The following is a 117,919-nucleotide window of genomic DNA, read 5'->3' as shown; positions in this document are numbered from 1 at the left end:
GTAAAAACATACATTTTCTACAAAAAAATGTAACATGTGGCAGGCATTTGGGCTCTTAAGTGAAATGTAGTGCAACTAATTAGATTTACAAATCACCTAATTAGTAAAGAGAGCCCACCAGTGTGCAATTCATTCTCAGTATAAATTCAGCCTTCCTGCAAAGGCCTCGGAGGTTTTTGTTAGGGTACATTAGGGAACAAACAGCATCATGAGGACCGAGGAACAGTGCAAACAGGCCGGGGACAACGTTGTGGAGAGGTTTAAAGTTTAGGTTATAAATTATCATTCCGAGCTTTGAACATATCACAGAGCAATGTCCAATCCGTCAACTGCTAATGGAAAGCGTCCTGCCCAACTACAAACTTACCAAGACATTACTGTCCTCTTAAACTAACAGGCCTTACTGGCTGCGCAAGTAGAGCATTAATGAGAACGGAAGTCAAAAGCTTGTGAGAGGCTGCAAGACCTCAGACTGGGTAGGTTTACTTTCCACAAGGACAATGATCCTTAACCCACAACCAGAGCTAAAATGTAATTGTTTAGACCTAAGGCCAATTGAGAATTTAAAGCAGAACTTGAAAATTACTGTAAACTGCTGGTCTCTAATCAATCTGACTGATCTTGAGCTGTTTTACAAAAAACAAAAGAAATAGCCAAGAACGTCAATCACAAGATGAACAAAGGTGATCGTGATTTCAGATCCTATAAGACTTGCAGATGTAACTATAGCCAAAGTATTTTCTCTGGTGTACTGAATGAAAAAAGCATGGCACATCTTTTAAGATTTTTATTAGCAATAAAAAAAACTTTCAATCCACATTTATGCACTACTTTTCGTGCTCCTTCATAAACATTCCCCTTAAGATACATTGAAGGTTGTCATTGTAGTCTGGCAATATGTGACAAAGTTTAAAGAACTTTACATACCGCTCTGGCCTCTATGCACACACAGGCTGCTTCGGTCTTACAGACAAGCACTGTCAGGCAATTTTTAGCTCAGCTGAACAGCAGTTTTATTCAGAGGTGTGCGGTTTACACAGAAGCCTTTGGGGGGCGATAATGTGCTGGTCTATGCAGTGTCAACTCAGAGGAAAAGATGAAGAAAAGACAAAAACACGAAGGCAAAGAATGAGGTTATTTCTTACCAGACTATCATTTTTGTATCCTTGTTCATATACAAATTAGCCACAACGAGGAGATAAAAGATCTCTCCCTATGTCGTTGTAACAGCAGACAGACAACCTGGACACAAAAATCTGGGCTGCTTGCGGACGTCCACAGAGACCCCTAACTTTTTTTGTGAATTTCGTAGTACATTAATGTTAATATCACAGATACGGGGAAATAAAGTATAATGCCAGGGGATTAAGTAGCAGATACAAATAAAACAGACATCTCTAACGAGCCCTAGTGGATGGGTACAGATAATAAACATTACAAAGGCTGTTTGGCTGAGTTGACCTCAGAGCAGATTACAAGGTGTGAATTAGGCCAAATTCATGGCTTGAGCTTTGACGATTGCAACACAGAACGCTTGTTGGTCTTTTGATTTGATTGACGTGTATTTTTAAATCTGCTCTGAAAACCCATCTTCGTTCCATTGGCTTTTGACCCAGCATGAGAGATCCTGTTTTATTTGTTCGAGTTACTTTATAACTTTATGTGTCTTCTTGTATTTGTGTTTTTAATGCTTGCACTTTGGTCCATTAGGCTGCTTTTTAAAGTGCATATAAGTAAAGTTGGCTTGGTTTGGTTGGCTGGCAAAGAGAGAGGCGATTACAGTAGGGTAGTCTTACCCTAGCATGGGAGAGGATTTGTCATAAAAGATCACTGGGGAAGTGGTCCGCAGAAAGTGTTTGCAAAAGGGCAAGTACTTTAAATGATTGGATGAACCATCTGCCTTGCTCCATCTGTAACTAGCCAACTTCAGCCAATCGGGCCAATGAACAAGAACGAATGAATTAGTGGAGCCGGCTGAAAATAAAAAAAATCCCTGCTGAGTCATGGCAAAAGAATAACATACAGTAAAGGATTTTCCAACCACTGCCTTTGCCACACAAATATGGACTTGAAGCGCGGCAAAATGGAGTATGCTGTTGTAAAGATCTCACAATGCTAATGAAAATCCATCTCTCTCTCTAGAAAATTATAACTCGGTCATAAATATACACTGATTGTGAAGTCTTTTTTTTTTTTTTTTAAGTTACTGTCTGAACTTCTTGGTGTCAAAGAAGCGGTGATGAATGTTAGTAAAGCACCAAAACCAAAGACTTTCTAATCAGATCCCTAAAAGAAAATGTCAGACCCCCATATCTATATCAAAATAACGACATAGGGTTTACATAACATACCTGGAAGTTTACCATTTCCATATCGCACTAACAAGTGCCCACTGCCACATAATTTTAGGCACTCGGGGCACTGGAGGACTGACGGCTCGCTCGAGAAAGAACTGCACTGCTTAATATGGAATCAGCGGAGTTTGTGTTGGTTACCTACGTAGTTCGAAATGCCAAAGAATTAACCTTTAAGCATTACTTTTGCCAGATTTTGCTTGGTCCCAAGTTTTGTTCTTCCATTTGGTATAATCAACATATCCTTAATTACATATTTAGCAAAATATCCCCAGTGTTTCTTGTCCCATTTAAGACAAACCGATCCACATCGAATCACACTTAGTTCACCCTGGAATCAGTGAATCACATTGTATTGTGATACAGGGGTGAGTCTTATTGTGTCATTTTGTTTTTTTCCTTCTATGCATCAAAAATGACTGATAGTTTGCAATGAATTGAGATATGAATCATGTGAGCCTCGGACCAGAGAGCCACTGCCCTATTAAATTACAGCTATTTTTTTCAGGTACAAAGGTTAAAAACTAACCTTATGTTACACCATTTGTGTGAAATTAACATTAACTCCATTACACAAATATAAAAATCCGCATAGTTAGTTTTGAATATGAACTATCTGTACTCAAAGTGGCCATGATTCTCTGATTCTTCAGTATAGCTGGAAAAGTTAAGCTTAAAGTTGTGGAGATTCTGAAAAGAAGAAGCCATTGATAAAAAGTAGAAGGGAGGCGAGTTAGCAGACAAGTGTTTACTTGGGTGGATCATTTGACTGGATGTCAGGTCAAGTGTTTATTTCACTGCATAATCTGTTGGGAAAGTACAACATAACGGGGCCACAGATAAGCACTCTATGTGAATGTGAGTGTAGAAAGTAGAAGTTTGCTCTATATTGCCTGCAAACACAAACTACGCAGCTTAAATACTTTTACAGAAATTACATTTGAATTAATGTGAATGTCCTTTTAAAGACGAGACCAGAGTGTGATACATGTGAGGAAAAACAAAGGTACCAAATCGCAAACATTGTGGACATTTGGTTTCCTCGTGTGTTCAAGCTATGAGCTTTTTTTTTTAGTATCTACAGTGAGTATGTTAGAAAATGCATCATACATATCGTTTCTGTTAGTTTGTAGGTCAAGCAGCTTAATCATGCACGATAAATTTACATCTATGTCCACAGTGGCATCAACAAGATTTTAAAAATCCAGATTCATCCCTGAGATGAAATAATGCATTCAATTTCAAGATCAGTGTAAAATCTGTTAAAACAAATAATGGATCTATAGAGTTTTTAGCATTATTTTCCGGATATACTGCTTGTTTTGTACCTTCTTAACTACATTAGACAAAGCCGATCCTTCGGCTGACTAATATTTTGTCCAAATGTATCTCCACAGAGATTAAAAATATGAATCCGGTGTCATTTCCTGATTTCTGTAGATATCTCATGTGCATCATAAGCCGAACGGTTGAATATTGTACCAGTTGTTCAATCATTGTATAAAGTCATGGTATGGGACGTTGTATGTGGAGTTGTCCTGAAATGAACAGAGAGGATGTAGCTGAAGGGATGAGAATCATCAGAGAATAATCTACATGTCTGCCTTGAACCCTGCTTCTGATTTAAATACATTAATTGGAGAGGATAAATTAGGGGGGCTTAGATTAACATAGCACACTGCCATATTCCCATCAGCACACTGCCGCCATGCCACTCTGACAGCTGAATGAAACTCTGGAGATGACCCATGTAGACTTGAGGTCTCAGAAATCCCAATGCGAGCATCGATTCTGTAGCTGTCTTTCTAGTGTTACTCTAATGTATCCTCACAAGGCCTGGATGCAGCCTCCTTCACACAAGTCTTTATTTTCTCAGAGCAAGCTCAGACCAATTTTCCTTTAGTTGGATGACTGAACTTCTTTCCTCCATGAGCCTTACATCCCTTATGATTGGTAGTTATAAGACCCAGATGGGTTCTCAAAAAAAGACTGATTTCGGATGGCCATATGACGTAATGTTGTTCTCCAGACACAACCACAGCTTTATTGGACCGGTCTTTATCAACAAGTTACAGCTGTCTCACAGGTCAGTCTCTCTGTCAATTATTGACTTATCAGGCTATGATATAATTAGCTCTGGGTGATTACACCCAATTTGTTTACCTCATGGCATTTTTTCTCTGCACTCCACACTTCTCTTGCTGAAGTCTGTTATTATATATTAAATGTGCTACCTACTCCATCCAAGAAGGAAACCAAGACATCCATTTTTGCAGAAACATACTCCAGCTTTTTCTGGGGGTCCTAAGGTGTTCCCAATGTCAGATGGGGATGTCTATTCTTATGTGGAGGAGCAGAGGCACCACTTTGACCTTATCCCCATGGCTCAATCCAAGAAAAGGTTAAAATCAAAACACCTGGACTTCCATTCTGAAGCTCAAGATTTTTCGCTTCCCATCCAGGAAGCTTTCTCAATTCAAAATGTCTGGAGTAGTGTGGAGTTCCAAGCTTTATAGACCTGCTGGCGAGGCCTTAGAACGTGTAGATTAACCAGGAACTGATCGCCCCTCACAATGGAGAGTCGTTGGGTTTAAAATGTCCTGGGATCTTGTGTTCAGAAAAGATCCTCCTGAGTTTTTCAGAGACTCCAGCAACATATGGGATGACAATGTTTCTGCGCCTGTGTTTCTCCCCGCATAGCCTCCGATTCCAGAGGGGGAAAAAAACGACACAAGGAAACACTTTAGTATCAGGTTTTCACTTACTCTTTGAAACAAACTAACTTCTCTTCAGCGGTTCCAATTTACTGCACTTTGTTGCAAATTCTGGGTTCACTTCTACAGAAGCCCTATTAATTTCCGTTTATTCAACAAAGTCATTTGTTTCATTTTCCCGCTGCTTCTTGTCAGAGACGCCCAGCCAGACAGTCTGGAGAAATGTATGAGCCCCTTGAGATATATAACGAAACCTGATTATTAAACTTACAATAAAAGTAAAATAAAACAATCTCTTTTTACATTTATGAACTAGTAATTGCAATGTCCTTAATGGTTTTATTCTTAATTTTATATATGTTCAGGATGCCTTTCGGTGTCTGTTTTAAACAGATAGCCACAGATCTGGAGTCTCTCAGATTTCATTGCTATAGATCTGTGTGGTGAAGGCCCAAGGCGATTTAAAAATCCTCTCACCTTGTCAACGTCAGTCATCCAAACGATAACGTCTGGCTCGCAATGATTTCCTGTAAAGCTGTCAAATCTTCATGTGTGAGAGGAGAAACCCCCCTGGACAGACAGGGTTGCAGTGTTAGCACTTAAAATCCTAATTATGATAAATTCATGAGGCAGACGTAATGTGATATGTTTTATAATAAGCTCCGGGGTTTAGCGTGACACATGTATGTATTCGTATTGAGAGTTTAATTTATATTTGGATGGTTGAGTACTGATGCTAAACGTATGCCAGCAGGTTGTGAGAGCCGTATGTCATCTCGTCTCCGTCAAGTCATCCGCAAGGCCGGATAAAAGCGCAGAAAAAAGAAAAGAAAGAAAATGGTGTCTAAGTTGAGCTGACTGATGACGACGGAGTGCCTGCTCCTGGTTCAGTGGTAATAGCGTGTTATCTGTCAGACACAGTATTAACTCAACTGAGTTGATGGCGACTTGAGGGGGGAAAAAGTGATGGATGTGCTTCACAGGCCAGAACTCCATTAATTATGGCGTAACTGAAACCATTTCTTTGTTTAACACATCTTTTAATAATCTAAGTAATTAGGGTAAAAGCTAACTTGTATGAATTTAGAAAATCACACAAATATTTTGAGATCCTCTCAACATATCATGGAAAAAACATTTTCGAAAATACCATCGTATTTATGGAAGCAGTTTAGATAACGATAACACAAAAATTGCTGACAAAGTTTATTTTACATGTATGTAATGTGAGGGGTGCCGAAGCTCTTAGGGAAAATTAGCCACTTGTTTCTGTTTTTCCCTTTTTCCCTGTTGGTTACTGCGCATGCCTTTTGTCATTTTAATACAGAAACATCATCTAAGCTTTGGGCAGTGGGTTACTAAATTATTACATCTGTTTTGCTCCACTTCCTACCTTCCTCTGTGATTTTTCCAGTCCTGCATTTGGGTCAATTTCAAGTATTACATCTGGACTGTTTTCACACTTAAGTTTATACCAATCTGAACAAGCCAATAATGCAGTTAAAAACGTTAAGGTTAACCTGCTGTTTACATCCATGTCCTTGCTAGTTATGAATTTTAAAGGTAAACTATATTTGTCTGGATGTTGGGAACCATCACTCTTCTTCCGAGAAAAAAAGAAACATGAAACAAAGAAGCCTCCTGGAAAACTTTCAAATGCTGTGGTCAGAACTTGGATGTTTAAAAGGAAACTCAAATTTTGTAAAAAATTAAATAAAAAATAAATAAATAAATAAAATACATAATTGAATTAATAGAAGTATCTAAAAATAAAATTACATTCAGACCAAACCAAATACGATAAATTTGGCTTCAATGAGTTCAGATGATTTTAGGATTGGCCAGAGGTCAAATGCATGACCAAAACAAAAGTAGTCAAGTTGAAACTGCGTGTGCACTATTGCAAAGGCCATTGAAACTTATCAAATCCATTACATACTTTGTAAAAAAGTGTAAAAATGTCAAATAGATATGCTCATCATTTATCCATTATCTCTAACCCTATAATCCTTGTGTTTTTTTTAATTCTGGGCTTCTTTGTGTTTCTGTTTCATCATTTCCTTGTTTTTCATGTTCTCAAAGGTGTTTCCATTCTAGTTAGTTACTTTTCATGCTTATTCAAGGGCTCTTTGTTCATTTAGAGATATTTCTGACAGATTTTCCAAAGAGGTCCTTTTATCACTGTTCAGCTTTTTTCTGGTTAATTAGTCTCCCTCCCTCAGCTCTCTTCTTTGACTTTTCCTCAGCTGTTCCTAATTATCACCTGATTATCTCGCCTGCAGCCTATTGTCATTCTCTAACACTGGCAGATTTCTCCTACTGAACTTGTGGCATTATTAAAGTATTCTTTCACTAGTCCATATCTGTACTTGGGGCCTCTTCTAAGGACTGTGATTTTTTTTTTTTTTTTGATGATTTTGTTTTAATTCTGCTACTATGTATAAAATCCTTCCATTGAAATGCCGGAGAAAGTGCCAAAGGAACCAGAGCTTTCTCAAACTCAGTGGACCTCATTCATGTGCTGTGTGGAATGGTCCAAGTTGATTCACGGTACAAACCTGATCTACTGACATTTTTTTGCAGGTAAGAATGAACATGCACTTTTGATTGTATTTATTCATTATGATGTCATTATAACATGGTATATATGTCTATGTGCTCCATTGCCTGTCTTGATTTTATTCATTGCGCACATGCACAATATCGTACTTCCAGTTACATGGTCTTGTGGGAAGAAAAAAAAACACAGTACAGAGCCTGCCCTTGTAAAGGTGTTCAATGACATCCATATAAATGCAGACTGTGGAAAAATGACTGTGCTGGTACTATTGGACTTGAGTGCAACATTGTTGATCACTCCATTCTATTAAAGTGCCTGGAAAATTGGGTCAGCCTTTCTGCTACTGAACTTGACTGGTTTAAATCTTACTTAAAGGACAGAGATATTTTGTGTCAACAGGTCACTTTACATCAGAGACCACAAAAATCACATGCTGGGTTCCCCAAGGGTCCATGTTGGACCTCCGCTCCTACTCTATATCGGCATGCTCCCTCTTGCTCAGGTCATAAAAAAACAACATGAGCTACCATAACTATGCAAACGACACACTGCTCTACATCACCATGTCACCAGGTGACTATGGAGTTCAAGCACTGAGTAAATGCCTAGAAGAAATCAATGCATGGATGTGCCAAAATTTTCTTCAGTTGAATAAAAACAAAACTGAAGTAATAACATTTGAACCAATAGAGGAGAGATCAAAAGTTAGCACACAGCTTCAGTTGCTTCAGCTAGGAACCACTGATCAGGCCCAAACCCTGGGTGTAGTGCTGGACTCAGACCTGAACCTTCAAAACCATCTAAAGACAATTACAAGGTTGGCTTTCTATCACCTGAGAGCATTTCCAGGATTAAAGGACTAATTTCTAAGCAGGATCTCGAAAAAATGAATCCATGCATTTATCTTTAGTCAAATCGATTAATACAACGGTGTTTTCACAGGTCTTTGACTAAAAAGTGGATCAGACAGCTGCAGCTGATCCAGAACGCTGCTGCCCACGTCCTTACTAAGACTAAGAAAGTAGAGCACATCACCCCAGTTCTAAAGTCCTTACAATGGCTCCCTGCGTCTCAGAGAATAGACTTTAAAATACTTCTGTTAGTCTATAAATCCCTGAATGGCTTAGCACCTAAATACATCACAGACTTGTTATCAATGTATCAACCCTCCAGACCACTCAGGTCATCTGGCTTCAGCCTGCTCTGCATACCTAGAACCAGAAACAAACATGGAGAAGCAGCATTTACTTCCTATGTTCCACTTATCTAGAACAAACTCCCAGAAGACTGTAAAACTACTGAAAGCCTGGGTTTCTTTAAATCACGGCTAAAAACCTATTTGTTTAGAGTTGCCTTTAAATAATGTGAACTGTTGTAGTTAACTGAAACTTGATAGGATTACGTTTGTAGTCCAACTTATCTTGACCTACTTCTGCTATTCCACTGCAATGTCCTCTGTATGTTCTATTTTTTTATGTTCTGTTCATGTACAGCACTTTGAATTGTCTTGTTTCTGAAATGTGCTATACAAACAAACTTGCTAGCAAATTAAGCAAAAACAAAGTGTTAAACAAAGAAATAAAATATGATACGCTGACATGGTGCTGTAATGTAATCAGAAAACCTTTTGCAACCAGATACAGCTACTGGCGTAGAAATTTGTAAAGTCATAGGACGTGACTAGGCCCCTTTAAATCTATAAACAGCGTATCTGTTAAGCAGCTGACTGCAGGCTAGCTACCCGAGCAGACAAATGAACCAGCTAAACTTGTGATACCTGTGTTATAATATAACATTCTGTGTAATAAGCTTGTTTACATGAAAACTGCTGCTTAAATAAATAGGTGTTTGTTTACAATTTTTTTCTTGTCTATGTATAAAAATCCAAAGGAAAAATAAGTTACCTAGCCAATACCAATAGTTTGACCCAAGCCTTGTTGTGCTCCATTATTATATGTATGGGTGTCATATAAACATATTTTAAGGATTATTATTAGGTGCTCATGTGAAATTATTATCATATTTATGCTCATGGAAGGGTACAGAGATAAAAAAATCAATTAACAAACACAAAATCTAAATTAAAATGGAAATGACTCCTTATACCATTATAAATATTGTGTGACTGCCTTTCTGAGCCTTAATGAAGGGGCCCGAGACCTCCTGTCCAGGACCCACAGGTCCGTGTAGCTCAGTATTCTGTAGTAAAACTGGAGCAGATAGCTGCTGATCATTATAGGCAAATCAACAGCACAACTGAAAGCAGCTAAACTCAAACACATAGTAGAAATTAAACCACTGAGAGAAAAGATGCAAACAGCTCCGCTCACACACAGTACCTGGCGCTCCAAACCGTCTCCTGTTACTGCTGTCTCTCTCTCTCTCTCTCTCTCTCTCTCTCTCTCTCTCTCTCTCTCTCTCTCTCTCTCTCTCTCTCTCTCTCTCTCTCTCTCTCTCTCTCTCTCTCTCTCTCTCTCTCTCTCTCTCTCTCTCTCTCTCTCTCTCTCTCTCTCTCGAGGAAACCCATCACTTATGAAAACTGAAGGTGTGACTACTCACGAGATACTCTCAGCATCTTCCTGAGGCTCTCATTCTGCCCCTATCTACTGACTCACATCCATTCACGGTCATTATATTTAAAGTATGGCTCTCTGACAGTGACGTTTGACAGACTTACCTGTGTTTTCTGCTCTCATCCAACTTAAACTCCAACCGCTCCATCATTCTCGTCTCCTTTTCTTTCCTCAAAGCGTCTCTTTTCTCCTTCACCTGCTCCTCACCTGCCTCTCTCTGCCCTCTCAGCACCTGTAGGAGTCCACATTTAGACCACGTCTCTGAGCGAGAGCGGGAGAGTGGGAGTTCATCAGCGCGTCCGCGCACGCGTGTGTGTGCGTGTGTGTGTCTGCCAAGCAGCCTTTGATATCCACACACTCTCCTGGAGGACTTCACAACGTGATGGCAAGTGTGTGCGCCTCTCTCCTTCCCCAAAAAAACCCTTTCTGTCTGGCTGCTCCGCTCCCCGTCTGGTTTCCTGCGTGCATCACATTCACAAGTGGTCGTGGAGGTGAAGACAGGGCATCAAAACGGGACAGGAGAGGAAAGTGACGGAGGGTGAAAGAAGGAAAAGGGAGGTGTGGGAGCCCTGGCACAGCAGCCTGTGTGCGTGTGTGCGTCTGTCTGTGGGTCTATGTGTGTGAAACAGCTGTGTTTGGTCCTCCGTCTGTATCCGTCAGGCGCCCCGCTGCTCGGATGAGAGGAGGAGTGAAAGAGTCAGGGAGGGAGGGAGAATGATAAAATCTTTCCTCGGTGACAGGAGCACAAACCTCTGTAACACTTCAGCACTGCTGACGGCGGTGCCTCCTCCTCTCACTTTCTCCCTCTCCGTCCTCAGAGAGAACAGATCCATGGAAAGTTAGGAAATCTCCCAGAGACGCGGGCAAAGGTCCTGCGCACACCTCAGCATGTTTAAAGAAACTTTTCCGCCTCGCTTGGTCCAATTATCGGGTTCCCGGTCGCTGACGCTCCTCTTCAGGTCCTGCTTTATCAAGGAGAAAAGAAAAGCATCAAAATTTAGGTTTGTTCCTCCCCCACTACGGCCCTCCTTCCCATATGGATGTGAGGTGATCCAGATGTTAGAGGATGCTGGGAGCGTCAGGAACAGAGAGGAAAAAAAGCAGGACAGATGGTAGGTCTGTGGGGTCGGCCAGGCTGTGCACTAGCAGGTCCTCATCCTGTTGCACTGATTTATTAATTTTTTTTTTCCTCCAGCAGAGTTTCTCCCTCTCCGCCGCACCGACTCTCATCTGCCTGCTCTGTCACACCAGTAATCCTGCTTTCCGTTCCCTCCGCAACTCCATCTTTTCTCTGCATCTCTCTCCATCCCCTCTCACTCCATCACAGGAGGGGCTGCATGTGCGCCTTGGTAATGATGGTGCGAGGATTTAAGCCCCCCTCTCTCCTCCCTCTCCTTCACTTCAGATCAACTCCTCCTCCTCCTCCTCCTCTCCCAGCCACTTTTGCTCCAGTTTTCCCTGTGTTACTCACCTTCATCTTGTCAATCTCTGTTTCCATTTTTTTCCCCCTCCTCAAATCGCCTCAGTGGGCTGTTTTCGACAGATTTGTTTTCTTTCTTTATCATTTTTCAGTATCAACAGGTTAAAAACAAATACAGCGAAGAGTTTTGTTCATGCAACGACGGCCCCAGATGCTCCGTTTACTGTGTATATTAGCGCATATGCAGTTTAACAAAGTCAATAAGCTATCAGCTCCGCACACAGGCCAGGAGCTTTTGGACAAACTGACAAATAAATAAAGCTATGTAGAGCTGGAACAGGTCTTTTAAAGGAGTAACACACCATTTCTATGCATAAAGCTTAATTGTCTCGTGGCCCAGCTGTCAGCACTTCAGAACAGTTTTATAAGGTTTCCGAAGAAGGGATTTTAAAGCGTCTGAGAAAATTTAGGCTTACTCGGGCTTTGCATTGCAGATTTCTTTTTTTTTCTTTTTTTTTTACCAAAACTGACAGGATGTTAAAGGTGTGCATTTATTTGTCAAGCAGGGACCGTTTTCAGATAAAAACCTGAGAATGTTTATACTGTAACTTGTTTTTGGTAAAAAAAAAAAAGATTTTTAGTCTGCTCTTCATCCCACGCCATGAATCTCCCTCCCTTTTATCATGCTTTACTTCAGCAGCCAAAGGGAAGTTGGTCAGAGGGCATGAGAAGATGGATGGAGCCCTGGAAGAAAACCTGTTGGAGTTTCCAAAAGACTCAATGCTGCACTGCAAAAACGGATCAACAATAAGTAAAATGTTCTTAAAATTAGTGTATTTATCCTTGATTTGAGCAGGTAAATAATATTATCTGCCAATGGAATGAGTATTTCGACCCCTAAAATGAGATATTTAGACATCCTGCACTTGAAATAGGATGACGAAGATGAATTGTTCCTATTTTAAGTGCAAAAATCTTATTCTATTGGCAAATCATCTTATTTACCTGCTCAAATCATGGACAAATACAATCATTTTAAAGAATATTTTACTTATTTCTATTTCCGTTTTTGCAGTGTGAGGCTTAGGTTCACCTTCCAACGACCCTAAATGCACAACCAAAGCTATGGTGAAATGGCTTAGATCAAGAGATGCCTATGTGCTAGAAGGGCCTAGTCAAAGTCAAAGTCCAAACTTAAATTCATTTAAAAATCTTTAAAACTGATGATCACTGACTCTTTCCCTCTAACCCGAGTAGAACCCGAGCTACTTAACAAAGAAGGATGTGCAAAATGTTAGTCTATAGGTTTTTGTTTGCTTGTTTCTTAACAAAAAGGAGGTTCTGCAAAGTATGGCGGCGTGACGTCAGCAGCAGCAGCAGCTCCACCCCTTGGACTCCCTCTGGTTGCCACACTGCTGTACTGAAGCTGAGTTTGAAGCGTAGAAAAATCCGAAATGTTGAAATGCTGAGATGTCGACATACAAATGACCCCCCCCCCCCCCACACACACACACACACGAAAAAAAAAAGACAGATTAACAACAAGGCTTGCATAGAGTCATTCAGCACAGAGACGGCTGTGATTAGTGGGACCATTCAGATGTCGACCGCATGTGCCATCAACAGTTTTTTTGCTCCGCTCCGATTCTTGCACTTCTTTGTTTTCACAATCCTGTTTAACTTTACTGTTAAAAAGCTTAAGGGTAAGCTCCACACAAATATCAGTAGTGTGCGTTTATGTAACACCCTCAAGAACCAATCTGGAGCTTGCATCTGCCTCCTGTCCACCCACTTGGTCCGCACACAGTGCAGCTGCCTCCTGATCGGAGCTTGCGGAGTTATTTGGGGGCATTAAATGTGTGTTATTAACTGGTTAAAAAAGATTAACATGCTCCCTCGGCGAACCTTTAAATTCGCCAGTTTCAAAGGTTTTCTGGTATGCCGCGCAGGTAGATATCGCTACCGATAGCTTACAGAGGTTTAGCTACATGACACAAAGCTGTAAAGATTACTGGGTGGCGACAATCATCAAAGTCCTTTTTTTCATGCATAAACACAGACTACAAAAGTAAACAGACTACAATCTAGATAAGTCTGTTTTACAGCTGCAACAAGCTCCGAATGACAGATCCACCGCTGCTAGCACGCAGTTCGTGGGGATTATTAGTCATCGTTTTCACAAATAAGTGATTTGCATTTATTTTTTTCAATAAAATATGTTTTATAGTTCGAGGTTGTAATGTTAGAAAAGGTGAACAGGTTTGAGGGTTAGGAACGCTTTGCAAGACATGGTGATTCTGTTCTGGGTACATCCGAGTTAATCAGAGAGTCTGCGACCGTGCTGCAGGTCAGAGGTCACGTGTTCTCCTCCGACTGGTTCACACGCCGTCCGGCCGCCGACACGCAGAAAGAGACCACCCGTCAAAACATCTGGCGTTACTTTGCGTTCATCAGCGGGAGCGCTCAATCTTCCTTCCTTCTCATTACTCATACAGGAACACCTCTGTCACACATCTCACATCCGAAACGCTATTTTAACACTTCTCTGTATTTATAGAGCCGTGTTAAAAAAGGCTCGTCTTCTGGAAAACCAACTTTTATTAGAACCGATGGCAACACGCAAAAGACACCGCTATTTAAAACAGCCGTCTGACGATGTGAGCGAAAGAAGGGAGAGAAGCAAAAGGCACGGCCAAAATCAGGGTGAGCGGTAAGCCATACAGAGAGCGTGCCCAGACATGCCCGGCTGCGCCTCAAGATATTCTCAGTTTAAAAATAAAAAAAAAAACTGAAAAGATATTTGTTTGTGGTCTGCACCGTAAAACATCTGGAAGAATGCTTGAAGGAATTGATGTTTCTTTATGATTTCACCTGTTTTTTTTTTTTGTTTTTTTTTAATACTTGGAGACGGATGATCACCTTCTAACTGAGACTCAGTGACACAAAGAAAGCTTTGTCTGGGCGGCGCACTTCAAGATACGCTGTCATGTTTGTTCTGCCTCTTTAAACAGATCGATCAGTTAATAATAATACATAAATATAGTTTTTAGAGGATTTGACTTTACAGCTGAAGAGAATGAGCCTCGCAATCAATAAAAGTGTCAATATTTTTTGCGAGGATAAGAAATTTTTGAAAAAATGTGTCTTCTGAAAAGTTGCTTCTGATGAGTAACTTTTAACCATTCTTTCTTCACGTGCTTAACGTTTTTTTTATTATTATGATTATTTATGGTTGTTTTAATGTTTTTGAGTAGACATCTATTTGTATCCTTAGATGATTTCTATTTTGTTTGTAAAAATACAGTTTTTCTTTCTTTTTTTGAAGAATACCATGTTGACTATCGAAAAAGCATAAAAACATGCTTTCTGTTTATACTTTCTGAAGCGTGCGCAGTAAAATTTACTCAAATTGAAGAAAATTTACTCAGAGACAGATAATATCTGGTCCCTCTAAAAATAATTCTTCACTTTCAGTAAATTTTACTGAGACAAGCTTATTTTTGTGCCATTCCCTTGCAGAACAGCTCTAGCTCAGTCAGACCAGATGGAGGACATCCATGAACAGCAAATTTCAAGTACTGATACTTAGATATTTAGATCTAGGCCATTCAAACACATGAACATGCTTTCATCTAAACCATCTCACTGTTGCTCTGGAAGCTGGTTTTCGAGTCTTTGTTCTGTTGGGACGGGCAAAGAAAGACGGATCCTGCTGAAGAAAAGCAGGATCCGTCCGCAGCATGATGCTGCCACCACCATGTTTTACTTTGGCTATGGTGTGTTCAGGGTGACTTGTTCTTCTTTTGTTTTCTACACGGCTTGTGGTAGACTGCAAATGGGACTTCTTAAAGATTTTGCTCAACAATGGCTTTCTTCTTGCAGCCGTTTCTGGGAGGTCAGATTTGTTGGGTGTGCAGAGGTGGGTAGTAACTAATTACAGTTAATCAGCTACATTTACTTTTTAAACAAAATTTACTTTTAGGAGTAGTTTACTGTACCATACTAGTTATTTTTACTTGAGTCACATTATTACTCAAGTATCACTACCCTTACTTGAGTAACATTTCTGGCTACTCTACCTACTGCGAGTAACTTCATGAATAAAGAATGTACTTGTTTTAAGCAAAAATGAACCAGTGAGACAAAACCTAGAGTTTATGTTAAATCGCAATAACGCACAGTAAACAGTAGATATTATTGGAGGTACTTTGCACTGTTCTAACATACTGTAAATGTATTGCTTTGAGTATGACTTTCAAGTTTAATGTTTCAAAATTATTTAGAAAAGTGTTTCTTCTGCCTGAATTAATTTTGCAATTATGCTATTCTTTGTATATGTTTTTCATTTTTGTCTTTAAAATACCAGAATCTGCATAGGACCTTGTATTTTTTTCAGTCCGATTACATAATTTTTACATCATCAGCTGTTGTGATTAGTGTGCTGAACACTCAGTACTTGAGTAGCTATCTTACTGAATACTTTTTTTACTCTTACTTGAGTAATTTCTTGGTCGACTACTTTTTACTTTTGCTTGAGCAAAGTGCTACTCTTACATGAGTTCAATTTTTGGCTACTCTACCCACCTCTGGGTGGGTACAGAAACTGTGACTAAATGTTATCCTATTGAGAAATTCTTCCATCTGAGCAGTGGATTTCCGCAGCTCCTCCCAAGTTACTGGTGGCCACTACTTTTCTAATTAATGCTGTCAGTTTAGTTGGACGGCCATGTATGCATAGGTTGTCCCCCACTCTTTCCATTTTCCAGATATTTATAACCCAACCCTGCTTAAACTTGACCTGCTGTGTTTCATTGTCTTCAAAATGCTGTTAGTTCAGAAATGTTCTCAAACAAACCTCTGAGGCCTTTGCAAAACAGTTGGATAAATAGTGAGATTAAAGCAGAACCGTGTAAGTTTTGACCCAAGTATTAGCTTAATTTGAGATACATTGAATGATTTTTTTTTTTCAGATCAATTTGCAGCACTTGGCGCGTATTAATGCACCGTGTGGGCTACCCTTCTCAAAACTCATCTATGCAACTTAAGAGAGAGTCGGATTCGTCGCTGAATGGGTCACGTGATCTAGAGCTAAACTAAACCTGGAAAATACAGGTCAGACGCCCCTAGTCACTAAAAGTCACACTGTGATGAACTCTATTAACTAACGAGGTAACTTCTGATGGTTGAACTGTATTTTATTCAAGGGCATCAGGGCAATCAATGAATTGGTAATAAAAACTTGTATCATGCAATGTATGCAAATAAACACTACCCTCTGATCACCTTGCACATAAATCATCAGGAAAAATTGCAGCTTGTTCTAATACAAGATACAACACAAGATATGGAAAAGTTCAATGAGTGTGAGTACTGTAGGTTTACATGGAAAATCTTGCTTTACCATCATCCTCCTACCCAATCATTTCCTACTTATTATGGTGAGCTGTGGAGCTTCTTTCTGAGTGGTCAAGTGTTGGATGATGAATGTTTAGCTTCTAGAATAAGGCTTGTGACTCAAGCTTTTGACCTGGTCATTTGTTCAGATCTGATGGCTTTGGAAAAAGCATGATTTCAGTCCAAATTGGTTTGTCATTTATTTATGTAATTCCTTTAGGTACAGAATCTGGCAAAAAAATATTGTTAGGAGGAGCATCGTCAGAGGAGGACAAAGTGAAGAAGGTACCACAACTGGAAAAAAAAATGTTTTTATTGATTTTCTTTTAAAAGCTGTAAAAGCTAGCAATAGCGCCTTAGCACAACCATCTTGTACAGGAAGTTAGAAAAGTTGCAAGTGTGTAAGGATATTACTCTTTTTTGTTCTTTCTGATGCATTTTATCTTTTGTGGGAGACAGATTTAAGGGAATTAAACGCTTACTCTTTCAGGTCATTCGTTTAATTTGTGTGTTATCAGACAACAAAAGTATCAAAGAGTAAAACGAAAGCATCAGTTTCTTTAAGGTCAAAATAAATATGTGATGGAAGTGATGTTAGCCACGGGGTCTTTTTGATGTGAATGGGATTGGTTGTCCTTTTAGCCATTTGAACAAATGACTGATGCGATCCAATACGTCCTGTTTTCATTTGGCTCTGGCTTCTCTGCTCATTTATCTCATCTGTATGCGTTGCATTTAATCAGCCCCATCTCACCAACCACCTGTATGCTGCAGCGTTACTCTCTATTCACTTGGGAAGATGTCTGGCATCATCTTTCCACCAATCTCCCCCCGTCTGCAAAACATGTCATCAATATGACAGACAGAAACATTAGCTTTCCTGAATTGCCGTATTTTGATTCTTTTTTTTTTTTCCTCTTTTTCTGGATGAGTTCTGTCAAGAAGGCAGAGAAAGGCTCCGGAATACAGAATCCGTAGAAAACAATACAATGGGTTGCAAAATTATTCATGCCTTTTTGAAATTAAAATGTATTCACATTACAACCACAGATCTTGATGCAAGTGATTGAAATTGTATGTCATAAACTGAGGGGATATTATATGGTTTGGAAAATGTTTTGTAAACCAAAATGGAAAAAATTATGGAGTCCAATTGTGTTCTTCACACTGATATCCCTAAATAACATCAAGTGCAACTAAATTCCTTGAGAAGTTACAACACGCAGCTCTGGAGCGGCAAACCCTCTGAACCAGCGCTTAATACTTTGGCCATTAATAATAATCAAAATAATAAATAGCTGAACATTGTGTTAAAGGAACAATAAGTAAGAATGACACCTAGTGGTTGAAGTCGGAACAACACATGCATAATGTCTTTCACGGACTCCCCTCATTTAGTCAACGGTTAGTCTTTGCAGTGCATTTTTATTTCCACATGATCGGTCCATGCTGCTGTGTTGTATTCTATTCTTGTTCCGCTTCACTTACTGGCTTTCATGGTGACACGCTGTTGCTCTTTTGCCAGGATAAAATACCAAATGCAGCGCTGGTTTTTGGGAACTCTGGGAACCCTCATATGATTGGCTCAGGAACCAAGAAGTCAACATGGGCTACACTCTGAACCGAAGCAATATCACACCGTACCTTTAGGGCTCAATCCGAATACCCTTAATAATAGTTTCCAGTTCCTGCTCCTAGCTCCTGTTCCTTGAACTTTCACAGGGTCAGCAGTATCGTGGTAAATCTATTGTGGGGAGGAAAGGAACTTCGGATTGCGTTGAATTTAACTCCGTCGTTACGCAAAGGAAACGCACATGGAAGGTGCAAGTCAAATCCAGGCCTACAACCTTCCGAAAATGAACTACAAAGTGCGCGTTCTCTTCTCTTCAGTCATTGTCGTTGATTTCCGTGAGGGGGGTTGTGCTTGTACATCATGTCACGCAAAGGATTGTAGGATACCTTGAACATTCAGTAGCATACCTGCTACTTTTCCAACCTCCTTCCTTACTGACTGCACTATTCGGACATCACTTATCATGGCGACTGCCACCGCACTTCTGCTTTGGCTAAAGAGTCCTTGCTCTATAAAGGTATTCGGCTTGAGCCTCAGGTTTGAAGGGAGAAAACTTGACTAAGACATCGTTGATGGAGAGGGAATGTTACTTCCATCGCACATGACAAATGAGAATGAATTAGGTTTGATTTTATTGTAAATATCTTACTTATAGCTCATTTAAATGTAAGATATACACTAATGCTAGTTTTAGCAGTTTGTGTTTCTGTGTAATATTTGCAAGCATTTTTTATTATATTGGGTTTTTTGAAGTGTTTCTGACAGTAAGCTGACAGGAAATGGGGTTGAGTAAGAGGGGGAAGACAAGCAGCTAAAGTCCATCGGCCGGGGAATCTTGGATGGAGGTGGGCGAACATGGTTTAAGTGCCACAACCATGCCCGTTTGCACGATGGCACTAAAGTGACAAGAACATCTTTTTTGTTGCTTTTAAATGTAATTTTTCACTAAAATAGGACTTTTCATTAATGCATTGTTTGTTTCCTTTGTTTTTACTTTATACTGGATTATGGTTCTCAAACCTAATTTCCATTTGTAGTCCCAGACAAACAGGTACATTACTTGATAAAAGTATTTTCAGTTATTCATTCTCTTTTTTATGTATTTCTTTTCATTTGCAAACCTAAAAGATAGAAACAAAACAGTGTGTCTTGAAACTAAAAATAAAAACAAATTTTCTAAAGTAGAAATTTATTCATTTCAAATATTTTTGTTTTTTTCCCAGAATGTCGAGTGGCTTACTGTATGTTATCCTCTGTAAAATTACTTAGCTGAGGCAAGGGTCAAAATGGGTCTTTGTTTTGTTTTTTTTTAAGGTTTAGGATCCATGGTGCAGAAAGTGATAAGATACACCAATACAACTTGGGTCAACATCTTGCACACTATAAAAAGGGGCTTTATTGTAATCAGACAGTGTAGTTAAAATATTTAGAATGTTTTTTATTTGTAAGGCAAAAAGTGGTCTGAATCTTTTTTTTTTTTTTCTTTTAAAGGAGCACAGCTATGAGACATCCAACTGTTAATATCCCGGTCACAGAATCACTGAAGTTAGCAGCATCATTGTGCTGCGTTGAGTCTCGCGACGGCATCTGCATAAAAATTAGATTCAATTTCATGCCTACAAATAAGCGAGCTCATAAATGGTGTTTCCTAAAGCAAGAGTGCAAATTCAATACAATATGACCAAATAAACTGAGCCACTGGGAACAGAGCAGAGTGAAAAGAGTCAGACACATGGCAGCACTGCCAACATTTTCATTTTCGATTAACTTTCACTGAAAAGTAAAGTCTATGCTGCCAAGTCATGTGTCGAGACAGTTGATAGTAAGGTCTGCTGTGTGAAAAATTTGAGCTAGTGAAGGAAAAACAAGCAGATCTGCTATTTAATAGGAATGTGAGGGTGTGTGTAAACTGTTTTATTTTAGACTTTCGACTCCTAGTATTAAAATGAATAAACAATATGAATAAACAATTTTTGAGCTAAACAGATATAGCAATATATGCTCTCATTACATTTGACTCATAGAGGTTTTTTATGCTTTGAGTCGGGGTCTTTTTTGGTCAGCCGGCGCTCAAGAATAACATTTGGGTCTAATACAGACGCAAGGCTTTTTTTATTACTGGTCTGGCCCTGCTGATTCACAAACCTATCCTCCCTTCACTGCCTCCCTGTAAAGTCTTAAATTGACTCCAAGAAACTGCTCACCATTCTCAGAGAAGACTGCAGGATTGAAATCAGTGTAGCATGTTTTACTGAGAGTCTGAGCCTTAAAAAGAATAAATAGAATAGCAAAGGTGGAGCAAAAAAAAAAGCAAAAAAAATGTAGAGAAGATTATTTTTGTTATTGGGATTTTTTTTTAGGAATCTCTGACATCAGAGCAATGCATGCTCTGGATTTTAAACCAGTTGTAATTGTGTATCGTTGTTCTAAATTGGATGAGAAATTTTCATCAACACAGTGGCCGCTTACTTTCGAATGCTCTAGGCACCTTTTTGTGGCCCATGACTTTACTCTTTATATTGAGAAAGCACTTAATGGCCAGGTTAATATCAAATGGCCAGAATTTGCTTATGTTTCTTTTTATTTGCCAGTAAAAGAAAATTATCTGTTGTTGTAAATGTGACAAAAATGGTTCGAAAAACGATGCTGGACTTTATTTTTGAGTAAAATGCGCACCGACAGCCAGCAAATGTCTTTCAAGTTTTTTCTTTATCTTGGTAATTGATTTTTGGTTAAGAAAAGACTGGAATTTTGTTATGCCTTGCATTGTAAATTGCTTCTAGCGTTCCAGGGTTGAGGGAGAACATTAAATATAATAAACTGTGGCGTCTCTGCATTTGAAGCCAGTGGGGCCAGGCCCCACCAGACGTCGCTGTGGAGCTCTGTGCTCGCAATAATCAGTGTGACAGGATCGTTCTTTATAGAGTAATGTTGTAAAATAAAATTATGTTAGAAAGATTTGTGTCTATATATCTAAGTCTGCCTATATCATCCGTTATATATCTAAATAACGGATGTCTGGAAATCGCAGTGTCCCCAACATGCTCTCAGTAGACAGCCGTGTGGCATAAATCATGTGGCCCCAAGCTTGGATCGTCCAATTAAAATACTTAAATTGCTCACGGTACGTTTATGTTCTGCCATTCTGTGCGACCATCTAGGCAAGGCAAATTTATTTGTAAAGCACATTTAATTACAAGGACAATGCAAAGTCCTTAAATTATTAAAACATTGGAAAATGAAAACAGAATAAAACTAAGTAAAAAAAAAAAACAGAATAAAATGTGGGAAAATTTAAACAATACAGGAAAATTGAAACTAAAAGCAAATGTTAATCTAATGTTGGTTGTCCTTGCTAGCTCATTGAAGGATTGATGTAAATCTTTTTTGCTCAATAAATGAACAATATAAGTGAGTGTTTATTTAAAATTGTATGTATTTAAATTATATAAAATTTATTTTATAGTATGTTGGTTTATGCTAATCTATGCTTATCTGTTTAATTTAAAATTGATCAAAGTAAGGTTGTATGCATCACAGAAAAATTGGTGCTGCTAATAGGTGTTGAAATTTTGTGCCCCACTTAACTTATCATGCCAGAGACGCCACTGATAATAAACCATGTAAACCAAGCGTTCTCTTTAAGAAGGATGCTTCACAATATGAAAAAACCTTACAGGGCAACCCTGAGCATTCTCTTCATCAGACCGTGGGGAAGTAAGTCTTATATTTGCATACCTGAAGGGTCTATGTATCTACATATATATATATATATATATATATATATATATATATATATATATATATATATATATATATATATATATATATATATATATATATATATATATATATATATATATATATATATATATATATATTTATATATTTGTTTGTGACAATGTGGCTGTTAACCTGACCTGCTGACTAATGTATAAAGAGGAAGCACAGTTGTGTCTCTGCATTACTTGAGTTCTGCTAAGTGCAAGTAGGCTTCTGTACAAGAATAAGGAGCCTCTTGACCTTGGGGGTATCAAATTATGACATATGTCTCTAACCACACCCTTGTTCTGTTTTAGACAACTGTGGTATGTTTTTGTAAGATTTTAAATGCAGATTTAATTTACTGGCTATTAGGATTGCCTTCATTAAAAGGATTTTTCCTGAGTGTCTTTAATTAGAGGCACCTTCAGATCTGCTGACAGACCTCTATAAAAGTTCCTTTCTGACCACAGCCATCATCATTTCCTACAACTCCTTCAAGAAACCTGTAAAATATGAGTTACAGCCATATTTAATTTCCTTTTAGGATCAATCGGTTATTTTTGTATTTACTTGATTTGAATATAAATCTGTTTTTTTTCTGTCTCAGTTTCCTCAGTACACAATCAAGACACTACTATATAACACAATGCAAATCTCTTTTATTTCCACCATAAACACTTTTTTTTATTTAAAAAAAAGGAAAAATACATGTAAAAACACTTGCACTTTAGATATCTTTTATTCATGAATCTCATCAACTGATGTGTTGAGTGGGTACCTATTTCTAGCAAGTGCTGTGGGGTTTGAGCGTTAAACAATCAGTTTTGTCACATCATTATCAATATATTTGCTGAACTGAGCAGCCCTCCATTGCACTCTACAACCTGCAAAACATAACTTATTGTAAAATAAGTAATAAATAATCCTGTCACTTTCCCAGCTTGTTGTACAAAAACTAAAAGTGCGTCACATGGTTAGCAGAATCCACTACCAACCATCTGCTTTTAAAGCTAATCTGTGATATTTTAACAGTAATATTTTGAGAGGATAATAGACCAGGGGCCCCAAGATTGTGGAAGACGCTGCTTCCATCTTTGCGCTGTGTTGACTCTGTTGTCTCTTTTAAAAAGCAGCTGAAACCTTATTTAGACTGGCTTTTAACTAGTGTTATGCTCTATGATCTTTCATGTATTCTGTTTTTATCAATTTTATGTGTTGTTTTATTGTGAGGCATGTTGTAGTTGGTTTCCTGTTAAAGGTGATTTTTAAATAAAGCTACATTGTAGTCGGAACCTGTGACTTTCCAGGCTCCATGATTAAATTAGTGAGCACGAAAAAACGCTGCTCTTAAGCTAACATTAACCATACATCAGTTCATTTGCTAGCTTTGAGTCATTATTCTTTGGTTATATGTGTAAAGTTTATATATCTAAAGAAAGTTAGATGCGGTTTCCTCTCAGCTTTAGTTTTCTGCCCACATGTTTTCCCTAACTCTAATTTATTCATTTTTGATCAAGTATTTTTTTGGCATACAGCAGCCTATCATTAAAACGAACGATAACACGGAAGTATTGCACACATTGCATTGGCGACATATGGATTAACCCTAAATGATAAAAAAAAAAAAAAACCATTTTTTGGTTGTCCCACCTGCTCCTTGGTGGAAAGCGTGGAAATCTAGACTTTTTTTTGCTTTGTTGTGTTTTGTTTTATTTTATTTACTTATTCATTTTTAAGAAACAAAACTTGCGTTGGGATTTTAGGGAAGACGTTACGGGGTGTGCTCTGTCTTTTTGCGCTGACTCCATCACCCAACACAATGCCCAACACATTTATGGCAGCTCGGGCATTCTTCGCATAATGTCGATACAGAAGCTGACATCCCTCACTTCACGGTCTCCAGGCTTGCAATTAGGAATCGGACCGAGACCCCTGCTTCTCTCTGGTTTCAAAGTCTTACGGAAAGTGCCTGAGCATTATGGCACAGAGTTACGCCGCATGTAAGCCTAGCATGGTTCTTTAGATGATGCCGCATGCTGCCTTTTTTTTTTTTATTATTATTATTTGCTCACACCTCCTTGATGGTGCCTATCTACCCCCATCGGAGTTTTTGCTCCTAACTTGTTCAAGATACTTTAGATAACCTCAGTGATTTTCACCTTAACAGTGCTTGGATAATCTCATATTTCCACCAAAATTGTTTTATGATACAAATATTAGTTAAGAATTTCAACAACAGAAAAATAATGATAAAAGAAAGTTTGCTGTTTGTTTGTGTATTGTCAATGGGCCCTAAATATTTTCTTTATTTTACCACAGATAAGAAAATGTATTTGTCCTCTCTGTGTAAATGTTTTTCTTCCTTTGTTCTAAAACCCAAAAGCAAAAATAGAATTGTAGTCCATTTACAATTGAATAAAAGCAATTTTCATACAGTGGGTTTTATTACAATTTATTAAACTCTGTCACATAGGTTTTGCAGCACTGACATTAACATTTTTGTATAAAAGAGAGCAAAAATGGCTCTTTGGATAGTAAAGGCTACTGACTGCTGTTTCAGGTGGATGATCATGTTTTGGTAGGTTTTTCATTTGGGCCATACTGCTTCCATTTTCCTGATTTTTAGCGCCCTGCAAAGCCTGACATTGTTTTAATGATCTAACTTCGCTTTAAACATCTCCACAACTTTATCCTGACCTGCTCTACTTTGTGACGGCCTATCGCATTAGCTGCTAATGAAACACGTTTAATTGTGGGGTGGCAGTAAGACATTATGTGGAAAAGTTCAACAGGTATGCGTGCTCTCAGAAGGTACTGTATGCGTGCAGTCCACATAACGTCTGATTTAAACAACAAGCGCACTGCGCTGGTGTTAATTGTTTTGAAGAGTTATGTAAATTACTTAACGAGCAAACCCTTCTGGTTTATTTAGACTACAGATTGAGACTGATGCTTTCTGGAAAGCGGTCGCATGCGCGGAAGTATGTGTGTGTGTGTGAGTGTGTTCCCGTACACTGCCGAGGACAGATGTTTGAACAGGCAATCATCGCTCAATGAGTAAACAGCTCTAGAGATTGGACTAACATTTGCATGACAGGAGGCGAATACCAAAAGAGGAGGACGGAGGGCTAGAGAGAGACTCTGAAAATACAAAGGAAGTCAACACGAGGAGGAGGAGGAGGAGGAGGAGCAAATAAAGCCCACAAGCTCATATTAGAAAGCAGCCATCAGGGCTGAATGCAGATTTGTGATTAGCCCACATTTGGAGTATTTTTATCACTCAACGTGAGTCTTTGATCGCACCCCATGTGTCAGAGTGGAAGAATCGTCTTAAAGGATTTTTTTTTTTATCCCCCCCCCCTAAAGTGTTGATTGAAATACCAACTTCTCTCGGGCTTTTCTGGCTGACCTCTTTAGCCACTGGCCCCCACACACCTTTCCCTGCGTTTGACCTGCCTGTCAGTCTTCATCTCCCTCTCCTTCTGAAAAGAAGCTCTTTGAAAAACAAAAATAACTCAAGAGCCGAAGAGACATAAGAGCTGTCAGGTCTATTAATAAACGGGCTCTTTGTGCACCTTGTTTGAGTTTGGCTGACATTTTAAAGCCTTTCAGGTATTAATATCATTCCTCGACAGACAAAGATTGCGTTCATAGGCTTGCATGAGTTTATGCGTGTATGTTTGCGTTTCAGCTTCATGTGAGACTAAATGTTATTTACGAGGGAGCTGAGGCAGATTTCTAAGGGTTGAGGACCAGGATTACATTCTTTAGATGGTAAAAAAAACAGAGAGACAACTGGAGATTCATGGCAGTAATAACTGCAAATGATGCATAAATACAGAATAGCAGAGGAAAACAGAGTGAGCAAATGTTTTAGTAAGATATCTAGCAGCCCAAGCCTGTAGCAGCATAACTACTAAGAAAGCTCAGGATAACCCCCAATAACTTAAGTGCCTTTTAAAGTATTCATACCTCTTGTTTTTTTATCACTGCATTTTATTGTATTTTATTGGAACCTTATGTTATAGACCAAGACAAAGAAGAAAATAATCAATGTTTCAGTATTTATCACAGTTAAATATTCAAAAAGGTATGGCAAGGATTTATATTTAGTCCCCCTGAAATTATATTTTGTAGAACCAACACCTGCTACAAATATGACTGCTGCTCTTTTGAGTTAAGTCTATCAATTTAGCACATCTAATGACAAAATTTTCTGCCCATTTTGTTTCTATAATAGCTCTAGCTCAGTTAGATTGGATGCAGAGGTCCGTGATCATTCATTTTTAAATCTTGCCACCGATTCTAAATTGGATTTAGGGCTGGACTTTGGACCATGCTATCACCTGAATAATGCTTTGATAGGAGGCACTCCATTATGCCTCTGGCTGTATGCTTAGTGTTGTCCTGCTGGATGAAAACCTGCTTAAGTCTGAAGTCTTTTGCAATAATGTTTTTGTTTTTGTTGTTGTTTTTTTACTTTTACTGACTTTTTTACAACTAATGCTGTACTTGAGACTACCTAACGAGACCGAGTCGACATAAAATCAAGTTCAAGGCCAAAGCTAAACCCATATATTACCATTTTCATTGCAATAACAATGTGGATGCTGTAGTAACTTTTTCAAGGCTCTGCCTGTAGCAGCTCGTTAGCATGCGTTCCTATAACGGCACTCCACACAAACTGTTGCACCTGTGCACCTAACTTGTCCAATTAAGTGCATCGCAAGAGCATTTAGGTGACCCCAAAAATCATAAGCAAGCAGATCCTCGACTACATGCCACTTGTGAAACTCACAGATTGGTAACAAGTTAAGAACGCCTACATCTATTTAAACGTGAATTTGTATTGTCTGCATGCAGAATGAGTTATGTTGTACAGAAAAAAAGACATTTTTTTGACCTGGAAACTTTTTACCCCTCGTGTTTTCTCATCCCTTTTATCTGCTCATCCTTGTCATTCAGGAGCACGACAGAGTAGCATTAACATTTTCTAAAGTAAAGACTTTTTTGGTGGTATTTGAGTCTGCAAAGTTGAACTAAAACAAAAGGGCTTTGCAGCTATAGTCTTGACAGGTGTAGTGAAAGAAATCCTGAGTCTGAGAACTGAGACTTTTATAAATGCAATCACGATACCAGTCTTAATACCAACACACTAACCACAGCCTGAGCCTTTTACTACCATGTTGATGGTGTGTTTTCTGCTTGAAGCAAAGAGCTAAATTTCTGTCACACACGGCATGTTACATGCAGGCCAAAAGGTTTCATTTTTCTCTTATCTGAACAGCGCACCCTCTACCACATGTTTGTTGTGCCCCCTACTGAGCACGGCTTGTGGCAAACGGCAGACTTCTCATAGTTTTAGTTCAGCTGACTCTAATCTTCCTCGGAGATTCCCCCAGTTGTCAAACCTTGGGGTTAGATGAAGATTACTGCTGTATGAAAGGTGGCATAAATCACACCTATGCTTTAAAATAAGTGGCGCGAAGCCTCCACTTCCACAAAGGCCTGATGTGATTAGCGCGTGACTGATAACAGACAGATCTTTCTACCTGAGCTGTGGACGTCTGCAGCTCTTTACATGTTCTTGATCTCCCATACTGAGATTAAATTACACACAGGTGGGCATTGTTTACTATTTAGGTGGCTTCTGAAGGCAACTGCTCTGCATTTTATTACCGGTTATCAAAAGTAAAAGGGGCTGAGTGCACATGCCTGCCACACGGTGAAGATTTTAATATGTAGTAAAAAAAAAGAAAGGACTACCATGAATGATTTTTCTTCTCCTTTACAGTTATGCACGCTATCAAACAATCCTATCGAACTGTTTTGAAGTTTGCGGTTAGGAAAAGTTCAAGGAGTATAGATAATTTTTGCACGGCACTGCTTGCTGACAGGTTTACAGCGGAATTGCATCAGCTTTTTTCCACATAACGATTTAAGTCCTCGGAGATATAGAGGAAGAATTAAAGGGGGTCAAGAATAAGTTGGCTTGGGGGAAGGAATCTAAGATGAAAAAAAAAGAGTAAGGGGCAATTAAGATAAAGTTAAAGGTTTAGGGTTGTTTCTCGCTCATCCTTCTCGCTCACTTTCTCACTCTGTTAAATTTTACAAGGCAGGAGGTCACTGATAATTACCTGCTCTCATCAAACACAGGAGGCTCAGTGAGAAACATTAGGTCACCTGTGAGTCTGATGGAAGTTTTGGCCACACACACACACACACACACACTCTATAGATGAGAAACACGGAGAAGCAGCAGGAAAACGTGTGCCGTTTCATTACACTTCTGATTTGGTCATTCATCATGTCACGGCAAGGTCACCACCAAGCAGCCATCACACGTCTGTGTCGGCAGAGCTGAGAAGTGTCAGGGAAATGTTCGCTTGTGTCGCACCGATTGTTCTAAATCTTATATAAGTATTAGACCCAGGGAGGTTTTCAACTACCTAAATATCGTCAGCCGACTACGGTACTGTCACACAGAGACCAGAAAGTCAGAAAACAAAATGACAAAATCAAACTCAAGATCCTACAGTTTCCCGACATTTACTGAGTGCATCTACTGTACAGCAGGTATAACTCTGGGCTTGTATAGAGTCAGTCTGTAAAATTTTACATTTTTCTTATTGCTTTCTTCCTGTTAGGTTGGGTCCTAAGACATAAAACATGCAGGCATGTAAAGGCAATAAAATGTAGCTTCAGGCATTTTACCTCATGATAGGGAAGAACTGGAGCTAAACGATGAAGGTACATCGGGCAGTAGTGCTGTTAGTCTTCTCAAATAACCTTATTGAATATTGTTCACTGCAAAAAGGGAACTAAAAGTAGGTGAAATTATCTTAAAATTAGTGTATTTTCCCTTGATTTGAGAAGCTAAATAAGACTATTTGCCAGTCGAATGAGTGTTTTTACCCCTAAAATAAGATAATTTGATGAATTGTTCTTATTTTAATTGCAAAACTCTTATTCCAATGGCAAATAGTCTTATTTAGCTGCTTAAATCAAGGAAAAATGCACTAATTTCAAGAAAATTTTACTTACTGTTAGTTTCCTTTTTGCAGTGTTTCCATGAATCCAAAATGATTGTTGCAATATAATTTGTGGTAGAGGTATTTTCTCTACACGTAGGCTTCTTTTCTCTCCTTCTACATACTCCCAAATAAAATTAGAGATTAAAAACAAGTATTCATCACTTACTCTTAAGCGTGTGCTTCTCTTTTTTTAACAGCTACTTCAAATGCAAAATTTGAATGCATCCTCAAAATGCATCTTAATACTTGACCACCTGGGCATTTTTTTTTTTTTTTTTTGTCTTTTTGCTGGACTAATGCATCAGTGGACTTTGCGTGAATGTCCCACCGTGAGTGTTGAAAAGAAGCAATCACATTGTTCAGCTCAGAGACGCCATAAAAACAGAGGCAGATCAAAGCTTTGCCCCAGTCTTTGTTCAGTCACCTCAGTGATGCCGTGTTTCTTTCTGCACATCACTCAGTGACATCTGAAACAGCAGAAGTAATATGATTTATAAAAAAAAAATAAATAAAAAAAAATAAAAAAAAACCGTGTTCAAAGTCTGCAAGTATATAGGTGAAGGGGATATTTTCCAAAAAAGTAAAAAGTAAAGAATGAAGATGTTTAAACCATTTGAAAGCAGTTTATCTGTATAATAAAGCAATTGGACTGGTATAGGTCTTTGTAATTCACCTAATGTAAATAAAAAGGGGAAAATGTCCAACGACTTTACTATTTGTAAAATATTTCCATTTCATTGAATAAACTGAACTGTCCTGGTTTCTACCTGCACGCGTTTCATTTTCATTTCCATGTTTCCACCTAGTGGTGAAAAATAATCATTACAACTGACTGACGTCAGTTAAGAGAGACGTAAATGAACCCAATTCCCATGTGAACTTGTTGAAAAGACACTTTATTTTATTGAGGCACTTGACACTAGCCATGGAATGTACTTATCAAATACAACACATTCAAGGTACTTTTCACATTCTTGCATTTGTAAACATGGTAAAGATAATACATTCTGTTAGTTAGTTAGAGACCATGAACGACTCGCTCCGTTTGGTGTTGGGTACACAACAGCTACACAGAGGGTACAAAACAGCAGTGGACCCAAACACAAAACTGCAACCCTGCATCCTTTATGAGCAAACGAAAGAGCACCTTCTTTTACAGCTATGGTTCTAAAAACGGCAGATTCCACATTGTCATTTATGAAACAATTTACATCCAACTAAGAAAAGCTGTTTTTGAAAAACTAATTACATCTTTGCAGCTTCCATGGGGGTTAAGAGGGAAAGGATCAGCAAGGTGCGGCTAATTAAGCGTACTGGTCACCGTCAGGGTGACAATTGCTACAAAAGCAGGAGCTTTGGCAATACAGATGTATGTGTGTGTATGTTAACACAATCCCAAGAGGGTAAGAAAATCCGCAATGATTTTTAGGAAGCAATAGTCTTCAGTCTTGGATGGGTCATAAGGCCTTTTCCAAACACTTGGAAGTCCATCCTTCTACAGAGAGATCGTTTATTCACACGTAGAGAATAGGTTTAAGCCAGCTGCCGCTCTTTCCAACGTCACCTAAAGATCAAACCCACAGGACCCCGAACCCCCGAGAGCTCCATCTCACACTCTACAAGTCTTAGTGAGAATCCTAAATGTCAAAGTTCATGACGGCACTGTGAGAAAAAGAGGGAACAACTGTAGCTTGTTTGAAAGCGCTGAAGAAGAAAAAAAAATTAATACAGCAGCATGACTTACAGTAGGGGAGCCCGTGTCCAGTCCTCCAGAGCTACTATCCTGCTACTTTTAGACGCATCTACATTGAAGAATGGATGCATCTAACAGATCCAGGATACTAGCTCTTAACGACTGGACTCAGACACCCTCGACTTACAGTTTAGCCCGAAATCGTTCATACTCCTGGCAGATTTAAGTGGGTGAAGGCATGTCTTTGGAGTCTTGAAGACTTGGAGCTAATCACTGAAGATAAATTGTCAAAAACACCAGTGGAAACACGCAAACATGCTTGTCAGCATTTAGAGGAAGGGTTTAATAGCTGCAATGCCAACAAAGATTTTTCTTTAAAACGTAAAAGGTTCTAAATAATTCTAACTTTAAAGCAAAATATAAGAGAAAACATATTTTGGATGCAGAGGGGGCGTAGGGGCATAAAAACATAAAGAGGCTTTAGTCCGTGGCGAGGTTATCACAGGTTTGAGTCCCTTATTCGCATGTCATTCCTCCCCTCTCTCCTAGCAGCTGTCAAATAAAGGCCATAAGAGCCACAAAATGTACAAAAAACATATATTTTCACAATTTAAACTACTTTTACATTTATTTATTTTCTAACAAACTATTGTTTTTATTTTCCTGTTGATTCCACATGGTGGAGGAGCGACGTTTCAGACTCGTTTAGCGCTTACATGACCCAGGCACCTGAATGAGGGATTGCTGCAAAGCCAGCGACACATTGCAAGCGAATGTCCCCTGTCACTATGCGCTCTTTCAGGAGTAAATGGTGCAAGTCAATGACTTGATGCGATCAGCTGGGTTTCCTTAGACAGAATAACCAATTTATCTCTATGATTTGACTGATTTGACTTTGTAAAGTGCCTTGAGATGACATACGCTGTGAATTGCCGCAATATAAGTGAAACTGAGCTGCGTTGAGTTGCTGTCCATAATGTCTGTGTTGCAACCACAGTCCCTATCCACCTTAAAGCCACGGAGTCAGACACAAACTCCTCTGTGAAGAACATAATTCAAACATGTCAAACGTGAAACCTTCTGTCTGAAGTTCTGGCAAAAAGGGTCAACGAAAGCACAAAGGGATCCCGAGACTTGCAGGTAATTTACAACGGAACCGCTGATGAGAAGCAAGGTGAAACAATGCGGTGAAAGCTGGGCAGAAACAAATAAAACCTCAAACAATTAAATCAGTGCTGCAAAGAGGAATGGGCCAAAAATTCCTCCACAGCCAAATTAGAAAGTGACTCCTAAAGGTTATTGATACCATGTTTAGTTTTTCACACACAGCTTATCCATAGTTGGCTTTATCTTTGTTTATTAAATAATGACAGTGTGGAATCTCTCTTAGCTTTTATACGCTTGAGGTTCAATTTGTCGTTTTAAAACCCGATGAAGACCAGATCACTTTTATCATGTCTTGATAACGACAACGGTAGAATTAAGAGGCTGTACCGTTTTTTTATTTTTCACTGTGACTGTTTCTAGATCTGCTGTTCATGCTCCCATTTTAGCCCAAACTGGACTGGCTCAGTTTTTTTTGTTTTCTTCCAAAAGAGGTAATTTATTATACAAAGAGGCTTCTAAGTCTATTTTGTAGTACAATAAAACTTCTCTACTTCAATAAGTATATAGAAACATCTAAGCAAGCATGTGAAAGCAGAGTCGACGGGTCTCTGCTTCGTCCACTCACTGCTGAGGATTTCAGACTTAATTGGCTGTTTAATTGATGTTCCTTTACATCCTCAACAATATAACTGAATGTATGCTTTTTTTCTTCTCTTTCCTTGGCATTCTGAAAATAACACTGTGGACATCTTACTTTATTGACTTTATTAGTTTCGAGACCAAACTAGGTATGGTTTAAGGCTTCCAGCTGTGAAAGCACTTGAACTTTTGGAAACTCTGTCGTGCCCGCGTGGAGTGGCTCCTGTTCAAGCCGGGCTCAGCTGGGGCCCACATCAGTCTGGGTTGGCACGGCTGTAGTTAAAGGAACACTTTAAGACAAACCTTCTATGTCTTGTGGACCTAAACGATGTGAGCAGCCATGCTCTCTGTGTTGAAAGATGAAATGCATCCATTCATTCATTGTCTTCTGATTATCTAAGAGGAGGTCGTGGAGGTAACAGGCCCAGGAGGAAAATCCTCACATCCCTCTCCCCAGCTACACTCTGGAGCTGATTTGGGAGAGTCGCAAAGATTGTGCCATGGTTGGGAGGGAAACCCATCAGGTTCTGAGACTTTCCTGGGGGTCTCCACCTGGTGCACAGGTGTCAAACTCAAGGCCCGCGGGCCAAATCCGGCCCGTCAAGGTAAGTTATCCGGCCCTCAAGAGCCAAAAAAAAAAAGCATATCATGTCATAAAGTAGAGGCATATATCCTTTTAAAGTGTATAAAGTGGCTAAAACTGTGCCTCCTGTAAGTGTAACTAACCACAATATCAACTTTTTTTGCAGATAAACTGTATAAACTGGGCCTAAGGGTGCTACTTTTATGTTACTGTGCATTTTTTATACTTCTATCTGAACTGGAATGAAATTATGAAATGAAAAGTATCGTCTATACACGTGCAACCGGCCCTTTTCACGACTTCATGACGCCAAAGTGGCCCCATATAGAAAAGAGTTTGACACCTCTGACCTAGTGGGACAGTCCTATGATCCAGATCACATGACTGCAGACGGGACCATCAGACCAGAGGGCAGCCAAGGAGCAGCCCTGACAGGGTCTGGGAGAACTGGTTCAACTTTGGGCTCAAACTGTGAACACAGCTCTCGTTTTGGGGTCTACAGGGACTTTTAAAAGCATCTCGACCACCCGCCTTTCCTGCAGCATCCCTAGAAGACGCATTGGACCCTCGTCCAGATCCACAAAACACATGAGCACCGCCAAGGAACCCCTTGTTTTGAAAAAGAAAGATTTTTTTCATTCTGAAATTTCTAGCAAATACTTTTTCATGGCGTTTGAGAGGAAACAGAGCAAGCAAGAGATCACCTCTGCAACAACATTGTTTTAAACCAGCTGGCAGCCAGATGCTTTCCCGTCATTTGGCGTCCTGACTGAGTGATTCATGCAGGTCTTGATGTTGTTTGGTATTTCTGTTACATTAACCACCCCTCAGCGTCCCGCGGCGTTACACCTGTGTTAAATCCGGCCAATTAGCCTGTCCCATTATGTCGCGTGAGGCTCTCCCAGGGGCAGATGATCTCCTCCGTTCCCAGTCTGTCCCGAGAGGCAGGCCTGTTCTCCTCCTCCTCATCCTCAGACTCGATGGGGTAGATCCGGCACTTCGGGGGGAATGTCTACTTTGATCTGAAAGAAGCTAAAAGATATTGCACAAAGCATTTTGTGTCTCTTTTCAGTTTTGAAATCCATCCATACTATTTTTTTTTTCCTTTTCAGAAAAAGGACAACTATGCAGAGGTGTCAAGTAACGAAGTACAAATACTTCGTTACTGTACTTAAGTACACTTTTTAGGCATCTATACTTTACTCCATTACTTATTTTTCTTCCTACTTCTGACTTCTACTCATTACATTTTCACACAATGTACTTTCTATTCCTTACATTTTTAAAACAAACGTTACTCGTTACTCTTGGCTTCAGTTTAATATTTATAAATATTTATTTCACGTAATTTGCGCAATCCAATGCAGATCATTGGCGCCATCCGCACCTAGTGAGAACTAGTGTAATTGGATGAGTCATATAATGCAAACACTCATTGGTTAGCTATTCTAGAGGTATTCTCTTTTTATCTCTCTCTTTTTCTCTCTCTCTTTCTTTCTCTCTTTCTCTTTCTTTCTTTTCTCTCTCTCTCTCTCTCTCTCTCTCTCCCTCCCTCCACACACAAACTACATAGAATGTTTTTGCACCAAAGGGTATAGTTTATCTTTGGTATTTGATGGAACTCACACATTTATGTTCTGGCACTTCTGCAGGCTCCTCTGTTTTGAATTGAATTCCAATAAAGTTTGAGAGAGAACATGCTCCTTGAGTGACTTTGTCTTTGACTAATGGGTTAATGATTATGTTGTGTCTTGGGCCACATGTAGAAATAATCAGTGTTTAAATTAAGCTTTCAATTCATATAGTGGCATTTTTTTAAAGGTTACTTTATACTATTATACTTTAAGTAGTTTTTGGAGCACATACTTTTTTCAATTTTACTTGAGTAAAGAGGTCAAGTTGATACTTCAACTTTTACCAGAGTGTTTTTAAACTGCAGTATCTATACTTCTACTTAAGTAACAAATGTGTGTACTTTTGACACCACTGCAACTATGTCATCAAAAGTGCAGCGAAGGCAGCCATAAAACCAAAAAGTAAGAATAATAAGTTTATTTTATGCTTCCTTGTATTCAACCTGGCCAGCCGGGTTGGTATAGTGGAGCACTCTTTGTTCTGCGCATTATCTCGTGTTTGTGAACGCACAAATACCACCAGAACTCATCTTGCAGGCAAGGTTACCATCTACAAAGCCTGGGCATAAAAAAAAAACTAAAAAATGTTGCCAGCTGGTTTTAACTAAGCAAATGGGTATTCGCCTCCCATTGGCTAATTACTGCATGGGCGATTATGTTTCAGCTGGCAACAAGTTATTTAACCCCTACTAGTGCAATGAGTTGCTTCTCATTTCTTAAACAACCATGTCAAACGACACATCCCGTGGTTGTGGAAAAGACGGCAGTCTGTTTCAGAAGGGTCAAGTCATTGGCAGATTGCAGAAACCACCAAAATCGGTTAAGAACTGTCCAACGCAATATTACCTCAAAGACCAATCATCTTTGAATAAAAAATGTGGCCGGAAAAAAAATCCTGAATGATCGTGATCAGCGATCGCCTAAACGTTTGGTCAAATCAAATCAATGAAAAACAACAGTAGAGCTCTGGGCTATGTTTAAAAGTGAGTATTTCCACATGCACAATGTGAAGGAAACTCAGGGGACTGGGCCTGAACAGCTGTGTAGCCTTAACCATTAATCAGTGAGGCTGACCAGAAAAAAACAAAAACGTTTGCACCATTTTCACCTCATCTGTGGCTGGACTGAGGCGCCTTCTTCATGTACCAATACCATTTGCACTGCACCTTATTATTAAAGTAATGAGGGGGACAAAAAGCATCACATCAGAGTAAAGATTTTAGACTGAGGGCCGTATTTGCAGGTGCGACTTACTTGCCGATTCTTCTGGGCGGGGCGTGGCTGGGCTCCTCTGGTGTGATCGGCTGAATGCGACTGCTGGTCGTGGCTGCTGTGTGACATTTAGGCGACAGGCTGGCGAACATGGCGGAGGGGCTGCAGCCTCTCTTCAGCAGTCGCCGCAGCGACAGGGCCATTCGAGACCTGGACAAGGTTCCTCCGTCAGGGGGCCGGGACTCGGCGTTGCTCTCACCCTCGCTGGCCTCCAGGCGCCGCTCAGAGGCCGAGGTGCTGTCTAAGGCCACGCTGATGGGGGACGGACACGCCGGGGTGTGAGCGAGGAAAGGGAGGGAGGGTGAAGCGGTGACAGAGGGCGGGTCAGGGATTCCGGAGTAGACGGCGAGGTGAGGGACGGGAGTGGTAAATCGGCAGAGCTGTGGGATCAAATGGCAAGAGACAATAGTCAGAGGGCAAAGCCAGTGTGTGGGATCTGGAAAATTTGGAGTCCTCTTCTACATAATCATGTTTCAACCAATCAACTAAGAGATAACTAAGCGATATCTGATATTGGCTATAGTATAAAAGTAGCTTTACACCTCATTGCAGGTGAATATTTCATAAGACAGCCAAATAACGGTCACTGTTTCATTTTCTGTAAAAGCCTTTTTTTGGAAGGAAGGAAGGAAGGAAGGAAGGAAGGAAGAAAGGAACTCCAAGATGTGAATAGTGTGCATCGTGACTGACGGACTTCATGGAAACACACAGTAAACAACACAAACAAATAAAAATGAGGTGATTTTCATTTATTAACGTATGACTGATGACAAAGAAAAACAGAGACAGCACTGCAGAACAATAACAGAAAAAGATGGACACCATAGAACAGGGGGTCCCAAAGTTTTCAGCCTGCGACCCACAAAATAATAATGCCAGAAACTGGTGACCCCCATTTAGTGGGTGGGATTTTCATAGTTTTATTTCTTTAATATTTTTTCTTTTGGGTGGGGAGGGGGGAGGGGGGTATGAGAACAAAGTCATTATATGTTGAGAATAAAGTGTAAATTTACGAGAATAAAGTAGTATTTTTATAGAAACTTACAAAAGATACAAAAGAGTGCAGCTTTCCTCCTGCTTCACAACGTGGAATGTTAAGCATCTTTTAAAGTTATACTTTGGTATCAGTCTCACAAATAAAGAAATACAAAACCTTTTTAGGACATCAGTAGCAAATCATCTCGCGACCCCCGAGAGATGTTTCGTGTCCCCCCCCCCCCCACACCCCAGGGGGGTCCTGACCTCCACTTTGGGAACCCCCGACATAGAACACACAATGTGAGAAACAATGGCAGCTTCCACTGATAAGACATCAGACTTTGGTCCTCTGCCTGTAATTACTCATCATAATTCAACTGTAATTTAGCAAGTGTTATCTTTTTTTTCTGAAGGGCCTCATGTCAGACATTCATGGTGCACCGCTATTGACCAAACACCACACACAAAAAAGTGCTATCCTTACTTCTCAGTTTTGTGAAAACAGGTTTGCTCAACAGAAAACATTTTCAGTGTTCCTAAGTTAAATATGCCTGACTGATAAAGAGGCTTAACAAAAACAAAATATATAACTATTTCTATTTTATTCAAGTTTTTGTCTAATTTAATATTTCATATTTTGAAGATATTTCACATGAAATCTAGTCTCCAAAAGTTAAAGCTTCACTATCACACATTTCCATTTCTAAATGAGTATTTTACGCAGCAATGTGAGACCAAAATGAATATTATTAAAGTAAAAACAGCTTTTAATCTAAAACTAATCCTCTGTGAAAGTAAAAAAAAAAAAAAAAAAAACATGAATAATTCAAATGCTAATCCTGTTTGTCGCCGAACTGGGAGGTGTTTTCACTTGGAATGGCGTGGACCCATCTCCTTGCCCTGCTTGCTGAGTTTGCTCATGACCTGTGTAATGTCAACGGGGGCACTGGCGGCCATCTTGGCCCTTTGCTCCTGCTCCTGCTGTCGGATGATGATGGGACTGAGACTGGGCCGTCTGTTCCTGGCGTTCTGCTCCAACTGGACTTCACTGAGGGAAATATAAAGGGAGACATAAAGGGTGAGTGATGGAGGTGGTCGCTTTCGCCTGGCGGGTGACAATGTTTGGCCTTTAGTTAAATTTCTGATGGGGGAATGGGGGGGAATGATTTGTTAATCAAGTAAATTGCATTTCTTTAAGATTTTATAGAAAGAAAATCAGAATAGAAGTTCAACATTCTTTAAATATTGGACGGTAAATGTAACAATATCTTATAGCTCTCTCTCTTTTTCTCACTTGAATTTGTGCTCTTCAGGATTGACGGCTTTCTTTAAGGTTTCCTTAAAAACTGGAGATTTTAGGTACCGCCCATATGAGTCCTGCAGGGAAGGAAGGAACAGAAGGACGTAGGAGGGAAGGAAGGAAGAATGATGACAAGGTTTGACCAAAATAACTTACTTTTATCCTCAAATCCTTCATAGATTCTGTTTATTTTAACTACTTTTACATTATGAGCACATTTAGCATCAACTCTAATTACAGCTTCGTTAACACACACTCCTATTTCCGGCTACCTATTTATAGCAATTATATAGTCATATTTCTGTAAATAATATTACTATATCACTGTTAAACAGACATTTAACAGTGCCACTCCTGCGGCCCGGCTGCTGATGTGTTCACTGACCTTCTTCATTAGCATGTATATGTGAGTTTGGGCTGCATCCAAAACGTATCTGTGTGGGTGCTTCAGCCCCTTCACTGTGATTTCCATTGTTTTTCCGTCGATGTTGATCCAACGCGGGGCGCCGCGTGCCAGAAATGTCCTGGAAAAAAAAGACGGGGGAAGTGAGGACGACAGGCTTTCAAACCAGATTGATTAGGAACTATTTTTCAAACGTTTGGATTCATTTTCTAAACCAGTAGCTGCTCAGAAACTGAAAATTATAAGAAATAAGCTTAAAATCTTAAGAAATTCTGGCAGCAGGTAAACTAAAGTCAGAGAACACCCATTTCCGGAAATCGACTCCAATCAATGGCTTGCCCAAAAAAAAAAAAAAGAAGAAGATATGGAATCATTACTTGTAGATCTGCTCTGCTTTCTCTTTCATCGCCACAGCAGTGCCCCACTTCAGATCTTCACAGCCTTCCCAGAACGCCAAGTTCTCTCCTAAAAACGTCCATAAAGAAGAGCAGACAAGCAATCAAGCCCGCACTCCCTATGTTTTTTTCTTGCTTATTTCCCTTGAATATGTAACCTGGCCTTAGCCAGATGTATTTCGCTCCGCCTAACTCCACTCACATCCATCTGGGACAGATCCATAGGAATGGCGTTTCAGAAGGCTGGGCCTTATCAAAAATCCTTGCATATGATTGGATAAGCCACTTGTCTGTCATCTTTATCGACGTGCTATTTCAACCACTCACACCGAAGCCAACCCGTGACGCTGATGAGAGCGACGCAGGAAAAAACAAAACTTTTTTTTTTTTATGTGTTTGTGGCTCTAGTGGCACGCGTTTTATTGACAGTGAGCTGACAGGAAGAGGGGGGAAGACAGGCGGCAAAGTGCCGCGGGTCGGAGTCGATCCCGGGCCGACAGTGTCGAGGACTAAATGACTCCTAATATGGTTCACGTTAACCGCTCCGCCGTGGATGCGGCCCGGAAAACAAAACTTGCCAAATCCGGTCGGGAGAAGGGCGAAAACATGGTTTCCACCAACAAAAGCCTTCAGAGCCGTTCTCTGATGTTCTTTTAATGAAACAATATTAGGTAGATTGGACAACATGGAAGAAATGGCAGCATCAATCTTAACGCTTGCTTCCTCTATGAGAGCTGCCATTGTTGTCTGAATCAGTCTCACGGTCGCTTCTCCACTACGTCACATCTATGAAACTCCAGCCCTGCGTCCTGATTGGCTGGACAATAAAATTGGTTGAAGAAATCACTCTCTATGGGAGAGGTCCCAGATGGATGTGAGTGAAGCTAAGCGGAACGAAATTCATCTGGCTCGTCAGGTTATTGAATATGACCCGCACCGCTGAATTCTTTCTTCAGGAAGAGTCGGAAATCGTCTCGTCCTCGAGGGTCCGAGAGCAGCTCTTTAAAGCTGAACGTCCACCGCTCCACACGCATCTTGGTGGGTACTTCCACGCTGTGTCACAAAGAAATAACCGCAGATGAGGGAAATGAGACGGTTCAACTGAGCCCAGCTTTCAGGGAACATGCGCGATTGGTTGGCCGGCTCACTTGGGCATGTTCAGGGTCCAGAACGTGGTGTCGTCAGTGAGCCAGGGGTTGCTGGGGAGGCACTTGGAGAGAAACGGGTCGTGACCACTGTAGGTGGCGCAGTACTTCACCAGTCTGCAACACGGGAAATAAGACTCAGTGTGTGATGCAGACTTGTGGGCAAAAATGATGTTTTCTACTAGGGCTGAACAATTTTGGAAGAATAATCTAATTGCGATTTTTTTTCTTAATATTGCGATTTAATGTGATTTTTTTTTCCAGTTTAATTTATCATGCGTTTTAAAATATATACAAACAACAAATCAATTTGTTTCCTCGCCATGTGGATTAGTTGCTAAAAGACCCACAGCATCTAAACTCAGAAATGATTGCGTTCTGCCTACAATATATTTCAACCAAAATTGCAATTTTGCCTTTTCTCCGCATTAACCACGAGCAACAAAAATGGCCTCTAAATAAAGATGTTTGTAAACAAGGACTATTTTAAACATGAACTTTTAATGTTTCTATTGATCAGAATATTATTTAAGGGAACAGCTTTTAATTTAATTGGACATCAATCATTGTTGAACATAAAGTCCAACCAACAAGCAAGTCTATGTATTAAACTGATTGACCAGAACTTAATGCTTTGTATGATTATACAAACTCTAAAACAAGTAATAAAATTAGATTATCTCACTGCTGCAACTGTCTTCCCTTCCATGTGGAGGCAAACCCACTTTAAACATTTTACTGACACGTGTCTAATTCCCTAATTGTTACATAGCCAAAAATTGCAGACCTCTGCGATTTGGAAACAGTGTTTTTTTAAATCACGATTATATTGAAAATGTGATTAATTGTTCAGCCCTACTTTCTACACATACAGAGACTTTTACGTTCAGGTGAGTCTGGTTTGAGCTAATGCTGTGTTTATGATCATTACGCCTTCGATGATCTTGTTTGGGCAAAGCTTCAGCTGACCGAATAATCCTTTATTACATAAAGGAGTTCATTGTCAACTCAATGCCTGCAAGGTACCCAGATCCTGTGGCAACAAAACAACCCCAGGCCCAAATCCGAGAGGGTGCTCCAAGTTACGGCCAAACATCTCTGCTTTGGTTACCTTTAAGAGGTAATTTGCTTCATTCAGATCGAACATTGCAAGCCTAAGTTGGACCATTATTCTTCTTAGGCATAAGAGGTTTTCTCTTTAAACCCGTACAAACAATTCATATTTATTCAGCTTCTGCCTGGTTGTACTGTCAGCTAATAATTTGCTTGGTTGGCCACAGAAAGCTCTGCAGCCGTGCAAATAAGAAATATCTACCCCGAAGCACGGAAAAACCTGAATAAATAAATCTCAAGGGAGAAAAAGAGTGCTGATTTTTAGACCCAAGGGTTAAAAAGTGAAGCATTTTTCACAAGACAAATATCTTGTTAAAAGAATGATGAAAATAAGAAAAATATGTTTTTCTCAGCTTCCACAAGAAGACGTGGGTCTAACACCATTTTTGTAAGATTATGGTTTTAAAGCCACTATAACTGTGTGTCAGGCAGCTCTTGAATTTCAGAAGAAACAGAGCAGAGATGTATTCTGAAAAAAGACACCCCCTTCCCCACCTGTTGCTGTGGACAGTCGTTCAGCTGGGAAGTAAAGCCGAACGTGGGGAAGAAGAAAATGTTTTTTTGTTCCAAGGTTACCACGCTGTCATTGTCTCATACCGATGATGTTTTTAAGATGCACACTTGGTGATCAGAGTTAACTAAAAAAGGGACTTCGCTGTTCCAGAAATCAGAGGGCAGGGGACATAAATCTGAAGCTGTCTTACGCGCCGATGGACACAGATGACTTCACTCTGGGTCTCATGATGGACTGCTGGGTGAAGATCATCTGCAGCAGGTGACACGAGGCAGAACAAAGCACCGACTTTAGCTGAACAATAAAGAAAGAGGCCGAAAGTAGAACACAAGCGTGAACATTCCCACTTACAATTCTCTCGTAGTCGTCGGGCGTTTGGGTCTGAGGACAAAAATATATGAAAGACGTTTGAGTTTATTTCTTAAGCACTGAAGGTGGTTTTCCTTCTCGTCAAATGACAGTTTTTTGAAGTCAAGGAAACTGATTTTAGAGTATAGAGCGGTGGTGCGCGTCATTGTACGCAAGCGGTGGGTTGGAAAAAAATAAATAAATAAATAGAGCCGTGGGAAAAGGCCTGCAGAGGAGAAAAGAACAAAAGCGGAGACAAGTTAGAAAGGAATCAATGTTTGAGGCAGACAACGTAGGCTTGAAATAGAAAGCAAGTATCAGTCCCTGCAGCAGCATTCATGCATTAAAGCCTCTTAGTAATTATAAGCTGATTGAGAAGAATTATGATGGTGCAGGTCATGCAGAGACTCACCTGTTACCTCGTGTGCATTAGGATCTGTCCTTCGAGCCAGCCCGTAGTCCATGGCGCTCACCGTCCCCGGCTGAACACACATTATAAAAGGGCAATTAAACACTGTGGGCTTAGCAAAGGGCCAGTTAATTAGAGCAGGTGGCTTTTTTCTGATGCTAATAAACAGTTGATTCTGTATACTAATACTGTTTCTAACCATTAGAGACACCAAGAGGCTCATTACAAGTGTGAAGTGACTCCGCACGTACTTACAGTTGCGTCTCACGTTTTTCAGCCACAACACCACATATGGCATATTGGGAAATGTGCAAAGTAAAATCTGTTTGCAATTAATGGATCAAAACAGAATAAGAAAAATAGTTCAACAGAACTAATATTAAGTAAACCCCCCTCCCCCAAAAAAAATATTTAGTAAAACATGCCTTGATGACTAAACTTACTCAAGCCCTTTATAACAAGCGTCTTTGGTTCGTAACAGAGAACCCATCTGCAGGTATGACCTGCTGCAAATGTGATTCATTGTATGGGAAAGAAAATAAATATTATTTAACTTCAAAACTTGCACTATGCACCTTTAACTATTAAAACCGCTCTTGGGTAACTTGTTGGCCCTGAAAAGCTTTAGGTGCGGCTGTAAAATAATTTCCATCACAGGTTTTAGGACAAACTGAATTTATATTACACTTCTGCATGTTTCAACTTCTATAGGAACACCATATATTTTCTTCTACGCTATAAGACGCCAGGGTAACCTTTAACTTATTGCACAAACAGCGATGAGTAATTACATTTGGGAGTGGAAGCAGTGGCGAGTAACAAATTACAATAAAACGCAAGGAGAAATAAATCAAATAACATCTCAGATCTTCATAATGCAGCCATTAGTGAACATGGGGGCACAGGAAATGCCTGGTTATACAAATAGGCCTTTAAAAGGGATGTAAACAATGAAAATGAGTTTGTGAATCTGATCGCCTCCTATTATTCCAGAGCATCAGTGTTAAAAAAGTGGATATTGTGACGTATATTGTATGTTTAGTTTAATCCCCTCTTTAAAAAAAAAGAGAGTAAGTCCCCCCACCCCCCACTGACTTTTATAGATGACATTGACATATAAAGCCAATTCACATTGTGCTGCGAACCTGGACAGAGAAACAACTATATACATGGCAAAACAATTATACTGTGATTAACATGTAATAAATATATTTTTTTATTTTTTAAATGAATTAATTGTATTAATAGAGGCATCACAATTGGTTGCTTCGCTCTTCTTCTTGCTCAGGTTGAGAAATTCCCGTTCAAGCGCAACATGAAGGAACCGAGGGATTTTTACACCAAATCCAACTTAAAGAAGATGCTGTCTGCTTCAATGGCAGAAATTTGGTGCCATAAACTGACTAACGTTGGGCAGTCGACCCACAACACTCACTCGGTAACTGCGTCTTGTGTTTAGCGGTCAAAAGCTTGTAACAAATTTGTGTCTACGGTTGTAACTCCTTCATAGCGGTGTTTATCTAGCTCTTACACCATGTTAATGTTTAATGCACTCACCTGTAAATGCTCCCTACAGTAGTGATTTTTATACACTCAGCAGGCTCACTTTACCAGTTTCAGTACGTAGAGCGACTTACAAACGTAGTGCCCTTGAATGTTGTCACATTTTGCCACATTATAGTCACCAACTTTAATGTGTTTTGTTGTTTTTTTATGTGATAGAGGAAAACAAAACAGCACATACTTGCGAAGATGGAAGGAATTGATACACGGTAAAAATCTAAATTTCATGTGCATTTATTGCATTCAGCCCCCCTGAGTTAATTCTTTTTAGTACTACATTTTGCTGCATTTACAGCTAAGTCTTTTGGAATACGTCTGTGCCAGCTTTACACATCTAGAGACTGAAAATATCGGCCCATTATACTTTCACCAAATAGAAAGTAAGGCATCTGTGAACATCCGTTTTCAAGTTATGCAACGGGCCCTTTATTGGATCCAGGTCTGGACTTTGACTGGGCCATTCTAAAACAATAATACGCTTTGATCTAAACCATGCTATTGAATACTGTTAAAGTACGTTGACCTTTGCAGTCTCTAACAGTCTTGTTTTCCAATTTTGCCTCCATCTATCCCCTTCACCGTCCTGGCTAAAGAAAAATCACCCCACAGCATGATCCTGCCACCATCAGGTTTTAACACGGGGACAGTGTGTTCAGAGTCATGCTGAATTAAGTTTTATCTAGAGACATGGTGTTCTACTTCAATTTTAGTCATGTGTGACCAGAGCACATTTTTCATGCATGAGCTGTAAACCACAAGCCTCTGAGGCATTCACAGAACAGTTGTATTTATACTGAAATTAAAGTACACACAGGCTTCTGAAAGCCACAGACCGAACTGGATTTTATTTCGGGGTATAAAAGTAACCCAGGTTGATTTCAAATATAAGCCAATTATCACGTTAAATTATTATTTTATTTTTTTGGAGGTTTTTACAGCACTAGTGGCTCATTATTCGCATAGTGGGCTGACAGGAAGGGGGTACGAGAGAGGGGGAGAGACATGAGAGACGAAGTTGTGCGCGCTAACCACTGGGCCACCGAAGCACGCCCACATTAAAAAGTTTTTAATAAACTGTGCATGCTTTCCTTACACTGTACAGTTCTCCTGTTATTGACATTCTTCTATCACATAAAACACAGATAAAACATTTGTGGCGGTGCAAGTAAGCTGTTATTTAAAGCAGAATCTGTCCTTTGATATAACTGACTGACATGCCCCACTCGGTCGCTCTATACACCAGAGTCACGACATCGAGACTCCCCGTGTCCACCGGACGCAACACACTGCAACACATTCTCCAGCGCAGAAATGAAATATTAATCAGTCGTGCCCTTTTCTGCTGCCTGGACATGCCACGATAACGAGGAGTCATGGGTCGAGATAACGAGATGCCCTGGGAAGGATGGAAGTGGCACGCAATTTATTTTGTGCTGGTATTGAACTTCCAGCATATATGTATGAACCTGCACCCTGTTTCTGACTGTTATCAGTGTTTTTACAGGTTTTAGCCCCTCACAGATTTCTCCTGTTTTTTTTTTTTGCTTTTTGTCCCCCTTACACGTTTCAAACTAAATGTATTTAATTATCAGACAAAGTCAACCTAGACATGCAGCGTCAGCTCCGAATGTTGCTTTATAATTGATGGATGAATTCTTCCCTCTACCAGAAAATCTTGAAGGAGAAAGTCCCGCCATATTTTCTTCACCTTTGGCTCAAGCGTTTTTTTGGTTACGCAGAAGCAGGAAAATCATCCTAAAACACAACCAACGATTTCGCTTCTGAACGTGAACGGCTCAGATAAAAATGAAGCCCAAACAAAATTAGACTTTTTGGAGTTGTCTAATTAAAATTTGGACTTAAATCCGATAAAGATGCTGTGCCACGGCCACGGCAGATCGTGCTCAAAAACCCTTCAGTATGACTGAACTGAAGAAGAGGCAAAACCAGTTATTAGATTTCATTCGTAGACGAAATCCTCACTGAAAGCCTGCATTTTAATCAGGTTACATTTGTCTGATAATAAGATGTATTTGTTGCTTTGATCTTAAACTTGTGTCATTAAAAAAAAAAAAGCAAAAGCAAAAGAAATCTGTCAGATGCAACTACTTATTAACAGTGCACATGTTGTGGGAACGGTAATCTCATTATGGACCCTGACGTTTACTCAACATACAAAAAAGAAACAAAAAAAAAAAACAGCTCCTAGTGAGGATGAAATGTGTCATGTTCATTTTGGCTCAACGAAATTGTTATTGTGGAAGCTTGTGTGAGTGTTTTCTAACCGGAGGTCTGTGAACCACCCAGTAGGCTCTCTCCTGGCAGTCAAACACCACACGGTCCGGCTTCTTCCTCTCTTTTGCAGCTCTTTTAGAAAATAAAAAAATAAATACAGAACCACACACAAAGCAATGTGAGCGTAACACTTTCTTCACAACAAAACCTGAGATGTCGGCAATTTCTCTTGCCCGCCTACCTGTACTGTTCTTTAGCTTGCATGACGATGAAATCCCACTTGTGGTTCATCCACTTGTGAAGATGGTTGTATTGCTCCTGAGGGTAACAAACAGCAAGAAAACACATTCGAATAAAAGGAGCTCATCTGGCATCACTCTGCGTAGAGTATTAGGGCCACTCGGAGAACGGAAATGAGGAGGAGGTGTGTGGTTATGTTGGCCTGTTTTAAGATTAAAGATGAAATGGTGAGAGAAAAAAAGGCAACGGGATGAGGAAGAAGTGGGAAAAGTATCAGCAATAGAGTTGAAATGACCTGCAACCATACGGGATATACTGTATCTCATGTTAATTAGCAAGTAACTTTTATACATTAGAAAAAGATTTAGTAGCAAACACATTTTCCCTTTTAGCAAATAAACATCTACTGCTCAGGAAGAACACACTGCAAAAAGGGAACTAAAAGTAAGTCATATTTTCTTGAAATTAATGTATTTATCCTTGATTTAAGCAGGTAAATAAGACTATTTGCCAATGGAATAAGATTTCTGCACTTAAAATAGGAACATTTCATCTCTATCATCTAATTGTCTTATTTTAGGGGTAAAAATACTCACTCCATTGGCAAATAGTCTTATTTACCTTCCTTAAATCAAGGATAAATACATTAATTTCAAGAAAATTTGACTTACTTTTAGTTCCCTTTTTGCAGTGCACAACAGTTTCAGCCGTATGTCTTTTATTAAAGATATTATTTCCACTTTGTTCTCAATATTTCTAAAATTAATCATGGAAGAGATTTGACTTTTTTTTTCAACATTTCAACTTTTTTCCCAATATTTTGACTTTATTCCAAATATTTTTAACTTCATTATGTAATGAAAAAAAAAAAAAAAAAACGTTGATAGATTTTTTTTCCCTCTCCAAGTGACCCTAATAATCCTTTGAAGGTATCGTCACCTGCTCGTGAAGCTCCAGGATTCCTTTCTTACGGATGTTTCTCTTTGCTAAGTAGATTGCTTCAGGAATGGAACAGACGTCGGAATCAGAGGACGTTTGGTGACAGAACATGGGATGAACTGTGAATAGCAACTTTGCGACATAGCTCACCATAATCTGTATCTTCAACGGGCCACTGCTGAGTGGGCCAGAAATATGGCGTCTGAAACAACAGAGAAGACATGTTCAGATTAATTCAGATTCAAGACGAATGAAAACTAAATCTATGTTAGAGCATAATCTGCTAGCTGACTGGTAGAGTCCAGGCAGATTTTTATTTTAAATTCAAAACAGGTCCAGGCTGCGTCAAACAGGTGGGTCTGCAGCGAGGATCGTTGCGTCCGAGCTTTTCTACATCCAGGACTTGTGCTGGTCTAGGGTCAGGAAAAGGACGGCTAACATCTCTACAGACCACACACATCCTGGACACAAGCAGTTTAGATTTTCACCTTAATGTTTGCAGTACAGAGATCGTCTCTTTTGATGAAAACAGCCTGAGTAGTAAACTTTCTTTGGTCCCCATCTTTTCCTTTTTTTTCTTTTCTTTATATGAAAAACAGCTTCACATACACATACATACTTTTCCTTTTACCCTTATTTTATTTCTGCCAAAGTTGACATATTTATACTGAATACTGTACACTGTCGACACTTGGAACCAAAGCTAAATTCCAAGTTTGGGGTGTTTTATCTACACTTACATTTAAATTTATCCTAAATTTGAGTAAATAGGGTAACTTCTGAAGGTAGCTGGTTGACCAAATGGTACTGCATCACTTAAGAGTTGTTCTCTCAATAACTGTACGTCTGTGGCTTAATAGGTTGAGTAGTCGTCTGGCAATCGGAAGGTTGTGGATTCAATTCCAGCTTCCCCTTGCCACATGTTGATGTGCCCCTGGGCAAGGCACTTAACCCCAAGTTGCCTACCAAGCTCCGTCTTAAGCCGGGCGTACACTGTACGAGTTTTTCAGTGGTGGTACTTATATACATCTCAAACTGTGCGACGGAACCACGGGGTTTAAAAAGATCACGATCTGTGCGGCGCGACGCTCGGACGAGACCGGACTGCTCACACTGTACGTCGTGTCCCCTCTGGGACCGCTCGCTGTGGTGGCAGAGGCAGGCGAGCGACGGTAGGTGACAGGGACCCAGAGCAGGGGTTCGAGCCCAGCTCTGGCGAGGCCCGCAGGAGGCACCGGGCGTCAGGGGAACGGAGGGGAGAGAGGAGGGGAGAGACGCACCGGCGGCCACGCGGCACGGCAGGTCGCCTGCCCCCCCCCCCCCAGCAAGCGGAGGAGTGCAGAAACAGGCGGCCAGCGCGTTGCGCGGACCGGACGGCTCGCCCTCCCCAACACCGGCCGGAGGTTGCTTCAGGGACGCCCGCTCCCCTCCCTCCGCTGGCGGGGACGGAGAGGAGGGGAGGGCGCCCCCTCGTAGCTCTGCTTGAACAGCAGGATGCGCTCACGAAAACCTCACGACAGCCGACTGAATTTCAAACATGTTTGATTTTCACGATCGTCCGATTCCTGAGCGGGAGGTAGTCGTGAGAAGCCAGTCCCCCCTCCTCCCCCCCTCTACAATCAAGCTGAAATTCGGCCCGATTCAAAAAATGCTCGCACGACTGAAGAATCGGCCCGAAAAGGGGAAAAACTCGTACAGTGTACGCCCGGCTTTAGTGAGAGTGTTAGTGAGAGTGATTGGGTGAATGTGGCTATAGTGTACAGCGCTTTGGGTGGTCAGCATGACTGGAAAAGCGCTATATAAGTTCAGATCATTTACCATTTGTACAAAGTGTGTCCTTTTGGTAAATTGGAATGACCATAATTTAAGAATGTTACTAGTTTGGACACCTGCACAGGCAGTTGAGTCACACAGACACTTTCATATGGGGAAATATTCACAGATGTGTTGCCTTTCACAAAAATATGAAGAAAAGATAGCCTTGAGATGGGAAATTTTTTAAACAACAGAAAGTATTTATCTGTTATTGACCAGTTTTTTTCTTTATTTTTAATGCCATAGTATACAGCAGCGCAAACATCCACTAACTTTTATCCAGCCAGTAAAACTGGCCAAATATTGCAAGCATTTTAGCCATATCCCAATGTTGCTGCTGAGAAAAGGCAAATTACAATCTCTATTGACCAGAAAACAAAAAAACAATCAACGCCCCCAAAAAAATGGAAATCCTATGCCTTTCTATAAAAAATGGAAACCGGTGAGACCCTTTATATGTTTCAGATCTAAAGTGATTTACAGATGCACTTCCTACAAATATTACTATTTTGTTTGTTTTATAAGAAGGTCCTGGGTTCACAGCCCAGCCTGGGGTCTTTCTGCATGTAGTTTGCTTGTTCTCCCTGTGCATGGGTGGGTTCTCTCTGGGTACTCCGGCTTCCTCCAGCCATCCAAAAACATGACTGTTGGGTTAACTGGTCTAATTAATCGACTTCAGCTGGTTCTAAATATTGCTGAACGTCTTTTAACGGACACAAAGAAATGAGAACATATCACTGCGGTTTTGGCATCTCTATGTTGGCTTCCAGTTCGTTTCCGAATTGATTTTTAAAATGCATGCTCCCTCACGCTCACTCAGGTCAGCTGATCAATTACCGAGGGTTGTCCCGAAGCCGGAAGCTGAGAGGTGAGCGAGCATTTTCACTCGCTGTCCTCAAACTGTGAAATAACGCTGCCATTGCCAATCAGACTTACTCACTTGCTGGTTTTAAATCTTCTCTTAAAGACATTATTTCTCCTTGGCTTTTAAGTCAGTTTGAGAAGTTTGTTTGTATTTTTTTATTATTATTATTTTATCTATTTTTTAGGTTTTTTATTAATTTTATCGTTTTGATGTTTTATTAATTAGTCATAGTTTTGTTATATTTTTCCTTGGTAAGCTGACAAGAGTATTTCTTCACTTTATTCGTCTTTATCAGTGTACAGCACCTTGGTCATCGGTGTTGTTTTTAAACCGCTTTATAAATAAAGTTGTATTGCACTGTATTTACCTGGAAGCGATACAGGGAGGTGTCTGGTTTGATCACTAATCGCTTGTGGTCTTGCAAAGGGTAGATGTATCCCAGGGCCACCAGCATGGAGCCAAAGCTGCTGGCCTCTGGAAACAGCAGGTGAAGAGGTTATGAACATTGGGAGCTGCTTGGGCAATTCTAAAGATTTACAATAACAAATTACAACCCTTTGGAGGGCATTGAAAGACTGATGTCATACCTTGAGGATCTATTTGAAATCTGTCAGCCAACCATGCAATTATATCTTCACCTGAAGAGGAAGACAAAAAGTAAGAAGTTACAACAGTAGAAGATTGAATATGAAATTGTGGTGGAACAACGGTCGCAGAAAACAAAAGAAGGGCAAAGAGAAAAGTAAGGAAAAACAAAAGAAGAGGAATTTCCTCATTTTTTGATCATTCTGCTGCTGGAGCTGGAGGCTTGTAAATAATGCAGGAATCAAGGTGGGAATCTTTGCTTTAGTCTCCTTCTTCCCCGTTTCCTTCTTGCCTGCTCAATCATCTTTCTTCACCTCCTACTTTTTCCCCTCCGCCTGAGTCGGAGACAGCCGTGGTTGTCATGGAAATGAAATCCGTGGCTCTCGAGTTTGAGCCCATACATAGCTCCAGTATCCCTCAGAGACGCTACGCAGCCACAATCAGAGAGCCAGCTGCTGAATGACTACATCCAGTCTGCATTTCTGTGCATGTGCATTGATTGGTTTTTGTGATTATGTGGGAGGGTTCAGTTTTTTTTTTTTTTTTTTTTATTATCATTTTTACCAGTGATAGCATGGGGTATGATGGTGATAACGAGTCTCTGAGGCTGCGACTTCACCCCTGTGCAGGGGTCCTGCATCTCCAGCAGCACCTTCTCTGCCTGTGAAAGAACACAGTAATGGTGAGAAGAGAGAAAACAGGAGGAAAATGTTGTACCTGAGTAGAAATCCACAGCCCTTTTTGATTTAAATGCACTTCAGATTTCTCCATATTTTGTCATCAGAGCATGTCATTGGGATTTTAGCGCACAGATCAACACAAGGCGTATAACTGGGAAGTGGAAGGAATACTTTACGTGGCTATGGTCTTTAAACTCATGGAAATCTGAGTAGCGTGGATTGCACATGTGTATCCGGGTCCAAGCGGTTGCATTCACAAAGAACCTTTATCGGTTCATAGAATCACATACCCACAGCTGTTCATTGCACAGATCAGGGGTAAAGATGTGGACATGTTTAAAGCAGGCTTAGGTTAGAAAAACAGTTTCCAACGTTGGAACATCTCACAAAGCGGCGTACTATCCATCATCTCAAAATGGAAGAAGGGTGGCACAAATGGTCAAATGAAGCCACAACTGAAGCAAGCATGATCCTGAACACAGCATCTCTACGCTAGAACAAGGTGGCGACAGCATCATGCTGTGGGGGTCTTTTTTTTTAGCAGGGGCCAGGAGCCGATAGGAGCTGATGAAAGACAGATGGAGCTGAATACGGGGCAATCCTGGAAGAAAACCTTAAAGAGGCTGAGAGACGGAACATACCGAGCTGCGATGCAATGCTTTAGATCAAAGCCCGTTCCTAAATCTAACAGGGAATATTAGGCGAAGACTTGAGAATTGCTGCGCGCACACATCCCCATTAAATCCGAACGAGCTTGAGCTATTTTGTAAAGCAGAATAAGTGAAAAGAAAAGGGCTCTGGGTGTGAAAAGCTGCTCGAGACATATCAAAAAAAAAGTGTCAATTAATACAAAAAGGCCTGCCTTTTTTTTTTTTTTTTAAAGGTATCCATTTCCTTCCACTTCACAATTCAGCACTACTTTATGTTGGCCTGTCACATAAAATCCGACTGAAGTACACTAAAGAAAAAAAATCAACAGGTCCTTGAGGCTGCTGATTATTGTTGTTCTCATTTTAACCACTCACAGTGCTACTGTATACCTCATTTATGTTTATGAAAGACTTAATCCCCCCACAGCGTCATCCACAAACAGCAGTTTCAATTTATGAAATATTCCCAGACAACTGCTCTGTGTTTTGCAACAAAAAAAAAAAAAAAAAAAAAAAAACGTGGAGGCTTCATTAGAAAGTGCTAAGGGGTGACACACCGTGCCTAGATCTCATGGCTTTACTTTGGCTTGTGTGTGGGCGCCTTCGTATGACTCATCCTCTTCCCAAACAGCATTTCCGTTATCAATACGGATCCCTTGGCTCCCATACGTCCAACGGTCTCGGTCGTGCGTACAGGAAAACATGAAATCCGGCACAGGGCCCATTCAGTTTGTGTAAAAACGTGTGTGTGTCTGTGTGTGTGTGTGGGAAGGATGGCGAGGGAGCGAGCCATTCAGCTGACTCTCAGGTCTGTTTGAAGTGGCTCTGTGCTTTGAAGTCATCCTGGAGAGGCTGTAAGCCCCGAAGCTGGGCCGGACCAAAGTTGGCTTTCATGGACTCGAACTCAAAGCTATTTTGTGCGCGTTCCCCAGAGGAGAGAGGGGTGTCGCGAGTGTTGAATCGGCAATCCACCGAGACGAATCACCTGTAATTTCCTGCTTTTCATTATCCTCCACATTTTGTTGCCTCACGCTAAACACATACTTTAGAATATATAGATCTATTTTTTAAAATATGACGGACCAGGCTTTTTTTTTTATGGGAGGGATCGTGTGCAATAGACCAACATAAAGTAGTGCAAAAACGAAAAGGATGGTGCGCATTTGTATTCAGGCACTCTGAGTCAATGCATTGTATAGCGTTCCTTACAAGTGCCTTTATAAAGACTGATTTTTTTTTTTTTTTTACTTATTCTCTTTTTTTTTCCACATAATTAGCTAAAGCTCAGTCCAACTGAATAAAGGATATCTGTGAATATCAGTTGGGTTTTTTTTTTGCCACAGATCTAAATCTGAATTTAGGTCTGAACTTTGACCAGCTTCCCCATCCACATGTTTGGCAGCACGGATGGTGAGTTCAGGGTGCCGGGCAGAGGTAGTTTTTAACAATTACTTTCTTCATGTCACCCCTTCATGGAGGAGACCCGACTTCTTCAGTCCACTGTGAAAAGTTTTTCCTTTCTACAGATTCCACCACCTGAGCTGTGGAGCTATGCAGCTTCTCCAGAGCAACCACGGGTCATCTTGACTAAACTTAATATTTGGTTTACTGAACTTGTTTTTTTTATTATTATTATTATTTAGAGGTATTGCAGTAAGCGGGCGTGCCACACTTTTCAGACGTTTCTTTTAAAAACTTATTTTGCCTACCACTTCACAATTTGCTGCTACATTTGGACTGCAGGCTCCGGCGCTCGGCCCTGATGCCGACTGGCAGTGGGACAAGTTGGTCAGAGGATTTTGTGACAGTTTCTTGGTATTGAATGTCATAAAGACGACGGAGTTGTGCTGGAGGGGCCAGAAATAAAGATGCCAGGTCAGCTCTCTTTCAGCCACTCAGCATCCAGAGCCAGCAGGTGGAGCAGGTGGGGTCCTTCAGATACCTTGGGACAAAAAAATGACATCCAGCTGTCTTTTAAAGTGCACACAGAGTCCATTTTATTAAGAAAAAAGGAGCAACAACATCTCCACCTGCTGAGAAAATCGGGAACTTTTCATTTCAAGTTGGACATTTGAACACTGGTTTGGAAATCGCTCATTGGATCCATCATCACTTTCAACATTTTATCCTGGTACAACTTTCTCACAATGAAAACGCAAAGTCAAATCGACCTGGACCGCAAACCGGGCCAGCAAGACAATCAGTTCACCTCGTACCTCCTTTTCCGGACCACTCAAAACGCCGAGTGATCAGGAAGGCCCACCCTGATCATAGATGATCCTTCCCATCCCCTCCATCTCTCATTACAGCTGCTCCCGTCAGCAGGGGAATTTAAAACCCCTCTGGCCCAGAAAGCTGCACTACCACTCGAAAGTTTGGACTCATCTTTGTCAGTCAATGGCCTTTACTTATTTTTATGGCTTTCTACATTGCAGATACATAGTGAGGACAATGAAACTATGACTCGTAGGTACATAGAATTATGTATAAACCAACAAAATTGTGAAATAATTCAAAACATCTTGCACATTTTAGCTTTTTTTTTTTTTTTTTTTTTTTTTTTTTTTTTTTTAAATAGCTCTCCTTTGTTTTGATTACTGCTCCGGTCAGTCTTGGCATTTTCCCGATAAGCTTCGTGAGGTTAGTCCCCGGAAATGTTTTTCTGACTTGAAGGAGTTCCCAGAGGTAGTTAATAAAAACAAAGACAAACCACTGAATGAGAAAGCGAGTCCAAACTTTTGACTGGTTGATTTCGTTTGTCATATCCTCCCTGAGCACTTTGAAATAGGAAGTGTATTTTTACACACTTCTAAGAGTTGTTGTTAACAGTCATGTGCTTATTGCAGACGTTTTGACGTCTTTATTGCATTTTAGGTGCAGGAATACTGTTGTTGGAGACCTGTCATAGAAACATTTCTGTCCCCATCTGGGACGGACTGTAACGTTTTGTTTTTTTCTATTTTATCACACAAAGTCCCAATAACATACTTAGAAACGTGTTGTTTTAACAATATAAGAGTGAATACTGTTCTAATGACGTATTCAGGCCAGAAGACCAGGCTGTTGCTTACAAGTACGCAGCTGCTGGATTAACTTCTTTCCAGTGGCTCTTCAGCGTACCAGTGAGGACTAATACTGATCCATACTTAATGCTCATTATACTGAATGACCTTATCACCGGGAAAAGGTTAAAACAAGAAAGAAAACGATAATTATGGATGACACCCCCAATGGTGTTTATAATAAACATTTTGACCTGGTGTCTATTGTTACATGTATTTCTCAGTGTCTACTTCTTTTAAAATGACATTTTAATTAATCCAACTAACTGAACTGTGATATGAATTCCGAATTAGACGTGTCGTGTGATACAATTTTTATTTCTAGTGTTTTTAATTGTTATATTTTGGCTTTCTAAGGATTCAGTAACCCACATGTCAACTTGCTTTGCCTCAGTTTGAACACGAGGCAGGGTTATCCTCTTTTAATTGATGTAAAAAACAAATCAACACATGGATGTATGAGGTTATAGGTGGCCATCAGAGTCCGGTCATTAGAAACATTGGTTATTTATTACGGAGAATCTGCAGGTGCGCTTTCACCGCCCCGGGTAGAGCTGGCATTTTCATCATGTCCAATAAAAAAGGGAAAAACATACCTTTCTGAGACAAGCCATCCGCGGTCGGTACCTCTGTCCATAATCCCGGAGAGCGTTTTTAATTGTCATCTCTGCGGTGGTTTTCACTCACAAGCGCTCCTGTGTGTGTGATGCTGTTGTTACCAGCGAGCTCCGTGCCGTGTGAGCGCAATCGATATAATCGATGCTGGTGTTGCGTTCAAATGCCTCACCGTAGATCTTGTATGAATAGAAACAGTGAATGTCTAGCAAGCGCAGTCTTTGTTGGTCCAAAACAATCTTATGAAGTTTTACATATGAAGGAAATCAGAGCTGCATATGCACATAATGAAGGATTATATATATATATATATATATATATATATATATATATATATATATATATATATATATATATATATATATATATATATATATATGCAATTTCCAAACTTCCTATACTTTGACTCCTTAAACTCAAATTTCCCAGAAAAGAAACTAAAAATGAAACAGCAGGGTCTACTTTGGGTTTTTCCTCTTGTCTTGCTGACTTTTTTTTTTTTTTTTAGAGGCGAGTGGTTGGACCCAGCTTTGAATTGGTTGCCTTGTAGAAACGATCCGCTTGTACTTCTGCCATTGACGAAAAATAGTTATTATTACCATTGTTGTTGGTATTAATTGTTGGTTGTTGGTATTTAAAATTAAAACATCTTCCGAACCTCATATCATGGGGGTGACTTTTGTTTAATTTAACCCAAGCTACTTTAAGGACTATATATCAACTGTAAATAAAAAAAAGGCATCAAGTAATCAAATATGTATGTAAACATTCAATAATACCAATAATCATCATCATCATAATACAAAGGGTTTGGGTGCGGCTTGATAGCAACAAGAGGTAAAAATATATTTGTAGGATTACTATAGAACTACTTTAGTCACGTTTGTCTAATAATAAGAAACAGAAGAGCGTGGTGCTGCTAAGGTCTCACGTTATAATAGTCCTCATGGTCACAGGCTTGTCTTAAAGTATTTCAAACACAACTGCTTTGCACAGCTTTTGCATGTTTAGATAATACTGCTATTATAAATCTGTCAACGATCTGCACTTGCACTAACTTACACGAACGTTAATGTGGTCTACTCGTGAATATAGTGCAAGCGCACAGAAATCCTACTGTACTTGAACGCATCGGATGTAGAAGGAAAAATGATTCAACCAATCAGAACCCTGCATTCTCTTACACGGAAACCATAAAACGCAATTTCTAGCATAATCCAGCAGAGGGTGCTATTGTATCGTTTGAAAACTTGGTTATATTGACAGTTTACTGGTTATTTTGTGCCTTTTATTGTTTCTAATGTGTTTCTGTACGCATTATAAATATAAGATAAGAGCATCCGTTGTTTTAAATGTACGGCGGCGTTTTTGCTGACGCTGAAACGGAGCGCGCTCTCGGATTGCTGGGCAGGAGCGGTTACTTCCTGAGTTTAGGGAAGGGGCTTGGTCCTGTGCCCGCGCCTCGCGAGAACGCGCATCAAATTAGCATCGATGAAGTTAGTGCGAACATGGCGGATTTCCTGCCGTCCAGGTCCGTGTTAAAAGTTTGTCTACCAGCCTGCTTTCTTAACAGCAGCGAGGCGGAACAGAACCGAAAGTCCAAGGAGATCGACAGATGTCTGTCCCGGGAGAAAACGTACGTGAAGCGGCTGGTGAAGATCCTGCTGCTGGGCGCTGGCGAGAGCGGCAAGTCGACTTTCCTCAAACAAATGCGGATCATCCACGGCCAGGACTTCGACCAGCGAGCTCGAGAGGACTTCAGAGGGACGATCTATAGCAACGTTTTCAAAGGTAACCCGGCTTCGGGTTTTGTTTTTTGTTTTTTTGGCTTTTGCGACGTTTAGCTTCGCGAGGGAGGAAACGAGGCGCCTCGACATGGGGGACAGAAAAGCCCCGAAAGGCGTTAGAGAAGCGGACGGGAAAGTTTCCACATCTGCCGAGCGGCGCTGGGGCTGCTGAGAGGACGCACATAAACAGCCCACATCTGCTGTCGGCACACCCAGTGAGCCGGGTTCCTGCTCAGCCGAGCCTTTTTTTTCTAACTCTGCGCTACGACACGTGAAGTTTTAATGTCCGATTTGACGCGGCTGGCACCGAGTTGGTGGCAGGTTCAAACGGCCTCGGCCACGTTTTTTTTTTTTTTTTTTTTTGTCTTGTTGCTCAATGGAGGACAGATAACCCACCAGTGCACTAATCTGTAAGGTGTTCCTGTTTGTGTCCACACCCCAAATAACACTACCTAACCATAACTAATTAGTTACATAAATAAATAGTCCCGTTAATGTTTCACTTGAGCTTCTATTTGTTTAAGAATGTATCATATAACCTAATATCATTTCCTCTATGGTTTCTATCACATTTAAATCTGTTTTTTTTTTTCATGCTTTCCATTTGGCAATTGTTAGTCATATTATGAGAACGTGTTTACAAGGCGATGTGGTAGTTTAGAGCTTTTTTTTTTATCATTATTCTAAAAATGTATCCATCAGGATAACACTGATAGGTTCATCTTTAGTGGAAATCGGCTGATATTTTTTGCCACGTAAATATTTCTATTCATATTTTTACCTTAAACTATCAATTTTAATGTTACTTTATAAATCAAGGTTTAAAAGAGATGCATCGATTGCTCCAAACTGTCATGTATCTGGTCATGAAGAGTGGATGTGAGCGTGATGATTAACTGTAAAGTTTTTCCACAGGTTAATATTATAATAATAATTTACTACTCCAAAAACTATAAAGCACAAAATATTTAAATATAGTGACATATAAACCTGTGTTATAGTCCATAAGAAAACTGGGAACGATTCGGACATTGAACACAAAAATTGGTATCGGTCAGGTGAACTTTGATCGCTTCGTCTCTGGTAGAAGAGAATGGTTCTTTGTATACAAACAAAACAAAAACAACAATAATTAGCTAATTATGTATTTAGGACCTAAAAAAAAATAACTTATTTATGTATATTATTTTGTGTTGGTTACATGCATGTTTAAAATGTGATGTTTACATTTTTCAGTCTTATTAATTCAACAACCCAAGTATAAAGTAATAAAAACACTTTTTAAAACTGCAAATGTCTTTGTAGAAGCAGACGTCTACACCATGAACTTGTTATAGTTTAATTCCATGTTATTCAGAAGAACAAATCGGCTCGAGATGCACCAATCAATTGGCAAGAGATTGGAACCGGGCTGTTTACGCCTGTTCAACTTGGATCTATGGATTGGTCGGTTAAAATACAGTATGGGGGGAAAAAATGAAAAAATGCATTTTGACTACCCAAGTCCAGTCCTGCAGAGCTGCTACCCTGCAACTTTTAGAGCATCCCATCTCCATCATGACCTGCTGAGGAGTTCATGTTCAGCCAATTGATTCAGGTCTGAAAAGGGATGCAACACGGAGGTATGAAATGGAGAAGGGGTGAATTAACCCAGAGTAGGAGTTAACTAGGTAAGCACTTTTACTCACATGGAAGTTTAGCCTTTACACGTCTCGCCCACCCCCACTCGAACGATTAGAAATGATCTCACTCACCGTTTGGTTTAATGGTGTATTATGGGCTTTTTAGCTTGGTCCAATCCCAAATGGGACCAATTTGGCTGGTATGAATTGAAAAGCTATTATCAAACCAAAATGATCCTAAATGGCCTCTGCTGGTAAATGAGTATCTGGGTCCTAGAACAACATTTCCTGCCAAAAGACTATAAACAGAGTAGAAACTTGCTTTAACTTAATGGTTCAAACCGTTTATAACAACTTTTGCCATAGCAAATACAAAGTGCTCCTTAGGCCATGTGTTTTGATGTAAAAAATAAATAAATAAAACTATCACTTGCCCATCATTATTGGCTGACACATAAAAGAAAGTAATAGTAATTTTTATTTTATTTTTTTACTTTTTAAGTCAGTTAAGTTGAAAAAGATTAACGGACAGATCCCTAAAAGTCGAATTTCCCAGGGGGCAAATTGGACGATTCTGACTAGCCCCAACTTCAACATCCAATATGTCCGCCTTTGCATTGAAAAGCTATTGGTAGCCGTAGTAGAAACGTTTAATTAGTGACCTTGGACAAATGGTTTCTCATTAAATCTTTCAATGCACATGGTTCTAGACAACCTACACAGAAACTTCGACCAAACATTCACTGTATGGGATGTTTAAAGTGATGTAATGATGCGCCTTATAATTTGGTTTTCAGGTTGTGGGAACCGGATGAGAACAGGCTCCAGCACCACCTCTGGTTAACCACTGTAACTGCATGCCAATTGACAAATTAGGCTGCTTTTTAAGGCAGAAATGAACCTGATGTAAAAGAGTAGGCCTGCCCCCAGACAGATATTTTGGGGGGGGGCAAGAGACACTGAGGGCCAAGTGTGGGGATGAGCGGAGGGGGTTAAGTGGGGACAAGACTGTCTTAACTTGCTCTTCCGCTCCTCAGGGAGATTGAGTGAAAAATCCACTACTCTCATTTCTTTCTACTGGGTCCTTCCTCTTCTTCCCATAAACATGAACGCAGATTGCTTCTTGCGACTCTCAGCCGTGTTCAAAGTATACGGTGAGAGTAGTGGCGCTACAATGAACGGCTAACCGCTAAGCTAACCGTATACATAAACACCAGAAGTGCACATGCGCAGCCAGTAAACGGAAACTAACAGGGAACGTACGCGCAGACTGGCGTTACGTGAGCGTGTCAGAATGATTGGCATGTGGGAGTTTTTACAGGCCTGCAGCTCCCACAGAGATTGATTTATTTCTTTTTTTCCAAATATAGGACGGTTTTCCACAGTATATAAGAAGGTGTTTCTGAACAGGATTAGCAACTATAGCTTTAAGTAGACATGTACCAAGCTGTGTTGTTTGTAGACAACAGGAAAAATCGACTGCGGTAGCCGCCCTCCAACCCAAAGAGGTCAGCGCTGAGAAGGGTTTTGGCTAAATATTGCAGAATTAAACAAGTTTACTGAAAAAAATTTAAAAATTTGCTTAGTTTTAGTTTTCTTGAAAGGATCCCCATTAGCTACAGCTATGCTGCAGCTATTCTTCCTGGGGTCCTGAAAAAATATATACATTAAAAGCAAATCAAAGAATACAACAAATAATTGAAAGAAAAAGAAAATACACAAACACATATACAAATACATATACAACATATACACATATTAACGTATATATGTACCCTCATGCGTGCATGAAATATGACAAACACATTCTACCCTTACACTTGTAAACATACCTACACATATACATACATATACGCACACATATATGAATAAATATAAACAGTCAGTTATATTATTTTGATAAAAACTGTTTTACATATAACTTAAATTTATTGACATTATTAGCAAGCAGGATATGTTTTGGCAGATTGTTCCATTCTTTCCTGCCTCTAAACACAACAGTATTTTTTATGGCATTTGTTCTTACTATGGGTAAAGTGAAATTACCTTTAGTTGCATGTCTAGTACTGTACTGGTGATTTTCTACACTGAAAGAAAGGTGCTTGAACAAAACTGAAGAAAATTTAGAATTAGAAATATTTCTTATGAAAATTAACAATGAATACAACAATCTATCTTTGAACAACAACCAATTAAGATCTTTGTGCATTAATATTATATTTCTCCTGTAGCTGCACCTGAGTGCTACACAAGTAACACTAAGATAGCAGGCTTATGGTCCAATTTATACAGTTTATATGCAAAAAAAAAAAGTGGATTTGGGGTTTAGTTACTCTAAACCTGAGAGAGGAACAGAGTAAAGTTGGGTTCAATGCTCCAACTTGAGAACTAAATTCGTACTGGGATTGCTCCTCTGAGAAACCTCTGATGAAGCAAAGAACAATCGTCCTTTAGGCCGCCTGTGCCTTCGGGCTCCATATCGCAATTGGTTAGATTCATCATGCAAATAATTGGTACTAACATTTCTTCTGAATACCACTAAAGACAGCCCAGGTACCCCACATTACGAGAACCATGGCTTCAAACCATCGGTTGCCCGAGGACCGCGAAACCTCAACATCCCAAAGTGCTGAAGTATGAAACAAAGAAGCGGCCATTTAGAGATATCTAGAGACGCATCAGTTAGTCAGCCTGAGATTTGAAGCCAGATCTGAAGAGCAAATCTCAGCGTCTATCTCAATGCTTGTTTTTTTTTAGTTTCTTTTGATGCATGAATGGGGAGAATCTTGTAATTTCCTCATTCTCTAGTGGATTCAAAGCTACCACCTCTACCCGAGGAACCTGCAGCACATCTTTAGTGTGTCACATTTGTCAGAATAAAGAATCCGAATCATTCAAACAAACACTCAGCAGGTCAGAGCTAAAAGAAAACCAGATATTTGAATCAGCCAGAAAAAGCCGGGCTAAACTAGACTGTGTTCAACTAGCTCCTGCTTCTACATCAGCAACTGGCAGCTTATACAGCAATATTTAATTATTGATCATCTGATAACAGATAATACATTTGCCAGAAGAATAAATTGTGTACTTATGTCTACTTTGATATTTTTGGACACTTTTCCGTCTGTAATCTTTTACTAAGAACCTTTTACAATCGTCCATCCAAGATCGGGTTGCAGCGGTAACGGGTCCAGCAGGGAAACCCCAGAGATCCCTCTCCCCAGCAACACTCTGCAGCTCCTGGAGGGATAGGAAGTCCTTCCAGGGTGTCCTGCTAGCGGGTCATTCCTGGAAAACCCTTAAAGGGGGGGGCGGGGGGCCTAGGGGCCACCCTGATCTGACGCCCTAAAAGCTAAATAAAAAGCAGCTTTGTAATCAAAGAATACAAAGGATTAGTCTAGAGATGCACCAATCTGGCCAATACCAATTTCTCACTTTCATTTTGACCAATTTTTTTGTTTTGTTTTGGGGGGGGGTTCCCGCAAGTACTGCAACACATGAGAGTTGTGCAAAAGAGACAAGAATCGCAAATATTCCCATTTAAGTGGACGTCCCTGAAAAGAGCGCGTGCAAATCCCTGCTGGTGGTAGACGTGCTCACTGAGGCGTTGATGCTGACTAGGGCTGGGCGATATGGATTAAAAAAATAAATCTCCGATTTTATCATACCAAATCCGATTAATCGATTTTTTTTTTCCCTCCTTTTTGTTTCATTAAAAAGAAATTAAAAGAAATTCTTTTAAAACCTTGCTTTTTATGTTAAGTATTTCGTCAGGGAGTTGACCTGAATTCAAAGTGCAACTAAAAACAAGCTGTGAAACATGCATGTAAAACAAGATGGCAGCCGTGCCATTATAAACAATGAAAATATAACAAAACATTTGCTGCTAGTGGTATTACACATTGAGCTAAGAACAGGCTTCACTGCACTTTTGAACTTCAAACTAAGTTAAAAAAAAAAGTAAATAAGTAAACGAAGTACCTCGTATTATGGTAAAAAAAAAGTTTCCACTTAACAATATTTTTGACAATAATTTTGCCTAAACATATATTCAGCATCACATGCTGTTCTCATCATGGAAACCCAATGAGTGTATTGGCAAAATAAAATCCAGATTTTCCAAAAATGAAATCATAAAGAATTGTAAATTCGAATTAATCGATTAAATCGATTTATCGCCCAGCCCTAATGCTAACTCTCAAGCCCCCTTTCTTATCAGCCTACTTTGTTAAAATGAGCCACTAGTGCTACAAAACCCCCTAGAAAAACAACATAATAAAAGAAAAAAATTCAGTATTTAACCCGCCGCTCACCCGATGACGTCAATAAAGGGGCAATTGGTCGATATCCGTCCCACTGATTCGGGGTTTCCCCCCCAGAAAATGGGGTAATCCTGGTGGTGTGCGTCAAGCTAACAGCAGCTAGCGTTAGCTTATGTTGGCTTAAGCCGGAGGTTTTCTGCCAGACGGGAACTTTACTGACCGTTTTAATGTCGCTCTCAAACATCGAGGCATTTTAAAATAAACAAACGGCGCTTAGCCTGGAGGGGGGGAGAGTGGGGGGGGGATTGAATGAAGATTGGCCATCTGCCAGGCTTATGATAGGGCGGGGGAAGACCTGTGATTGGTGCGAGTCTAGTTTAGTGCAGGCAGAACGCGTGCTGTAAAATGCGCTTGTATCTCCAGCACACACATTCATACCTAAAGGAGTGTGTTTGACTGCGAGAGGAATCCAGAGTACCCAGAAAGAACCCACACATGCACAGGGAGAACTTTCTAACGTCACGCAGAAAGACCCTAGGTTGGGATTTGAACCCCCGGACCTCTTTGGTGAAAGGCAGCAGTGCTGCAGTTGTGGCAATACGGGCCTAAACGAATACGTTGTGAACTTTCATAATCCTAATAATAAGAATGATGGCATTAGTGGTAATAATTAGTAGTAATGGTAAATGGAGTAAAAAAAAACATTCTGCTGCGGGCGCGTTTTGGCCACGCCCCCCTCTGATCCTGACATCCCCTCTGCAGGTATCCGCGTGCTGGTGGACGCCCGGGAGAAGCTGCACATCGAGTGGGGCGACCCCATGAACCAGAAGCACGGCGAAAGTGTGATGGCCTTCGACACGCGGGCCAAGATGGCGAACGGGCAGCTGGAGCAGAGCGTGTTCCTGCAGTACAAGGTCGCCATCGACGCCCTGTGGGCCGACTCGGGCATCCAGCAGGCCTACGACCGGCGCAGGGAGTTTCAGCTGGTAGGTTGGACGCGACTGGGCGGGAGATAACGATTTTTTTTCTTTCTCTTCTTTTCTCTCTTGTTCCGACGGCTCGCGCTGATAACAGCCGTTCCGAGCACAGTTCTCTATCTGCCGATCTAAGAGCAGCTTTCAGGTGGCTGAGTCGGACTCGGCGTTTAGAAAATAGCAGCGAAAAGAGAAAGCGAAACTGATTTTTTTTTTTCTTCTTTTTAATTCATCCTTCTTTTCTTGCCTCCCTGCATCTCGAAGCTCAGTTTCTGTGTATCCTGCCTTCTGCTAAGCGGTCAGACATGTGATATAGTCAGCTTCCTGTTTACACCTCTCCCTGCTCCTTATATCTCAAGCACATTTTCAAACTGTGACGTTTCCCACAGAGCGGCAGCTGTGGTCGAGGCCCCGCTCACGCGCCTCCCCTCCCTTTTGCCAGCGGGACCTTCCGCTTCTTTTTCATGTGGCGGGACTTTTACAATCTGCCGTAGTTCTAATAATCACTTTTTAGACCCCTTTTTTTTGTGTGTGATTTCATGAGATATCATGTGACCCCCCACACACACACACACACACACACTGACGACAGAGCGAGAGGCGCACTTCTCCAAGTCGCTTTCAGTAAAGAGCCAAAAGTTGAGCGTTGCACAAGTCCGGGCTGTTCTCAGTGGGATTTAGTTCTGCAGGGAATTGTTTTTTTGTTTTTTGTGTGTGTGTGTGTGTGTGTGTGTGTGTGTGTGTGTGTGTGCTTTTTCTTCTTCTCTCCTGCAGGCAAGAGGGGGGGGGGAATAAGTGTTGATCAGAGCAGGAATGTTGATCTGCTCTGCAGTTTTAAACAGCTTTATCCTCACCAACAGAGGCCCAGACTCTCCTACTCAGCATTATTTACACACAAACACTAAAGAGTGTCACACGCCTCACGTAACATAAGCGGCAAGGACACACCTGCACATTCGGCACACGTGTTCGGGGCTTAACGCTCTTTGTTTCAGCTCATTAGGACAAAATGAGCGAAAAGTTTTTTAGACTTCAATGTTTTTTTATAACAAGAGCTGACGTTCTTACATTTGACAAAGACTACAACCAACTTCCCAAAATTCTACTATATATATATATATATATATATATATATATATATATCTATATATATATCTATCTATATATATATCTATATATCCTATTTTGCTTCTAAAACATTCAATCTTTATCACAAATGTGCAAAAACCATATTTCTGAAATAAAAAGGAGGCAAAGTTAGCAAAGACGCGTGGAAAACCTAATCTTTTCCTGCGTCCGTAGGATTTAAAAGGGAAAGCAGTCGCCAGGTGCTGCTGCTTAAAGCGCTTAACTAATCGTCATCAATGTGACCACCTATATGTATCTAAGCAGACGTTTTAAGGCATTCTGCGGTCTGGGGAGGAGACACGACGACGCCAAACACCGGCCATCATCTCTGAGAAGCAGGTTTGCTGGCCTTCAGTGTCGGGTCGCTAAAAAGCTCATTTTTAAGCTGTTCGAAGTCTGTTTTTCTACCAAGAGAAGGATTATTATTCACAAGTGGAAACCTAAGGTGGCTGCTAATCTAGCCAGGGGTTGGACATTGCCAGCAGAACGCTTGGAGAAATCCAGGAGCCTCATCTCCTTGGTTAGCAAGCAGGTGGGGCTTGTTCAGAGGGGCTACAGGAAGACGCGTAAAACCCCGTGTTGTTTTCTAAGAAGAAATTGGGTTTGAAAAGGTTGCACCAGAATTTGCAAGACCACCTCTGGACAGATGAGACAGAAGTAGAGAGGGTTGAACACCTTGTTTAGAGGAAAAACGACTCGGAGCATTTTAGCACCACCTCTTACACCAAGTCTCAAGCATGGTGGTGGAAGAGCGATGGTTTGGGCTTGTTTTGCACGTACAGGATCCAGACACCTTATGGTTATTAACTTCGCCTTTTAAAAAAAAAAAAGCAAGATTCTAGAGTCGAATTGAAGCGCGTCTGTGCAATCATCGAAGCTCAGGCGCCCAACAAGGAATCCCCAAGAACAGCAACAAATCTAGAACTGAAAAAAAATATACACGCGCTGCAGTTTTCTACACTTAACGTTACAGTTAAACAGATTTACGAATCCTTTAAACACCAGATCATGTTTATGTCCTAGTAGCTAAAACTCGAAGGCAAATAAGGTGTACTTTCTTTTCACCATGCTCGCAAGACTTAACATGTCTCTAAGCAGGACACAACGCAGTGAAACAAGGGCAAACCATTCCCAAAATGTAGCCGATAACTCCATGGATATCGGGCATATGTGAGTGAGCAGGGGATGGATGATGATGATATGGAGGCTAAGCAGGCCCCGGCAACCCTTCAGTTTATAAAAAGGCGGATTTAGACCACATTTAGTCGCTCAGTTTTATTGACTTATTTTTGTTTTTCCCCCTACACTGCAAAATCGGATCTAAAAATAAGTAAAATGTTCTTAAAGTTAGTGTATTTATCCTTGATTTGAGCAGGTAAATAAGATTATCTGCCACTTGAATGAGCATTTTGACCCCTAAAATAAGAATTGGATATACAGCACATCAAATAAGACGATGGAGATGAATTTTTTTCCTGTTTTAAGTGCAAAAATCTTATTCCATTGGCAGATAATCTTATTTACCTGCGGAAATCAAGGACATATACACTCATTTTAAGAACATTTGACTTATTTCTAGTCCTTTTTTTGCAGTGTACAACACACTGGAGGTTAGCATTGAACCTGATTGGTCGAAATTCCCCTCTGAGATTTTGAGAACAGCGAAGAATGCCTCATTAGGTTTACTGTAGTATTTTAAATTCCACATATTAACGCCCTGTCTAATAAAGGTGTGGCTCCTGGGATAAACTTTCAGTCTCAAGTCAAAATAGGTCATGGTGACAAAGATGCTAAAGCTTAAGGAAGTGGTTAAGGGGCATCAGGGAGGTATATGGCGCTCTATCGACACGTTTTCACGTTGTCCTAATTACCAGTTGCACTTAAAGCTTTAGTTTTAGTTTAATTACACATCAAAAACAAATTTATTGTCATATTATTCTAAACCGAAATGGGAAATTGTTTCACTGGTATCGTTTAACAGATAAAACAAGTTGCGTTAAAGCAGCAAATGCGTAAATCATAGAGAATTGTAATAGACCTTAAGAGCAGTTCAGCTTTTTTAACAGCTCGAAGCAGGAAGCTGTGTAGCAGGCTGGTGGTTCTGCTTTTAATGTTGCCATTTGCCTTTTGGCCGCAATTCAGAAAGTTCATCGAGAGGGTGGGAGGGCCCTGTGACGCTGTTTCTGCTGCCGCTCTAACCCTCAGCTTACCGTCCTCCGCAGGGCCCTCTAGTCTGCCGTATTGAGTCAAGATTGAAACTGAGGGACATCATCACTCTTTCAGTCGTAGTACTTTGGCCTGTTTTAGAGATTCTTGCTTTGTTTTTATTAATTTTTTTTTACTTGCCCAAAAAATAACCGTCAATAAATGTAAATTGGGTTCCCCAAAGCAGAATGTGCCCCGGGTTAATTTATCTATTCCAACACGCCTCGGTGGGGAATTAGGTACAGAGCGAGGAAGACTCAGTCACTGACAATATCAGTGAGGTGTTTTTAAAGATGGAGTTGAAGGAAGGACGGGAAGGGCGTAGGAAGCTTCTTAGGCGCCTGCAGGATTTTACCGCTTTTCTAAATTTGCTGTAAAGCGAAGAAAAGCTGCTCGGGAACTCTGGCCCGTTTTGTGAGGAATGGGATTTAGTTTGACGTGAACGTGTCATCGAGAACGCACTGTGCGTTTGAGTGTGCACGCAGAAAGGAGAAAAGAAGATTTTTATCATCATTGTTAGAAACGGAAATTGATCAAATTCACATGTCAGAGCAGAATCTGAAATCTCAGCTTGTTGAAGCAATTTATTTGGGTTTTTTAGGGGGATATGTCTTGTGTTAAATCTATTATGTTCTCTGTTAGTGATCTACTTCTATTTATTTTGTAAAAATAGAATCAGGCATTCTTTTAGGGCTGCTCACATACGGACAATTTATTAAGGAATATTTGGGTCAATTTAAAAGAAAAACATTTAAACCACTCTTTGATTCAGAAACGGTGCAGAACGGTAAGTTGCCTCGAACCAGAAATTTTCCCCCGATACCTATTTGTTGACTTCCTTTTAATATCTGATGAGACTATCCTTTCAAATGTTGGATATTATATACAAATCTACACAAAACAAACCACTCAGTCCCTTTTCTTTTATAGGTGCATGGCGTAAGTTTGAAGTTAAACATTATTTATTTCCTTTCCCATATACAATCGCCCAAGGTGTAAAATGAGTTTTCCTCTACCGCAGTTGCCTCTATATGCCCCATTAGTCAGTCTGTGAGGGAGAGACTCGGGCCGAATCCCCTGGAGGAGCGCGTCGGCGTAACGCGCTGTGCGCTCTAGTTCAAACCGTTCAAACTGTTGTTCAGCCGTTACTTTGAGAGCTGAAGTTGAGTCTCTGCGGCCATTGAGGCATTAGTGAGAGAAGACCGCGACTGTATCACAAGATGGACCATAAAAGACCAGCTACAAGCGCATCTCAGACTCCATTATAGACTCCACTCAGGAGTAAAAAAAATAAATAAATAAAAAATGTCTAGTGCTATGGAACAAGATGGGCAGCGCTTTTCACCATCTCCGTGCAAGCTGGAGCTCCAGCAGCACTGAATTGACACTGCTTTCTTGTTAAACAAAAAAAAAAAAAGTTAATTCAAAGCTACATTCCAAAAAAAGTAAAAAAAAACAAAGCAACTGGACTTGTTTTCCGTAGTTGAAGACTACGGAAGAAACAAGTCCAGTTGCTTTGTTTTTTACTTTTTTTGGAACGAATGGTCCTTTTTCACGTGAAATCGGTATCAAGTTTATTGCCAAGCAGGTTTGCACTTACAAGGTATTTGACTTGGTGTTGGTCCAATAACACAGAAAAAAGACAAAGTTTTTTTTTTTTTTTTTTTAAATGAATAGATCGGTGGACAGAGAGGGAAAAGACACACGCCCCTCCAGTCATTTTCTGGGCCAGATGATGCTCTGACAACTGCAGTCTGTTTCAGTCTGGCAGATACCTGAGTGAGCCAAGTAGTATTGATTTTGTTTTTGTTATTAAGAGCGACCCAAACTTTTGCGATCCCGAGCCTGGAAGACCCGCGATGGCCAGTCAGCCCCGGCCGTTATTGACCAACTAAAAGGGTAGCTATGGTTTTCCCCTAAAAAAAGAAAAATAATAATTGTTGAATCAGTATGAAATATTTCCATTCAACAGAAAATATTGTTTCTATATAGCATATAACAAAATAATATTTCTAACTTTCTTACCTCAGAAAACATAACGCCTCTAAAAAAAATAAAAAAAAAAGACCTGTGAAGTCTTTGTGTTGTGTGCACAACACTAGTGTAATTTCAACTTCTCGCCAGAAGGGGCAGACTTCAGTAGACATCCTGGAACTTAACACTATGCACCTTTAAGCTTGCAGTAAAAAAAAATTATGGTATCAAAAGAACATCTAAATCACAAAATGAGTAATAAAAGATGTGTAATAATTGCTGCCACTCATTATAAACCTCCTATATACCTCCTTTCTCCTGCATTGTTTACTTTTAAATCACTGCTGCACCTTATACTGTAATTTCATTTCACTGCAAGTTATAAGCTGTATTCAACGAAAATTCGTTCTGTACGCACTCTCTGCATACAAAATGACAAATAAAGTTGTCTAAGTCTATAAAGGTAATGAAAGAGTCTTTCATTAGAGGATTATAAGATCACAGAATAAGAGAAATACTTACAAAGCAAAATAGGCCAAAATAAATTAAGCACATCCAATGATGATACATTGCACAGCTTGAATTTAGTTGGTTACTCTCCGCTGTATTTCAGAACCGGCTTTATTGTACCGGCTCCGCCTTGGGCGTCCGACAAGCTTTCCTAATGCAGAACCCAAACAGAAACCTGAACACGTAGGTAAAGCCGGTGAGGATCGGCTTATTTCCCCCCCCGCCAGCAGGTATCGTTGTGCGATACGTTGCGCATTTGCATCCCAAATCACACGTACCCTGCGGCTTGCTTGTAATTCTCAATAAAAAACGGCCGTAAAACAAACCAGAGCTGTCTCAGTCGCTTTTCACAGCGCCGGCTCCGTAACGAGGGAAGGGGGGGGGGGTGGTATTAGATTAATAATATACCAGTAAACGGTTGCATATTGTGTTTCAGTTTTGCTTTTCAGCAGCCGTGCTTCAACTTCAGGCGCCATCATGACTCATAACGACCTACAGTGTCATCGCTCCTCTGGTTTCCTTTCCTGTTTTTTTTTTTTTTTTTTTTTGTCGAAACAGATTTATTTATTTTTTTTTTACAATTTCAAAACATCCCCCCCCCCCTCCGGATTTAAGGGTGCTACTAATTGATCCAAAGCCAGAATTAAAATGGATCTTTGAATGGACGGAGGTAGCTTCTTTCTCTACCTCCTCATTATTCTGGTTTTAGTTCACCAGCGCACCATCCTGCTCCTCCCTTGTGTAAATCTACCCGTGCGCACACATCCACTCTCGTACACGCACAGGTTTTTCAGGTCAGGCTAGTTTTTTTTTTTTTTTTCTTTTTCGTCTCTCCCTCTCTCTCAAAGATCATATGGTGAGCACATAGGCTTACAATGGAGCGGGGGAATGATTGGCATACACTGTCAGCACACACACACGCATGTACCACCCAATCAGTACGTCTGGCTTAATCTGAGTTTTTAAAAATTACCGCTTTTAGCTTATGTCGCAATTAAATAAACCCCATTACGCGTCAGGTATGGCGATTCCAAGGTGGAGCTAAGGTAGGCAAGCCAGTCAGAATAACGTTTTATAGTTGCTTTTTGGTTAAGTTCCCTACAAAAACCCAAGGCACACATCCGTTTTACGCACACACACACACACACCCACTCTCCCCTAAACGCTCGCATAAAGGAATGCTCCTCGGTCCTCGCAGCCCCACGTCTGGACTTGCACTAACTGCACAAAAGCAGCGTCAGAAGTGACTCAAGAAAAGAAAAAAAAGGAAAGAAAGAAGACAGAAAAAAAAAAAAAAAAAAAAAAAAAAAAACCCCTCCTACACACACAGAGAAACCCAGCCGCATGTCTTCGCACATCAAAGACGGGCTTACAAAACACGTGTATCTGCTTCAGCACCCGATCGTTTTGCATCCTGCTTCGGCTCGGCTCTGGGGCGCACATATGCAGTTTAGAGTGAGAAAAAAACAACACGGTTTCCTGTGTGTGTGTGTGTGTGTGTGTGTGTGTGGCAGATGAAGAGAGCTTCTCTTGTGGCGCCTCCACTATAAAAAAAAAAAAAGACTTCTGTTGAATGCAATGATTAATGCAGACTATTGTGTTTGTTTTGGCGTGAAATGATGTAAAAACGTCCTGAATGATGTGGCACTGACAGAAATTCCTCCCCTCTCCTGTCGCAGGGTGAGTCGGTGAAGTATTTCTTGGATAATATGGACAAGATCTGCATGTTGGTAAGTTTCCCCCCCCTGCACTCATTCTTTTAATCAGACCTGTTTGGGTCCTATTTAATGATGCAACATGTCCAGACGGCAGATGCACTGCAAAAAGGGAACTGAAAGTAAGTAAAATTTTCCTGAAATTAATGTAGTTTTCCTTGATTTGAGCAGGTAAATAAGACTATTTGCCAATGGAATAAGATTTTTGCACTTTAAAATAGGAACAATTGATCTCCATCATCGTATTTCAAGTGCAGGATATCTAATTATCTTATTTCAGGCATCAAAATACTCATTCCATTGGCAAATAATCTTATTTACTTGCCCAAATCAAGGAAAAATACACTAATTTCAAGGTTATTTTACTAACTTTTAGTTCTCTTTTTGCAGTGTGGTTTACCTGAAAAGCAGCGAATGTTTCTTGATAGAGATTAAGTTACCCTAACCGCCAGATTTCTATGGGTAAAGTGGTCCCGGGGGGTGATAAGTATTTAAGAATATGTGATTAAACTATACATTAACAGTACAAAGAGCGGCTATCCTTTGCACAATGTACCTTTTTTCACTTTTTGTCACACTTCAATGAAACTTTTTATGATGGACCAGCACAAAATAGTACCTGTGAAGGCTTTAGGGGTTTCCTGGTGTTGATTAGTGAACAAAAACTCTGGAGGAGCTACGGAGAGCCATTACAGCTGACGTAGCGCGGATGGAGGCAAATTTAGGGCAACCCTGGATGAAAACCTGTCAAAGGCTGCAAGGGGCGGGGAGGTACCCCCTTCAGGAACCAGCGATCCATTGTAGCTTGTGGCTGTAATGTGGCACACATTCAGTTTAAGGGCCTACTTTTGAATAACACGGGGAAACTCCCTCCAGAAGTTTCCTCTTGTATTCATTTGGTGTTTAATATTTTCCCCCCCAAACTGAATTGTAGTTAAGGTAGAAATGATTTAATATCTATGCTACATATAAGTAGGAGGACAGTGAATGAATTTCTGTTCTTTTAATCGAGGCCAGTGTTAGGGCTGGGCGATAAATCGATTTAATCGATTAATTCCAATTTACAATTCTTTAAGATTTCATTTTTGGAAAATCTGGATTTTATTTTGCCAATACACTCATTGGGTTTCCACGAAGAGAACAGCATGTGATGCTGAATATATGTTTAGGCAAATGTATTGTCAAAATATTGTTAAGTGGAAACTTTTTTTTTTACCATAATACGAGGTACTTCATTTACCCATTTACTTTTTTTTTTTTTTACTTAGTTTGAAGTTCACAAGTGCAGTGAAGCCTGTTCTTAGCTCAATGTGTAATACCACTAGCAGCAAATGTTTTGTTATATTTTCATTGTTTATAATGGCACGGCTGCCATCTTGTTTTACAAGCATGTTTCACAGCTTGTTTTTAGTTGCACTTTGAATTCAGGTCAACTCCCTGACGAAATGCTTGACATAAAAAGCAAGGTTTTAAAATCATTTCTTTTAATTTCTTTTCATGAAACAAAAAGGAGGAAAATATCGATTAATCGGATTTGGTATGATAAAATCGGAGAGATTTATTTTTTTTAATCCATATCGCCCAGCCCTAGTCAGTGTATGATGAGGTCTCGAATAATGCAATCACTGACGACAATAAATGCAAGGTTTGCGGTTCCAGAGCCTCACTTGTCGTCGTAAGCGAAATGGTCTGAGATTTATTGACTGGTGACGTGCCAGTGATCCACAATAGATTATAAGGTTTGACGCATTTAAGTAGAAAACCACAACCTCTGCGGGCAAAGAGCGCAGCCACCTAATTTACAACCTCTCTCTCTCTCTCTCTCTGTCTGTGCAGACGGTTAGACCCCGGTTCCTGCGTCTTTCATTTCTGCACGCCGCGTTAACGAAAGTAGGGTTTTGATTGCGCCAACACCACAGGGCCAGTGATGCCGATGTACGCTCATTGACTAAAAAAAGCCACGCAGCCGCCCTGGTGTGTGAAGTGCACTGACGTCACATCCACCCGACGCGTTGTGCAATGTCGCACTGTGTCGCAAAAGGCTTTGAGCCCACATGGCAGACGCGTCTACCTGGCGTCAGGAAAACCCAAATCGATTTAACCCCTTCCTCCAGTGGGAGTTTTGCTTAATATTTAGTTGTCATCTGCGTCTGCTGAGCTACAAGTTTTTTCTTTTTTTTTATGACGACTGTCAGGTAGGGCTGGGCGATATGGATTAAAAAACAAATCTCAGATTTTATCATACCAAATCCGATTAATCGATTTTTTTTTTTTTCCTCCTTTTTGTTTCATAAAAAGAAATTAAAGAAATTATTTTAAAACCTTGCTTTTTTCTGTTGAGTAGTTCGTCAGGGAGTTGACCTGAATTCAAAGTGCAACTAAAAACAAGCTGTGAAACATGCTTGTAAAACAAGATGGCAGCCGTGCCATTATAAACAATGAAAATATAACAAAACATTTGCTGCTAGTGGTATTACACATTGAGCTAAGAACAGGCTTCACTGCACTTGTGAACTTCAAACTAAGTTAAAAAAAAAGTAAATAAGTAAATAAAGTACCTCGTATTATGGTAAAAAAAAGTTTCCACTTAACAATATTTTGACAATAATTTTGCCTAAACATATATTCAGCATCACATGCTGTTCTCTTCAAGGAAACCCAATGAGTGTATTGGTAAAATAAAATCCAGATTTTCCAAAAATGAAATCTTAAAGAATTGTAAATTAAAATTAATCGATTTATCGCCCAGCCCTACTGTCAGGCGCTTTGGGAGCTGCCTGCAAACGCTCCAGTTCCACTCATGACCCTGTGGGGCTCATTTAAGATGTGCCAGCTCAGCGATAAATCGAATCGTTCCTTCTGGGTACGGAACCGCTTGCGTAATATTAATTACAAAAGAGAATAAAAAACCTTGCCCATGTTTGTTTTAGTGGAAAAATGAATGTTCTCACTAATGGAAATGATTTTCAGAAGTTCACAAGATCTCAACTGAAATCCGTTTAGTACCCTCCCTGAATAGGGATGCAGTTATTCCTTAGTTAAGCTCTAAGGAATAAAACGAGTTGCATCCACTCATCGTTTTGCCCTTATTAATAATTTCTTTCACCTTGTCTTATTTCAGACGTCGCTAGAAATAAGAACTGGCTGCACAGCATTGAATTTAGTGTTGAATTCTGTCAAATTGTACATCCAGGCTCAAATACTAACGTACACCTTGGAATAAATGTCCCTTACTGAGTCTTACTTCTGACCCAAATCTAGGCTTAATATTCTTCTCATAACTGGGAAAGATTGGTTCATCTTCCAGACCATTTCAATAAGTATAAGGTATTATACGCCCGACTTTGACACATGTTTACTGTTTGTAATGTTTGAACAGCAAACTGGCATCAAGTTTAAACCTAAAGCTGTAGATTTGCGGGGATGCTGAAACGTTCAGCGCTCCATTCCCACTGGAAGCGAACCCCAGCATGAAGCTACCACCGCCGTGCTTCCACCGTTGACCACGGCCCACGATGTAACACCTTAGTAGTTACCGGGTTGTCCCTACACATCCTGAGCCGTTTCCATTCATGTGAGGCTGATAAATTGGACTAGAGGACTCGCAGCTAACGCTAAATGTTTTCAGGTAGCTACTTAATAGATTGCTAACCTGAAACAACTTCAAGTCAGAGTTAAACGTCAAAGGTACTGTAGAAAAATGGCCCGACGTTCAACTAGCTACCCGTTGGATCAGAGGGGACATGCTGTACATGCTGCGTTCAGGTACAGCTGGGACACCAGGGTGTCAAAGTATCAAAACAATTTCAAAGTGATTTAAACATGTTCTGTTCTCAATTATGGGCACGGCCGTGTTTAAAAACGTCTGAACATTAAAATTGACCATTTTTTTCATGGTTATGTGGTTGTAAAATCTATGCCCACCCGAATCTCCAGTAAGTGCCATACTCTGCACTTTTTATTAGATTGTAATAGAATCAAATTCATTTGAGAAATAAAAAAAGATTCTGGGGTGTTTCTTTTTTTTTTTTTAGCGTTCTGAAAATGTACCGAACGGTGTTTTATTTTCTTGGTACGCTATTACACCCCTTAGTCTGTACGTGTAATGGTCGTGTTTGTTCTATAATCATTTCACCCTGTGAAAGTTTAAAATGCATCTATAAAAGACGTAAATTAGCAAGAAATGTATGCCGTTGAGTTGAAGAGTGGCTGTAAACCTCTAATCAGAACTGCACATAAAAAAAAACAGCCCATATTGTCTGTTCCTCTTTACTGGATTATTTTTAAGCTAATTAGCTGAATTTCTTATGGGTTTTTAGACTCCCATTTTTAGCTCAGATTAATAGCAGACAACTATTAATCTGATGTTGATGATGTTAGGGTTTGTTTTTGGAGTAATCTTTTAACACCTTCAGTTGTTAAAAATCATCCAACAAGTAGTTTAATATAATTTACTTTAGAAAGAAAGCAGCACCAACCCAGAGGAAAGCACCGCCAGGAACCACGGCCCGAGATTAGCTGAAATCTTGTTTAAAGTACAAACTTGGATGTCATGATTCTAGAATTGATTAGAGATTAGTGTTTCCCATACAAACTTTCGGTGAGCTGCAAGATGCTTCTCCTGGTTTTCTTTGTACACAAACGCAGTATTTTTGCCAGAGATTGAACTCTGCATATTCTGTTCTCTTTGACATAGAGCTCTGGTTTTGTTCCTGCAGGATTATCTTCCCAGTCAACACGACATCCTGCTGGCTCGTAAGCCCACCAAGGGCATCCACGAGTATGACTTTGAGATCAAGAACGTTCCTTTCAAGATGGTGGACGTCGGCGGGCAGCGGTCAGAGCGGAGGCGCTGGTTCGAATGCTTCGACTCCGTCACCTCCATCCTCTTCCTCGTCTCGTCCTCTGAATACGACCAGGTAAAGGGGGGGGGGGGAGGAAAGAGGCTCTGCTACAGGCTGATATTCTGATAAGATGGAGCAGAAATGTTTGTTTTGATGATGACATTCAGGAAAGTTTTAGTCTTTTCTACATTTTTGTCAACCATGAAGTTCAATTTATATTATTTTCTGGGCAGTTCACAATTTTGATGTAAAAAAGGAGAATTATTCATAGCTTTTACATTATTTTATATTAAAAAAAATCAGAAAAATTTAGCTTGCATTTGTTTTCAGTCCCCTTTACTCTGCAACTACGTTCTAAAATCAAGTCCGTTGCCCTCAGCAGTAGCAAATGGTCCACCTGTATGAAATTTAGTTTTGGTAATAAAAACAGCGGTTCTGGGAAGTCCTCGGGGTTTTATAGTGAACAAACAGACTCTGGAGGAGCTGCAGAAAGCCCCCGCTCACCTGAGGAAGGCTTTTTTTTATCACTCTATTAGTCGTACGTTCCAAATATCTGCCCTTTATTGAAGACTGACCAGAAGAAAACTGTTGTTTGACACGTGCCATGTAGGTCACATAAGTCAAGTTGTGTTTTAATAAATGTCGCCAAATCTGACATCCAACAACCAGTCGCCCATATTTTGCTACTTCATGGCTTCGATGCTCTTATTATTAGTTATTCCATCACTAATTATCTAAAGGTTGTCCTTCATTATTTTCCTTTTGTCCTTCTTTGACATTGGGTCCTTAATTTCTTCCTTGCTCTTGTCTCTCCTTCCGTTCTTCCCTCCTTCTTTCACTCCTTTGCTTTATCAAGCTTTGTTTCTTTACTTATGTCCTGTCTTCCTTCCTTTCCTACTTCCTTCTGTCCTTCTTTTCTTCTTTTCACTTTAATTTTTTTGCATCCTTCTTACCTTGCTTCGTTGTGGTCGTCGTCCTCCCTTCCTCCCTAGTCTTCTAACTAGGGCTGGGCGATAAATCGATTTAATCGATTAATTCGAGTTTATTTTTTTTAAGAATTAATTTTTGTAAAATCTGGATTTTATTTTTCCAAATTAATCATTGGAAATTATTTTTTTTAACTTAGTTTGAAGTTACACAAGTGATGTGAAGCCTGCTCTTAAAAGCAAGTTTTTAAATTAATTTCTTTCATTTCTTTTTATGAAAAGAAAAGGAGGAAAAAAGAAATCGATTAATCGGATTTGGTAAAGTAAAATCAGAGATTTTATTTTTAAGCCATATCGCCCAGCCCTACTTCTAACTTCATCTTCATTGTGTCCTTCCTTCCTTCCTTACTCCCTCCCTCTCTCCCTTCCTTCTTTCCTTGGCGCTCTGGAGAGTTTAGTCTTGAAAGACGTTTAGGAAACCTCTATAGATGTACTTCTCCCCTTGTTGGGGCTCTGTGCGCAGTACAGTGATCTCCAGCCACGTGAAGCGGGGAAACTCATCTGTGATGACATGCCGGTACTCACTCAGAGCTTTTGGCTTGATGCTGATGGGCAGAGTTTTCATGCAGTTCTTGATATCAGAAACCAAAAAACCCTCGGCACTAACATGCCAGTCAAGTGTCCAGGTTTCTGATCATGATTGGACTGTTTTTGTCCCAAACTATCCTGTCATTTTTCCAGAAGCTCTAGTCCAGGTCTTAAGGATCAGGGTCCAATAGGGTGCATGGAAACAGCCATGTTGGTTTGAGGACTGCATAGGTCCGTTTAGTAGCGCAACGTGGCTGAAACGACAAGCAGAAACCGACATCTGCACCTGACAATGACAACTGTGTAATAAAATCACTTACTCTGACAGTAATGGGTCTTCTCATGTACATAAAGCATTCATTGTCTTTAAATGTGCCTGATTTCTGTGGCTCCAAAACATTTCATGTTTTGTTTTTTTTTCCATTTCAAAGCTACACACTTTGCCAGACCTTAAGTTTAAAATTTCTACTCTGCAAAAACTGAACTACAAATAAGTAAAATGTTCTTAAAATAAGTGTATTTTTCCTTGAGTTGAGCAGGTAAATAAGATGATCTGCCAATAGAATAAGATATTTGCACTTAAAATGGGAAGAATTCATCTCCATTGTCTTATTTCATTTGCAGTATATTATCTTATTATCTTATTTTCGGGGTAGAAAATACTCATTCCATTGGCAGATAGTCTTATTTAACTGCTCAAATCTAGGACAAAAACACAAATTTTAAGAACATTTTACTTATATATAGATCCGTTTTTGCAGTGTAGCGACTAAAGTACAAACCATTGGTATAATGAAATTTTCTAAAGTATGAACCCTGTGAAAAACAACATATTCTAGTTTTTATCACCTGATGACCAGCCATCCACCATACATGTAAAACCGGGGAGCTTTGGTGTTGGTTAGACACTCAAAAACAAAGACGTTGCTGTTGATTTAATTTCCATTTGGGATTAACCAAGTATTTTTGAGTTTTAATTTGAATTGAATTAAACCTAGAGCTGTATGTGGACCAGAAATCAACAAATATTAGGGGGATTGTGTTATTGTTGCGCACAGTGGGGAAAATAGGCTACTCTGGTTATTTGTCAATTATTTTGAAGATTAGGACATTGGAACTAATACTGTTGTACCTAGTTAGAATCTAAACAAGCTTTCAACATGTGGGAAGAAATTTGCCCACTTTTCTGTGGCGATATTCACACTGCGAAGGAAGTAAAGAAAAGCAAAGTGCGTTCTACAGATGCCCAAGATAAGTTTGCACATCTTGATTTTAGTGGCTGCCGTTCCACTGAAGGAGGTTGATTCTGTCGCAGAAGCAGCAGTGAGGGATGATCTGCTCTCAGGTAAAGCTGGGACACATGGCTGACGGCATCACAGGCGGCTTGGAAATACCTAAAACGTTTCCAGGAAAGCGCAACGTCTCCCAGAGTCTCTCTTTGGTCAAATGGCGTGTGATGCTTGAGCAGCAGATTAATAATAATAATAATTTTAGTCTTCTTAAATGACCTAGAACAATGGAGGTTTAGTCTGATTTAATTTAAGATGGGAGGGATAAAGTTGTCATTTTGTGGAGTTTATGTAAATGAACTGTATAAAGAGCTAATCATGGCTGCAACTGTATATACAGTGCGTTGCAAGACTGTTGTATTATCCTCACGAAAAAAAGCATTGTGGGAAAATGATGCAACTCAAACCCAGAGGTGTGAAACTCCAGTCCTCCAGGGGCTGGTGTCCCATAACGTCAGCAGGGCTCTACCTCTCTGACTTCTACCTGCCGATTAAAAGATGTAGCCATTTGTTTCAAGCGTGTTAGAACTGCATCGTGGACAGGAGGTAGACACCCCTGCATCTAACCGATGAAGCTTGGAAAGCCAAAAACACTGGATGGAACCGACTGGGATTGAGAGATTTTTTCACTTTACACTTTTTATATATATATATTTATATAATTCAACGTTCCTTCTGCAAGTATGACTCAAAGCCGTAATTGTCCCGTTTACCAGCACAGTCGCTCTAGTAATTTATTATGTCGTAGTGAAGTACCCCCATTTTGAGAATATGTCATTGTCTCTGAATGCATGCTGCGCTAGTTTTAATTTCAATTCAGTTTTATTTATATAGCGGCAATTCATGAAACATGTCATCTCGAGGCACTTTACAAAGTCAAATCAATCAGATTACACAGATTGGTCAAAAATTTCCTATATAAAGGAACCAGTTGATTGCTTCAAAGTCCCAACAAGCAGCATTCACTCCTGGAGAAGCGTAGAGCCACAGGGAGAGTCGTCTGCATTGTACATGGCTTTGCTGCAATCCCTCATACTGAGCAAGCATGAAGCGACAGTGGAAAGAAAAACTCTCCATTAACGGGAAGGAAAAACCTCCAGCAGAACCAGGCTCGGTATGAACAGTCATCTGCCTCGACCGACTGGGGGTTACAGAAGACAGAGCAGAGACACAACAAGAGAGACAAAAAAGCACAGAAGCACACATTGATCCAGTTTTATAGCCGTATTATCAGTATTGCTTGTTTGTGAACTAAACATTTCGCGTCAGTATTGTCCATCTCCACCATTAAAAACGAGATGCTCCATCTAAATTGGAAAGACCAGGCAGGGGAGGCGTTTACTCCAAGAAGCATGCAGTGCTTCCAGAGACCCACGGTAACAGAGGAGGAACCCGAGACCTCACGTAGAGGACACTAAAACGTTGAAAACTGAACTCAAGGTTGTCCTTCCAGGAGAACGGCCTGAGCTACAATGGGCCTCTTTGTGAGTTTGAATTACCTCTCAGACGTGGAGAGATTAACAACAGCACACGTTTTAGAAAGTGGACACTTTGTCTCACCTTCAAGTAGAGTTGTGGTACCAGCGCTTCACCTGTCCAATGTCTTTTCAGGTGCTGATGGAGGACCGGCAGACGAACCGGCTGCGAGAGTCGCTCAACATCTTCGAGACCATCGTCAACAACCGCGTCTTCGGCAACGTCTCCATCATCCTCTTCCTGAACAAGACGGACCTGCTGGAGGAGAAGGTGAAACTGGTCCCGCTCAAAGACTACTTTCCCGAGTACACCGGGCCGGAGCACAGCCTGCCGGACGTGCAGGCCTTCATGGTGGAGTGCTTCCGGGCCAAGAGGCGCGACACCACGCAGAAGCCCCTGTACCACCACTTCACCACGGCCATCGACACGGAGAACATCCGGCTGGTGTTCCGGGACGTCAAGGACACCATCCTCCATGACAACCTCAAGCAGCTCATGCTCCAATGACAGCCTGGCGCCACTGCCACGCCCCGCAGCCTGTGAACGTAAGAGGACCTGAACAGGGAACGGACCACCCCTCGCTTCCTCATAGGGACTCGGGGGATCAGAGATCGACGTCTGCAGTCTTCTTCAGACTTTGTTTTTTTTTTTTTTTTTGTTTGTTTGTTTTTGTTGGTAGTAGATTTTACTCCTCTTGAAAGAGTTCATCCTGTTGTTAGCTCAGGATTTGATCGTGGAGCAAGGTGTTTAGGCAAAACTGTGGTATTAAAGGTAAAACAAAAACAGGAAACCAGACTGGGTTTTTGGATTGTATCTAGGGCTGGACGATACAGAGAAAAAAAGCATATCGATAACACAGAAATCATACTGATCGAGATCGATAATTACCAACAAATATAAAACCTATATTATAAGTGCAGCCCTGGGCATTTTATGCAGGTGCTTAGCGACTTATTTTTAGACGCAGAACACACAGAACACTGAATTCAAACTGAACCCTTTATTCAACCAACTTTGTACCGACATTGCAAGTTTTAAAAAAAAAAGAAAAGAAAAAAAGAATCCATGCTCTCTGAAGTCTTTGAAAGGGGCGGAGCTTGATTCCCGTGTCTGCGTTTGTGATTGGTCGGGAGGATGTAACGACTGTAATATTAATCTACGCGGCTAGAATGCAAATAGGAAAACAGCTCTTCTGTTGAACTTATTATTGACCTTTTTTTTTTTTCCATAGATTCCATCTATATTATTATTATTATTGTCGTCCAGCCCTAATGGTATCTGATCACTGCTGCTTCATCCTTCTTTTCCTGAGCGTTTTTTTTTTTTTTTTCTTCTTGTTTTTAACCATTACGATGCAAGCGGTGGCACGATCGGAGGTCAGCTTGACTTGAAAAGCAAATGGAGAACAGCCACGGAGAAATGTGTTTTAAGCAACATACCGCGAACGTTGATTGGAATCAGTTCGCGCCTAAGCACTGACCTTAAATATTTCCTCGCCCTGCGGCGCTGCTTCAGTCTGGGGATGCCGAGGGAGAACGTCTGATCCGTCTCCCTCGCCGACGACGCACCGTTTGTAGAAAACGACTCAAAGAGGGCTCAACCACGAGACTGAACCTTTAATTTTTTTTATTTTTTTTTGTCCATCGCCATCTATGTGGTGCTTTGGAGTTCAATAATGCCTTCCTTTTAAAAAATAAAGGTTAAAATTCATTTTTTTTTTTTTTCCCCGTTCCCTTTTGGATGTTGAGAGGGGTTAGACGGTTACCTTGGTCGGGCCGTTGCGTTCCGGTGAATAAACATGCAGTCCGCTGTTTCCTCAGGGTTGAATCGGAGCCGGCGATGACGCCGATGTGTGACACGTTGATGTTCGGCGGCCGCGTGACTCCGCGGGCCTCGGCGCCGTTAGCTAGTTGGTGTTTGTAGGACTGCATCCCGCCCAATCCCTCCTCCTGTCTCTGATTTTTATTACTGATTGCCTTATAAAATGACCTTCACAAGGCCCTCCTCCCCTTTTTGTTTTGCCTTATTCGTGAATGTGTGTTAATAATTGTACAGGGAATTGCTCTTGATTGTTTAAATAAACTGTTACCGGCCTGTGAGAACTTCTTTATTGGCACTGAGTTGTGACTCTAAGTTGGTTTATGAAAAGGAAAAAAAAAACATTGGATATTTCCCCTTTTTTTTTCTGTATTGTTTTGCACACAGGCTTGTGCTGTTTTGGACTTCCCTCTAAAATGCATTGTGATTATTGCAGAAATATGACAGAGAGGGGGGGGGGGGAAGCTGCTGAAGTGGATTAGTTTTGAGTGACTGTAATCTGTAGCGGGGCTGATCTTTGTTAGAAGACAATTTTAAGGCACTGTTGAGTGTTTCCGTCAAATAATCCTATGCTTCATCAATGACTCTTCACAATTTTTCTCCATTATTTTTTACTCCTTTTCTTCGTAAGTAAAGCTCTTTTAACGGTTTGCTTCCATTCCTGGCTTTGTAAATACTGTAATCTGTTTTCCTGTAAATATTATTCAGGTTTATCTTCTTATATGTAAATGGTTGTAGAAATTGCATTTTTTTTTTTTTTTCCATGCTGGATATTCTTCAAATCACTGCATTTTTCCAATGAAGATGACCATTTGATGTAGATTTTATTTTGTTAATTTTTTTTTTCTCCCCCACCACCTCCTCCTTCAACTTTTTGTCAAATCCCATGCTATTCTGACCTTATCAATAAAATCCACTTTTCTAGCGATGCCGACAATGACGCCGCTTTTTGCCGACCGCGTCATCGAGCGTAACGTGTTTACCTTTCAGATACCGGATTTGCTTTCCTCCACATCCTCCTAAAAAAAAAAAAAAATGGCCTTGCTGTACTTTGCAATGGAATAAAAAACAACCTCTTATCCCATAGCATCTTTAAAATTAGTAATGTTTTTAAATCTTTAATGTATTCAACCTTTATTGTGAACTTTTTTTTTTTTTACAGTATATCTGCAGTGATCATTTTTGAAATATTGAGTGAGAAAACCACTTTAGTCTAAAGATGGTTTTATCTGCGGGGATAGTTTGACTTTTTAGGTCTCGCTCTAAATTTAATAATGTGGTTTCAGGGGGGAAAATAGAAACCATTTTTCTTTTTGGGTTGTGAAGCATACATGTTTTCATCCCCGATTGGCTGTCCGGTCCTCATGATGCATCATCACCCAGAAGCTCTCGGACCCATCAACAAGAGAAGCGATCACCCTGTCAGGGTTTGGTTGGGATTAATGTTTTGCTTTGCATCATACAACCTGCTATGTTTTGTTTTGGGTTTCGAATCTGAAGAGAGGAACACCCAGACATCCCAAAAGGCAGGAGAGAGCGGTACCACTAGTCTTTATAGAGGGGCCTGTGATAAACAGCTGGCACTGGAGCAGAAAACCCAGTTGCCCCTCCAGTCGAGAAAGAAAGAAAGAGACGAGGTGACAAAACCACAAAGTAGGAACGAAAGTTGGTTTTGAGAAAATCTACCGCCTGTCATACCAACGTGAGAAACTCTTTCCATTTGTACTCCTGGTAGTTCTGGTGTGAGAAATTGACAGTTACTACTTCTTAGAATTAGAATAAAAGGCTCAAAGTTTGTTTTAAATCAAACATGTACATTTTAGTGTCAAACAAAAGCAGATTACAAATGATAAATTATTCTATCAAGATAAAACTTAGCTACCCTGGCCTTTTGAAAAAAAAAAGTAATCACTGCCTTGTTGAATAATGGATTAACTGTGATTAACCACCTCTATTTAATCTATGGCTTCACCAACCACACCCAGACCCGATGACTGCCTGACTTGTATAATCAAGTAACCACTTAAGATAGAACCTGTCTGACGGCATGAAGTCACATCATGCAGAGATCATGTCCTGATGTAAAGAAACTTAAGGAAAGATGGAAAAGCAAAGTCACTGACGTCTATCAATGTGGTTTCAAAACCATTTCTAGGGCTTCTGGGCCACAAATGGACAAAATGTAAAACTGATGAAGTGAGTGAATGGCCCACCAAAATTTATCCAATAGCACATCGGCTACTCACCCAGTAGGTAAAAAAAAAAAAAAAACACTAAAGTTGTGCAGAGCTCACCTGCTTCAGTTAAAGTCAGTGTTAACGATTCAACATGCGACCGAGCACACATGGCATCCATGAAAGACTTCAGAAGCAAAAACTGCTGCTGACAGAACAGACCACAAAGGAACCTCTCGCATTTGCAAAAAAAAAAAAAGATCCCCAAGACTATGGTGATTATAACGGGACAGAACTGAAACTTTTGTAAAGTATTTCTTTACGAATAAAAATGCACGTGCTGCCACATACATAAGCCTGCGACCTTTTCAGAAATATCTAAAATGATACTATGAAACGGCAAAAAATAAATAATCACCTCTAGATGAATTCAGATGAGGCTAAAATGACTAAGCTACACGGGGGGACATAACGATGTAAATCAGTTACACTGAAAGAAGAGTTTCTGTTCCAGTCAGCGCCCTCACGGGAAAAGTACACTCCATATTCCAACAGCTCCCATAACAACAACACCTTACTCATTTACTGACTTTATCAGCCTCTCGGATTGAGGTGGAGCAATTCTGGCCCACTCTTCTTTCCAGCATTGCCCTGGCTGGTTGACGTCTGCAGGCCCACAGCTATGCTGCGCATTGCAGCTGCTTGTTTCTTTTTCTTTTTTTCAGCCATATTGCTGCTGCTGTGTTTGAGGTCGTCTTTATGCAAACTTCAACTGTGGGGCAGATGGACTCACATTTAACCCTGAAGTCCTTCGCGGTACAACGGAGTTCATGGTTGACCCAAAGAGCCCATGAAGGCCGGATCATCATCCCTCCACCACTGTGCTTTACAGTTGCTGTGAGTTTGCTTTTACCAAACCAAACCGCTGTCTATCTAGCGTGGCCAAACATACTTTGGACTCATCTGTCCAAATAACATTTCTCCAGCAGTGTCGCTCAGGTTTATTTTTTGTAATTTACATTTGAGACGCTAATAAGGCTTGAAGAGTCTGAGGTGGAGTGTCTGGGCTTTTTGTCCTTTCTCTGATATTTAATGGGGACCTAATTATGCTTGTAGCCTATAGGTCTGTGGGCTACACAAAACATAATCTTTATTTATTCTTTTTCACAAAATCATTCTTAGATAATGAGATTTCACCTCCTCAGTTCTGCCTGTTTTGAGCTCCTTTCAGAATGAGCTGTTTTTAGGGCTCTGCCTCTTTTATGTAAATAAGCCGTAGCTGGCTGCGTTTGCCCCCCCCAACTCAATGTTTACACTCACATATGCATGAAAATGCCTACAAACAGATGCACAAGGGTACACCCGCACATCTTTGACACCGAGTCAGACCCAGAAGCAGAAGAAGGGGAGCCTCCTGCATAACCAGCAAGAATGCGGCGGGTCCTTTCTGAATGTTAAATTCCTCTTTGGCCACCCGGCTATCAATAGCCTGTTGTTATAGTGTTACCTTGTACTAAACGACAAATCATGTTATTGCCAAACAGCCACTGTACGACGCATACAGCGGTAAAACCAGCTGATGAAGTGGGCGGAGCTCCGCTTGGGTTGAGGTGAGGGGCAGTGCCTGCCGACTGTGACCTAATAATCGGGAGGCTTTTGAAACGGTTCGTTTTCCAGACACAAACAAAACATTTGGTCATTGCCCAAAAAATGGCTGGATGCATTTTTGTTTGTTTGTTTTTTTTTTGGACCTGGACTCTTTCTAGAAGTACACAAACGTGCAAAAAGTGAACTTTGCACAATAGGTCCCCCTTTAAGTCTGACGATAAGTTTGCAGAGATTGCAGAGAGTGTTGGCTGAAGAATACTTTCACTTGTGAGTAATCATTTTCCTTGTAGAAGGATGTACTTCGGTTTATATGGAAATTGCCTTTTATCGCAGATTGATGGGAAACATCAACTGCTTCTCTAAGGTCATTGCTGATCAATTTGAAGCTGGGTATTTTGTTAACATGTGCTCTCTAGAGCAACAGACACAACAGTTAGCTGCATTTAGCTGCTGCTTTTTCTCTTAAACAGCATAGCATTTATTAGGAAGGGTGTACTTAGGTTTTCAAACATTGCTTTCCTTTCCTACGTGTATTCTAATAAATCAACACCCTTTTAAAGGCCAGGTTATTTTAAGAGGTCCTGATTTGTAAAACCCTTGAATTGAAAGAGTGGTTACTTACCTTTTACCACAACTGTTAGTTTCTGTCTTGTTTTAGACAAATGTTTCAAAGCTGTTGAGGTCTAGTTACAAAAAGAAGAACGGTTTTATTGATGGTAAATTGTTTCATTTTCGTGGAATAGAGGTCGAAAACACTCCTGGGGATATAACTGAATCAAACAATGACATCAGTTTCATTTGTAACATAATGCGGTTCTGTGCATTTGGAGGTTTGGGGGATTTACGCAAAGATAAGTAGAAAGGAGTGTGAATCATCTAACCTACCACAGGAAATAATGTCACACTTTTGTTTTCAAAAGAGACTGTCCGGCTTCCCCTTAGCATAGATTGTTATTATTATGATTATTATTAGAACTACGGTATACGCCGCATTGGATTCATTGTTCTGTGCAAACAATACGTCAGTAAGCCTGCCATATTGTAAGGGGCAAGATCTATAGGGACATATACAAGTGTGTTTGGAAACTGGGTTTTCTGAGTAAAAGAAGTAGCCTACTGAAATTTACGAACAAATTTATAAAAATTATTTTGTTAAATACTGTTGTGGACATGCCAGCAGCAAACAGGCTGAAATCGGAGGCAGTTGTACTTTAGCTGTTTTTCTGAAAATGTTTTCAACACCTATCCAGGAGTCTTCATCAGTTCTGGTGGCTTGAATTTGAGCAACATGTAGTTGGAGCGCTGCTGTTTTTAAGCACATGTAGGCCCATTCTTTTTATTTGACATGGAAAGTACACCTGGGTCAGGTCTGTGTTTTTGCGTGTCAGCTCTGTCTTCTGAAGCACCTAGTCATTTGCAATGACTCACTGAACCCCTGTCAGAATGAGCATTTTTTTTCCTGTTAAAAGGAAGTTGTTCCTTTCTACTGTCGCCACATTCATGCTCAGTATGAGTGGTTACTACAGCGTTAAACGCTGTTTACGATCTGTAGCATTTACTAAGGAAATGTTTTATCAATTGGTACAATAAGCTGAACATGACCGCAGTGTTTAATAACTTTGATGTAAATGGGATAAATTTACAACTGAATGTAAATCTGTGCTTGACTTGAATTGACTATGTATGTAAATGCAATTGTTTCTTGTGCACAGTGCTTTCAGATGACACCTCTTGAGAATTGGCACTTGATATATAAATACAAGTGAATAGAACAGATTTTTTTTTAAAACCAACATTGAAGAACTATAATCCGTGCTTGTCTGCAAAACTCTTGCTGCAGAATTTTAGATAAATTCAAGACTTCTTACCAAGTTTTGTAGACTTTCTAATAAAGAATCACAATTATCAGGCTTTGAATTGACAAAAATGGGCAACCATTTCTGCATCACTCTGGGACATTATTCAGTCTAATGAGTGACTGGCTGAGCAGTTCACCTAAAAATATGAAACTGCTTACAATGCTCTGGGAAAAAAAACAGTAGCCCTTGTCTCATGAAATAAAACGTTCAGTAAATAAAGGCTACATCATTGTGTTCTTTAGAAGTCAGCTCCTGAAAAAAATCTGAAACTCTTCAAATCATATTTAAAATAATGATTAGATTATTTATTTTCATATGTATGTAATAATGAAGATTATGTTAGTTATAATACATAATAATGTAAGTACAATAAAGATTCTGATGTTGTTGTTGTTAAAATGAACAATTACTATATGAAAAACAAGATTGAAGAGTTTCACGTGAATTAAACCCTTGAATGTATGTATTTCTTTTCTGTCAAAATCAAATATCCTAACTGAATACAGTTTTGTTGCAGTGTTTTTTTTTTATTCTCGTGGTTAGATTAAAGAACGTTATATTTCTTCAGAATCTGCTTTATTGGCCAAGTCTGTTTGCACAAACGAGGAATCTCTTCAAGCAATTTTTGTAAAGTGACTCTCATTTTTGATTTACAGATATTAACCTCCCCTCCCACTAATGGTACTGAAATCAGCATATAATGTTGCATTTAAAAAGACTGATCGGAATGAGCTGGCTGTAAATGTTAGTGGTTTATTCAGTTGGAAAATCAAGTTTCGTGGCAGAGGGACTGTTTTATTTTTTTCTCGAGAATTTGCCTCTCACAATATGGCGGAAAGCTCTCACGCAACATTCCTGCCGGGCAGCGAAGCCGTCTACTCTCCTCTCCTACGCCCAAATATTCAAATGATACTTTAACCAGTTCCCCCGTCTTAATCCGATTATTTAGCATAGACAATGAAAACTAAAAACAAATTAGTTCCGAACCTAAAGACTTTAAAAGATTCACACCACATTTAGGCGGTAATCGTTTTTTTTTTTTTTTTTTAGTTACACTCAGGCTTTACGCTTGCTACCCAAAAAGGTCTTTCCCCCAACTGTAGCGATGCTTAGAGGCCAAAAAGTTTGGCTAACGTTATGACAGACGGTGGTTCACGACAACGAGGGATTCACCTGCAACAGTTGTTATCTGCGTTTTGGCAACATGCTTTTAAAAACCGCGTAAAATGAGCTCGGGTAAGTGCTATAAAACTGAAGTAATCAACATATTTGGAGCTGTCAGGCAAACTGCTTTAAATGCGCACAGTTAGTTGCTCCTAAACTAATTTTTATAAAATTATGTCATTTTGTATTTTCTGCATCCAAAGAGACCCTGGGACAACCGAGAAGCTAAGTTCATACTATTTGTAATATTGAAAACCAAAAAAAATTTCACAAGGCGTTTATTTAGGTAGTTTTTTTTTTTTTTTGTTTGCTTGTTTTTTGCTGATGTAACTTTTAAATTACGCATTAACTTGACAGAGCAGCTAGAAACATTTTAATGGTTAATACATTTTTTGTGAGAAAATATTTAATATACATAACTGATTAAAAAGTTACGGATATTTGCCTTTTAGGTGAGCATGATTTTGGGATCATAAACGCAGGCCACTTGCGTAGATGCTTGAATTGGTGATTTGAATCAGATTATTAAAACAAAAGTTAACAACATAAAAAAAATGTCAGTGTTTCAATAAAATATGCATTTCTTTTATTTTTGCAGGTTTACAACAATGTCTAATCCTGTTGAGAAGTTGACTTTCTGTACACTTGTTGCTCTCCACTTTTCTTAAAGGACCGGCCTCAGGTCATTGAGGTTCTGGTGGTGCGGGCTCACAGTCCTCTGTGCGGCCACTCAGTTGATCTCGTAGGTTTTTCTGTAGGAACTGCAGTTCCTACAAAGGCTGGCAGTGAAAGATGGGATCTGTATTACATCTTTATATGCAAAGCTTTTCGATCGTACCGGAGACGATAGCCCGCTTTAGACGATGACAGCTGGGCCTGGACCGTGCTGATGTAAGCAGTTTCCAATGGTCTGAAGTGACACGCCGGGTGCTTCTCGCCTCCCTTAGATGTTCTCTCGAGTGGAAGGGTGTTCCTGATCTGATCACGCAGGGAGCTGTTCACACAGCGAGGCAGTCTCCAGCGTGGGGCGTGACCAGAAGACGTCCACCCCTGCGCCTGTCCGTGCCTCGGCTAATGACACTCTCTCGTCTGAGGTGTTGTCGGGTGTTGTCTCGGTCTCATGATGTCGAAATGTAAACGGCATGAAGAAGAGGACTGTGTAAATGCAAATAGTCATTGAACCAGAATATTTAGTGGTTGACTGATCAGACACAGACACTCGTGTCAGGTAGTTAATACTAAAACTAGGATCGGCTGGGCAGGTGCATTCCGACGTTTAGAGAAGCTAAAGTTAAGGTTTTAATGCGTTTCAGGTGCAATGTAAACTTTGATCTGAAAGCCCAATGTCACTTACAAGAAGACCATTTCTTGCACTATTGTGAGAGAAGTAATTTATGTAACCTACAAATGCATAATCCATCTCAAAATTTCTTTCAGGGAACGGTAATTATTTACATAAACTAAATAGACTCTTTGTGATATTATAAAGTTATAACGAGCTTTAGTGCTTACAACTGGGAGTTCTAGCAGGACAATGAACCCAACCACATACAGAAACTAGCTTTGGATCAAACATACCAATAGGAGCCGTCAAATGTCTACCCAAATCACAGGAGCGGAAGCTTATTAATGGCTATAAAAAAAGAGTATGTATGCGTATATTTGAGCCTGTATTTCCAATTTCTACCCGTCCAAATGCTTATTGCGAGTGGCTATAAATCCCTGACTGCAACTGTGTGTTATTTTCACGCTGCCCTGGTCCTAAACATCTCCGTGTCGTTTATTCTGCCCGCAGAGGTCTGCCCGTTCTGTGGAAAAACCTATAAAAGACTAAAGAGTCACCTTCCACACTGCAAGGCAGCAGGAAGCTCTAAAACCCCCCCGACCACTCAGGATGTGGCGGCCACTCAGAAAGCTTCTTCTCATCCGGCTGCAGCGTTGTCCAAAGCCACCTCAGAGGGGAAGAAGACGAAGCCGATGTCCTCCCTGGCAACCGATGTCACACCGGAGAGGAGCGAAAAAGCTTCTGTGCCATCCTTGAAACCAGCGCCGACTGCAGATGGGTCATTGTCGTCATCGAGTCCTGCTTCAGTCGTATCGTCCTCTAAGAAGAAGAAAACGCAGTCGCTGGCTGATCAAATCAGGACAACGTCCCTCTCTACCTCTCCGTCTTCTCCGCTGTCCTCTACGTTGTCAAAGCCGAAGAAGAAGAGCCTCCGCGCTTTGATAGAAGCAGCGAAATCTGGCCATGTTGCGAAGGAAGCACCGGACGGAACCGGGTCGAGCTCAAAAGATTCAGGCGGGCGTAGAACCAGGGACCAAACGGAGACCAAAGAGGTCGCAGACTCACTGAAAGGTGCTAGTGTTATTTCAGTGCCTGCACATGCTAAAGCTAACAGAGAACCCAAGACGAAGGAGACGAAGGATGTTCTTTCGACGACCAACTATGCCTCTGACGTCCTGGACTCTGACGTAAATAAAACCAACCCGAGTCCTGTCCGCGTGAGAGAGAACTTCTGGGTGGACGGTGAGCTGGAGACTGAGGAAGGTGCCGGGAATGGGTTGTTCCTGAAACCAGGAGGCGACCGCCAGATGAAAGTTACCCTCCAGGATGTTAAAGCCACGCTCGGCCGCCGGCAGTCCGGCCGGCCGAGCGTCCTGAGCCGCATCGCGGCCGCTGACGAACTGAGCAGCGGGATCAGCCTAGACGCTGACCTCAGCCTGTGCACGCTCGCAGCAGAGAGCCAAAAGCACGGCGTAAACCATTGGGCGACATCCGCGCCTCAGTCAGACAAGCAGCTCAGCACCAAAACACGACCCAGAGGGCTGCAACTGTTTCAGAAGCAGTCGAAAGCGCTGGAGGCAGCCGCAGAACGTGCAAAAGTCAAGCGAGGTACAAGTTCGCTCAGCACCAACGAGAGCCTGAAGGCGGACCCAAAGGGAGGACTCCTCTCAGTATCGGCTCCTCTCAACCAGTCCTCCTGCCTGGTTCTGCAGCCTCCTCCTCCTCCTCCTCCTCCTCCTCCTGCTGCAGCACCAAGTTCCCCTGGGACGGTTGAGGACTCGCGGCTCGACGTTGGGAAGAAAAACGTTGCCGAAAAGCCACAAGAAGGTCGGTGTTTCAGAAAGCAGGCATGGATTTAGAGTCTCCTGTAGAGGTATTAAACCTTGAACATGTAGTTTACTTCACTAATTCAGTTGGAAAGTGAAATTCGTAGATTCACAACGTACACAGTGGTAACTTTTATAGTCAAGAGTTTGCTTCGGTTAATGAAATCTATGAAAACCCCAAATTCATATTCTCAGAAAACTACAATATAACACGAAACTGTAGAAGCGTAGAGCTGCTAACTATGCAAAAAAAGAGCTATATGAAGTTGAAAACTTTATGGTACTAACTATTATTACAACATATCTTTGCCCTTGGAACAATTGAATATTCCTATTGTATGAACATGATAGTTTGTAGCGCAAACGGCAAAATGCTAATGTTAGAAGCAACGGTTTAAGTTTTTTTAAGGTTTAAAAAAGATTCACACCACATTTCGGCGGTAATCATCTTTTAGTTACACTCAGGCTTTACACTTGCTACCCAAAAAGGTCTTTCCCCAACTGTGGAGATGCAAAGAGGCCAAAAAGTTTGGCTAACATAATGACAGACAGTGGTTCACGACAACGAGGGTAAATTAATATTCAAGAGTTTGCTTCGGTTAATTAAATCTATGACAGATGTCATATGTGGCACCTGAGTGGTGAATTTAATAAATAGGAACTGCAGTGACTGTGGGCAGGGTTTTAACGAAACGAGCCGTAAGAGTTAACAATAATTTATTTAAAAAAAGAAGTCAGTAAAAAAGTAAGGCAGTAAGGAGCAGCAGAGTCAATAAAAAAAAGTCTGTTAAAAAGGACAAATTGTCTCTTAGCTTCCCCGAAAGGGGGGGGGGGGGGGCGTGATCCTCTCCTCAGCTTGGTCCTTCCCGTCACCAGCTGGTCGATCGTCTACAACCATGGCGAATCTCGACGGCGATCCGGCCACGGTCCCCTCCGGTGCTCAGCCTCTCCCGTCACCCGCCGACCGGTCCTCCACGGCCACGGGCGAATTTCAGCGGCGATCCGGCCACTTATACTCCAACGCCCGGTCATCCGTTCCTCGGTAGCGACCAGTTGGACGAACCTCTGCAGCAGCCAGTCCTCCAGCCTTGCTTGTCACCAGCTGATCAATCCTCCACGACCACGGCGAACCTCGACGGCAAACCGGCCACTCGTACTCCAACGCCCGGTCGTCTGTTCCTTGACAGCGACCGGTTGGACGAACCTCTGCAGCCATCAATCCGCCAGCATTGTCGCCCTGCCGTTCTCACACCTGATCTGTCCGGCTCCGATCCCCGCTTCAGCTGCACAGCTCTCTTTATTGCCCGTCTCAGAATCTGCATGCAGTTTTGGTAATAGAGAACACCTGTGATCGCGGTGGGCGTCGCCAGGTATGGGTGATCACTTCAAAATCAAAACACAATCAAAAAGACATGCAACACCAAAAGGAAATAACAAGCAAATCCAAATCACAAAAGTCAAAGACATGCAATTAACTTAAAGAAAACAAGACCACATTACCACACCCCCCTACACTTTAACAAGGCCAGTCCCGGCCGACATTTAGTCTCTATAGCGAGAAGGGCATTGACCTCTTGTAGCACGTGTAGAACGGCACAGTACTTGTTCTTCGTTAACAGGGTAGAGCATTACAGGCAGTTCATACGTTTCAACGGGAGATTGTTCTCCCAACGTGTCAGTGGAAGGAGCTTTTCTGTGCAAGGTTCGTTCCTTCCCACCCTTCTCTGGCCTAACATGATAAACCAGACCTGTGTCCCCAACATGTCTGCTAGCACTGACCTAATTTCTTTATACATGAGTGGTGGCTGAGTCTCTCCTTCGGAGGGCATGCATCTCCCATTGGAATGGTGTGCTTGACGGCATCCGTCCGACCAAGATCATCATGTTTAGAAAAACACTTTCTCCAATTTTTACACTAGGGTGGCCAGCTTACCGACTTCCAGGTATTAAACCTGGTTGTTCCACTAGCCTCTGCAGGCTGAAGCCTTGGCTCTCCCCTAGGGAACCCCCATCCTACAAGCCCGACTTGTACCACACCACTGTCGTAAACAGCTAGGTCGACATCTCGACCCCCGTGGACATCCACGTCGTCGACTTGGTAGAGGCGGCCAATCTCTTGGTACGGCCCAAGGGTAATTGGAAAGTTGTTCAAATCCTTCGGGTGGACAGGGAGCCTACCATTTCTGACAACAGCCAGGGTGCAGCCCACTGAAACAGTGTTGAGCTCCTCCAGGGCCTCCTCCAGGGCCTCCACCAGGGCGCAGTAGTCTCTCCCTGCTGGTCCTGCTTGAGCGCGACCCTCGATCACCCTCACTTTTTGCTGGAACCTTTACCTCTCGTCCCTGGGCTCCTCAAGGAGTTCCTCCTTCAGCTCCTGTTTCCACACGTCACTCTGCTGGTGAGATCGATCAGCATTAGAGTTCCATACTGCAGCACATGTCATTTGAGGCCATATTGGACTGTAATCTTTCTTCCAATAGAAGAGCCTCCTCTTAAACAGCACTGCAGGTTGCATCAGAGTCCAGGGGCACGAACCACCTTATCACCTGAATTATAGCACCATCAAAATCTTTTACTATATAAATTTAGGGATTCATGGGGCACCAGGATGAATAGGCACCATCATTTTTAAAAGAAAAATATGTTTGCTTTTTTTTTTTTTTTTTTTTTTTTAAACCACCAATAAAAGTTTCCGTCTTTTTTTTGTTAATCTATTAAAACACTGCTCACAATCCTACTGCATCCTGTATCCTGTCAACAACGCCAGAATCTGTGGCACCTGAGTGGTGAATTTAATAAATAGGAACTGCAGTGACTGTGGGCAGGGTTTTAACGAAACGAGCCGTAAGAGTTAACAATAATTTATTTAAAAAAAGAAGTCAGTAAAAAAGTAAGGCAGTAAGGAGCAGCAGAGTCAATAAAAAAAAGTCTGTTAAAAAGGACAAATTGTCTCTTAGCTTCCCCGAAAGGGGGGGGGGGGGGGGGGGGCGTGATCCTCTCCTCAGCTTGGTCCTTCCCGTCACCAGCTGGTCGATCGTCTACAACCATGGCGAATCTCGACGGCGATCCGGCCACGGTCCCCTCCGGTGCTCAGCCTCTCCCGTCACCCGCCGACCGGTCCTCCACGGCCACGGGCGAATTTCAGCGGCGATCCGGCCACTTATACTCCAACGCCCGGTCATCCGTTCCTCGGTAGCGACCAGTTGGACGAACCTCTGCAGCAGCCAGTCCTCCAGCCTTGCTTGTCACCAGCTGATCAATCCTCCACGACCACGGCGAACCTCGACGGCAAAACCGGCCACTCGTACTCCAACGCCCGGTCGTCTGTTCCTTGACAGCGACCGGTTGGACGAACCTCTGCAGCCATCAATCCGCCAGCATTGTCGCCCTGCCGTTCTCACACCTGATCTGTCCGGCTCCGATCCCCGCTTCAGCTGCACAGCTCTCTTTATTGCCCGTCTCAGAATCTGCATGCAGTTTTGGTAATAGAGAACACCTGTGATCGCGGTGGGCGTCGCCAGGTATGGGTGATCACTTCAAAATCAAAACACAATCAAAAAGACATGCAACACCAAAAGGAAATAACAAGCAAATCCAAATCACAAAAGTCAAAGACATGCAATTAACTTAAAGAAAACAAGACCACATTACCACACCCCCCTACACTTTAACAAGGCCAGTCCCGGCCGACATTTAGTCTCTATAGCGAGAAGGGCATTGACCTCTTGTAGCACGTGTAGAACGGCACAGTACTTGTTCTTCGTTAACAGGGTAGAGCATTACAGGCAGTTCATACGTTTCAACGGGAGATTGTTCTCCCAACGTGTCAGTGGAAGGAGCTTTTCTGTGCAAGGTTCGTTCCTTCCCACCCTTCTCTGGCCTAACATGATAAACCAGACCTGTGTCCCCAACATGTCTGCTAGCACTGACCTAATTTCTTTATACATGAGTGGTGGCTGAGTCTCTCCTTCGGAGGGCATGCATCTCCCATTGGAATGGTGTGCTTGACGGCATCCGTCCGACCAAGATCATCATGTTTAGAAAAACACTTTCTCCAATTTTTACACTAGGGTGGCCAGCTTACCGACTTCCAGGTATTAAACCTGGTTGTTCCACTAGCCTCTGCAGGCTGAAGCCTTGGCTCTCCCCTAGGGAACCCCCATCCTACAAGCCCGACTTGTACCACACCACTGTCGTAAACAGCTAGGTCGACATCTCGACCCCCGTGGACATCCACGTCGTCGACTTGGTAGAGGCGGCCAATCTCTTGGTACGGCCCAAGGGTAATTGGAAAGTTGTTCAAATCCTTCGGGTGGACAGGGAGCCTACCATTTCTGACAACAGCCAGGGTGCAGCCCACTGAAACAGTGTTGAGCTCCTCCAGGGCCTCCTCCAGGGCCTCCACCAGGGCGCAGTAGTCTCTCCCTGCTGGTCCTGCTTGAGCGCGACCCTCGATCACCCTCACTTTTTGCTGGAACCTTTACCTCTCGTCCCTGGGCTCCTCAAGGAGTTCCTCCTTCAGCTCCTGTTTCCACACGTCACTCTGCTGGTGAGATCGATCAGCATTAGAGTTCCATACTGCAGCACATGTCATTTGAGGCCATATTGGACTGTAATCTTTCTTCCAATAGAAGAGCCTCCTCTTAAACAGCACTGCAGGTTGCATCAGAGTCCAGGGGCACGAACCACCTTATCACCTGAATTATAGCACCATCAAAATCTTTTACTATATAAATTTAGGGATTCATGGGGCACCAGGATGAATAGGCACCATCATTTTTAAAAGAAAAATATGTTTGCTTTTTTTTTTTTTTTTTTTTTTTTTTAAACCACCAATAAAAGTTTCCGTCTTTTTTTTGTTAATCTATTAAAACACTGCTCACAATCCTACTGCATCCTGTATCCTGTCAACAACGCCAGAATCTGTGGCACCTGAGTGGTGAATTTAATAAATAGGAACTGCAGTGACTGTGGGCAGGGTTTTAACGAAACGAGCCGTAAGAGTTAACAATAATTTATTTAAAAAAAGAAGTCAGTAAAAAAGTAAGGCAGTAAGGAGCAGCAGAGTCAATAAAAAAAAGTCTGTTAAAAAGGACAAATTGTCTCTTAGCTTCCCCGAAAGGGGGGGGGGGGGGGGGGGGGGCGTGATCCTCTCCTCAGCTTGGTCCTTCCCGTCACCAGCTGGTCGATCGTCTACAACCATGGCGAATCTCGACGGCGATCCGGCCACGGTCCCCTCCGGTGCTCAGCCTCTCCCGTCACCCGCCGACCGGTCCTCCACGGCCACGGGCGAATTTCAGCGGCGATCCGGCCACTTATACTCCAACGCCCGGTCATCCGTTCCTCGGTAGCGACCAGTTGGACGAACCTCTGCAGCAGCCAGTCCTCCAGCCTTGCTTGTCACCAGCTGATCAATCCTCCACGACCACGGCGAACCTCGACGGCAAACCGGCCACTCGTACTCCAACGCCCGGTCGTCTGTTCCTTGACAGCGACCGGTTGGACGAACCTCTGCAGCCATCAATCCGCCAGCATTGTCGCCCTGCCGTTCTCACACCTGATCTGTCCGGCTCCGATCCCCGCTTCAGCTGCACAGCTCTCTTTATTGCCCGTCTCAGAATCTGCATGCAGTTTTGGTAATAGAGAACACCTGTGATCGCGGTGGGCGTCGCCAGGTATGGGTGATCACTTCAAAATCAAAACACAATCAAAAAGACATGCAACACCAAAAGGAAATAACAAGCAAATCCAAATCACAAAAGTCAAAGACATGCAATTAACTTAAAGAAAACAAGACCACATTACCACACATAAACATGACATTTAAATTTGGGCAAATTTTCTTTGCTCAACCCTGTTTGGGTCCAGATATTTCGGTAAATAAAGCTTCAAACACCTCTCTCCGCCTTGTCAGCAAGCGTGGGAAGCTCCTCCTTGGTGGACTCGTGATCATCACGATACGATCCGAGCTGCTCAAAAACAACTAAATATGTTCACGGCTTGATCCAAGCATTAATTACACCCTTCATTGTTCATGTAGCCGAGGCATTTTCTTCTATATCTGCACCGTCATCCATTTTATCGTGCCGAAAGTACGGGGTGCAACAATATATTGATTAAATGATTAATGATCCAATTACATCGATACCAAATGAAAATATTGATCCATATCATAATTTTTAAGATATGCCTTTATTTTGAAATTCAGGCATGAGACTATAGTGAACAGGTGATCTATTATTATCATTATTATTTTAAAATTAGCAGAATGCGGGTTTTGATTTACCGTATTTTTCGGACTTAAGGCGCACTTAAAATCCTTAAATCTTCTCAAATTTATGGTGCACCTTATAATCCGGTGCGCCTTATATATGATTACCGTTGTGCTTACTGGCTGATTTTATGTGGTATAATGCGCTCTACGAATTAAAAAAACATGCTATTGTTTTCTGATCTACGTTTACCTTTACTTGGAGAAGAAGTCTGAGAAGCAAGATGTTTTGTCAGCAATTATTGCTAATAAAATAAATAAATAAATAAAAGCCCTGCCTTCTGTGCAACTGATTCAGTATTTTTAGACCATTTTCTGAACCTTTTCTTTAGAATAACTCCATAAGGTGTTGCTGATTGATTTTTTTTTTTTTTTTTTGAAGACGATGGTTTTTGCGTCGGATCTAATTTCCCTCTGTTTCTGAAATGCAGGATTGCTGACACAGCGGAAACTGGGCCAGGTGACCCTGAAGGAGCTGCCTGACTGGCTGGCCAGCAGAACGCCCAGTCGGCCCACAGACGTTATAGAAATGGTGCGAAGAGGTCAGGATCGCTCTCCTCCATCCCAAATGCAAATTCGAAAAAGCTTTGCAACAATCAAAACAATTTTTATGAATACATTTGTGTGGAAATTAATGTTTTTATCAATGTACAGTAAGAGGTGTCAAGCTTAAAATTGGGGAATTATTTTTTTCATACAGAATATTATACAATATATATTTATATATATTTTTTTTCATTTTATTTTACTGCACTTTAAGCCGCCTCGCAAATTTAAACATATTTTCGAGAGTTTTAAAAAGTAATTGGAAGGAAGCCTTTTTTTTTTTTTTTTTTTTTTTTTTTTACAAATGGTCAAAGGTGGCAGCTACCTTTTTTTTATTTGGACAGACTCAGCTTTTAAAACTTTAATATACAAAAGTTCAAACTCACATTTGATTTTAAATCACCTATACACATATACAGCGCCATACAAAAGTATTCATTCAACTTTTTTACATTTTTTTTCCCCACAAATCTGAGAGAAAGATAAAAAGTGTGGGTGTGCATTTGAAACAATAGCATTACAACAGCATGATGCTGCCACCACTGTGTTTTACAGTAGACGATTAGCTGCACTGGGTTTTATTTAGGGCCTATAATGCACATCCACACTTTTCATATACTTAATTATAAAAAAGGAGGGAAAAATCTTGTAAAGGAAAAGCGATGCAGCGATGTTTATAAGATCTTTGCTCCTTTCAGGCTGGCTCTGGTATTACAGGAAGTACTTTCATGTAAAGAAAGGCGGCGTCGGTGGAGCGAGCATGCTGCTGGCAGGATACTGTGTGCTCGGCTACATCTGGAGTTACCCCCGTATAAGTGAGTGTGATCATCAGTGTCGGTACCAGTACCTCCCTACAGAACCTTGGTGTGCTCAAGTGGGTTTGTCCATTTTGTTTCTCCTCAGAGTTGAGTCGTTGGAGGAAGTATCATTAGCGATGGAGTTTTTTTTTTTTTTTTTAAGACTGGAGGGAAAAGCAGGAAGTATCTCAGGCACTTGTGATTCTCTCCAACTAAGAATTTGACTGGGTTTATATTTGAGAACTGATGACTGATGCAAGACTGAATTATTAATTTTAACCATGCTGTATTTTTGGCTGAGCAGAAAAACTCATCAGTGTTGTTTAAAGGAAAATGAAGAATAGTGTGCAAAACATTCTCTGCTATGAAAGCAAACGCTTGTTTGTCTATGGCTGAAGACATTGGGTTTTCTTTTTTGCATTATTAAATGTATTTGTTTTATTAAACCTTTATTTAACCACATGTTTGTTGAGAACTATTTTAAAACTTTATTTATCCCTAGTTATTGAAATGTTATCGTTTTAGACAATGATGCAATTTTACAGTTATGGAAACTAGGGCTGGACAATATAGAAAAAAAAAAGCATATTGATAAAATAGAAATTATATTGATTGATATAGATAATTATCAACAAATTCAAAATATATATTTTAAGTGCGGCCCTGGCCATTTTATGCAGGTGCTTAGCGGCATATTTTTAGATACAGAACACACAAACACTGAATTCAAACTCAAATCTTTATTCAACCAACTTTTTACCAAAACTGCAAGTTCTTAATAAAGAACTCGTGCTCTCTGAACTCTTTGAAGGGAGCGGAGCATGGTGACTATGGTCCCAGGGTCTGCGTTTGTGATTGGCTGGGAGGATTAAAATGACTGTAGTATTAACCTACATGGCTGGAATGCAAAAGGAAGAAAAATTCATTCTATTACACTTTTCATTGGCCTTTTTTTTATCATCCATATACATCTATCGATCAATATATATAGTTATTGAATTATCTTCCAGCCCTAATGGAAACAAAACAAGTGTGAGGTCTGATTATTTTTGGGATGACTGGACAAAGAAAGTGTAAACCAAGAAAACAAGCTCGATGTTACGACCTACACAATCATAAGCAAGGCCGCAAACCTGACAGTTGTCCACATGGTCATTGCTAAAAAAAAAACAGGCTGTTCAGAGCTCAGAATCCAAGCTAAACCATGGAAAGTTAAGTGGAAGAAAACGATTCATACGGGGCGGACTCCAGCTGGAGTCGGTGCTTCAAGAGCCAGACGTATCCGGGACATGAGCTACGACTGCCGCGTCTGAAAGAGGCGCGTCGCAAGCATCTTGCCTGGGGGCAACAAGAAAGATCTTATTTGACTGTTTCTCCGTCGTCCTACAGTTGAGTCCTCAGCAGATACAACTTTTGCATTTCATTCGGAAATCAAGATCTCAGGGTCTGGAGGAAGAGCGGAGAGGCACAGAGTCCATGTTGCTTGAAAGTCCAGTGAGAGGTTTCCACAGTCGGAGATGATTTTGGGGTGCCGTGTCATCGCTTGGTGTAGGTCCACTATCCAATCCAATCCAACTTTATTTATAAAGCAGTTAAAACAAACAGAGGCCTAATGTGTTGTATGGATTAAGGCAGAATATAGATAACACACAAATGAGTTGTATAAGTCTAAAATCGGCACATTTGACTACACTCGAAAACGTCATGCTTCCTTCTGCCTACAAGTTTTATGGAGATGCTGATTTTATTTCCCAGAAGCACTTGGTATCTGCCCACAATCGCCAAAGCTACCGGCAAACTGGTCTGACCTGAACCCCGTAGAGTCTGTGGGGTAACGTCAAAGCTAACATTGACGATGATCTGAAGGCTGCTATCAAAGCAGCCCGGGTCCCCGTTACGCCTCAGTGGCGCCACAGGGCGATCGCCTCCGTGCCACGCTGCACTGATGCAGTAATTTCTGCAAAAGGAGCCCTGACACAAGGTACTGACGACACACACGTTCCAGTACGTGCACATACTCTTCAGTAGGCTGACATTTCTGCATAAAAAAAAAATTAATTTCTTGGTCTCGATACACAAAGGGTGAGTGAGAAACAGAATTTTGGGTTTCCATAATTATAAAAAATTAACAGAAATACAGTTAAAAAGATGTGTGGTGATTTTTTTAAAAAGTTTTAGACGCTATACTGCTATTTATTCCATGCACCTCTCATCAGTGCGGGGCGTTTTGTAGAGTTTTGTGTCACAGGGGGCTGTGGAAACATATTTTTCTGTGGTTTTTTTGTGCTTACAGTGCCCAAACGCTAAAGGCTTTAAGCATTACTACCTTCATGTGAAAAACAAAATTATAATTTTTACAAATTGGGTCTGGGAGTTCAAAGCAAATGAATGGATGTATTATTGCTCATCTAATTATTATCATGAATATGATCTTGATTTAGGTCAGGAGAAAAAAAAAAAAGCATTTTTAATGGGATCCCCTTTTGTATTTTAGCCATCGGTGCCTGTGGAACATCTTGGCCTCCACTAGATGTCGCTGTTGAGTTATTACTGAACCAAAACCACAGAGTTTTGAGGCCGGGTTCTCTTTTTGCTCCTGAGCAGAGGCATGATCAGATTAAAGGCAAGCACAATCTTTTGACTCGATAAAGAGCAACATAAACATTAAACACGCTGACCTCGGTTTATGTGACGAGATTGTATTTAAGTGTGAATCTGTTTTCCTGCAGGTAACGCTTCCTCTGTCTGCCACATGGTGCCATTATGCATGCTCAGTCCATCAGCGTCAGCGCGCAAACTCTCACAGAATAACAATGTGGGGAGTAAAACAGAAGAGACTTCTCAGTCAGGCTGGAGCGCCTCTTTGTTGTTGTGTTCAAAATGAATTTATTGAGTCTCCTCGCCGCTGTAGTGAACAACACATTAGCTACAAATGAGGAAATGACAGCCTTTTCTTTTTTTTCCTCTCTTCAGAACTACGTTTCCTGACATCTGGCCTCTCAGCCAACACAATAAAAAAAATAATTTTCAGTCTTGTGTTTTCTTGTTTTTTTTTGTAACAATATTTTTGTTTTGTTTTATCCATACAAAATTATAAATACTTTGTTTAACTTTTCATTTTTTTATACAAAACAAACTATACAAATCAAGTGAGATAAGCAAACAGAAAAAAAAAACGAATGAAAAAGAAAACAAACTGCTGTTTTAGAAGAGAGAGAGCACAGTATGTTCCCACCGGAGGCCGTGACGAGCAACCAGACAGCGCAATGTTTCACCAGGACGAGCTGCTCAACATTACTGCGCACTTAAGTGATATAGAGGCACAAAATCCTGCTGTAGGTGCAGACGCACAATCTCCCCTGCTCTCAGATCTTGGTTTCCTCTGTGCTAGTAGCTGCTAGATGATGCTTCCCATGGTTGAGGCTGCGATGGCCACTGGCACTCAAAAGAAGGAAAAACAAAAATAATCTCCGTCACGCTGCTGGGAAAAAAAAAAAAAAAAAAAAAAGGCCTTTCAGGCTGCTCCTGGAGGTTAGCGAGCACATTTGCTGAACGGGAGATCAAAGCAGTGCTGTCCAGAATCATTTAACCTTTGGTTGTGAACGCAGTCTCAGTGCAGCTTGGTTTTCATAGTCATTTCAAAACAAAAAGTAAAAGTAAAAACAATGAAAAGTGACTAAAAACAAGTTAAAATCAAGAAATATTGTTCTTAATATAGGGGGAAAAAATGTCTATTTGTATTCATCTAGAAAAAAAAACACATCTGTGGGGAACTCTGAATAAGACGACTCTGGTTCTGGTCAGTTTGACCCTTTGCCATTTTTTTTCAGGAGCAAAAAGGAGCCGTCCACAGCGGGACGTTTGGTGCCGACCCTGCGCCAATTCCTGTGGACCTCTGGGATTTTGGTAGCTGGCAATTTTGGATGTAACTTTTCAACATCATCATCATGTGGCTCTGATAAACAATATCTACCATCAGTAAGCCGCTTGGAGTGATTTTAATCGGATCAGGGGTCGCAATCTGTCGTCACGACGGATTGCAATGGGAAAAACTGCAATACAAAATCTTTAAACCTTTACAGACAAATGATACACGCTTCATATTTGATCCAAAAAGCCAAATTAACACAACTGTTTTAAAGCACATGATACAGAACGGAAGTAGGGAGGGATGACATGGCAAAGGGGCGAACCGACCCGAAAGCCGAGCGCTCTGCTTCCCGTTTCGTTTTGGTCGTGCTGCTGAGAGGAAAACCGGAGAACATGAAACTAAAAAAGCGTGGCGAGCAACCTGAAAAAAAAACAGTCATAACCGCTGTGTGTGGAGAGACGCAGGAAAAAACACTGAGACAGCTTTTAAAAATAAAAAAAATAAAAAAATCATAGGCAGATATGATCAATAAATAACTGCATCCAGAAGGCAGACTTTTAAACTGGCAAACATAACACCTTTATAAAAAGAACAACCAAAAACCGTCCTCCTTTTTTTTAAAGTGAAGAAAAAAAAAAAAAAAAGAAGTCCAAATCGACACATCTTCCACGATCTGAGGACGCGTCTGCACGTACACATATTTTGAAATGCTAAGAGTGTCAGAGCGGGAGGTTTTGTACTGTGTCTACCTTTTAAGGTACAACAGAAGATTGATAAAGAGAACTAGAGACCAGGGGAGGTGTTATGGAGTTCTTATGGTGTGACTGAGAGCTTCTCGTTACAGGCAGCTTAAAAAAAGGAGTAAAAAAAAAAAGGGGGATTTTGGTTCTGCTCCTAAAGTTCACATATAGATACATCTCAATAAATTAGAACATCTTTAAAAAGTGTTTATTTCAGTAATCTGGTTAAAAGATAAAGAGATATACAGATGTCTTAAACAAAAAGTTACGTCTGCTCATTTTTGATGATTTTGGCATAGAGCTAATGAAAAGCCCCGTAACCCAGTTGCTCAAAAATGCCTGGCACTGTTGCTCAGCGAATCCAAATTATTCAGATAAAGGCCAATTTTACATTTCACTAAGAAATCCACGCCTGCGAGTCTGGTGGATCCGAGATGTTTCGGGTCCAGTCAGAAGGTTTTACAGTCAATCAGGAACTGGAGAGTCAATTCATCTGCTGCTGGTGGGCCTTCAGCTTACACGCTTTAGGCGCACATTTCTCTGCTAAACATCCATTTGCATCCATCTCATCTATTCTAGCTCTGTAAGAAACTGACATTTGGGCTTACATTTACTCTAAGCCATAATCATCAAAGTAGCACAAAGGCTTGAAATGTACCCCTCTATATGCAATGTGTGCATATATATATATATATATATATATATATATATATATATATATATATATATATATATATATATATATATATATATATATATATATATTTCACCATGTGAATTGAATTACTAAAATAAATTAACGTGAACAATTTTCAAATTTATTGAGATGCACCTGAACGCTGGATAACAACGTGGGCCTTGATGTAAACCCTGAAAACACGGTGAGTTTAGTGCAATTTCCTACATGAACGTGTCCCTCCTGACATCGTTTCAGAGGGAACCTACTGACACGTAACGCATCATGAACACAGGGGGTAAATATTTCTGAATAGAGCTTCTTTGTGTAAACACTTGTCATATATAAAAACCTCGAGTCAGGCACCTGGCCGCCGCTTCGCTCCCCGTCTGGAGGGGAGGGGGTGAAATCAAAATGGCACAAACTGTTAAACGTGTGACGATGGGAACGCTCCTGCACTCAAACGGTTTCAGATAAAGGTGTTTCAGTCGACGAGTTTTTTTTTTTTTCTTCTGTCTTTTCTTTTGCATCTGTTAAATCTGCTGCATTGCACGCATTCCCGGATCTTTACGATGTGCCCGCCCACTCCTGTGACGCTTCGCAGGCGTAATGCCTCAAAGACCTTCCGATGCAAACTGCGCAAATGCTACATGACTGCGTATCGCTAGAGTAAACCTTTCTCCGCGCTGGAGTTTGACAAAAAAAAAAATAATAATAATACATAGGTACCTACGAACAGAACAGAAATCATAAACATTAGGGATGATGTGGAGAATCCGTCTTAACATTCAAGGATGCTGTTGACTGCCGCCTCTAACGCAGAGTCTGTGTCCAGGTGAGGGGGTGAGGTGAGGCGGGGCGAGTGCTGAGGCTGGGAGGAGAGGTGGGGAGACGTCTGGCAGTGAGCCTGTCCTCCTGCGGCTGCTGCTAAATGCGAGCGTTTACCTTGTGTGTGGCCGCTGGCGGCGTCGGGGCTGTCGCCGCTGCTCGGCCCGTAGCTCTGCTGCGGTCTCTTCAGGTCCACGGCCTTCTGGTTTTCTGAGTGTGGCGGGTGGAGTCTGTCTGTCAGAGCTGGCCCCTGGACCCCGCCCCCTCCCGGGTCCTCTGTCCTGTGCGGCGGCTCCGCGGAGCTCTGCTCCGGTTGGTCCCAGGTGGTCTCCGGCGGAGAGGAAAAGGAGTCTTGGAAAACTTTGGATTTCTTCCCACAGCAGAAGTCCTCAAGGAAGCCATCTTGGAAGAAAACGGAGGGAAGCAGAAGTTGCACAGAATCTTTTTTTTTTTTTTTTTTTTTGTAAACTTAATTGGGTAGTTCAACAGTTTTCAATCGAGGTTCTGTCAAAAGGTTGTAAGCGGGTAATATCCTACGTTTAGTATAAAACTCTCCTGGCATCTTCATTTGATATGAATCCAGACCGGCTGGTCCTGGAGGCTGAAGCTAAAGAAGTCTGAGGGGGAACGAGACTAGGGAGTGGACTTCTGCTGTGATAAAACAACCTAAGGCTGGACGATAATTCATTAACGATATATATCGATTGATAGACTTATGGTTCAATATAAAAAACAGGGGTCAATAAAAAGTTCAGGAAAAGAACAGTGCATTTTAGCCTATCATGTAGGTTAATACTACAGTCATTGTATCCTCCCAACCAATCACAAACCCATGATAGCTCCCTCAGCCTTCAGAGAGTTCAGAGAGCACATGTTCTTTTTTTTCTTTTTTAACACTTACCAGTTTTCGTAAAAAGTTGATTGAATAATGGGTTGTGTTTGTATCCATTTATTTAAAATAAGTAATCAAGCAACAGCCTAAATGGCCAGGGCTGCATTTAAAATGTATATTTTTAATTTTTGAGATAATTATCGATATCGATCAATATGATTTCTATTTTATTGATATGCTTTTTTTCTATGTCGTCCAGCCCTAAAACAACCCCAGTCTAAACAAAACTCATCTTCCGCTACAGTAGCGATGCGTTTCCTTTACAACACCTGTACAAGTGTCATTTAAGAGAACGTCAACATAAAAAACAGGAAAAGCTGGAAGTAATAAATTATTTATTTGATTTCAGGGGGAGCTGGATCAAAAGAAGTTAAGTTTCAAGCTGGTTTCTTGGTTTTTGATAAACACTTCGCTGGGCAACGTTTGACACATCATGGTGTGGATTCTGAAGCACTTTCTCCCAGACTGGAGGATATTTGTTTTACAAAGGAATAAAACTTGGATACAGGGAGATAACAGGTAACTTAACTTTTAATATTCTGTTTGTTTTTTAATATAATTGTACAGTTGTTGAAAAGGAAATGCGCATCAGAGGTCCCCTTTGGTCTTCAGCTCACCCGACCAGCTAATCTGAATTTACAGTAAAATGAAGGTTTACCTGCTGCAGGTAAGATGTTAACTGCTTAACCTTTCAACTGAGCTTCACTTCAAGAACACTGAACGGTCCATTTAATCTCAAAATGAGCATTCCTCTGGTTTTCTAAGTGTCTACCTGGATCCACGAGCACGGTGCGTTTGTCCTGCGTCAGGTTGCCGCGCTCCTCTTGGTTGAAAGTCCTGTCGATCATCACCATTTCTGAAGAAGGGCTGGAACGCTGCGGACAAAAAAAGGGCAAGTTAGTTTTTAGAGACTGAAGAAGATTTGAGAAAATGTCAACTTCGTGCTAAAAGACCTTCAATATCCTCAGAAGTCATCAGTTAGGTGATAATAACCAATGTGCGTGATAGCTCAGTGCTCAGGGGGGCTGCAATACGAACATAATTACGCTTGTAATTATTCTCAGAGGCGACCTCTGAATAAGGGAGCAGCTGAAAGGACTCACATTCCTGTGGTATGCTTTAAAGTTCAGACAAAATATTGAGGCAAGGCAAGTTTATTTATAAAGCCATGTTCAGTAACAAGACGATTCACCATGCTGAGGAGTTTAAACTGGGAGATAACTGATGCTGGGAATAATCAACCAGGGCAAAGCGCTTCACACTCTTCCTCCATAAACCTTCTCCCTAATTGTTCTGGGTACTTTCAAAACTGCCAGGGCCATTTTCTGCACTTGAAAAAACAAAAACTAAAAATAAGTAATATTTTCTTAAAATTAGTGTATCTGTCTTTGATTTGAGCAGGTAATTAAGACGATCTGCCAATGGAATAAGACTTTTTGCACTTAAAATAGGAACAACTCATCTCCATCATCTTATTTCAAGTCCAGAATGACTAATTATCTTATTTTAGGGCTCAAACTACTCATTCCATTGGCAGATAATATTATTTACCTGCTCAAATCTAGGACAAAAACACAAATTTTAAGAACATTTTTACTTATTTTTAGATCCGTTTTTGCTGTGTGGGCTTAATTTCTATGCTTGTTATCTGATTTGGCCCTAGTACGTACGTACAGTGGAAAGACCTTCATTTGTCATTGCAACTTTGCACATTCAACCTATTCCTTGAGAAGCAGTGGAGAGCCACTATGCCGAATGTGGGGAGCGTTCTGGGGCTAAGGGTCTTGCTCAGGGACCCAGAGTGGCAGTCTGTGGGATTTGAACCAGGGAACTTGCAGCCTTGCGAAACTTCCAGAAAACAGCAAAAAAAACTGAACCTGTGAGTTCCTTTAAATCAAGAGAAACCTGTTTATAGCTGCTTTCCGCCCATAACAGGAACATTGACTGACGTATTTGGTGTGTATTGATGTTTTTACTTGATAAAATGTAATGTTTGTTCCTGGTCTCACAACCAGTGACCGTTTCGATGTGTTTATGATATTTTTTTATGGTTTCATGATATACAGCCCTTTGAACCGCCTTGCTGCTGAAATGTGCTGTAGAAATAAAACTCGGCTTACCCTGGTTCCTCAAAAACACGGCCATATAACATCTCTGCTCTGTTTTTATCCGTCCCAAGTCAAAGTGAATAACAGATTTGCGCGTGTCCCTTACTTCAGCCTCCACCATCAGTAGTCGCCTGTATTTATTAACCATGGTCTGGGTCTTCATCACCACCTGAGTCGCGACGTCCTCAAACTCCTCGTCCACTAGGGGAGTTTCAAGCACAGACTTTAGAGCTAGTTTTCGGGCTTGTTTGCGGAGTTGAAGTGAAGCCCGTTGTTTCACGGCTGTACCTTGTGAGAACTCGTCGTGGCACGGCGGAGCCCCCCTGAACACGTGGTAGGGGAGCAGTCTCTGCAGCGCGTCTTCAACCGAGGTGAACTTTCGTCGATTTGGGTTCTGAACGCCGGCGTGATCCTTCCTCAGGTGGTGAAGAATCCTGTTGAAAGTTGGGTAAAAAAAAAAAAAAAATACAAACTTCAGTGACCCTACACTCTCAATAAAGATCTGAATGTCAGAGTGTGTGGAAACAAAACTCACAGTTCTGTTCTTGTAAGCGATTGACCAATTAGCCTCTTCTATGAAAACAAATAATAATCCAATGTTGTTATAATAGCATCTTTCTTTGCTTAAAATTCAGACATTTGTATAAAAATACCCTTTAAAACGTACCTCAGAGTTTAGCGTTGACTCTTGTGCTATGGTACTCAGGGCTAATGTAGAAAAAACAAGGAATGAAATCAATGTTCAACAGACAAAGCTCAAACGTGGATTGAAACATCAAGCCATGAGGCAGAATTAGTTTTGCTTACCGAGGATGTTGCTGGCCTGTACCTGTTTAAATGCCGGTGATAAAGAATTCTGCAGAGAAAAGTCAGACAGGAGTTAACGGGGGGAAAAACAAAGCGGGGAAAAAAAAGGATTTCTAGCAACTATACCTGTCTAAAATCTTTTTGATCCTGCGTCACACCGCTGGGTAAAGGAGACAGAGAAGTGCAGTTCTGGGTTTGAGTCACTAGGAGGCGCTGGACTGGACAAGAAGATGCCTGGCCTTGGCTCCCAATCCCGATGGTTGCCGAGCCGACCAGCGTCAGCCGCCCAGGAGTTTGTACCGGCGTGGAGCTCGCACAAGAAACCCCCGTCCACGTCTGAGTTGTGGTACCCAGAACCTGAGTCCCGCTCACCACGCCCTGGTTTAGGATCAGCTGACTTCCCGGCGGGGCGGAAAAGTTTTGCCCCGGTGCAATCTGCACTGTGTTTTGGTTGGCAATTAGGGTGCTTGGGTTAGGGTTGGCAGAGCCGTTGTGGATGGTGTTGGATGGTGTAAGCGTCAAAGAGTTGGGTAGTAAGAACTGTCCTGGTTGTAGATTCGTCTGGCTCTGGATTTGTTGCTGATCCACTGGCGGCTGCACCAATATTGAACCATTAGCTGTGTACTGTCCTCCCGGAGCGACGGTGTTTGCGTTTACCATATTACCCAGGGTGGAGGGGGTGGGTTGAAGACCAAGGCTGAAGACAGTCTGAGGCGCAGCTTGAGAGGGTTTGGGCTGGATTGGTCGTACGAGAGCCTGGGTCCCTCCAGGGCCCCTCTGAATGATGATGTTTTGAAGGGGGATGTTTTTGAAAGGTAAGCCCACTTGGCCCACCTGCCCTTGGGTTGGGGCAAAGACCTGCCCCCCCGCCGCAGTCACCGCTGGAGCTACAGGCACTCCTGGCCTTAAAACTATCTGAGGAGTTCTTTCTAAGCTGCTCAGGGTCATTAAACCACCACTCGCCCCAAACGAGCCCAAGACCTGGATATGCTGGGTGGAACCATTGGCCAGCGGGGATACTCCTTGCAATACCTGACCAGCTGGGAATGCAGCTGCCGCAGTGGTTACCACACCCGCTCCACCTCCGTAACCCCCAGAGACCAGCTGGGAAGGAAAGGGAACTGGAGCTTGCACGAGATTTGGAGCAGGCTGGGAGTCCAACAGAGCCTCCTGGGCCAACGTCTGCTCCGTGATGTCGGCCTCCAACAGAGACTTCTGGAGAATGTCAAAGGGCTGATCCTCTCCCCCAAGATCCACCCCTTCAGGGGAGCTCCCAGCCCCCAGTTCGTCCTCAATAAACGAGAGGCTACTCGAGAGGTGGAGGCCTTCGCCGGCTGGGTCCTCCTCAAACTCACCCATTGGAGAAGACCCATCCTTGAGACCAGTGTTGCAGCCACTCTGAGGGACACATAAAAAGTACCTTTTGTTCATACCCACTGAATAAAAAACAATTGACCTCCTGATATTAACATAGATCATAACACGCGCAGAGCTGGAATGCATTATATGCAATTTGAGTTTGGATTTATTCCGTATTGAAAATGCTCAATAACTACTTCACAAGCTGTACTTTTAAAAATACTATCAAGATATCCCAGAACTAGACACAACATTTACAACCATATACAAAGTTCCCAGTCATGCACTCACTAATTTTATTTTTTTGTAATGTCATTGTTTGAATGTGTGTCTATGTATATTGACTGATATTGTATTTTGTGATCTTGTGTTGTTGTTTTTTTTTATTTTTCCTGCCTCAGGACGACAGATGTAAATTAGCAACTATGCTATAATCTGGCTCATTTACAATCTGTACAAGAGTATAAGATTGTTCATTAATGTGCGCTGTCCTGATTAAATAAATAAATAAATAAAAATACTTACAACCAGATAAACAAATACACTGTATGGCCACAAAAGAATTACGTTTTTTTATCATTTAATTTATATAAAGCATATAGTTGTATACTCACGTTCTCATTAGCGAAAAAAGATCCATCTGACCCATAAGCTGCATTTGTCACATCATCTTCTCCAATCTGTTGAAAAAGGAAAAGAAAACCCTCTGAAGTCAGCCATTTCTCCACTTAAAACCTACATCTGAGGAAGATTTTATTTTTATTTTTTCTCCGTACAACTATAAATGGTTGAAAACGTACACTCACAGACTTGCTATTGCTGCCATGGAGATAATCGTTCAAAGCTTCCACATCTCTGAAAAGGGTAAAGAAGAGACACTTGGAAGGTTACGACAGTCTAACTTCATCAATTTGTGTTATCGCATAATAATTGGTAAAAATCTGTTTTAAAAAAAATCTGGTTAGGGCTACAGTGTTTTAAGGTTAATTCAAGACAGAGGGAAAGATAATGTCAGAGGTAGGTTTGTCTAGAAATGCTTCTAACTTTCTAATTATTAATGAAAGACATGTGGCAAGGCTGCCTGCTCAGTATAAAAGTGATCTCGGCACATTTTAGGATAGAAAAGGGTATAAACTTCAGGGGGTTGGGGTTCTTTTACCCTAAAATATCCAGAAGACGGCGATCGTCTTCATCGTCCATGACACCTGAAACAGTATGAAATAACAGCAGGTGAGGATTTATTTAAGGCAGAATGTGTTCACTGAAATATCGGAAATATCATACTGATCACTTCATGTAACTCTGACACTTGTTTTTGCGATCTGATGGTTTACATAGCCTAATAATGACATAGTAATTTGGGGCTTTGTGAAATGGTTACGTAATTAACAACTGCAATGACTTATGGGCATAAACTTAGATGCAACAGCTTGAATTAAAACTGATTTTTTTTTCTCCCTATTTCAAAAAGTATAAAAAAATATATAAAAACAGGCTTAGATATAGGCATACAATCCAAATAATATTTGGTTAAAAGTAACTTAACAAGTCACAGCACGCTTAACAATAAGATTCTTCTAGAAATTTTGACCACTCGTCTTGGACTTGATTTAAATCGGTTGGTTTCTTGGTTAATGCGCATTATGAAGACATCCGACTGTGATGCATATATTGCGATAGTTATATGCCATTGTACATTGCAACTGTAGTCCATGTCAGTTGTAGGGATAAAGAGATGGGAAACAGTATCCAATTAGCTAAATGTATTGATAGGCTTTAGCAGTGGTTCCTCCGTTGTTTCCGAACATGCTAGCTAATTTCATTTCGTCTGACGTCAACAGTTTGGGCATAGGGTTAGGCCTTCTCCCAAAATTACGACAAAGTGATCGAAGTATCTTAGACTTAGACAAACTTTATTGTCATTTTGTATGCACAGAGTACGTACAGAACGAAATTTCGTTTGCATACAGCTTGAAAATTCCAGTGAATTGCAGTGGATTTCAGAATAAAGTAACTGTGCAGGATAATAAAGTAACTTGGCAGATACTTTGGCAAATATACTTGGCAAATATGCGGTGCTTGTACCAAATTTTAAGATTATTTGAACTGATAATCATATAAAATGCTTTTTTTAAAAAAGACTGGCTTCAGGCGACTTTCCTAACACGTACAGCTACAACTCTCAGTATCTTGGACCTTGCAACTGAGTTGAACACTGGCCAATCAAATGAGTAATGAGGTTGCGGCACCATTTAAAGACTCAGGCTAATGTATGAATTTATTTGCACCTGTAGGAACCCTCGTGACCCAGTTTGGACAAGTGGACAGGCTAATCCTTTTTATTGTCGCTGTATATATATATAGTAAATCTTTAGAAGCCTAGAGTAAACACGACTGCCTTTACGTTTGAATGACGATAACAAGGGGGGGCATGTAACTCACAGATGTCCACCATGAAGCAATGGATTCAGTCATGTAACAGCCTTATTATCTTGCAACTGGCTGGGCTGCGGGGCGAAAAAGCTGTTTTTAGTCAATTCACAAGGTCACTGGCCAAGGTCGCTGCAAATAGTGAGTACGGTATTCAGTAAAACACATCTAGAGGGTGAAACAAGAGGGAGTGGACATTTGTTATTCAGGACATGAGCGAGGAACAGGAAGGCGTTCACCACTCCTACAAAATGCTTCACTGACACACAAACTCCCTCCCATTACTCTCAACCACTGCCCCTACTTGTGCTTGCAGTGTAGAAAATTGTCATTTGGGTTTTAAATGCTGCTCTATACACACACACGCACACTAACTGGACGGCTTTATTTATCAGCCAGCAATACAGGGAGTATTTTAATACATTTATGAGTGAAGCTTTTAAAAGGATGTGAAGAAAGCATAATGCATAGAGCACTATGAAGGGAAGCGTTGAAAAAACTTTATTTGTGTGTGTTGTTAGAATAGGAGTTGGGCCATTGCGTGGGCATGTGTGAAGGCGACTGCAGTGCTACAAAATGGCTGTGCCACGCCATGGGGCTGTCTTTGTAGCTGAACCACGATCAGCCACCATCTTTGATTCTGGCTGAACAAAGACTGACTGGAACACTGGACCAAAATATATTTTTTTATTAATTTGTTTGCTAAACTATAACTGAATAAAGTAAGAAAACATGTTAAAGTAAAGCGTATCCCCCCATTTAAAACTGTTTTATTAAAAAAAAAAAAAACACGACGATTTTGCTTTTGTCCTGCAGATAAAAGGCGGAAATCAAACAAACATTAAGTATTAATAATTCACAAGATTTTAAATATGGGCAGCTAGTAGAAAACGAGCCAATATTTTATATTAAACACAATTTAACATGATTCCGATACTTAAAATGGTGTAACTTAAATGAAGCTAGCATCAGAAAATGACGGTTAGGGGTCCATTTCCACATTAAAAAAACAACAATTTTCGACGCCAAACGGAGCTGAGTCTTCTTAATTCAAGACGTGAACCGGTTTTAGAGCTAATAGTTGCTAAATTGTTGTCAGACGTGTATTTTCTGTTTGTTTCCTGTAGTCTAATTCCGAACAAAAAAGTCGGGTTATTTCCGAAATCCGCCCCTAGCATGTAGGTAAAGTAACCCCGCAGGAGAAAATAGACACCGATCGGAGCGTCTGTGTGGTTGTTGTTAAAACAACTCTGTCAGCAAGCAAGGCGGTGTTTGCGGGTTTAAATCCCCCCAAAAATAAACCGAGTCGAGAGAAAGATAATCGCATTGAAAGCAGGACAAAACGCCCGTCCGTCCCTGACGCATTTTCCGCCCCTGCTGCTCCTGGAAGGGGGGGAAGCCTTCATTTGTCATCGATGTTTGGCTCAGCCGCCAGCACGGATGGGGGAAAAAAAAATATCGTCACATTTGTGCCGAGCAGGAAGATTTATACTCGGGCGTTAGAACCGGTCTGAGTCCCGATCGGCTCCGTCTCCAGCCGTGGCCGTCCGAACATTCAGCCTCAACCCTCGGCCTGTTCTCGTTGCCCGGTTAGCTAGCCGCAATGTCGTCGACGTCGGGTTTGAAATTGAATTCGCTGGAAAGGCTAAAAAGGACCAAACCGCGTCGAGCTATAAATATTTATCCCGATTAGCATAACATAAAGACGACCGAAAAAGAGGCAAACCCTTTACTCCTGTCTCACTCCTCTTGAAACCCAATATCTCCATTTGGCAACTTTTAATTTGCTCCCCCCTCCTTCTCCTCCTCCTCCTTCTTCTCCCTCTCCCACTCATATATTTTTCTCACTGTCCCTGTTCTGTCTCGGATAGATTTTTCTCTCCGCTCAAACTCTCTTCCCTCCCTGAAGGAAGGGAGGAAGGAGCCTGTGTGTGTTTTTTCCTTGAAATTTTTATCACAAAATTATAATACACTCAAAGGGGAACTCACCGTCATGAAAAAGCGGTGTCTTGTCAACGGGGTTTCCTCGCCATCACCGCACGGGTCGCCGGGGTAGCGCACACACAGCCAAGTCAGCGGAGCTCAACGACACCATACCAACCCCAAATATTTCCATGGCAAATACACAAACACTGATGATTTATTTATAAAACCCAACGCTACTTGAAGATGTATTTTATATATAATATAATATATTTTCCTACTCCAGTGAATCGAAGACATGTGCAATTAGACTTTATCGCGACCAACGGTAGAGGGCGGTCCTGTGTTTAGCACACCTTGACGTTTCTCAGGTATGAACATTTGAGTCAGTTTTAGAGAAACGTGGTCAAATTTGAACTCAATTTAATGCCTTATTTACATTTAGCTATATATACAAAGAGTTATAGCGTTTAATAAATAAAATAATGTGCCTAAAATAGCTCCTAAAAGTATTCACACCCCTTGAACTCTTACATTTGTTTATCTTATACCACCACATTCAATGTATTTTATTTGAATTTGATATAAAAGACCAACACAAAGTAATGCTGATATTTTTAGGGTTATATTTCTTCCAGCTTTGCATATCTAAACTGCAACATTTCTGCTCTTCTTTGCAAAAAAGCTTTAACTCAGATTTGAAGGAGTGCATACACACACACACACACACACACACACACACACATATATATATATATATATATATATATATATATATATATATATATATATATATATATATATATATATATATATGCCTCTAATGGGACTTATATATATATATATATATATATATATATATATATATATATATATATATATATATATATATATATATATATAAGTCCCATTATTTATATATATATATTATATATATATATATATATATATATATATATATATATATATATATATATATATATATATATGCCTCTAACAGGACTCATTTCAGGATTTCTCAGTATTTATCTTCAACTCTGACCAGCTTTCTTGTCCCTTCATCATCGTGGCAGCATCATAGCCAAAGCATGATGCTGCCACCACCATGTTTCACTGCACAGATTTTGTGTTCAATGTGATGTGTTAGTGTTCAACCACGTGACGACGAAAAAGTTACATTTTCATCCAAAAATCTTCTCATTCACATGTTTGTTGTGGGATAAAAGCCCACATTTATCCATTTCCAAACCATTTATAGTCCATCTTTCTGGAGAAAAAGAAATATTTATATGTGGGGGGAAAAATTAAGGTAGCTGCCGATCTTTCCAGGAGTGCATGGTTTCTGCACATTCAAGGTCCTTGATCAGACGGCAGTGCTCAGATAAAATGCAGAAACCACAATGTCAACAGACTCTACAGCCCTCAGCATGTTGAAGGTTACCGTTCATGAGAGGACAATTTGAAAAGA

The 117,919-nt window shown here is 40.8% G+C and overlaps 5 protein-coding genes and 1 long non-coding RNA gene across 10 annotated transcripts in view; 2 read left to right on the top strand and 4 right to left on the bottom strand.

The window, feature by feature from the left end:
- LOC105926429 (glutamate receptor ionotropic, NMDA 2C) overlaps positions 1-11,550 on the bottom strand; it is a 91,277-nt gene extending 79,727 nt beyond the window's left edge. For both annotated transcript variants that reach the window (XM_036142076.1, XM_036142077.1), the window contains exon 1: positions 10,306-11,550. The gene's annotated coding sequence lies outside the window, so the exon portion shown is untranslated. The remainder of the gene's footprint in view (positions 1-10,305) is intronic.
- A 22,738-nt stretch (positions 11,551-34,288) lies between these two features.
- Positions 34,289-56,333, bottom strand: LOC105926428 (regulator of G-protein signaling 9). Of its 2 annotated transcripts, XM_036142074.1 has the most exons (17): positions 56,151-56,333; positions 51,727-51,823; positions 51,165-51,215; positions 50,945-51,051; positions 48,048-48,099; positions 47,898-47,956; positions 46,960-47,036; positions 46,769-46,850; positions 42,931-42,993; positions 42,515-42,544; positions 42,354-42,415; positions 40,540-40,653; positions 40,329-40,444; positions 39,374-39,461; positions 38,979-39,117; positions 38,588-38,670; positions 37,562-38,341 (listed from the first exon to the last, which is right to left on the bottom strand). In XM_036142074.1, the coding sequence occupies exons 1-17, from the start codon at positions 56,217-56,219 to the stop codon at positions 38,161-38,163; spliced, it is 1,470 nt and encodes a 489-aa protein (XP_035997967.1). In that variant the 5' UTR covers positions 56,220-56,333; the 3' UTR covers positions 37,562-38,160. The 2 variants fall into 2 exon arrangements, with proteins under 2 accessions (XP_035997968.1, XP_035997967.1); XM_036142075.1 differs by lacking the exons at positions 46,769-46,850; positions 46,960-47,036; positions 47,898-47,956; ... (3 more) ...; positions 51,727-51,823; positions 56,151-56,333 and adding exons at positions 34,289-34,441; positions 36,298-36,695 and having other exon boundaries at positions 38,218-38,341; positions 42,924-42,975.
- A 1,220-nt stretch (positions 56,334-57,553) lies between these two features.
- LOC105926448 (guanine nucleotide-binding protein subunit alpha-13) lies at positions 57,554-82,259 on the top strand. The gene is made up of 5 exons (XM_036142073.1): positions 57,554-57,960; positions 64,603-64,826; positions 72,311-72,361; positions 77,065-77,265; positions 81,605-82,259. The coding sequence occupies exons 1-5, from the start codon at positions 57,678-57,680 to the stop codon at positions 81,974-81,976; spliced, it is 1,131 nt and encodes a 376-aa protein (XP_035997966.1). The 5' UTR covers positions 57,554-57,677; the 3' UTR covers positions 81,977-82,259.
- A 7,745-nt stretch (positions 82,260-90,004) lies between these two features.
- si:dkey-21c1.4 (uncharacterized protein DDB_G0284459) lies at positions 90,005-100,976 on the top strand. 2 transcript variants are annotated; one of them, XM_012862772.3, is made up of 5 exons: positions 90,005-90,164; positions 91,888-93,204; positions 99,906-100,016; positions 100,719-100,835; positions 100,924-100,976. In XM_012862772.3, exons 1-5 carry the CDS (start codon positions 90,155-90,157, stop codon positions 100,950-100,952), a joined length of 1,584 nt encoding a protein of 527 aa, XP_012718226.2. In that variant the 5' UTR covers positions 90,005-90,154; the 3' UTR covers positions 100,953-100,976. The 2 variants fall into 2 exon arrangements, with proteins under 2 accessions (XP_012718226.2, XP_021172205.2); XM_021316530.2 differs by lacking the exon at positions 90,005-90,164 and having other exon boundaries at positions 91,547-93,204.
- On the bottom strand, positions 94,383-95,619 carry LOC118564359. Its single transcript, XR_004931795.1, has 2 exons — positions 95,382-95,619; positions 94,383-94,519 (listed from the first exon to the last, which is right to left on the bottom strand). It is a non-coding gene; the product is annotated as an uncharacterized LOC118564359 (long non-coding RNA).
- Positions 100,977-106,440: 5,464 nt separating the features above from the next.
- On the bottom strand, positions 106,441-116,619 carry bicral (BRD4 interacting chromatin remodeling complex associated protein like). Of its 2 annotated transcripts, XM_021316520.2 has the most exons (13): positions 116,518-116,619; positions 114,541-114,605; positions 113,258-113,303; positions 112,899-112,953; positions 112,713-112,778; positions 110,866-112,137; positions 110,740-110,788; positions 110,600-110,640; positions 110,468-110,505; positions 110,221-110,366; positions 110,039-110,133; positions 108,597-108,699; positions 106,441-107,334 (listed from the first exon to the last, which is right to left on the bottom strand). In XM_021316520.2, the coding sequence occupies exons 2-13, from the start codon at positions 114,551-114,553 to the stop codon at positions 106,886-106,888; spliced, it is 2,373 nt and encodes a 790-aa protein (XP_021172195.2). In that variant the 5' UTR covers positions 114,554-114,605; positions 116,518-116,619; the 3' UTR covers positions 106,441-106,885. The 2 variants fall into 2 exon arrangements, with proteins under 2 accessions (XP_021172195.2, XP_021172197.2); XM_021316522.2 differs by lacking the exon at positions 116,518-116,619 and having other exon boundaries at positions 112,905-112,953; positions 114,541-114,984.
- Between the last annotated feature and the right edge of the window lie 1,300 nt (positions 116,620-117,919).

This window comes from Fundulus heteroclitus, chromosome 10 (assembly GCF_011125445.2).
Source record: "Fundulus heteroclitus isolate FHET01 chromosome 10, MU-UCD_Fhet_4.1, whole genome shotgun sequence".
Taxonomy (NCBI): Eukaryota; Metazoa; Chordata; class Actinopteri; order Cyprinodontiformes; family Fundulidae; genus Fundulus; species Fundulus heteroclitus.
Note: the sequence above shows the minus strand (reverse complement) of the source record. Positions and strands in the feature narration are given on the sequence as shown.

Coding starts and splice junctions, on each gene's coding strand:
- si:dkey-21c1.4 (XM_021316530.2), top strand. CDS start 91,722: ATGGCTATAAAAAAAGAGTATGTATGCGTATATTTGAGCCTGTATTTC. Junction 93,205..99,905: donor TGCCGAAAAGCCACAAGAAG/GTCGGTGTTTCA, acceptor TCTGAAATGCAG/GATTGCTGACACAGCGGAAA. Junction 100,017..100,718: donor TATAGAAATGGTGCGAAGAG/GTCAGGATCGCT, acceptor TGCTCCTTTCAG/GCTGGCTCTGGTATTACAGG.
- LOC105926448 (XM_036142073.1), top strand. CDS start 57,678: ATGGCGGATTTCCTGCCGTCCAGGTCCGTGTTAAAAGTTTGTCTACCA. Junction 64,827..72,310: donor GGCGCAGGGAGTTTCAGCTG/GTAGGTTGGACG, acceptor CTCCTGTCGCAG/GGTGAGTCGGTGAAGTATTT. Junction 72,362..77,064: donor TGGACAAGATCTGCATGTTG/GTAAGTTTCCCC, acceptor TTGTTCCTGCAG/GATTATCTTCCCAGTCAACA.
- bicral (XM_021316520.2), bottom strand. Junction 112,779..112,898: donor GCAATAGCAAGTCTGTGAGT/GTACGTTTTCAA, acceptor CTTTTTCAACAG/ATTGGAGAAGATGATGTGAC. Junction 108,700..110,038: donor TACTGATGGTGGAGGCTGAA/GTAAGGGACACG, acceptor TTTTGTCCGCAG/CGTTCCAGCCCTTCTTCAGA.
- LOC105926428 (XM_036142074.1), bottom strand. CDS start 56,219: ATGACAATTAAAAACGCTCTCCGGGATTATGGACAGAGGTACCGACCG. Junction 42,545..42,930: donor CAGATCCTAATGCACACGAG/GTAACAGGTGAG, acceptor TTTTGTCCTCAG/ACCCAAACGCCCGACGACTA. Junction 42,416..42,514: donor CCGACGACTACGAGAGAATT/GTAAGTGGGAAT, acceptor CACCTGCTGCAG/ATGATCTTCACCCAGCAGTC.